Genomic DNA, 121,331 nt, shown 5'->3' with positions numbered 1-121,331 from the left:
TTTACTGTCGCTTCTGTTCTCTGGCTGGCTGTCAGCTCCGCCATTTTGGTAAGAAATAAAACCTATTGCATGGTTTTAGTCAATAAAGATGAATGATAATTCCTAATGAATGATCATGACACTCACCGCACAGGTAGATCTGGATATAATGCATGATTTTATTAAAATATGTTTTTATGATCACATCACAGCAATGCAAGGCAAATAAGATTTTTGCCATTAAACTGCAGCGATTTAATCACATAATTGTTTGCTTTAATTATATTTTTTTCTGCAGTCATTTTCTGATCACTTTGGACAGGATCTAAAATATCCATTTTTAAGGTAATTAGCATTCGTTTTCAGAAATTCTTTCACGAAATATTTATTGAATGCTGGAAATAACGAACATGTTATGCATATATTGACAAGAAGTATATTTTAAAGTTAATTCATGTGCTGTGCATTATTTATACAATAAAAAGCAAAGGTGATTTAGTGCATGTTGACTATTATTTCATTCCACAGTCTGATGTGAATTTCATTCCATAGTCTGATGTGATGTGTGGATTAAATACAGACACAGACCAGATTCAGCAAATAAGCAGGTTACTGAAATTGTGGAATTATGATGTTTTGAAAATTGCTGTATTTTAATTGATTACATTTATAAGCCTTTAACATCCTTAATTGCAATAATGAAATTTCCCTGGTGGTCGATTAAATCTGGCAATAATTGATTCTAAAGTAATTGAGAAAGGGGGAGGGAATGTCTCATTAAAAAAAAGGGAAAAAACAATCTGAGAGAGTTTACGTTGCAAAAAAAATAGACATGAAACCTAAATAAAATAATAAGATACTCCAACTGGGCTATGCTGTTGACAAACATTTACTGTTCAATAGATAAATAACGATTCCATTCTAGTGTGACAGAATACAGATACAGAAACAAAGCAAAATACTGCGGATGCTGGAAATCTGAAATAAAAACAAAACAAAATGCTAGGAACCGTCGGCAGGTTAGGCAGTATCTGTGGAGAGAGAAACAGCATTAATATTTAAGGTTGATGACCTTTCGTCACAACTGGAAGATGGTAGAGGTGAACAGCTTTTAACCAAATGCAGAATGGATGGAAGGTGGGGGAGGGTTGATGCAGGTGAACAGAAAAGGAACAAAAGGGAGAGGTCTCTGAAAGAGTGGATGGAATGATGAAATGGCAAATGTGATGATAGTGACAAGGTAAAATGTGGGAATAATGAGACAACTATAGAAACAAAAGATGGGTCCAGAGGAGGTGTTAATGGTTAAAGCAGAAAAGAGTAGGAGGGAAAATGGAAAATTGGGCAAAAAGGGAAGGCTTCCATGTTCCAGGAATGTGGTGAAAGAAAGGCAGGTAAACCCCAGGAGTAAACCCTGCTGGCCATGTACCGATAGGGTTTTTTTCACTGAAAATATCAGCCCACACTTCAATCCCAATAGCTATGGGGCAGCCATCCTCCATTAGCAGCACCTACTATCTTAGAGAAAATGGGAGCTGTGGTTAAGGTCTACAGCTAATAAACGCAATGTGAAGGCCAGATGGCTATAAATTGTCTAGTAGAAAAATGAGGCGCTATTCCTCGAACTCATGTTGTATGTCATTGGTGAAAAGAAAAAGAAAAATTTGCATTTATATAGCATCTTTCATAACCTCAGAATGGCCCATAGCGCTTTACAGCCAAATAAGTACTTTTGCAGGAAACACAGCAGCTAATCTGTGCACAACAAACTCCCACAAACAGCAATGTAATATTGATATCTGTTTTTCTGATGTTGATTGAGGGATAAGTATTGATCAGGATACTGAGGATAACTCCTGCTCTTTTTCAAAATAGTACTATGGGATCTTTTACATCTGCCTGAGAGGGCAGATGAAGCTTTGGCTTAATGTCTCATTTGAAAGAAAGCACTGTCGACAGAGCAGCACTCATTCAGTCCTGCACTGAGTGTCAGCCTAGATTTTTGTGCTCAAGTCTCTGGAGTGAAACTTGAATGCACAACATTCTGAGAGGTGAGAGTGCTGCCCTCTGAGCCACGGCTGACTGAAGCAGTGTAGAAGGTCAAGGACAGAGTAGTCAGATGGGGAATGGGATGGAGATTTAAAGTAGTAAGTGATCAGAAGCTCAGGGTCATGGTTGTAGACTAAACAGAGTCATTCAACAAAGTGATCACCCAATCTGTATTTGGTCTCCAGATGTAGAGGAGACTGCATTATGAGCAGTGAATAGAGTATACTAACTTGGAAGAAGTAAATCACTTTCACCTGGAATGAGTGTTTGAAGCCCTGGATGTTGGAAAGGGAGTAGTTAAAAGGGCAAGTGTTGCATCTCCTGCAGTTGCACCTGAAGGTGCCGGGGGAATTGAAGCAGGCATGATGGAAGAGTGGACCAGGGTACCACAGAGGGAAAGGTCTCTGGAATGCTGCAAGAGGAGGGAAGGCAAGGGCAAGATGTATTGGTGACATCATGTGTGTGTTGGCGGAAATGGTGGAGAATGATCCATTAAATGAGGAGGCTGATGGGGTGGAAGGTAGGGACAAGGTTCTGACATGGTTCTGAGAAGGGGTGATGGCAGAAGTGCGGCAAATAGGATGGACACAGTCAAGGTCCCTGTCAACCATGGGGATTCCTTGGCTGAGGAAAAGAAACATCCCGAAAAGTCTGGTGTGAAAGAAGGCATTGTCGGAACAGAAGCACTTCCAACTGATTCTGCTAGCTTCACCTGGACTTCCTTGGAAAGCAAATATGAGAAATACAAACTATATTCCTGTATTGTTTTGTAAGTTACTTGTCAGCAGCTCTGAGATATGCAGCAATAGAAATTGTTAGATCCCTCTAAAGTTTGAATGAACAAAGCACTTTTCACTGGAAATTACTTGTATATGACACTTGGTTTAGTTCTTTAAATTTAGGAAGTGTTTTCATGTAATTCATGTGAATCATCTTCTTACGGGCTAATCTTTTCATGCTTTCTATTTCCTACATTTGTGAGTCATATCTTGTTGTTTCCTGATCCATTAACACTCCTTGTCATTTTCAGGTGCTATTTTAAAACAATTTCACAGCTATAACGTATTTGGTCCAAACCTATATTGAATATTAAGTGGGTTTTACTCCCAGTACTTTGCTGCACTTATAATAATTGAAACAAAAGCAAATACTATGGATGCTGGAAATCTGAAATAAAAACAGACAGTGCTAGAAATACTCAACAGGTCAGGCAGCATTTGTGGAGTGTTGTTATCAATCTATCTAATCAACCAATCAGGATTGACTGCAACCAATTCGGTAATTATGTGGAGTTTAATTGGAATTTAAGATGGTTATAGCACACTAGTTATACAGCAAAAACATACGAACATGACAAGTCGCGAGCACAGGTCCAGGTTGTGCAAGATGGCTGGCATGCACAGACAGCTCTTCCTTTCCTCTTCTCTTCTTGGTACTTTTGCTTCTCAAAGTTTTCCTTCAACTACCCAAATATGTTTGACCAAAGTCAGCATGGATCCACTCAAGAGCCCTCCAATCTACCACCTACTGCATCGGAATCTTTCAAAAACTTTTCCTTTATACCCTTTGTTTAGGGGCTGAACTTGGGTTCATTATTGACAAGACCTCAATGTGCTATAAAAGTTCCCCTTAATAGAAGATACCCAGTGATATGTCAAATTCTTTGTCTAAACCATGGAGTAAAAGCCCATCCGTATGTGATCTTCCACCACTTAGGGGTAGCTACAGCCCTTACACATAGGGCTGAATTTTATTGGGGTGCCACCATCCGCGGCAGTGTCCCATGAACTCGGCGGCAAGCCAGCATTCACTGGCCGCCGCCGAGCCCCCTCAATATTAATCGCGGGTGCTCATTAGAATCACGATGCAGAGCCACCCTCCCCATATTACGTGGAGAGAGGCAGGCCATTTGGTGCAGTGAGATAGTTTTAACAGTTGTGCAGCAGGTGCTGGGGCCCTATTTTAAGTGCCCCAGCACCTGCTTCCTGACAGCTGTCAAAGAATACTTACCTCATTGCTGAAGAGTGAAGCTGCTGTCAATCTGACAGCAAAGCAGAAAGTTCACAGACTTGAAAGTTAATTCTGCTTCTCTCTCCACAAATGCTGAGTGACCTGCTGAGTGACCCCAGCACATGTCCGTCCTGAAGCGGACATCCTCACTGGCCCTCTGGTGCAGGGCATTGGTGACCTCCCTGATGCAACGGTGCACTGCTGACTGTGTGACCCCCACAAAGGTCTTTGGTAGGCCCCTAAAAGGCTGCAGAGGCATCAGGCTTGAGAACCGCTGCCACTATTAGGAACAAAGGCACGGGATGTCCACCGGAGCCCATGCGCTGCAGGTCATCCTTGATCAGAGTACAGAGATATGTCACCACCCTCTTTATATGCGCAATCTCCTCTAATACTGGTGCTCTGACATCCGATGGCACGTCATGTGGGGCCTGTAGATGCACGGCAACTGTACTGGCGGGTACTCCTTGGGGGCTGCTGCTCACGACCGTGGGCCTCTACGTGGATCGCACCTGCCTATTGATATTGCATCTGGCGCATATGGATCCGCATGTGCAGAGGATCGCACAATGTGAGATGAGCCATACCTATTTCCATGTGATAAATAAGGTTGAACCCTGCATGTATTTGAAGGTTCCTAATGGAGCAAAGATTGGTGTTGACGGGTACATCAGCTGCTTTCCTGGATCAACTATGTGGTATGTCATGGTATTGCCCATCTTGGCCAACACTCAGAGTGGCACAGCATGACCACATCAAGATCCTACCAGCTGAATTTATTGCCCCCACCAGCCATAAAACTTTAACGCTCCTGCCCTTTTGGCACCCTCCCCACACACAGGGGTGCCTAGTGTGCCATTGCCCCCTCACAAACACAGAGCGTACACTGTTAACGGAGGGATGGTGCACGGTACCTCCCTTCATGCCAGCACAGCTTTCTCTCCAGTAATCTCAGACCCCCTCCTTTACAGAATGCAGAGTGTGACCCCTGTGTATCCCCCCTTCCCTCCTCACTTTCAGAATGCAGAGTTAGACCCCTGCATATCTCCCCTCCTTCCTCCCTTTACGAATGCAGTTAGACTCCCGTGTATCCCCCCTCCCTCCTCCCTTCCAGAATGCAGAGTTAGACCCCTGTGTATCCCCCCTCCATACTCCCTTCCGTAATGCAGAGTGAGGACCAAATGCTGCCAGACCTGCTGAATTTTTTCAGCATTTTCCATTTATCTTAGAATAATTGAAACCCTTTTCGAGTTGCTGTCTTTTGCAATTTGTGATTCCCCACAAAGAATTGCTGTAAAAACTGAGCAGGGCTCGCTATTCATGACAATAATTACCCTTTGGAGCTCTTGAAATCTGTTACAATGGCTGGATTTTTACATTCTGCCTGAGGCCTCACCCACTGGCCAAAAAGTCAGGGTGAACCCGCTTCCGCTGGGCCTGGAAGCCACGCTATGATTTTATGCGGCCCAAGCCCTTAATTAGCCTCGGGCGGGACTTCCGCCTCTCTGAGGCAGGAAGTCCCGCCTCCAAGAGCCGGCAGCTCAGTCCCAGCAGCGCCACTGGGAGCGGTGGCCACTGTTGGGACTGCACCCAGCCAGAAGAGCAAGAGGGACGCCGGGACAATCAGTCAGGCCCCAGCGAGGCAAGGGGGCTTGGTTGAGGGGGGCAGGTACAGGAATATAGTGCAGTGGGGGCACTTGTGCCATGAAAGAGACCCCTCTGCGGGGCCTGGGGTGCCTGATCAGGAGGGCCCTTGCTAGCCCGCAAGGAGACCGCCAGGATTTACTGAGCGGTCTCCTGAGGTGCTGAGCCACTCGCCCGCTGCTGGTAATATACTAATGATGGCTGGAGGAGGCCCTTAAGTGACAGTTAATTGGCTACTTAAGGGCCTTATTTGGCCTGGGGCGTGCAAGTCGCTTCTTGCCGCCGCCGCCCCTCGTAAAATTGCAGTGGGGGTGGGAAGGCGACGGGAATGTCACCCCCCCCCCCGCCTCCCACTCAACCTTGCACCCCTTCCCCAGGGGCGGGGTGTATATTTCTGGCCAACGACTTTTAAAACCCTGAAGCAATCAAGTATTCTTAGCAAGCCTTGAACCTGCCAATTCTTAACTTGTGGCCTTGTGAGCAGGACTGATTGTTGAATCTTGCAAACTTCACTCCAGAGTCAGTTGCAATCAGCTGGTGAACCATTATTAGAATGAACAACAGAGTGGGATTGGAGGTTCTGATGCCTAGCAGTGTGACTGCACCCAGAGAAGTCAGTTTACAGGTGGTAACCAGCAACAGCTCTACTCAAAACACTCACCTGTCAACTAAAGCCTTCATTATTCCAGGTACGGTACTGTATAAGTAACAAAGGACATCTGTATGTAAAAAAGATTATGTATTATCTTATTTCACTAGACAATATTTTTATGTTTAACCTAGCTGTCATAAGATGGATTTGTTCAAATAGTTGGACAAATTCTTAAAGAATGCAGAATAAAAATATTCAAATATGGATGAACTTTCAATTCCACTCACTATCATATATTATAGTTGTGTTGGTTGACAATATTTTTATATGTTGTAAGTAAGTTCATTTTTTGTTTTGCATATGAAGATTAATTGATTGGTACATGCAGTTGTACGTAACTTGAAGTTGGTATAACTTACATATATTGTAAATATTTTATGTAAGGTATAAGGAGGCTGATAGATATATTATTGAAAGAATGATACAATCCACCATTCATATATTGTGAATATGCATGATAAGGTAGTCAAGTGAGAATTTTGGGAAGGAACAATTGACTTCCAATCATATTACACATGGGAAAAGGAGTCTACAAGGGCTTTGCTGATAAATGATCTCTCCATCGGTACAGGAAGAACATATCATGGGATTGGGAGAGATGCACATGTGGGTAAAAGAGGAAATTTAGAATTCAAGGCATAAAGAGGGATTCTATTCAATTGCTATTGTTAAGAAAATAGCAATGTTTAGTATTTCAGTTCTAGTTCCATGTTCAGTTTGATTTGAGTTGGTCTGGATCAAAGCAAACTGAATACTCAAACCAAATGTTATTTTTTTTTATCAGCCATCAAGTATCAAGACTAAAACTGTCTTAAAGCATTAGCAATGGGAATTATTTGAATCTGTTTTTAAATAGGGAAAACATGGCATTTTAAAATATATTTTAAATTCTGTCATGTTTGTAACTGCATTATCAAGTTGATATTAATTATGTTAGGTAAAAAGCATTACCATATTGATATAATTCACCCAGAATACAACAACATGGGCCAGGAATGTTTTGGTTGTTACTGTTTTATTTTCTCAGATTTAAGTTTGTAGATCTCAATGAATGTAAATTTGTTGTAGGCTGGTTAAATTTAAGTATATATTGCCAGATTTTGCTTATCTTTGCGTTCTTTCAAATATAAATTCAGTTAATCCAGCAGAGAGTAATCGAAAAACTCAGAATTCCTCCAGAGAAAACCAAGGTGTCTCTTTGCCAATCGAAGTGGGACAATCAGACAGCACCGTGCCAGTTACTGCAACAATTAGTCCGCAGATTAGTGGAGTGCACAAATGTGACATGGTCAGTGTTTTGGAATGGAAAGATGGAATTGCCACCTTACCCGGAAGCAATTTGAAGGTTAGCATTCCTGATTGAACTTATACAATATTCATTCTTCGGTCCTTTTACAAAATTTGCTATATAAGTAAATACGGTCCATGAGGCAAATAGAGGCATTTTCTATTATAGCATCATTTTTCTTTCGACTTGCAATCTTTTTGTTAACCTAAGGGATATGAGGCAAAGGTGGGTATATGGATTTGGGCTGCAGATTAGCCATGATTTCATTGAATGGCGGAGCAGGCTCAAAGGACTAAATGGCCTCCTCCTATTCCTATATTCTTAAATTGCTGGCACTTCTACATATAAAATTACCCTTGCAAATATGATTAGACCCAAGGTCCTGTTTTCACTTGGTCTTCCAATCTATTTCTGCTTCCTGGAGCACTATGGACAACTCAGTAAATGTCTTGATCAGCTGCAGTTGAAATTCTCAGACATTCTAGAGACAATGATGTCCTGATGTCAATATTTTGGCCAATTGCATGTGTACTTGCAGAAAAATGCCACCATCCAGGACAAAGCGGCCCGCTTGATTGGCACCCCATCTACAAGCATTCACTCCCTCCACCACCGACGCACAGTGGCAGCAGTGTGTACCATCTACAAGATGCACTGCAGCAATGCACCAAGGCTCCTTCGACAGCACCTTCCAAACCCGCGACCTCTACCAACTAGAAGGACAAGGGCAGCAAATACATGGGAACACCACCACCTGCAAGTTCCCCACCAAGTCACACATTATCCTGACTTGGAACTATATCGCCGTTCCTTCACTGTCGCTGGGTCAAAGTCCTGGAACTCCCTTCCTAACAGCACTGTGGGTGTACCTACCCCACATGGACTGCAGTGGTTCAAGAAGGCAGCTCACCATCACCTTCTCAAGGGCAATTAGGGATGGGCAATAAATGCTGGCCTGGCCAGCGACGCCCACATCCCGTGAATGAATAAAAAAAAAAGATTGTTGCTTATGCATGAGACTATAGGGTTTCTAACACAGGATATTCTAATACCTAGAGAAACAATAAAGTGGATTAATTGTAAAGTGTTGTTTTTGATAGGTCTATATAAAATTCCCTTGCACTGGACAGTACCTGAATTTGGTACATAACCTGGCTATTAATCCTTCTGGCTGCTGTTGGAGGAGAGAAACTGGAAAGTCAAAAGGCCCAAAGGACTGGAAGGCTGCTTTACCTGATCCTTTAACCTCCTGTTCCACTTGTTTCTGAGCCTCCTCAAACCCTTCACTTAGAGGGGGTCCTGATGTAATTCTCACTGCCAGCTTCTTGGAGTACCCTTGTTCCAGGGCTGTAATGCCAGGAGCTTAAGGTAGCGGCCTAGAAATGCCCCTGAAGTGATTTATGACTTTAACCCGTTATAGGGACTAAAACCAGTCAGGAGTCCATCCCTATGAATCTCCTTTAATTAATTTCAAACCAGACAAATTCTTATAGACACTTATTAGGGTCCAAAGAATTGAACTAGCTTTCCCGCAAAGAAAGAAAACTAACAGAGAATATTACCATCTTTCGAATAGCCTATTTTTAAAAATTATGGCTAGGTCATAAATATCCCAGATATTATATGGGTCTGGGAAACTCTCTTCAATATGCATCTCTCCACCTAAAGAGACACAGAGAGGTGGTTCTTGTAGTTTTATACAGAATACTACATGAGATAATTTATTAACTTTTATATATTTATTAAAGAATTTAACATGCAATACACTTCTAAGTGGATAAGTATATCACAGTATCAAATATTGCTAAGAGATGTAACACATAATCTTATTTCTAACATAGAATCCAAAAGTTTAACCTTACTAATGCTACAGCAAAATATCTTAGATTGTCCATCAAAATTTAAAGTAAACTTTTACCTTAAATTCCCCAAGGCATAGGGTGAGAAGTATTGTTCGAGGAATTCAACACTTTTAATTTTTTGCTTCAGAACCTCTCATGCTTATACTGTTGCTAAGGTGTCATATGACCTCTTAGCATATAGGTGTTACCTTTCTGTGTGTGTTTTTCCTGCTTTCAAGATCCATATTTGGTAGTATCATTAACTAACTCTCTACTTAATGTTTTGCTGAAATTCCCCTGCTCTTGAAGTTGTGAGCATTTATCTGGTCAAAATATTTATAATTGTGTTTACTTGACCTCTGCAAGCACTATTCCATTTATTGTTTTATTATCTATAATTGCCTTTTTTATGGTATCCTAAAGCAACCTTTTGAGCTGATTTGTCTGCATCAACAACCCCAGAAACGAAGTAAGTTTATTGCTACCTCTTACTGATGTCACACAGGATATTTCAATGTGTGTGTTTATCTTCTAAGGCCCTGACAACAGATACACAAATGGATTTCCAAACTTGTTTCTGATTCATAACAGGCACCTTGAAAGACCTTGAAATTTTTAACTCGACCTTCTTAAAGGGGAATGTCAGTGAGTCTTGAAAACTGACCATTTATTCAATCTTTAATTCTAAAAGGTATAATATGTTAATTATACATAATTAAGCCTATTATACCTATATTCCATCACACTCCTTCCCAAGTTACTTGAATTGAGGCTTCAGACAAAAGCAATATACTGTGGATGCTGGAAATCTGAAATAAAAACAGAAAGTGCTGGAAATGCTCAGCCGGTCTGACAGCATCTGTGGAGATAGAAACGGAGGTAATGTTTCAAGTCTGTGACCTATTGAAGTTGTTGTCCTGCTGTGCTTCTGGGTTTTTTTTTGTTCGTTTATGGGATGTGAGCGTCGCTGACTAAGCCAATATTTATTGCCCATCCCTAATTACCCTTGAGCAGGTGGTGGTGAGCTGCCTTCTTGAACTGCTGAAGTTCTTGGGGTGTACGTACAGCAACAGAAGGGAGTTCCAAGATTTTGACCCAGTGTCAGGGAAGGAACGGTGATATAGTTCCAAGTCAGGATGGTGTGTGGCTTGGAGGGGAACTTGCAGGTGGTGATGTTCACATGCATCTGCTGCCCTTGGCCTTCTAGAGGTCGCGAGTTTGGAAGGTGCTGTTGAAGGAGTCTTGGTGAGTTGATGCAGTGCATCTTGTAGATGATACACACTGCTGCCACTGTGTGTCGGTGGTAGAGGGAGTGAATGTTGAAGGTGGTGGATGAGGTGCCAGTCAATTGGGCTGTTTTGTCCTGGATGGTGTTGAGCTTCTTGAGTGTTGTTGGAGTTGCACCCATCCAGACAAGTGGAGAGTATTCCATCACACTCCTGACTTGTGCCTTGTAGATGGTGGACAGACATTGGGGAGACAGTAGGTGAGTTACTCGTCACAGAATTCCCAACCTCTGACCTGCTCTTGTAGCCACACCATTTATCTTTCAATAGAAAATAATAAAGATCAGTTTTCCTATGTTTTGCACCTGAACAATAAGTGCTGTCCAAGTGCAACATGCAGAAAAATTGGCCCCAAAATATTTTTATCAAGGTTTACCTCAGCCACTTTTGAATATTGGTATAGTTATTAAAAAATTGTTGGTGAAACCCATTTATTGTTTTTATATATGATTACAGGGATTTTTTGATCACATTTAGTTTAAAGGTTACACCGTACTGCTTTGTAAGAAATTTATTGGGCTTAGCAAATGGTGTTCTCTATGTAGAGTTGTTCGTAAAAATAAAACTGGTCTTTATTATTTTGCATGTGTAGAATTCAGTTATGAGTCACTGTGCCTAATGCAATTATGTATAAAACAATTACCAATACTTTTGATGCTTTTATTGGCCTGAACTGTTTCTACTGGCAGGAGAGTTAGGAACCAGAGGACACAGATTTAAGACAATTGGCAAGCAGGGGCGAGATGAGACTTTTTTTTACACACTAAATTGTTATGATTTGGAATGCACTGCTTGTAAGGGTGGTGGAAGCAGATTCACTAGCATCTTTCAAAGAAGAATTGGGTATATACTTAAAAAGGGAAAACACGCAGGGTTATGGAGAAAGAGCAGAGGATTGGGACTAATTAGGTAGCACTTTCAAAGAGGCTGGCACAAACACAGTGGGCCAAATGGCTTCCTTCTATGCTGTATGAGTCTATGATCTCTGTCGTATCACATACAGATGATAGCAGAAAGCAGCTGCACTAAATCAGTATGCGTGCATTAATTGTGTTCTTTCTCAGTTTCTCTCACTGGTATTAAATCAAGAATCTGAACTTATTCTATTCAGTAAGTTTTTTTGTAAGTTCTGACCCCTAAATAAAATATAATTTAGGAGACTTTTGATTTTTCTATAATATCGGAGGGAATTAAATGGAACAAAAATATTGCACCATTTTTTAGTTAAATTTAGTCCCATTTCTTGTAGCTTTTTAAGTGCCTTTGTTATTTTGTTGGATGAGCATTAAATAATGCATTTGTTTATTTTTGTAGTTCCGATTGAATGAGTTTGGAGTCCTGGAGGTTGTCAGCACAGAAGGTATTGTGACAGAGGAATCTGTAGAGACCGCATTAAAAGCTGAAAGTGATGCTTGCAATGAAGCTGGCTGGAATACAACCACTCCCAGTGAATGTAAGACATATACCTAGTGGGATATATATTGGTGCTTCCAGTTTCAGCTTAAAGTAAAATCATGAAATCTATGCCATTATATTAAATATGAGTATACAGTGAATTTAGAGTTGTTTTATGCTCCACGTATTAGGAATTATTCTTCAGTTAGCCTTTTAAGCAAATGGTAGACTCTTTTGTAAGCAGAAGGTGAGAAGGCAATGGGCCTTTTTCTCCTTTTACAATTTTCCTTGCCCTTCAAGACAGTGGGCTGAATTTTACGTTCCCCCACCAAAAGGCGGGATGGTGAGAGGGGGGGCCGGGGGGTTGGGGTAAAATGGAGCAGGAGGCACCGGAGGCCCATCCCGACCTGCTCCCGCCTCCGCTGCCACTTTATGCAGGGAGGTGACCAGTTAATGGCCACTTAAGGGCCTTCGCCCACCTCTATGCGGATTTTACGCGTGGCAAGCGGGCGTCCTAAACCCAAGAAAAGCCGCCTGACAAAAGCAGGAGGCTTTCTGATGGCCTGGAGGGGATGTCATGATCGGGCACCCTGTGCCCGATGGAGGGCCGCCCCCGATGCTCCAACCACTCCCAACACGCGTCCCGCCCCCCATTCGACCACCCTTGCCTCAGTGGGGCCTGATCGATCACCCCGGCGAGGCAACAAAAACTTATTAGCATTCCAGGGCTCCCTGACAGCTTCTTCATGATGCTGGGTGCCGTCCCAGCAGTGGCCACCGCTCCTGCTGGTGCTGCTGGGATAGAGAGCTGTCGGCCCATTGATTGGCAGGCGGCTCAAATAGGTGGGATTTCCTACCTCAAGTGGGTGGAAGTCCCGCCTCAGATGAATTAAAACCCGGGGACCCACAAAATACGGGTCAGATCCCCAGGCCAGGCCGAAGTGGGTTTGCCACCGACTTTTCAGTCAGTGGACGGCTTCCGTCTGCCGAGGGAAAATTCATGGCCAATGATAACTTTGCTAGCAAACAGTTTCACACGTGTCAGGGCTATCCAGTATTTTCTCCAAGTGCCATTGTTTATATTTGAGCCTCAACAGTGCTACAGAAACTTACAAGCCTGTTTGTGAAGACACTGAGGCTGGGATGCTGCGGTGGAGACTGTTTATTGCTTGCCACAGAGCTTACTCTCCACTCCTAACAATACCCAGCCAGTGATGGCTGTCTCTTTATATATACAGCTGAATACAATTAACTAATCAACACCCAATACCTGTTCACCCGAATACCTTCAACTACTAAGTATTTAACATCCATTAACAGAACTTATTAGACACTAACAAACTGTTGACATCAGCAGCCAATTCTATCTTGATCGGCAAAGGAGTATTTTAGTTGAGCCCAGTTCTACTTTCATTCTACCTGCATACATATATAATTCCAGCAGGAGCTCTTGGATAGCGATTGGGAGTCCTGGACTAGAGGAACATCTAGGGGTACAGAGACCAATTGTAATACTCTAATGCCAGTCCAACCAGCAGAGACCAGTAATTTTCCAAGTCTGAATGACTCAGTTACTCAGTGAATCAGTTTGCTGAACCATTTGGGCACCTATTAATAATTTCCTGGTATATTATTTGCCACAACAACACTAAAAACTCTGCCAAAGGAGAATTAATACGCTCTGGAGTCAGATATAATTAATTAAAGTTGTGCCTTAATTAGCAGAGCTACCTGATAAGTGATATGAATTTTGTTTGATACAGTGTAGCTGGTTAGCATCAAACAATGACTAATGCAAAATAGAGAGCAGAAACCCAAATAATCTGCAATGGCTCTAAAAATCCTGATTGAGCAATTGACAGACATTTATTCCCCAGTGCCAAAATGAAATTTCTACCATATGAGTAGAAATATGTTTACCAAAGAAATAAGCAAAGTTTAAGAAGCAATTTTTATATTTGAGGAATGATTGTTGAAAGGGTATCTAACATTTAGCTAGACGAAAAATTGCTTATGGTCAAAATGGCAATGGCAAACACCTAGATACCAAAGGAAGCAACAAATAGCCTGGCTCGAAGAAAGTGAAGCTGCAACATTCTATCTTGTGAAAGAATGGTCTGACACCTACTTTGGCTCCGTTGATTCTGGTGAATATTGCATGCTTTTCCAAAATCAAGTTCTGTTCATATATAACAGCCTCAACTGTTATCATTGCATATTATACATTATGAACTGCAGTAATATATATATGCAGTTCGTTTAAAACACATATTCTTGGTCTAAGACCATTTGCTTCTTAAGCTGTTTACAAATCTTGGTTTGTACAGCTTCTTTGTGATATAGTCCTCAGTTTATGACAGAATATTCCAATGTGATTGAATAAAATCATGTCCTCATATCTCCATATATTATTCATCTGCATCCATGTCTTCAAATTTATCATCATGTCGTGATCCCAGAGGAGGGTGAGATTGCAGCTCATCATGAAGAAGCTGCTATGGTTGAAGGAGGTGTTAAAACTCAAAAAGCAGCAACAAATGTGGGTAATAGATTCTTGACTATATAATTGGGAAATAGATGGATGTTTCTCATATGGAGTTAGCTTTTACCAGCCCAGCAGAGTTAAGCACGTTAGTTCACAGACATTGTTCCTTCACCTCCCTCATCATACTCCCAGAATACACAGAAGGTAGAATCATGGAATTATACACCACATAAGGAGGCCATTCAGCCCATTGTGCCTGTGCCAGTTCTTTGAAAGAGCTAAAAGGATAACTTGGCCCGACAACTCAATCTATAAGTATACCCCAATTAAATCCACTGCTGTGCACTGCAAATTCAACCACATGCATGGAGATAAAAGCAAAATACTGCAAATGCTGGAAATCGGCAATAAAAACAAGAAATGCTGGAAATACTCAGCAGGTCTGGCAGCATCTGTGAGAGAGAAGCAGAGTTAATGTTTCTGAAGAAGGGTACTGACCTGAAACGTTAACTCTGTTTCTCTCTCCACAAATGCTGCCAGACCTGCTGAGTGTTTCCAGCATTTCTTGTTTTCATCACATGCATAGAGATATTGATGCACAGCAGAATATTTTGTAATATTTATTTATTTAGAGATACAGTAGTGAAACAGGCCCTTCGGCCCACCGAGTCTGTGCCGACCATCAACCACCCATTTATACTAATCCTACATTCCTACCACATCCCCACCTTCCCTATATTCTCCTACCACCTGCCTATACTAGGGGCAATTTATAGTGGCCAATTTACCTATCAACCTGCAAGTCTTTTGGTGGTGGGAGGAAACCGGAGCACCCGGCAAAAACCCACGTAGACATAGGGAGAACTTGCAAACTCCACACAGGCAGTACCCAGAATTGAACCCAGGTCGCTGGAGCTGTGAGACTGCGGTGCTAACCACTGCGCCACTGTGCCGCCCATATCATGGGGTATGGTTATTACAGCAGGCCATCTATCTATTTGCTGTACTTGCACATACATATGTGAATTCACCAATCATACTCTGTACTAAGCTGTTTAATCACCATTCATACCATCTTAGGAGGACGTTGGGATATCATCCTGTGACATCCTTTCCATCCTGAGGGTCATCCTGTGGAACTTCCCTCCTAAAGTTCCACAGATAGTCAACTTTCTAAACTGGCAATATAAAACATGTGTAAACATATGTTTTGTTCTTATGTTCTTATATTCGAGAACATATGACTTTCACAAAGTTACTAATTACTGTATTACAGTTCAATGTAGTGTTTCTGTTTAAACATTTTGATGGTGCATTTACTTAGAATACATATGCACTTTAAAACATTACTCTACTTAAGGATTTTTCTTTGGTGCTTTTAATATTGTACAAAGAACAATTTCCTCTAATTAGTTAGGGAGGGTGCTGCAGAAGTTTGCATTGCATAATGGACAGCGTGACCTTAATGGACTCGATAATATTTTCTGTCATTTTTTTCATATGAGAGCAGGCCCGAAAGAGGAGTTGAGGCCTGGGACAGATCAGCCATGGTGTTATTGAATGGCGGAGCAGGCTTGAGGGGCTGAATGGCCTGCTCCTGCTCCTATTTCTTATGTTTGCATGACATATGGTGGCTGATTTGAAACAGCAAAAATAAGATATTTGTCCAAAATCCAGTTTTCACCAGGTGGAGAATTTACTGAGAATAGTCCCACAGTATGTATTTTCTTACGGGCAATAATTTCAAATTTCTTACGCTCTTCTATATATTTGTATTATAAACCATGGAAACCACATTGTTCACAGATACTAAAGTAAAAATTCTGTTTGTGACTTTAGATAGTTACAAAGCCCTGGTTAAACCACAGCTGGAGTACTGTGAGCTGTTTTGGACACCACACCTTAGGAAGGATATATTGGCCTTGCAAGGAGTGCAGTGTTAGTTTACTAGAATCATACCTGAACTCCAAGGAGTCCTTACAAGGAGTGATTACTCAAACTAGGGTTGTATTCCCTGGAATTTCGAAAGCTATGGGGTGATTTGATTGAAGTTTTCAAGATATTAAGGGAAACAGATAGGGTAGATAGAGAGAAAATATTTCCGCTAGTTGGTAGGCCTAGTACTGAGGGGCATATTTCCAAAATTAGAGTCAGACCTTTCTGGAGTGAAATTAGGAAACAATTCTACACAGAAAGGGTGGTCAAAGTTTGGAACTCTCTCCAACAAATGGCTATTAATGCTAGATCAATTATTAATTTTAAAGCTAAAATTGATAGATTTTTCTTATCCAAAGGTATTAATGTATATGGAGCAAAGCTAGGTATATAGAGTTAGGTTGCAGATCAGTCTTGATCTCATGATTGGGGGAACAAGCTCAAGGGGCTAACTGGCCTACTCCTATTCCAGTGCTGCTATGCTATTTCTGAACCAGGTCATACTGGACAGTGCAGTTGACCAGAATACATTGATTGTATTTTCACACAAGGTTTTGTAACCTATAAATGTGTGGAAGTATCAGCACGGTGGCTAATTATGGATTGGTGCAAATAAAGATTTTGTAGGTTGCATGGTTTAAAAATTGCTGACCTATCTTTTATTATTGTGCAGCGAATGCACTGTATTTTATGGTTCTAGCTGTAATTTTCTGCTTTTGAGATCAGTACGGTTTCCCTGTGATTTTTCTTTCAATGATCAAGAAAATTCTTTTACACGTGTTTACATGTGCGTTGATAAAATATATAAGAAGACTTTTAAAAATCTGTCTCTTTGCATGGGCTGGATTTTTGCCCATTTCAGGTCCCAAACCTGCCTCCAGTAATGGGAAACAGTAATGGGCCCCAAGTTTCATAGGAACATAAGAGCAGGAGAAGGGTCTTCAGCCCATCGAGCCTGCCCTGCCATTCAATACGATCATGGCTGATCATCCACTTCACTGCCTTTTCCCCACACTATCCTCATATCCCTTTAATCATTGGTATTTAGAAATCTGTCAATCTCTGCTTTAAACATACTCAATGACTGAGTTTCCACAGCCCTCTAGGGTAGAGAATTCCAAAGATTCACAACCCTCTGAGTAAACAAATTTCTCTTCATCTCTGTCCTAAGTGGCTTCCCCCTTATTTTGAAATTGTGTCCCCTGGTTCTAGACTCCCCAACCAGGGGAAACATCTTAGCTGCATCTACCCTGTCTATCTCTTTAAGTATTTTGTAGGTTTCTCGAAACTCCAGAGAATACAGGCTCAGTTTCCCCAATCTCTCTTCACAGGACAGTCCCACCATCCCGGGAACAAGTCTGGTGAACCTTTGTTGCACTCCTTCCTATGGCAAGGGGACCAAAACTGCACACAATACTCCAGGTGCAAGGTTATATACATTTAAAGCAAGACTTCACGATTCTTGTACTCAGATCCTCTTGCGATAAAGGCTAACATACCATTAGCCTTCCTAATTGCTTGCCGCACCTGCATGTTAGCTTTCAGTGACTTATTGACGAGGACACCCAGGTCCATTTGTACATCTACACTTTCTAATCTCTTACCATTTAAGAAATACCCTGCACATCTATTCCTCCTACCAAAGTGGATAACGTCACATTTTTCCACATTATATTCCATCTGCCACGTTCTTGCCCACTCACGAAGTCTGTCCAGATCCCCTTGAAGCTGCTTTGCATCTTCCTCACAATACATATTCTCACCTAGTTTTGGGTCATCCGTGAACTTGGAAATATTACATTTGGTCCCCACATCCAAATCATTGTGAACAGCTGGGGCCCAAGCACTGATCCCTGCTGTACCCCACTAGTCACAGTCTGCCAACGCAAGAATGACCCGTTTATTTCTGCTGTCTGCTTTCTGCCTGTTAACCAGTCCTAAATCCATGCCAGTATATTACTTCCTATCCCATGTGTTTTAATTTTGCTAACCAACCTCCTGTGGGGACTTTATCAAAAACCTTCTGAAAATCCAAGTATACCACTGACTCCCCTTTATTAATTATGTTAGTAACATCTTCCAAAAAATTCCAACTCCATGTTTGTCAAACATGATTTCCCATTCATAAATCCATGTTGACCATGCCCAATCAGATCATTATTATCCAAGTGTCCATTTATAGCATTTTCCCAATGACTGATGTAGGGCTAATAGGTCTGTAATTCCCTGTTTTCTCTCTCCCTCCCTTCTAAAATGTGGGGTGACATTTGCTACCTTCCAATCTGCAGGAACCATTCCAGAATCTATAGAATTTTGGAGATGATCACCAATGCGTCCACTATCTCCATAGCTATCTCTTTCAACACTCTGGGATGTAGAATATCAGGTCCAGGGGACTTATCCACCTTCAGTCCCATTAATTTCTCCAATACAGCCTTCTTACTAATATTAATTTCCTTCAATTCCTCATTCTCCCTAATCCCTTGGATCTCTAATTCTGGGAGATTTCTTGTATCTTCCTCAGTGAAGACAGACACAAAGTAACCATTTAGCTTCTCTGCCATTTCTCTATTCCTCATTATAAATTCTCCTGACTCTGCTTGTAATGGACCCACATTTGTCTCAGCCAAATGTTTCCTTTTTATCTACCTATAGAAGCTTTTACAGTCCGGTTTTATGTTTTTTGCTAGCTTACATTCATATTCCATTCTCCTTTTCTTTATCAGTTTCTTCGTCTTCCTTTTCTGTATTCTAAAATCCTCCCAATCCTCAGGTTTACTACTATTTCTAGCAACTTTATAGGCCTTTTCTTTTAATCTTATACAATCCTTAACTTGCTTTGTTATCCATGGTTGACTGCCTTTACTTTTGGGGTTTTTGTGCCTTGAAGGAATGTATAGTTGCTGTAAACTATATAATATTTGTTTAAAGACTATCCATTGCCTATGTACTGTCATAGCTTTTAATGTACTTTCCCAATCCACCTCAGCCAATTTTCCCCTCATACCTTCATAATTTCCTTTATTCAAATTTAACACCCTGGCTTCAGATTGAACTACCACACTTTCAAATATAATCTAAAATTCTATAATATTATGGTCACTCATCCCTAAAGGTTCTTTTACAACAAGGTTATTAATTAGACCTTTCTCATTACATAATACTAAATCTAAAATAGCCTGTTCTCTAGTTGGTTCATCAACATATTGCTCTAGAAAACCATCCCTAACACACTCCAGAAACACGTCCTCCACAGCATTAGTGCTCATTAGATTTACCCAGTCTATATGCAGATTGATGTCACCCATTATTACTGTATTACCCATGCTTCTCTATTCTCCTGATTGATACAATGCCCCATACTACCACTACTGTTTGGTAGCTTATAAACAACTCCTACCAGTGTTTGCTGCCCATTGCTTTTTCTTAGCTCTACTCAAACAGATTCCACATTTTATTCTTCCAATCTGAGATCCTCCCTTACTAATGTGCTGATCCCATCTCTTATTATCAGCGCAACATCACCGCTTTTTCCTTTTTGCCTGTCCTTCCTAAATGTCGAATGTCCTTGACTATTCAGTTCCCAGTCTTGGTCACCCTGTAACCACGTTTCCGTAATGGCAATTAGATCATACCCATTTACCTCTATTTGGGCCTTTAAATCATGTACTTTGTTGCGAATGCTGCGTGCATTCAGGTAGAGTGCCTTTAACCTTGTCTTCTTGACATTATTTTGCATTCTAAGCCTAGTGGATGCTCGCCTTTGTTTTGCCTGCCATCTGTGTCACTTGCTATTTTTCTACCTCCTGTTACCAGCTTTACTTCCTTCCAATTTGAGCTACCCGTCTGGTACCAATCCCCCTGACAAGCTAGTTTAAACCCTCCCCACAGCACTAGCAAATCTCCCTGTAAGGATGTTAGTTCCAGTCCTGTTAAGGTGTAGCCCATTCAGCTTGTTCAGATCCCACCTACCGCAGAACTGGTCCCAGTGCCTCAGAAATCTGATGCCTTCCCTCCTACACTGATTCTCCAGCCACGTGTTCAATCGATCAATCCTCCTATTCCTATGCTCACTAGCATGTGGCACTGGGAGTAATCATGAAATTACTGCTCCTGAGGTCCTGTTTTTTAATTTCCTTCCTAACTCCCTAAAATCTGCTTTCAGGACCTCATCCCCCTCCCTACCTATGTCATTGGTACCAATGTGGACCACGATCTCTGGCTGTTCACCCTCCCCCAGAAGGATGTCCTGCAGTCGCTCCGTGACATCCTTGACCCTGGCACCAGGGAGGCAACACACCATCCTGGAGTCATGTTGACCGCTGCAGAAATGCCTGTCTGATCCCCTGACTATCAAATCCCCTATCACTACTGCTCTTCCACTCTTCTTCCTCCCCTCCTGTGCAGCTGAGCAACCCATGGTGCTTTGGACTTTGCTATGGCTGCGCTCCCGTGAGGAACCATCGCTCTCACCAGTATCCAATATGGAAAACCAATTAGCAAGCAAGATAGACTCAGGGGACTCCCGCACTACCTGTCTAGTTCTCTTAGACTGCCTGGTGGTCACCCATTCCCTATCTGCCTGCATGCTCCTAACCTGCGGTGTGACCACCTCCCTAAACGTGTTATCCACATAGTCCTCTGCCTCGCGGATGTACCGCAGTGACCCTGGCCGCTGCTCGAGCTCTGAAACTCAGAGCTCAAGCTTGCCCAGCTGGTGACACTTCCTGCAGATGTGTTAATCTATGACATGTGGTGCATCCATGACTTCCCACATACCGCAGGATGTACATTCCACTTGGCCGAGCTGACCTGCCATACCGTAACTTTAAAAACTACTTATTATAATGAGAAGTAGAATAACTTACCAGTTACTCAACAATCAGCTTCTTCCCCTGTACCAAAGAGAGAGGCAGCTACTGGAGGCTGAAAAAAGGTAGCAGAAAGAAAGAAAGGTGCCCCTCCCTCACGCACCAAACACCCACTTTACACTCTTAGTGCAGTCACATTTTTTTTTCTTAATTTATCATTCCCCTCCTTGGCGAACTCCCTCACTTACGAAACTCCCTTCTTCACACTTTGTGCCCTCCAGCAGCACTCAGTGCAATCTTGGGAAGTGACCTCTTAATCGCTGTGGTGACAGGTTTGGTGGCCAATTAACAACCCCGGGGGCAGGGTAACTCAAGTGCGGGCCCGATTTTAAACTGAACACGGCAGTCATTGTAGTCACTGCCATTTCACTGCTGTGACTGCACAGTGAAAACTCACAGAAAACTCAGGAGAGCCAGAGGCTTGGAAGCGTGGTATTGGGCAGGCCCTCAATTTTCATATGCGGACCTGGAGGTCATGCAGGAGGCCGTGAGGAAGAGTAGGGCGGTCCTTTTCCCGGAGTATGGCATGAGGAGGTCATCTACCCAGACCAAACAGGCCTGGGTAGACATTGCTGCCACAGTCAGCGAAAGAAGTGTGGTCAGAAGAACTTGGATCCAGTGCAGGAAAAGGTTCAATGACCTGATATGCTCTGGCAAGGTGAGTGCTACCTCCAACACTCAGGACAGCTCTCTGGGTATTCACCCTCCAGCAGACACACAAGCTGAGGAGCTTCAGGGCACATGCTGCTCCTGAAAATGGTAGGGGTTTGTGTACAGGACACTCACTGACCCCTTAGAATGGTTCAGAGCCATAGTGCTGCTGGGAACCTGTAACCACTGCTACATGCACCTTCTAATGAATAGGAGTAGCTGCCATTGGCCATAGAGGACATCAGTGCCTTATCTTGCTCTCTTTTGTCCTTGCAAGAGAAATGGGCACATAATGCCTGTGAGAGGGCCCAAACAGATGGCAGTGTCCCCTACCTTCACATCATCACACCTCTGGAGGAGGGAATGATGGAAATAGCCAGGATCGCAGACCATGAGGAAGTCAGCCCTGGCAAAATGGGCACTCATGGTGGAGATGGTGATTAGAGAGGGCAATGCGCTCATTAAGGGGGTGCATTGCATTTCTTCCAGTCTGACAGCATGCCAAACACTCAGTTACATTGAAAAGCCTCAGCACTGCAGGAGCTTCTGCTCCCCAAGAGCTCTCATGATCTCTTCTTGTGTCTCCTACAGGTGCAGACATGAACCCAACGAGACCCTCTCCCTCATCATTACCAGGCCAACAGGAGCAGCAACAGCTTACAAGTGCACTGTCCACCAGTGCAGATACACTCACCTCAGTGGGTCCTTGCACACATTTAGATAGGATGGCATTTGGTGAGGGGCAATGGTCTGCAGGAGAAGGTGCTTGAGGCAGAGGCAGCTGTCGACATTCCCCCTCAGAGGAGAGAGGACAGACACAGCCCTGCTCAGCTGGGAACAAATGCAGGGCTTCAGGAGACACTGGAAAGGAAGCTCTACCTAGACCAGCAGCAGCAGATGTGCTCCCACATGTTGGGGTTCCCTGAGGCAGTGTGGAGTCATGGGAAGAGAATGCAGGGGTCCATCCACCTCATGTATCCACCTTGGCTCAGGGCTATGAGCACATGAGCTGCTCCATTGAGAGAGTGGCCAAGCTCATGGAGAATCATATACGGCAATACCTGGAGTGCATGCAGGAACTGTGCACTGACGCAAACAGGATGCACGCCACATTATGTCGCCTGAACCAGTCAGTGGCACAGGTGGTGCAGGGATGTTTGGAGGAGATGCTCAGTGTGCCGCAGCTACTGCTCCCCACCAGCCATCCAGCGTGCCAGCCAATGTCACTGAGCAGGATGAGGGTGCCACTCCTCATGGGGTGCCATCAAAATCCTGACCTCCTTGGCTCTGTCACTGAGGGAGCATCTGTGCAGCACAGCCCAGTAACGGAGGCTGCCCCTGCAATGATTCAGCTGCAACAGCTTCTGGAGATATCCCCAAAGGCACCCCCACAATGTGGATAACTGCCACATGCATCTCAGCCACAAGCTGGGACAAGTGAGCAGGCTGCCTCCACGTCCTCCAAGGCCACTAGGGGAGCACCATGTAGAAGTGGCTGAGCGTGAAGGCCACTGTGTTGTGCGGAGCACTGAGTGGGTCACTGGAGTGTCTTCTTGCTGTAACTGTGCACTGTTTTCCTTTCTGAGGACCATGTAAATAATGACATTTTAAGCCACATGTCTGAGACTCCTTTTATTGATGGCGGGACAAAAACAGAGGTATGCGGTGGTGAAGAAGATCAAATGTTCCTCCCCAGTGACAGGAAAACCTCTGAGCAGATGTTCATCCATCATTGGTGATAAGAGTTTACATGCTCGAGGCTGCATTCTCAATGCAAGTGTGAGCACAGGCACCTCAGAGTAAATTCCAAACCATGCCCTTCATCCTGGGTCCAAGGAGCTAAGTTGAAATGTTCCTGAATCAGTAGATCCTTGACATTCATGGCATCCTGACAAAACCTTCAAGCCCCCCTGCCATGCCTGGCTACTTTCCTGTTCAGCCGGAGCACTTTGGTGTTCTGCATCCTCCCCCTCAGCCTCCTCTTCCTCTTTCATGATCTCCTCCTCTTTCTCCAATGAGTTGTGCCCTTCCAGGGCTTCATCGTCCCTCAAGGTCCACACCTCTCTGGAGGGCCATGTTATGAAGAGCGCAGCAGACTACCAAAATGAGCGAGACCCTTGCAGGTGTGTATTGCAGGGTGCCGCCCTACTGGTCCAGGCATTGGAACCGCATCATCAGAAGCCTGATGGCCTGCTCAATGGTTGTCCTGGTGAGCAGATGGCTTTGGTTGTATTGCCTCTGTGTCTTTGTCTGGGGCTCTTGCAGATGGTTGAATGGCCATCTCTTCAAGGGATTTCCTTACTGAAACTGACTGGCTGTTCACTTGCTGCCGTGATGGCCACATGGGTGCAATCGATAATGCCCTGCACCTGGGGGAACTCCACGATGGCGGCAAAATCCACTGCCCTCTGTGCCTGCGAAGCTGCATCTGTCATTAACTGAATGTACTGTCTAGCTTCGGCAAAGAGGGCATCAGTGACCTGCGAGATGCAGAGCTGTGCTGCCATTTGCGGCACCCCGGGGGTGTTCCGCCGCTGACCCCAGCGTGTGTCACGTTCACTCCGGTGGTGTGTCTCGCTGACCCCTGCGGTGTCCGCTGCTGACCCCAGTGATGTGTCACGTTGAGCCCAGTGATGTGTCACACTAACCCTGGGGGCGTCCGTCGCTGACCCCAGTGGTGTGTCACACTGACCCCAGCAGTGGCTGCCGCTGACCTCGGTGGTGTTCAGCCTTGACCCCTGGTAAACATGGCCAGCGTTGGGAATGGTGTCGGGAAACTGGCACACCGGCAGGCACTGGCATTTCTGACCCCCACCTGCCTCCATTCCCTCCCCTGGCAGGACCCAAAAATCCAGCCTAGGTGTTTGCAATTCAAAATGTAATCATGGAAAGCTGGTTTCCTCAGTGCTCCTTGACGTAGTCCATGATGCGTGGTGAAGTACTTCTCCTGAAAACAGTACTTCCCCTGAAAAAAGAGTAAACGTATCCTTGTTCCCCTGCTTATCATTGGTTCAAGAAGATCCAAAGGGGTTATTTGTCTAAACTCCTGGAGGGAAATTTCCTCTCGTTGTTCTATGCTGTTTCAGCTGCAGCTAAAATATGTGGAGAGAAGACAATTTAAATGTGTGAGCAAAATGATAAACATAGCAATTAGAGAAAGTCTTCTAGCTAAGTTTACAATGTCACAAACATATCGGATGTTTTGTGTTTGCTGTATGTCGTGAACTCATAAAAGCTTATGTGATAATCAGAAAACATTCCACTACGTAGACAATGTCACTAAAACATAGGAATCAGATGAAATCTTCCCACTTAATTATGAAATGATGTAGAACGTGAGGAAATTTAAATCGTGGAGGGGGAAGCTGTAACTAACTGGTGGGCCAGTGGCATAGTGCATTCCTGTACAAAAAGGATGTATTTTGAAATAGTAGGATGTAAGTTTGTGTCTATTATTCTCCCACTGTAAGCTCATGGGGAGCTTTCTGCTGTGTCCTGTGACAAAACCATAGACCCATTTCTAAAGAATGGATTTACAATTTTGTTAAAAGTAGTACACACAGAGAACCTTCCTCCTGTTGGGGGGTGGGGGGTGTGGGGGGATCGGTGATGGAGGGGGGGTTGGTTGGGGGAGTGGTGTTGGATGAAGAGAAATAAAAATAAATCTGCTTCTAATTTAGAAATTCCTTTTTAATATGTTGGTTCATTAATTATTCAGTAAAGAGCTTGCAACTAATTGGAATCATGTTTCTAATTACGTAGCACCAGATTTCTACCTAATTAGAAAAGCTTTGATAATTACTTAGAAATGTATAGTTATGTTAATCTAGTTCAAATTAATCAGTAAAATCATTCTAATTAAGGGGATATTCCATTCTGGTCCTATAAAGATGATAATTAAACTGATATTTGTCACAACTTATGCTGTTTGAAGGTCCATCAATGCAAAACAGTCATTACTTTGTTTTTTTAAGGGAAAGACATACACGCACTGTTCTTATTAAAGAGTTATTGAACATCTTTAATAATAAAACATTTGAGAAATATGGAGAGCCATTTGTCTCTGTGCAAGTGACATAAATTCCTCATGCTTTTGTCTAATATCTAAGATTATCTCCTGAGTAGCAAATTGTTTACGTCAGAGAAGGCAGGAGAGTTTTTCTGTTGCTTGTATTAGATCAAACTCTGATGCAAAGAATTCCATTGTTCCAATTTTGTAACAAAGCTACTAGGCTTTCATTTTTCATGTTGCATTTCATGCCCATTAAAACTTATTAGAAATGTACCCTTGCAACAATATACATAAAAGAGGGGATTTAACTGGAAGTGGGAATCGGATGGATAGTGATCAACCCAACACCTTCCCCCCACACCACCCACCTGCTACATCTTCAGTTTGAGGCCTGAGCTGTTTTAACTCCTGAGCCTCATTTGCATCCCACCAACCTGACTGATACAGGTTGAAAGAGGCCAATGGCTGGCTTCAGGCAGATGAAAATTTGCAGGGCCCAGGGGGCACCAACTGGCACCAACGAAGTTGTTGGGGATGCCCTGTAAAATGCCATTGGGGTCCAAATGATATCATAGAAACCTGATTTGCACGCTTTAATGAGGCTCCTTCCTGAGTCCTTAAGGTGCATCAGCTGCCTAAAAAAAAGGCTGAGGTAAGGTAGCGGGAGGTGGAAATGGGCAGTATGTCTTTGCACAGCTGTTTTAACAGAGGGTTGCTCAGTTCCTGCTGGGCAGGATGAGTCAAAATTCGCCTCATAATTTCAAAGAATTATGGGCTGACAAGGATGGAGTCAGTTATAGCGCACCACTGATTCGTGGATTTTTCAAGACTGCTGTTTGAATCTATTGGACCTGCTACCCTTTCAAAGATGTACACGGATTCCGCAATAGCAGAACCTCTGGGCTAACCTCTTCCATTAAAGTGATTAAAAACTTGACAGCTTAGTAGAACATTTTTTTCTTTAACTTTATTCACAGGGCAACATTTACTACATAGTCTTTATTAGTAGTGTTACACCTATTACTAATAACAAATATAGAAATTATACATGAGCAAAAAAGCACCAGAAACATGGTGGCTATGATGATACTGCCCAACATCTTCTCCATGTGATACTGTAAGTGATCTGTTGAGCTTCTGCTCTGTGTTGCTTAATACCACAACAGGTGGGACGTTAATCTGGTACTCAGCTTGTACCACTCATGGATATCTTATCAGTGTTAAGTTGGGTTGTAAGGATACAATATAAAAGAACAAAATAATCAAGTAATCTAATACTGGAGCAGCAATATATTTTCTGGTACTTTTGAAATATTCTGACAAGTTTCAGTTTTAGCTAGACAAAAAAAGTGGCATAGAATGTAAGTTCTAATTTTTAACTCTTGCTCTTAATATTTGCTACTACTTTTATTTTGATGATGGCACAGACCCATCACTTTTCAAGTTATTTTAACGCTGGCCTCTCCAGGTCTAGTACCATCTGCAGGCACAAAGGTCTCTGCCAGTGGGTTGATGACTTTCTACTGGAACAAAATACCGCAACAGCTCACTGATGAAATTCCTCTGAATTCTTCTATCTTCCCAGGTTCCCACTTGTTTTCAATAGCGATTTGGCTGAAATAAAGAACTCAATGTGGAGGATCATTGGTGTGAACTATGTCTCATTCATGAAGTTGTGCAATGATGCTATAAATTATTGTACAGCTGTATCACCCCATTGTGCTACTTTTTAATATTCATTTCTATGTTTCCATATGAATTGTTCATTAAATAGCTACTGAAAATTTCTCAGAAAAAAAAATCAGAATCATATCGCTTATGCCCTACTATTTGTATGGATTTAATGTAAATTCACTCCAAACTCAGAAATACAACCTCCTTGTTCATTAGATATTCAGCTTCTTATATTTTAATCTATAATAATAATACAGTTTTTGTCTGTTCAGACCTTTCTGATTGGTCAGTTTATGGGGTATGTCAGTTGGTGGTGTAAGATTTTTGTGTGTTTAGGTGGGATGTTGACTAGCTTTTGACCCACAAGGTACAAACTCTGGCTTCTTAATCCAAGATAGAGAGTTTATTAAGTACAGCAAGAACATAAAAGCAATAAAGGCGGGGCTAAAGTGTGGTGCGTCGAAGAGACTTAGTAGTTGGCACGAAAAAAGACAGAGGCGCAAGGGGAGAGCCAACTGTGTAACAGCCCCGACAAACAAACTTTTCTGCAGCACCTGTGGAAGAGCCTGCCACTCTAGAATTGGCCTTTATAGCCACTCCAGGCGCTGCTCCACACACCACTGACCACCTCCAGGCGCTTACCCATTGTCTCTCGAGATAAGGAGGCCAAAGAGAAGAAAAGGGAGAGAATACACAAGCAAAACTTAAACAACAGCAGTAGTTATATAGCAGGATATAGGGTGTCCTCGGTCCTTGCCTTCCGAGCTGCTGTGGCGCCGTCTTCCTCCTTGAGGTGTTCTGTTGACTGTAGGCTGGTTTCTTCTTGAATCAGTATTCCCCGAGTTGTTCCAGCACCTTTCATTTATGGCCCCCTCCGAAGGTTCCTTCCTTCCATTAGGTTATAGTCCACCTTTACCCTTTGATTTGTCAGGTTTGACCTCACCTTCTGTACATTGTCTCTTCTTGATTAGTTTATAGTAATCAGATTACAGCAGATATGACCCTACTCTCTCTACATTGTCTCTGCAGACAGCTTGATGGCCCAGTCATTGTCACACAATGGCAAATGTTGGCTGTCAATTCAAGTCTTGACTGGTCTCTGAATATCTTTATTTGCATTATCATCCTTCGTGACGTCTATCCCTTATTGTGACTGCATCTGTCTTAGTTTGAAATGCAGAATGGATATCCAGTCTCATAGAAACACTACTTCTGCTATGGTTGTGAAAATAAACACCGTCTCTCATCAGCTCCCCACTACAGTATACCAATATACATTTCATATTTAACAACATGATTCTAAACGTAAAGTCCACAACTTAGTTCTAATCTAATACATTGATATATATATATAAAGTATAACTATTCCTGAGCATAACAGTAACATAATTTGAAATCATTCTAATTTAGAACATAGCATCTCGTGAGTTTTATCAGACCATAACTTATATATTCACTTAACAGATAAAACATAGCAGAGGTTAACCCTTTAGTTTCTACAGTGGGTTTATTTGGTGGGCAGTGCCAGGGTATGCTCAGTAGGCGAATGTTACAATAAAGTTTTACAATATCTAATTAACCAACTGTCGTCCCATAGGTGCAGAACAACCTCACCAAACATAAAGTACTCCGCAAGAGGAAGGGGGAATGGCATGGGAGAGGGAGGGGGGGGACAGCATTTGGGGGGGGGGGCGACACGGGTAGGGTGAAGCGGCATGAGGGGTTGGCATGGAGGTGGGAGAGGCATGGAAGGGGGGCATGCATAGGAGGTATAGAATGGGGATGGGATGGGAGAGATGGAAAGGGGGGATGGGGATGGCAAAGGAAGAAGGGAGTGGGATGGGATGGAATGGGGATAATATGAGAGGGACTAAAGGAATTGAATGGATATGGTATGAGAATGATGACGTGGGAAGGCTCCAATGGCACGGGATGGGGATTTAAAGAAGTACTGTTGCAATAAAGATACTAATTTCACTGCAGGTCAGAAGGTAAGGGGAGCTCAATGACAAAGTTACCCTGGCTGGAGAGATTGTCGAGGCGGTGCGGGATAGTATGGGACGGGGGACGGAAGAGCCTGGAAGGGGGAAACAGCATAGGCGATGGGGGGGAACGGCATTGGAAGGGGGTAGGGGATGGCACGGGGAGAATGCATGAGAGGGATGGAATAGGGTATGGGGATGGCATAGGAAGAAGGGGTGGGATGGGATGATATGAGTGAGATGAAAGGAATGGGATAGGTATGGCATGAGAGGGATGGCATGGGAACAATGGAATGGCATGGGATGGGGATTTAAAGACTTATTTTTGCAATAAAGATACTAATTTCACTGCAAATATTTTGTGGGTCTCTGCTAGTATATGCGTAATAGTCAGAAAAATACAAAACAATTACAGATTATACCATCAGCATACAACTTTCCCTTAAAAACATTAAGATAACATACCAATTGCTGTAGAAAATGGTAGTAATATAGTGTGAAATCTTAATCACTAGGGATATATTTTGATCTTGATTCAACCTCATGTAGAAATGCATCATCTGTAAAACTACAAGAATATGTAAGCTAAATTTTAGCTGTTGAAGAGAATGCTTAAGGTTGAGTAAAAACCAAAAATCACCAATCTATGTCTCATACCCTCGGAACACCTCTTGCTGTCCAATTGTACGACGTATATGTATGTGTGTCCACTTACTCAACCTTCATTTTATTGGCACTAATTAATTAATCAAGAATTAAACAGAAGGATAGAGTATTCAGCTAGTGAATTTCACACATGTATTCAGGCCATTTACCAGAGGAGTATTTTCTAATGAATAATTATATTTTTCCTATCATATTCTTTGTTCCTTGCAGTGAAATGGACAGGTGTATCTTACATGAATGAGCTACCACAAGTGGAAAGTGCCTGCTGCTGTGTGAACTGTGGTCACTCTTATACTGTGAATGAAATCAGAAGCAATAGAAGGTTCTGCAGTGAGCTTTGCTTGCAGCAGTTTAAAGAGAAGTAAGATGTTTACGTAAAAAGTGATGTATCAATAATATACAGGAGATTGTTTCATTTTTGATATTAGCTAACATAAATCTTTAATTTTGCAAATAATGATAGGATGCACTTGGTGGATAAAAGAAAGTGCCAGATATTTGAGAATCTCACAATCACTTACTGGTCTTATGATTGCACCCAATCCAAAGTGCACCCATTATGGATAAAATACCTAACCCAACCTGAAAGTGTAGACCAGTGCAATTGTATGTATATATGCTCAGTGCCAACAAAACAATCTGAATCTCTGACCCAATCTGCTCAAAGGTGTAGCCCAGTGCATTTAGAACTAAATATGCTTCAAAGACTCAGCCTTGGGTTACAGCCCAGTAATTAAATGATGTGACTTAGCCTGAAGTCTTGACTCTTGTTGGCTTGGATCATGGGTAATCACAGAAGTTAATAATGGAAAGTTAGAAAATTGAGGCACTGGTGTAAAACAAAAAAAATGTATACCCCTTTGGGATATTTCCAGTACTTGATATAATACATGTGACATGGCATAGAATTGATTTTACAACAAGAAATATTTTCCAGCAAGCTGCTGGCAGTTGTGCAGTTGCTCTCTTCAAGTAAATGCTAACTGTAACCATGACAACTCTGATGATTTCAACATTTAAGCTTTAAGTATTGAGGAGAAACTCACAAAACTGAAATTACTCTCGCAGGAGGAAAGGAAATTGAGAAGGACTTTAGTTCATGTCCTTAAATTTCTGAGACATATGGGACATATTGGATGTAAATAGTTCATTGAACTTAGATTGAAATGATAGAATAAGATACATTGAGCACAAAATTAACAAGTGGTACAGTTGGTAGCCTTCTTGTCTCTTAGAAGATTGTAGGTTCAGCCTTAAACATAGAATTTAAGCTCCTAATTCTAAAATTCTAGAATTCTAAACTTATGCTCCAGTGTAATACTGGAGGTGCTGTTAAATTGAGGTTTTCCTTTCTGTTGAGGTAGATGATAAAAATCCCATGGCGCTACTCAGAGAAGATTTGGGACTTCTCTCTCAACCATTACTACTAAAAGCTGTGTAAATGGCTAATCATCTTGCTGTTGTTTGTGGGATCTTTCTTTGTGGACAAGAGCTATTTGTCTTTATAACAAGTCAGTGTACTCAGAGTATGTGTATGTGAGGTGATTTGAGATGTGATGAAGTGTTGCATAAGTACAGGTCTTTTAGTAAGCTTAAATTGAGGTGGGGTTCTTTTTGCCAGAGATTAGTGCACATGTGAAACAGATATCCAGCCAAAATTATGGTCATTTATATGTTAAGAATGGAACTGAAGATATGAATGGTTATGTTTGGTATTCTCGGAATCAATCAACTTGCTTGGGTATATGATTGCCTATTTTAATAATCTCAGTTGCACAGCTCAATGCCTTCTATATCTCTGTTTATGTTTATGCAACAGCACCAAAAATATGCAAATTTTCTTTATCTAATAAACAGGTCACTCAGAATGGGGAGTGCAGCAGTCAAGAGAAGTGCTGGAGCAATACTAAAACGGGTGAAAAAAAGAAAAAGGAAAGTGTGCCTGAGTCCTAGTTCAGAATCAGATGAAGAATATGATTATGAATTAACTGAGTCAGAGCAGGCGGTAGGTATGCTTGATGCACTATTTATCTGGCACAATTTGATTACATGTAAAACCATGACAATGTAAGTATTTCTGAATACCTTCAAATACATACAAAGAATTCTGTTGGGCTGAAATTAGAAAATTGCTAATTAAAAATAAATCTGAAAAGTTCTAAGCATACTACATGGAACTGATGTTATAGAGTTGGCCTCTTTGTGTTGATCTTTCATAAGCGTTTCTGCATGCTTTCTCTGTATTTGTATTTAGTATACACATAACGCATGTACACTGCGCTTTTTGTGAGGATATATTGTGCAATTTGTGCTCCCGACAGAGAACTTTGATTTGCATTTTGAGAGAAAATGTCGGTGGGCACTGCAGGGCATTCTGACCTCCATGCCCGACTCCTGACATTGGTTCTCTAGTCACATTTTCACATGTGTACAGAGCATAAATGCATAAAATGTACCCCATAATGTATTCAACTGTAAGATTGTCCTGCTGTTATGCATATATTTCATAGCTGCTATTCTGTTTTTTGTTCAGGTACTGATCTGTATTTCAAGCAGACTTTTGCTACCCTACTCTCCAACCCTACCTTCTTACACTTCTGCAGCAACCTTGTATTTTCTGTTTGCTGGCACTGTTTGAGAAATCCAATAGTAATAATATAAATATTTCTGTGAGTAGTTGCACATAGAGCAGAAAAAAAAACTTAAATTTGTGTACGGCATACAGAGAAATCAGATCTCTTTGAAAAACTCTTGTTCATAAAATAAAGGAACATTCATGTCATTATCTAGTTTAGTATTAATCTACAGTGAGAACCAATTACTGTTGTCCACTGAATTGTAATGCCACAATGGAACTGAACATCAGAGTACTAACATGTAATGACTTAGAACAGTGGCTAGCACAAATTCATTTCCTGAACTGTAACTACACCAAGCGGGAAGGTCTTTAGGATTACCCAGTGGGACGGAAGGAAAATTGGAAGCAAGAGTCAAACCTCAGAGTCAAACTATCTTGTTCTTAGGAACATAGAAACAGGAGTAGGCCATCATGACTGGCTTTAAAACTGTCAGGTCAGATGACTGAAGAAAGGGTTAGTTATTAGTGGATGTGTCTTAGGACTGTGGACCATTAATATCATTCACTGAAGCCACTATCCCTTTATTATTGTGCTCTAATACAAATAATAATTTAAGACTAAAATTAAAAAATACTACCTGGAGATTAGCTGTAGAGTTCGTGGCTACAGAGCGCACATCTGTAGAATGCAAGGCCAGAATTATACCACAGGTTGTGAATTGAATTTTACCCACCAGAAGAAAACTGTTGCCCGAGTCCTTACACACATCCTCAAACCTCTGCTCCATCATGCTTATCTTTTAATGTTAGGAGACAAAAGGTGGGCTGTTCAAAATGTTCAAGAGATTCAATACTAAGTTCAAAGAATTACTGAGGAGATCCAGCAAACTACCTAGGTGTTTTTAAAAACCACTTCATAATAGACTAAAGTTATATTCCACCTGCTGCGATATGCTGTTCTGAGGGAGGTGTCTCCTCGCCTTGGCTTCATTGTGTTTTGCATTCAAAGCAGGAGATAACTCCAGAATTATAATGTCACATCTGTGTCTATGTAAAGCAATTTATGGTGTTCATCAATGTAGCAGTATATCTGCACTCTGATCTTCAGATTGAAAAATTAACCAATTATAACAAAATCCTAAACCTGACTTTTCTTTGCCATAATAGGACGAGGGAAGAGAGTTAAAAAATGTCAGAGAACACTTCGTGGATGACAACAGTCACGTGGAATTTAGACAAAGTCGACTTAATGAATCCAGTTACACAATCACTGGACAAAGTATGTTCTAAGTTTCAATGATCTGTGTCCCTTTAGAATAAATTAGTCTAATTTAAGAAAAATAAAAAATAGTTTTTTTTGTGTTTACTCTTTTCACATTGAGTACAGTCATTATTCATTGTTTAACTGAACTGATGTTACTCAAGTCTAATAGAGCCCTCAACATCAGCTAGAAGTACTTCTGGATGAAATTTCAGGCAGTAATTCAATTGTCATAATCAAGCAGACCATAGAAGCCTTTTGACAGCTCCCACAGCTGTCTTCTCACTGCATTGCCAAGTCAAACTGTATGCAAGATTTAGCATGAGAACAAAACATCTGACAACAATTTGCATTTCTAAAGCACCTTGAACATAGGAAAATGTCCCAAGGCAGTTCGGAGGCATAATCTGCAAAAATTGATGCTGAACAAAAGATGGAGGTTTTAGGAGGAAGTAACCGATAGCATGGTCAGACAGGTGGGTTTTAAAGAGAGTCTTAAAGGAAGAGAGGGAGGTGGAGAAGTTTAGAACAAACAAAGAACAAAGAACAGTACAGCACAGGAGCAGGCCATTCGGCCCTCCAAGCCTGCGCCGATCTTGATGCCTGCCTAAACTAACACCTTCTGCACTTCCGGGGCCAATATCCCTCTATTCCCTTCCTATTCATGTATTTGTCAAGATGTCTCTTAAACGTCGCTATCGTATCTGCTTCCACCACCTCCCCTGGCAGCAAGTTCCAGGCACTCACCACCCTCTGTGTAAAAAACTTGCCTCGCACATCCCCTCTAAACTTTGCCCCTCGCACCTTAAACCTATGTCCCCTAGTAACTGACTCTTCCACCCTGGGAAAAAGCTTCTGACTATCCACTCTGTCCATGCCCCTCATAACTTTGTAAACCTCGATCATGTTGCCCCTCCACCTTAGGGAGGGAATGCCAGAGTAGAGAACCAATGGCAGGGTGAAAACATTGTTTGTGGGGGAGGGGGCAGGGTTTGCACAAGAGGCCAGAGTTGGGGGGATGCAGAGTTCTGCAGGGCCTGAGGTTTTAAGGCTGGATGAAATTCAAGCGATGGGGAAGAACAAACCATGAAGTGATTTAAAATCAAGTACAAGAGTTTTAAATTGCAGGACCAGGCGCCAGTGTAGATCAGCAAAGATAAGAGTGATGGATGAGCAGGACTGCAGGATAGGTTACAGGCAGCAGAGTTTTGGATGAGCTGAAGTTTATGGACGATGAGAGACTGGCAGGAGAGTATTGGAATATTCAAATCTGGATGAGAGTTTCAACAGCCGCTGGGTGAATCAGAGGTGAAGGTGGGCAATGTTATGGAGGTGGAAATCAGCCGTCTTTGTGATGTGAGAGAATATGGGGTCAGACATTCAGTTGGCATTAAATAAGATGCTAGGTTCTGAACAGTTGGCTTCAATCTGAGACAGGAAGGGGGATTGAATCTGTGGCAATAGTATAGAGCTTTGGCCAAAGATTTTGGTCTTGTTAATTTCAACTGGAATATGTTGAATTTCATCCAAGACCGGATGGCAGACAGGCAGTTGGGCAACACACAGCAGTGGAGGGGTCAAGGAAGGTGGTAGAGAGGTAGAGCTGGGTGTCATCAGCATACACCTGGCAGCTCATCTCATGTCTTCAGATGATGTTGTCAAGATTGCACTTTAAAATAAAAATTATTTTGATGTAAAGTACTCTGGGTTATACTGAGAATGTAATAAAGCGCCAAGTAAATGGAAGACCTTTCTAGTATTCCAGTTATTTTTGCTTCAGTTTAAAATAAAAGTAAATAGTGACTGGAATACAGTGGAGAGCAGCAACTACTAATGCAAGGATCAAACCTTGATTAGCTGAAATTAGTAAAAGAAAAGTCCCAGTTTGCAGCCAGTGGAGAAATTGACTTTTATTCTCCTGCAACTATTTCCATTATCTTCTAGCTTTTCGATATTCTTCTTGAGTTTAGTGCCATTGTCAACTGACACTAGGTCAAATATCCAGAGAAAAACGAGCCCACAGAAAATACAGGGTTTGTACTAGTTTGGTTCATGTGCATATTTTCTCATGCTTGTCAAAATAGATTACAACAGCAATTCTACAAAACAGTAAAACATGGCAATGTTCTGACGTGTGTACTATCTGCAAACTTGTGTTTATTTGTGTTTTTTATCAGTTGCAGACAGCTTAGCACTATGATAGTACAGCAGGTTTGCACTCCAGCATGCTGCTTGAAGCAAGGGCACTCTTATAAATGCTCCACATAGCAATATTTTAAATCTTAGCTGAGAAATCAAAGGTTGGCTACAAGTGGAAGAGGCACTTTCTTAAAATAAGAGAAAATTGGAGGACAAATCACGCCTGTGCACTTCAACTGGTCACTGTAGTTTACAAGTATGTTTAAGTGATATAAAAACAGAAAGTGCTGGTCTGCAGCATCTGTGGAGAGAGAAACAGAATTGATGTTTCAGGTCTATGAAAAACTTTCTGTTTTTATTTCAGATTTCCAACATTCACTGTATTTTGCTTTTATTTTCTGTTTAAATGATATATTGGGATATTTTGACTGCAAAGATTTCCACAACACCTTTAGTGTCTTCAGGATGTGCCAGAGTTCTTCACAGCTAATGAAATACTATGAAGTGTAGTCAATGCTTTGTAGGTAAACACATCAGTGAATTTGATCTCAGCAAAGTTCCACAAACAGCAATGAATTGAATGACTAGTTAATTTATAATTAGTTTTGGTGTTACTGAACTGGCAAATCAAGTTAAGGGATAGGTCAATAGAGATGCAGTGGCAGCCATTTAAGGGGATATTTCAGAATACACAGAATAGATACATTTCAACGAGAAAGAAAAATTTCAAGGGTGGCACCTGCCATCTGTGGTTAACTAAAACAGTTAAAGATAGTATCAAACTTAAAGAAAAAGCCTATAATTGCACAAAGATGGGAGGCAGGTCAGAAGATTGGACAGAATATAAAAAACAGCAAAGAAGGACTAAAAGATTGATAAGGAAGGCAAAATCAGAGTACGAGAGAAAGTTAACTAGAAATATAAAGACAGATATTAAGAGTTTCTATAGATATTTTAAAAATAAGAGTTAACAAAGTGAGTGTTGGTCCTATAAAATGTGAGTCTGGGGAATTAACAATGGATAATAAGGAGATGGCAGATGAATTGAACAGATATTTTGCATTTGTCTTCACTATTGAGAATACAAGTAACATTCCAGTATTAGCTGTAAGTCAGGAAATGGAAGGAAGGGAGAAACGCAAGAAAATTGTAATCACCAGGGAAGTGGTACTGAAGAAATTGTTGGAGCTGCGGGCTGACAAGTCCCTAGGTCCTGATGGACTTCATCCTAGGGTGTTAAAAGAAGTTGCTCGTGAGATAGTTCATGCATTAATTTTCCAAAATTCCCTAGATTCAGGGAAGTTTCCTTTAGATTGGAAAATAGCGAATGTAACTCCTTTATTCAAAAAGGGAAGGGGACAGATTGTAGGAAACTACTGGCCAGTTATCTTAACATCTGTCTTCGGGAAAATGTTATAAGGTATTATTAAAGACGTTATAGCAGGGCACTTTGAAAAATTGAAGGTAATCCAGCAGAGGCAACATGGTTTTGTGAAAGGGAAATCATGTTTAACCAATTTATTGGAGTTCTTTGAGGCAGTTACATGTGCTGTGGATAAAAGTGAACCGGTGGATGTTTTATACTTAGATTTCCAGAAGGCATTTCATAAGGTGCCACATCAAAGCTTATTGCAGAAAATAAAAGCTCATGGTGTAGGGGGTAACATATTGGCATGGATAGAAGATTGGTTAGCTAACAGGAAACAGAGAGTAGGTTTAAATGGGTCATTTTCTGGTTGGCAAGATGTAACGAATAGTGTGCCATAGGGATCCATGATGGGGTCTCAACTTTTTACAATTTATATAAATGACTTAGAAGAAGTGACTGAAGGTATGGCTGCTACATTTTCCAATGACCCAAAGATAGGTTGGAAAGTAACTTGTGAAGAGGACATAAGGAGGCTACAAAGGGATATAGATAGGTTAAGTGAGTGGGCAAAGACCTGGCAAATGGAGTATAATGTGGGAAAATGTGAAATTGTCCACTTTGGCGGGAAGAATAACAAAGAGGCATATTATCTAAATGGTGACAGACAGCAGAGCTCTGAGATGCAGAGGAATCTGGGTGTTCGAGTGCATGAATCGCAAAAGGTTAGTATGCAGGTACAGCATATAATTAGGAAAGCTAATAGAATGTTATTGTTTATCATGAGGGGAATGAATACAAAAGTAGGAAGGTTGTGCTTCAGCTATACAGGACATTGGTGAGACCACATCTGGAGTACCGTGTACAGTACTGGTCTCCTTATTTAAGGAAGGATGTAAATATGTTGCAGGCAGTACAGAGAAGGTTTACTAGACTAACACCTGGAATGGGTGGGCTGTCTTACGAGGAAAGATTGGACAGGCTAGGCTTGTATTCGCTGGAATTTAGAAGAGTAAGAAGCGACTTGATTGAAACATATAAGATCCTGAGGGGTCTTGACAGGGTGGATGTGGAAAGGATGTTTCCCCTTGTGGGAGAATCTAGGACTAGGGCTCACTGTTTAAAAATAAGGGATCGTGCATGTAAGACAGAGATGAGGAGAATTTTTTTCTCTCATGGGGTCGTGAGTCTTTGGAATTCTCTTTCTGAAAAGGCAGTGGAAGCAGAGTCTTTGAATATTTTTAAGGCAGATATAGATAGATTTTTGATAAATAAGGGGGTAAAAGGTTATCGGGGGTAGGCAAAAATGTGGAGTAATCAGTTCAGCCATGAACTTATTGAATGGCGGGGCAGGCTCGAGGGGTCGAGTGGCCTACTCCTGCTCCTCATTCATATGTTCGTATGATTGAGGACAAATAGTGACAGGATACCAGGAGAACTTTCTGGTCTTCTTTGAAAGTGTTTTCAGGGATCTTTTAAATCCACCTGAACTGGCAGACAATACCTAGGTTTAATGTCTTATCTAAAAGACTGCACCTCTTAGCAATGCTGCATTCCCTCAATATTGCACTGACATTCAGCCCAAATTGTGTGCTCAAATCCTTCAATGGAACTTGAACTCACATCTTTCTAAATCAGAGGCAAGAGTGCTATCACTGAACAATTTAAGGAAGTTCCTTTCCTGATCAGGACTTGGAGGGTATGGACTGTGTTATGAAACTGTGTTTAGATGTGATGCCCACAGGCTTTCAGTGATCACAAAGAGAGGCAGTACTTTATGGCTGGGTAATCATCAATACTGTCAACTATAAACTACACTAAGCCACTTTCCAACAAGCTGCAATTTAAAATTGGCATCATAAATAATAGAGTGCCTGTGGAATGATCTACAATTATTGCGTGTTAACACAATCCATTTTGGTTGAATTTGAGCCTGAGTCAGAAATTTTCCCGATCTAGAGTACTTGCACTGCAAATAAGGAAAGATGTATATAAGGAAAGATGTGTGGGGCAAAATAAAAATGTGGGGTAGAGTTGTTGCAGTTTCATGAAGCTCAAGTGGGAAATTGCCCAGATGTGGAGATTATATTAGAGGTAAAAAGCTTGGTAACACAATGTACTGACATGATCTAGGTAGTGTTTCTATTGCTGAATAGATTTCAGTATTGCTCCCATTGTGCAGCAATGTCATGCTGATCCCAGCAAGATTCTGGAGTCAAGAGTGGCATTGAATCCACATCCTTTGGGGTGATGTTTTATACTGGTGTCATACTACTGTATCGTCACTGGCAGCTTTTACACTGTAGACTTTATTCCTGTAGTGAATCTACCCTGGATTAATGCTGTAATAAGTACATAGTTTAAGGGAATTTAATCGATGGCATTTAATTGCCACCTAATAATACTCCAGTACTATCTACATCATATGAAATGTCATTCATAGTTTTACTTGTTTTGTAACTATTTTCAAAGATAAATTAGAGATTTTTAATTCTTTCTAAGGGAGTTAGCTGTCAAGCAGAACTTAAACTGATGTTAGAACTGACATTCTCATGCAAAACAGGTATTATACAGAAAACAGCCCAATTAAACAGTATGATTAGCTATGAATTTTGAATTCATAAAAGGAAATGTTTCTATACTTAAAAGTAAATTGAGTAGCATTAAATCTTTAGTATATTTTCTCCCAGCTGCTTCTGTGCTCGGAAAGAACAAAATCTGGTCTTGGGCTTCATATTTAGAAGATGAAAAGGTTATTGCTGCTCCTGTGAAGCTCTTTCGAGAGGTAATAATAATTTTCATTTGCTTTTTTGTTGTTATTGGCCTCAGTATTGTCTGCAACAAAAAATTTGATCAAAATGACTCAGTACCTGTAGAGAATTGACCTACTCACCTTTTTTCCCAGGCATTTAGAACATCATCACCAAACATGTAGTTCTGCTTTCTAAGGGCACTTTGAGCATCAACCAGAGGGAAGGAAACTGGGGGATTAACTTTTATCTGGTCCTGTCCATCATGTGGGCAGTAGATGGAGTGAACCCACCACTTGTCTAATTAAGCTCACCAGTAGCCTGAGCCATTTTCATGGTCGAGCCTCATTTGAATAGATTCGGCAAGCTGTCTGCATGAAACAAGCTTTGATTGGCTGCTTGCTGATTGGGGTGCTGGGGGCAGGAAATCTAGTGGCCAATTGCAGATTTGTGGCAACAGTTCACAAGGAGAGGGACAGCAGAAGGTCAGACAATGGCTGGTAGGATTTTCATGGAGATATAGTGGGACGTTGGCGGGGCGGGTGGCGTAAAATGGAGCAGGAGGCTCCAGGAGGCCTTCCCTAGTCAATCCTGTCTCCGCCGCCACTTTATGTAGGGCGGCGGGGGCGAAAAACGGCCCGCCCGCCCCAGGCCAATCAAGGCCCATAAGTGGACACTTAACGGCCACTTAAGGGCTTTCACTTACCTCCACGCGGATTTTGCGTGTGGCAAGCGGGCGGCCAAGGACCCAGAGAAGCCCCTTGGAAATACCAGGCAGCTGCCGATTGTCCTGGGCGGGGGGCCCTGATGATAAGGCACAGGGTGCCTGATGGAGGGCTGCTCCCGCTACCCCAATCACTGCCAACACCCGACACGCCCCCCCCTTCCCCTATTCCGACCACCCTTTCCTCGCCGGGGCCCGACTGATTGCCCCCGGCGAGGCAACCAAAACTTACCTTAACTCCTGGCTCCATGTCTTCCTCTGCGGTCAGCTGGGCTGCAGTCCCAGCAGTGGCCACCGCTCCCAATGAGGCGGGACTTCGTCCCTCAAAAGGGTGGAAGTCCCGTCTCAGAACAATTGAAGCCTGGGGACCCGTAAAATACGGAACGGATCCCCAGGCGAGGCGGAAGCAGGCTTGCCACCGACATTTCAGTCAGTGGCCAGCTCCTGACTGCCCAATGTAAAATCCCGGCCATACTCATGCTTCTTCCGCTCCTCAGAAATCCATCTCATACTTGTTTTGTGGCCTTGTCTGAGCAGCCTCCAGCGATCCCTTTAAGAGAGAATGATTTTGCCGCATTCTGCTCAGTGCAACCAGGCGAGGTTTATTCAGCATGGGCGCTGCATGTGTGCAAATCAATGTTACACTGGGGCCTTAGGTACGTCGTAGAACTGTGATTTAAATATATTAGGACTGTTAGGGTCAATGAATCCCAGTTAACTGCTGCAATTAAAACACCAATATTTTTGGAGATTTTTTTTAACATGCATTATTGACAGAAGTTACGCAGAGAATATCTTCATAGGAATTTTAAGTTAATTACAATAAATAGTGGTCTTGGCACAGTACTTGTAATTTCAACAATTATCACTGGGCACAAAATGGGGAATAGCAAATCGGCAGCTATTTTACACACTGCCTGATTTTCATTTTTACTGAAGTCAATGGAAAAGAAAAACAGGGAGCAGGCATATATAACAGGGTAAGGTTTTGCTATCATTCATTTCTCGCCTGAAATTATAAGCTAAAGTTTTCCCCAGTCATTTGTTGATTGTCCTAACAGAGATAATTGGGATGAAATTGAAATTCAGCAGTAGTGCAAAGTGGGCAATACTGAATCAGCAGCTTGTTTCACACCCTGTCCAATTCTATTTCTCATTGGAAAAGAAATTCAGGCAGGATGTAAACTGAGCTGCCTATTCACTATCCCTCTTTATGCACTACTGCCAAAGTCAAGTTTTCCATCTCCCACAGGCCCTTCCAGCGTGCCACAGCAGGTGGTGCAGGAGGAGGACAAAGACTCCTCAGAGGAGGTCACTCACCCTGAGGCAGCAACTTTGCTGGACCATGCACACCGCCCACCAACACAAATACACATACCTCGGTGAGATCATCAAGACAGGTGGCTGGCTTGTCATGTGGGGCAGGATTTTCGTCGTGGTCTCCTGAACCCTGCTATCAGGCTCAAGTGGGGGTCAGAAGTCCACACTGTGTGGGAAACAATCATTCATTGTGATTTTCCCCAAATGATGGCCAGAGGTAGGGCTCACCATCCAATTAAGGATGGCAGGTGGGCTCTTGAAGCTGGAGGGCCAATAGGAAGCTTTCCAGTTTGAAAGCAGCAGCAGGATGCCATGGCAGGTAAGTGAGGGAGAGGGCGCCCCAAGATGAAGGCACCCTCTTTCCAACTTTTTCAAATTTAAAATAGAATATAGCCTTTGCAACGGCCCGGGGTGGGACATGCCCTCAACAGGGCAGCCTGCGGCTGCTGCTGCACCCGTGTAGGCAGGGAGGGCATCTAAGCTTGCCTGGAGCATTGGGCCCTCGCTCTGCTTCCAGGAGCCCACCTCCAGGGAGCTGCAGGGACGTGGAGGTCGACCGCTAAATCCCAGTTGGCTTCCTTCAATAGGCCTTAAGCAGCCCTTAATGAGCTCAGTTGGCTGCCTGTTACTTGCAGGCGTGTAGCCCTACTGCCCACCTTCCCTCACTGTCCCGACCCCGCCCCCCAACCCCCACGCATTATCGCCTCCGGAGAAATGGCCCAGGGGCTGGATGGAGCCTTGGAATCCGCAAGCAGGCTGGCGGCGCAGAATTCCACACCCACCCACCTCCATTCCTGCTCCTGATGGGGACTAAAAGTCCAGCCCATGGTGTCTCACACATCACAAGTGAGCAGGAGCTGGGACAGCAGTGAAGAGTCCCTGTCGGAGGGCGCAGGACTCTCCAAGTGCTACTCAGCTGGACTCAGATGCTGAGCCTCAGGATCTGTCAATGCAGAGGACAATTCTAGAGCAGGAACAGAAAATGTGTGAGGTTCTGTCAGCTTTTCCAGCTGCTCAGCGCATGATTGGAGAGAGTTTGGAGGAGTAACATAAGCTTCATGCTGTCTCAGGCCTTTGTGCTGATGTCTATGTCAATGGAAAGAGTGGCCACCTACATGGCGCATCAGGTGTGGCAGTTGACTGAGTGCATGCTGACCCTCACCAATGACCTGCACACTCATTATGCCACCTTAAGCAGCACTGTTGGAAACCTTGCTTTGGCCATTCAGCATCTTGCTGAAATGTAGCAAAATGCTCTCCGGCTCTTGGCTAGCAGGGAAGTGTAGATGGGTCATGAGAGGGAAGATGGAGAAAGGGGACATTGAAGTAGGGACGATGCTCGAAGTGCTTCCGCTTCTGACCCCCTCCGTGTCGCCACCTCCCCTCCATTCAGAGCCTCACATGTCCCAGCCTGCACAGGTGCAGGTGGAGCAGTTATTGGCAGGCCCTCATGGGTTCCAAAACCCAGAGGACTTACATCCACGAAAAGCATCTGAACAGCCAGAGCAGGGATATGAGCAGTCTGCCTCTACTTCTGCTGACACCACAGGGGTAGTAGTATTTAGGAGTAGTTGAAAAAGGAAGAGTCATAGAGTTACTATGGCACAAAAGGACGCCATTTGGCCCATTGAGTCCATGCCAGCATAAGGAGTTGTAGTTGCACCAGGGTATGCACATGGGTATTCAACACAGCATTACATTGGTACATTTCTGTCTTGTTTTTCAGTACCATAACCTTTAATTTTCTGCTGTATTTTCCTGTATTGCCTATTTTTGCCTGCTACCTGGCTGGTGGCCGTCTGCCTTGTGAAGAATGGTAAGGCAAGAGTTAAAGATGAACAATGTGAAAGGGATAAATTGTTCATTGTTGGATTGCATTGGGCTGGGGGTTGGCAGGGTGCCAAGTGGGTTCAGAATTCCTCTGCCAAATGGCTGCACTGTCTCAGTCTAAGTGAATCGTGGCTGAATCAAGCTGTGTCGCACATCCCGGGCAGCTATGTGTGTGGCTGTTGGTGTCTTTGCCACATCACGCCCCTATTCCTCACAGAACAAATCCTGTGAGCAAAAGCCTTTCACCTAGGCGTCGAAGCAGGTATGAGGGCTCAGCATTTAAAGGATTTCTCGCCTGTCACGTGTTCATCCTCCTCAAATCCCGCTGTCCTCTTGCCTTGATTTCCCTGGCAAGTTCCATGAAGCCTGGGAAACCAGTACACCCACAGTTAAAACTCAACTCCTGAGTGAAAACAACTCTTAATAGGCACTCAACATATTACAATTGCCAACCCGCCTGTCCCACAGGGGCTTCCCATGCACTGAAGATCCTGCTCCAGTTAAAGGCAGAAGTCGGCGGGTTCTGCCAATATCCCAATGAGCCGACACTTTCAGCCCTTTTAACCATCTGCCTGCTGGCAAACCTGCTCACATTTTGAAATTAAAATTCCCCCAGGATATTTGGTTCCCTTGTACTTGTCGTGGTTGTTCCTATTTAGAGGAATCCTTTTGAATATAGTTTTAAAAAAATAATTCTTATAGAGAGCCCCATAACCTATGATTGGCCAGTTTTATTGGAGAAATATTGTGATTTTTTTTTTATTCATTCATGGCATGTAGATGTCGTTGACAAGGCCAGTATTTATTGCCTATCCCTAACTGCCCTTGCGAAGGTTGTACTATTCGAGTGAATTCCCAGATTTTGGTCCCGGCGCCAGCAATGGTGAAGGAACAGTGGTATATTTCCAAGTCAGGATGGTGTCTGACATGGAGCGGAAGTTGCAGATGGTGGTGTTCCCATGCATCTGCTGCCCTTGTCCTTCTAGGTGGTAGAGGTTGCAGATTTGGAAGATGCTGGCAAAGGAGCTTTGGTGAGTTGCTGCTGTGCATCTTGTAGATGGTACACACTGTTGCCACTGTGCATCAGTAGTGGAGGGAGTGAATGTTGGCAGTGGTGGATGGGCTGCCAATCAAGTGAGCGGCTTTGTCCAGGATGGTTTTGAGCTTCTTGAGTTTTGTTGGAGCTGCACCCATCCAGGCAAGTGGAGAGTTTTAGAGTCATAGAGTCATACAGCACTGAAACAGGCCCTTCAGCCCACCGAGTCTGTGCTGACCAACAACCACCCATTTATACTAATCCTACATCAATCCCATAATCCCTACCACATCCCCACCATTCTCCTACCACCTACCTACACTAGGGGCAATTTACAATGACCAATTTACCTATCAACCTGCAAGTCTTTGGCTGTGGGAGGAAACCGGAGCACCCAGCGGAAACCCACGCAGTCACAGGGAGAACTTGCAAACTCTGCACAGGCAGTACCCGGAGCCGAACCCAGGTCACTGGAGCTATGAGGCTGCGGTGCTAACCACTGTGCCACTGTGCCGCCCATCACACTCCTGACTTGTGCCTTGTAGATGGTGGATGCTGTTTTACATCAATGTCAAGTTAATTTACAACCACAGTTTACAGCACAGACACCATCATGTTTATCACAGCTGTTTACTTAAGCAATCAAAAACGAATGGATAAATATTTTAAGGTACAAGGCTGTGGGGTCTAAATTAATGAAGATGGTTGTAGATATTTAAATTAACTGTGGGCACAGAAATGTATTGTACTTATTCTATTATGTGACTACTAATTTTCTTCTTTTGAACAGTATCAGTCCTTCCCACAGAATAAAAATGGTTTCAGGGTTGGCATGAAGTTAGAGGGTATTGATCCTACGCATCCATCCATGTACTTTGTACTCAGCGTGTTTGAGGTACAGAAAGTTTCAGATCATTTTTAATAAACTTATATCGATTTAACTAACAAAGCTGAGTAGCTGGTGCGTTGAAAGAATAGGTTCAGGATATAAATAATGAAGGAACAAGCAAGCAGAAAAAATTGTCAGTTCCTGAAAAAGCATTCCACATATTATCCATCTAAAATGTATCACATTTGAATATGTTAATTGGCTTTTAGTTTTAGTTAATTACATGTGGATTCAATAACTGAGCCTCCTGCCAAAGACCCAACTGAGAATTGTTGAAATTAAAACCAAAATTAATTTCAAAAGTACAGTAGATTGGTGCATTATTATGTATTAGGACACAAACATGTGACAAAAGTGTAGGTAATCAGATTTACTTCATTAATGTTTGAATATTGCATTTTTTGTGACAGATGCAAATAACCTTTACAGAGAGCCACTGTGAACAGGTAGGGTACAGTAAATGGAAGAATGTATTTGGGGGATTGACACAGGGTGTGGAGTGTGAATGAATTAAAATACACAATGTAACGGAGTTGTGGTAAACAGATATGTCCTATGAGCAGAGGAGTGCAGAAAATATGTGCAAAGGCTACAACCTTTCTCATACATAACTTAATTGGCTCCCTGTCTAACATACTAAATTTAAAATCTTCATCCTTATTTTCAAAATCCTCCATGCCTTCCTCCACCCTTTCTACTCTATCATTACATCATCTGCAACATTCATATTTTAACTTTGGCCTCCTGTGCAAATCCCTTCTCCCTTCACCCTAAGTTAAACCTGCCCACCTCCTCATCTTTAAAAGCCTTTTTAAAACCCAGTTTTTCAATGTATCTGTTGATGACCTTACTTAATCTTTTCCTCCATGGCTTGTACCATTTCTTTTGTTCTGCCCTGTAAAGTACCCTTGGAACTTTTTCTGTATTAAAGATGTTATATAAAGGTAGCTGTTATGTTGAGTGGAGACCCCAAGTCTACTTACTCATGGAACTTAGAATTCAGAACATTTAAGTAATCTGACACACTCCCTGCTTGCTTGTAGAGCAAATTAACATTCAGTAACAGGGAACAGGCAGCCACAGGAGAAGGGCTGTGCTTCCAAGTGCTGACCCCACTTGAAGAACAGGCCATGGAAATCATGGGAAAGGGGGCTGGGTGTCCAGCAAAGCTGGAGGACAAGCTACTGGTAATCACAAGTAAGTTGAACATGGAATAAATGGAAGTCCTTCCTTTTGATAAAGAGTGCTGCTTCGTGATAGGTTCCACACAGGGTGTGTACGTACAGTTTATAATCTTCTGTATCCACAGGAAGCCAACAATGTGGCTTTTTCTTTTTCTTCTTGCTTGACAGCCTCCATGGGGAATCTAATTAACTGTTATCACTTCACAAACGCTGCATCAGTGACCTGCTGGATCATCGTGTACACAGCAAACTGACCGATGTCATCAGAAGCAGTTTTGTAGAAACCAGAAGCTTAAAAATTTAGAACCACAGTGTTCTTCACTGCCACAGGCAGTGCAGTGCATGCTTTAATGCTGGGGTTGAATTCTTACTCCAACAGGTGCCTTTTAGAAACAATAATCGGGGACAAAATTAACAGTGACTTGAACAAATGTGGATTAATTAAGGAAAGTCAGCATGGATTTGTTCAGGACAACTTGTGTTTAACTAATTTGATTGAGTTTTTGATGAGGTAACAAAGAGGGTTGATGAGGGTAATGTGGTTGATGTGGTGTACATAGACTTCCAAAAGGTGTTTAATAACGTGCGGCATAACAGGTTTTTCAGCAAAGTTGAAGCCTGTGGAATAAAAGGGACAGTAGCAGCAGGGATACAAAGTTGGCTGAGTGACAGGAAACAGAGCAGTGGTGAATGGTTATTTCTCGGACTGGAGGAAGGTACATAGTGGGGTTCCCCAGGGGTCGGTATTAGGACTACTGCTTCTCTTGATCTATATTAATGATCTAGACTTTGGTGTACAGGGCAAAGGTTATAGATGACACCAAACTTGGAAGTATTGTGAACAGTGAGGAGGATAGTGATAGACTTCAGGGGGACATAGACAGGCTGGTAGAATGGGCGGACATGTGGCAGGCATGAAACTTAATGCAGAGAAGAGTGAAGCGCTGCACTTTGGCAATATAAAATAAAGGTTACAATTCTGAAGAGGGTGCAGGAGCAGAGGGACCTGGGAGTATACATGCAGAAATCATTGAAGGTATTTCAGGCATGCACAGACACCAACTTCACAAAAGGTTCCTGATTCAGGTGCAGGACCCTTATTAGCATAGTTAAATGATGCTTGCATTTGTTTCAGGTGGGCCACCAGGGAAACCTTGGGAATGCTTTAACCTCTATGATGTGGGCTCATTTCCACTGCAGAACATGGCACTGCAGAATTTGACTTTGTGGCACCAGTTTTGGACCAGAAACCTTCTGAAATGCATAACAATTTCTACATCTATGTTCTGTTTATGCTTGTTTGATTTTGCACTGTAAGAGAAAGAAAGAAGTCAATGCCATGGTAAATGGACAAAAAAGCTTCATCTTTGTCACCAGGGAATAGGCAGATAATGCTCACAATTATAACTAATTCACTGTAAAATTCTGTTACAGTGAAATCAATTAGATCAGTTTTTTCACAGTAATTGCCTGGTGCCACCTGACAGTCAATGATAAATATTAATTGTTTAGAGCAACTGAATGCAATTGGCTTCGACTACTTTTTGTTAGATTAGAAATTTGTAAGATTAGCTCAGCTCAAAATTATATATGTACCAGCTATTAAAAAAATCACATTATTTTTGTCTTGGCAAATATCATCAACAGAGGTGAATCATTTTCTTTTGGGAGTTGCCCATCATATTTGTGGATTGCTTCCAGCAACATAACAGACACTTTAAAACTTTTTATAGTACTTAGCAACCTGGATCTTGCCAATCAAAAATTGAATCTAGCCATTCTTATGATCTGAAACAAGATGGACCCTTGGGACTCTCACAGTTTATGGTACTTGGCTATTTTGTCTCAGCCCAATGCACATCTGAGCCTCTGAGATTCTGCAAAGGAAAGCTGTCTGTTTTCACACTCTGCTAGATTTCAGCTGAAGATAACGTTTTGACCCTTTTACGCTTTTTGGGGCCAATAAAATATTTGGTCAATGAAAGCCCAAACCACAGTTGCTCATCAATTCACCTCTCAAACGTCTTTATACAGAGTGTATCACAATCAGGATTAAAAATCTAGTTCATTATAAGTATTATCATATGACAACTAAAAAAGCCTGTAATTTACTATCAATCAATACTTTAATTAGTTTTCATTAATTGGCAAGAAAACCCAATGTAGGGATTTCCCAGGATTTTTACACTGGGGCCATATCATTTGCCTACTCTTTTAGCCATTATGTGGCTGTAGGCTAGTGAAGCCATAGTAGAAAAATGCGGATGAAATGAGATTGTTTATCCTCAATTGAAAAAGAATCAGATGGACTAATCATGTTATTAAATGCATGTTACTAAAATTCTTAATTTAATTAACGAGTTCACAACTGTTGAGAATCCATTTGTTATCACTCAGTTCATTTTGACTATTTAAAAAGATGAGAGACTATTATCTTGCACAGGAAAATGAGATGCTGAGACTTTTCCACTTAACTTAATAATAGTTTGCCTCTTCTAGTTGGTGGTGATAGTGATGGCCACATGGGGTTGAGCAGCCAGTTTGCATGGCTGATATTAGACATAGTATATGTAAGGTAAAATATAATTTATGGGGCAGAGCAAGACGACTTAGAGTAAGTAATTTCGTTGTTAAACTGCTGGAAAGGCTACCTATAATTGGAGAATCATAACAATATCTTGTTTCTTGAAGGTTTGTGGTTATCGTTTGCGGCTCCATTTTGATGGGTATTCTGAGTGCCATGATTTCTGGGTGAATGCTGATTCTCCAGACATCCATCCTGCAGGCTGGTGTGAGAAGACAGGTCACAGATTATATCTTCCTAAAGGTGAGAGATATTCTAACATCAGTCTCATCAGTATAATTCACTTTGGGGGTAATTATTACCTAACTAACTGGGCCAGGTTTCCCCTCAGGTGGGTTAAATTAAAATGACCCCGACAAACTGACACCTTTATTGGTACGATCATACACATCATCCTGAAATGCAATTCTATATTTGAGAGAAAATGTAGATATGGCAAAAGCATGTATTGTAAAATTAATATGTTTAGTTATCTTGTTTGATGCAATTTGTGATAAATTTAATCAGATGGCATTAGATTACAATGTCATTTGGAACCAATCATGTGATTTTAGCAGATTTACTCTGTATTAATAAGCATGGTGGCTGTGCTGTACTAAATAATTCATATTTTTATATATAAAATTAAACTTTTAGACTGCATCTAAACATTGTTTACCTGTCGTGTTCAGCACTTGGGGTATCCATTTACAGGGAACATGTCTATACACTTTCCACCAGATGGCGTCATAGCAATATATAATGCTATCAAAATTTTAGTGCTGAAGTTACAAAGAATCCTATGGGACAAATATGAAAATTGATTTGAATTTAAGGTACAGCTTGATGTTATTGAAGTGGAAGGCGTTATTTAGTAAAGGATTGGTTCAGTTGGGTACATAATGCCATTGTGTTACCATTTCAGGGTACAAGGAGGAAGAGTTCAACTGGCCAAATTATCTAAGGATAACCAAGTCCCAAGCTGCACCAAAACAACTCTTCATCAATCAAAATACAGTGAGCACTTGCACCATCCTTAAACAGTTTCTTATTTCGAGCTGTGTGGCCATCATAGGCTTTCTTCTCACATTGAAAATAATACTTTTCGACAGCCTGTTTAAACTTAAATCAGTTTAGTTGCCAGAAAATTAATATACGAGTATAAGAACATGAGAAATAGGGGCAGGAGTAGGCTATTCTGCCCTCAAGCCTGCTCTACAATTTAATAAGGTCATGCCTGATCTTCTGCCGTGGTACACCTTCCTGCATTATTCCAATATCTCTGGATTTGCTTTGTATCCAAAATTCTATCTTAACTTGAATATACTCAATGACTGAGCATCCACAGCTCTCTGGGGAGGAGAATTTCAAAGGTTAGTAATCCTTCGAGTGAAGGATTTTCTCTTCATCTTATTCCTAAATGGCAGGCTAGACTCCCCAGCAAGGGGAAAAATCCTCCCGGCATCTACCCTGTGAAGCCCCTTAGGAATTTTAGTTGCAATGAGATCAACTCTCATTCTTCCAAACTCCAGTGGATATAGGCCTAATCTACTCAATCCTTCCTCATAGGACAACCTCCTCATCTCAGGAATCAGTATAGTGAACCTTTATTGCACTCCCTCTAGGCCAAGTATGTCTTTCCTTGGATAAGGAGCCTAAAACTGCACACTGTACTCTATGTATGGCCTCATCAGTGCTGTGTACAATTGTAGTAAGATTTATTTACTCTTATACTCCAATCACTTTATAAGAAAAGTTAATATACCATTTTCCTTCCTAGTTGCATGTTAACGTTCTGTGATTCATGTGCAGACACCCAGGTCCCTCTGAATATACACATTTCCAGTCTCGCACCATTCAAAAAATATTCAGCTTTTTCATTTTTCCTACCAAAGTGGATAACTTCATACTTCACCACGTTATATTCCATCTGCCATGTTCTTACCCACTCACCCAACCTGTATATATCCCTCTGCAGCTTCTTTGCATCCTCCTCACCACTTACTTTCTGACCTAGCTTTGTATCGTCAGCAAACTTGGGTACATTACACTCATCTAAGTCACTAATATAGATTGTAAATAACTGAGGCCCAAGTACTGATCCTTGCAGTACAGAGTACTCTAGGTTTGGTCTCACCAAGGCTCAATATAATTGAAGTAAAACTTCTTTTACAAAGGCTAACAAACCATTTGCTTTCCTAATTGCTTGCTGTATCTGCATGTTACCTTCCTGCGATTTGTTTACAAAGACACCCAGGTCCCTATGAAGACCAACATTTCCCAGTCTCCCACCACTTATAAAAATTCTGCTTTTCTATTTTTCCTATTAAAGTGGATTACTTTGCATTTCTCCAAATTATATTCCGTCTGTCACATTCTTGCCCACTCACTGTCTAAATTATTTTGCAGCCTCTTTGTGTCCACCTCACAGATACCTTTTGCACCTAGCTTTGCATTGCCAACAAACTTGGATACATTGCACTCAAGTCGCCTCTTCTAAGTCATTGATATAGATTGTAAATAGCTGAGGCACAAGCAATGATCTTTGTAGTACCCCACTAGTTGCATTGTGCCAACCTGAAAATGACCTGTTTATTTGCATCTTTTTGTTTTCTGTCAGTTAACCAATCCTCAATCCATGCTAATATATTACTCCAACCTATGAGCCCTTATCTTGTGTAATAATGTCTTGTGTGATACCTGAATGTTTTTTGAAAATCCAAATGCGTGTTGACTCTGCCCAATCATAATATGATTTTCTAAGTGCCTTATTATCACATCCCTAATAGTAGAATCTAGCATATCCTCCTACTGATGTCAAGCTAACTGGCCTATAGCTCCCTGTTTTCTCTTTCCCTCCTTTCTTAAATAGCAAAGTTGCATTTGCTACCTTCCTATCCACAGGGACCATTCCAGAAACTAGGAGATTCTGGAATGTTTGTAGGCCATCAGGTCCAGGGGATTTATTAGCTTTTTGTCCCATTAATTTTTCCAATACTATTTCATTTCTGATAGTAATACGCTTAAGTTTCTCATTTTCAGTAGACTCTCATTTCCACACTACTTCTGGAATATTTTTTGTCTCGACCATGAAGACAGATACAAAGTATTTGTTTAATGTCTCTGCCATTTCCTCATTCCTCAATTTAATTTCTCCTTTCTCTGTCTCTAAAGGATCCATGCTTACTCTTCTAATCTCTTTTTTACATACCTGTAGAAGCTTTAACAATCTGTTTTTATGTCTCAAGCTAGTTTACTCTTAAATCTTGTTTTCTCTTTCTTTATCAATTTCTTGGTCATTCTTTGCTGAATTTTAAAATCCTCCCAATTCTCAGCCTTACTGCTCTTTTTGGCAACATTCTGAGCCTCTTCCTTTAATCTAATACTGCCTTTAACTTCTCATTACCCACTGTTGGATCACTTTCCCTGTGAGATTTTTATTCTTCAAGGGAATGTATAATTGATGCGAATTATGAATTTGTTCTTTAAATATTTGTCATTGCACATCTACCATAATATCCTTTAATCTAATTTCCCAATCTACCTTAGCCAACTCACCCCTCAAACCTACGTAGTTGGCTTTGTTTAAATTTAAGACCCTAATTTTGGACTTAACTAAACTACTCTCAAACTCAATACAAACTCAATACAAACAGGATGGTCTTCACCTGAACCAGAGGGGTACCAATATCCTGGGGGGGAGATTTGCTAGTGCTCTTCGGGGGGGTTTAAACTAATTCAGCAGGGGAATGGGAACCTAAAATGTAGGGCCAGTGTACAGGATGTTGAGAGTAGTGAGGTCAGGGATAAGGTTACAAGGACGCAAGAGGGCACTGGCAAGCAAAAACCTGGTTTAAAGTGTGTCTACTTCAACGCCAGGAGCATCCGGAATAAGGTGGGTGAGCTTGCAGCATGGGTTGGTACCTGGGATCTCGATGTAGTGGCCATTTCGGAGACATGGGTAGAGCATGGGCAGGAATGGATGTTGCAGGTTCCGGGATTTAGATGTTTCAGTAAGAACAGAGAAGATGGTAAAAGAGGGGGGAGTGTGGCATTGTTAATCAAGGAGAGTATTACAGCGACAGAAAGGACGTTTGAGGACTCGTCTACGGAGGTAGTATGGGCCGAGGTTAGAAACAGGAGAGGTGAGGTCACCCTGTTGGGAGTCTTTTATAGACCTCCAAATAGTTCCAGAGATGCAGAGGAAAGGATAGCGAAGATGATTCTCGACAGGAGCGAGAGTAACAGGGTAGTCGTTATGGGGGACTTTAACTTTCCAAATATCGACTGGAAATACTACAGTTCGAGTACTTTAGATGGGTCAGTTTTTGTCCAGTGTGTGCAGGAGGGTTTTCTGACAATGTATGTAGACAGGCCAACCAGGGGCGATGCCACATTGGATTTGGTACTGGGTAATGAACCCAGCCAGGTGTTAGATTTAGATATAGGTGAGCACTTTGGAGATAGTGATCACAATTCGGTTAGGTTTACCTTAGCGATGGGCAGGGACAAGTATATACCGCAGGGCAAAAATTATAGCTGGGGGAAAGGAAATTATGATGCGATTAGGCAAGATTTAGGATGCGTAGGATGGGGAAGGAAACTGCAGGGGATGGGAACAATCGAAATGTGGAGCTTATTCAAGGAGCAGCTACTCCGTGTCCTTGATAAGTATGTACCTGTGAGGCAGGGAGGAAGTTGTCGAGCGAGGGAGCCGTGGTTTACTAAAGAAGTTGAAGCGCTTGTCAAGAGGAAGAAGAAGGCTTATGTTAGGATGAGACGTGAAGGCTCAGTTAGGGCGCTTGAGAGTTACAAGCTAGCCAGGAAGGATCTAAAGGGAGGGCTAAGAAGAGCAAGGATAGGACACGAGAAGTCATTAGCGGATAGGATCAGGGAAAACCCTAAGGCTTTCTATAGGTATATCAGGAATAAAAGAATGACTAGAGTTAGATTAGGGCCAATCAAGGATAGTAGTGGGAAGTTGTGTGTGGAATCAGAGGAGATAGGGGAAGTGTTAAATGAATATTTTGCATCAGTATTTACAGTAGAGAAAGAAAATGTTGTCAAGGAGAATACTGAGATTCAGGCTACTAGGCTAGATGGGATTGAGGTTCACAAGGAGGAGGTGTTATCAATTTTGGAAAGTGTGAAAATAGATAAGTCCCCTGGGCCAGATGGGATTTATCCTAGGATTCTCTGGGAAGCTAGGGAGGAGATTGCAGAGCCTTTGTCCTTGATCTTTATGTCGTCATTGTCGACAGGAATAGTGCCGGAAGACTGGAGGATAGCAAATGTTGTCCCCTTGTTCAAGAAGGAGAGTAGAGACAGCCCTGGTAATTATAGACCTGTGAGCCTTACTTCGGTTGTGGGTAAAATGTTGGAAAAGGTTATAAGAGACAGGATTTATAATCATCTTGAAAAGAATAAGTTCATTAGCGATAGTCAGCACGGTTTTGTGACCGGTAGGTCGTGCCTCACAAACCTTATTGAGTTTTTCGAGAAGGTGACCAAACAGGTGGATGAGGGTAAAGCAGTGGATGTGGTGTATATGGATTTCAGTAAGGCGTTTGATAAGGTTCCCCATGTAAGGCTATTGCAGAAAATACGGAAGTATGGGGTTGAAGGTGATTTAGAGCTTTGGATCAGAAATTGGCTAGCTGAAAGAAGACCGAGGGTGGTGGTTGATGGCAAATGTTCATCCTGGAGTTTAGTTACTAGTGGTGTACTGCAAGGATCTGTTTTGGGGCCACTGCTGTTTGTCATTTTTATAAATGACCTGGAAGAGGGTGGAGAAGGGTGGGTTAGTAAATTTGCGGATGACACTAAGGTCGGTGGAGTTGTGGATAGTGCCGAAGGATGTTGTAGGGTACAGAGGGACATAGATAGGCTGCAGAGCTGGGCTGAGAGATGGCAAATGGAGTTTAATGCGGAAAAGTGCGAGGTGATTCACTTTGGAAGGAGTAACAGGAATGCAGAGTACTGGGCTAATGGGAAGATTCTTGGTAGTGTAGATGAACAGAGAGATCTTGGTGTCCAGGTGCATAAATCCCTGAAGGTTGCTACCCAGGTTAATAGGGCTGTTAAGAAGGCATATGGTGTGTTAGCTTTTATTAGTAGGGGGATCGAGTTTCGGAGCCACGAGGTCATGCTGCAGCTGTACAAAACTCTGGTGAGACCGCACCTGGAGTATTGCGTGCAGTTCTGGTCACCGCATTATAGGAAGGATGTGGAAGCTATGGAAAGGGTGCAGAGGAGATTTACTATGATGTTTCCTGGTATGGAGGGAAGGTCTTACGAGGAAAGGCTGAGGGACTTGAGGTTGTTTTCGTTGGAGAGAAGGAGGAGGAGAGGTGACTTAATAGAGACATATAAGATAATCAGAGGGTTAGATAGGGTGGATAGTGAGAGTCTTTTTCCTCGGATGGTGATGGCAAACACGAGGGGACATAGCTTTAAGTTGAGGGATGATAGATATAGGACAGATGGCAGAGGTAGTTTCTTTACTCAGAGAGTAGTAGGGGCGTGGAACGCCCTGCCTGCAACAGTAGTAGACTCGCCAACTTTAAGGGCATTTAAGTGGTCATTGGATAGACATATGGATGAAAATGGAATAGTGTAGGTCAGATGGTTTCACAGGTCGGCGCAACATCGAGGGCCGAAGGGCCTGTACTGCGCTGTAATGTTCTAATCTAATTCTAATTCTAAAATTCTATCATATTATAATTACTCTTCCCCAGAGGCTCCTTTACTTCAAGGCCATTAATTAACCCAGTCTCATTGCATAATACCAGATCCAAAATAGCCTGTTCCATAGCTGGTCCCTTGACATACTGATCTAGAAAACTATCTTAAATGCATTCCATGAACTCATCCTCCACATTATTACTGCAAATGTGGTTTACCCAGTCTATATGAAGATTACAATCTTCCTTGATTACTATATTATGCTTGTTACATACACCTCTAATTTCCTGATTTATACTCTGCTCAACACTACAAATGTTAGGGGGCCTATAAATTACTTCCACCATTGTTTTCTGCCCCTTGTTGTTTCTTAGCTCCACCCAAACTGATTCTACATCTTGATTTTATTTATTTTTTTATTTATTTAGAGATACAGCACTGAAACAGGCCCTTCGGCCCACCGAGTCTGTGCCGACCAACAACCACCCATTTATACTAACCCTACCGTAATCTCATATTCCCTACCACCTACCTACACTGGGGGCAATTTACAACAGCCAATTTACCTATCACCTGCAAGTCTTTGGCTGTGGGAGGATACCGGAGCACCCGTCAAAAACCCATGCGGTCACAGGGAGAACTTGCAAACTCTGCACAGGCAGTACCCAGAATTGAACCCGGGTCCCTGGAGCTGTGAGGCTGCGGTGCTAACCACTGCTAACCACTCCCTCTCTGAGCTAAGATCCTTTCTCTCTACTGTCTTTATCCCATCCTTTGTTTTCAGGGCAACACCTCCTCCTTTCCATTTTGCCTATCTCTTCTGAAAGCCAAGTATAGTGAAATATTTAATTCTAAACCTTTGTCACTCTGGAAACACATCTCTGTATAGGTTATTAGGTCAAATCCATTAATTTCTATCTGTGCTATTAATTCATCTATTTTATTCTGAATGCTGTGCCCATTTGAATATAGTGCTTTTAGCTATTTTTTTCTATTTTTCCCTGATGTCATGCTAGTCATTAATGGCCAATTATCTTCATTAAGCTCTCTGTCTCTTTCCTGACCTACTATGCTTATTTTTACCCAATCACTTCTCTGCTCTACAGCCTTATTGCTTTTGAGTTTACCCTTTCCTGAATCCTCCAATTCCCCCTTCATTAGTTTAAATCTCTGTCTATCCCCCTTGTTATTTGATTTGCCAAGACACTGTTTGCAGCCAAGTTTAAGTGGAGCTTGACTCAATGGAACAGTTTCCTCTTTCCCCAGTACTGGTGCCCAGTACCCCATGAATCGAAACCCCTGGCTCCCACACCATTCTTTCAGCCACACATTTAATCTTCTAATCTCTTTGTCCCTATGCCAATTTGCACGTGGTTCAGGTAACAATCCAGAGATTATTACCTGTGAGGTTCTGCATTTTAATTTCAACCCTAGCTCCTCAGGCTCTCTCAGCAGAAGCTCATTCCTAGTTGTACCTATATCTTTGTTTCCTACATGGAGCACAACAATTGGATCACCACCCTGTCACTCCAATTTCTTGTCCAGCTGCGAGATGTCCTTAACCCTGACATCGGGCAGGCAATGCAACATTCAGAACTGCTGGTCGCGCTCCAGAGGACAATGGGCTAAATTTTAATCATGCGCTATGCTCCGCGGTGTCACACTTTTAACTCATCAGCCTTCCGACACTGAAGTGCCGCCGATGAGCCCCCGTGATATTACGCAAGGAGCTCATTTAAATGGAGGGGGCGGAGCAGCTGCCCCAATGATGTACAGGCTCGGCCGCTGCATCCCCGACAATGACGTTTGGCACCACTGCACAGGCACCGGCACCATTTTTAAAGGGCTTTAAGCCCTTAGCAGAGATTTTAGTTTTTAAAGGGACCAGCACTTTAACTTTTAATGAAAACATTACATTTACTATAAAACCCCCACTTCCACCCCCACAATGATTGCACAATAAATTTATAACCCTCTCCCCACCCCGAAAAACCATTATTGACAGTCCCGACCTTTAAACTCCAAACTTTGCACTCTTTGCCCTTCAACCCCTTCCCACCATTCACACAACCAATAAAAAAAATTTTCCCCCCTTCGCTCTTAAAAATTTATTCCTCCCCCATCTCCACCAGGTTCTTGCCTCGGAACTCGAAAGGAGTTCCGAAGGCGTGCGAAGCATGAATGGCGGCCGTAAAATCGGTGTGGGATGGCTGCTGCCTGCAGGTAAGTGTATTTGCATCTACTAAATGTTAATTTAAATATGGAAATGAAGGGTCCGCCACCAGGCAACAGGGGGGCAGCACCGATATCCCCCCCACCACCGGTAATATGCGGCAGGCTCTTCTTGACATCACGGGTCGAGGCGGGCCTCTCCTCGCAGAATTATACCAGCCCCCATCCTGCGACCTGTGTAATATTAGCCCAGTATCTATTCCCCTGTCTATACTGTCACTGCCACATTTCTTTTTAACCCCGCACTTGAATAGCCGTCTGTACCATGGGGTCATGGACAGTTTGATCATCCAGCCTACAAACTTTGCCCTCATCCACACGGGCAGCAAGAACCTTGTATCTGTTGGATAAGGGCAAAGGCTGAGGCTTCCACTACTTAACTTAAGGGCTGCTTGCTGGATCAAAGTGTCCAGGTAATTCTCCCTCTCCTTGATTTCCACAATGTCTGCACCTCAGGCTCCAGCTCAACAACTCTGAACTGAAGTTCCTCGAGATGCAGCCACTTACTGCAGGAGTGGTTGTTTGACATCATGATGTCCTCCACAGACTTCGACATGTTGCGGTTATAACACATCATCTGCACTGCCATCCCTATGTAAGCTTGTTTTATTTATTTAATTAATTGAAGTTTATGCATCTAATCAACTTAGTTTATTTTTATTTTTTAAACTAATTATTTGATCTACTTTAAGTTCTAAGTAGGTTAACTTAAATGTTTAGCTGTAAATTTAGCCCCACCACCTCTTGTCACTTCACAATTTTTTTTGTCCTGTTTCTTCTCTCCATTACCTTAACAGGAGTATTAAATCTAATGACTGTATCAAAACAGCAGAGAGAGGAATTTGATGTGAGCCATTAAGTATTTTGTACAATAACATCACTCCCAGGAATTTCCAGGTACCTTGCTGGTACCTTGAACTGAGAATTTAATAATGTTCATATTCCAGTATTATAAACATCATTGGCATTGGTGCACTGACTTGCTGATAGAAATAAATAGAAGCTGGAGGCTATTCGGCCCAACCAGTCAGTGTTGCAGATTACCCTCCACACAAAGAAATATTCTTAATCACATTTACCCATCTCATCTCTTTCTTCCTTTTCCTTCATATACTTATCCAATCTAATCTTGAATATTGACATAGTTTCTGCCTCCTAACACTGGAAGTGAAATTCACGGCTTCACAACTGTCTGTAGAAAGAAGTTTTTCGCCCTCTATTTTAACTCTTAACATTTTGTATATGTGGTCCCTTTAGACCCTACAACACAAGAAATAGCATACTTCTATTTGCTGTCTCACATCCTTTCATAATTCTAATCACTTCTATCATATTACCTCATATTCTGCATTATATCAATAAAAAAGCTCCAGTTTTTCAAGTCTTCCTTTATATTATTATTTCCTCATGCCTGACAGCATGCTAGTGAATCTACATAAAGACTCAATATCATTCCTATAGTTTGAAGCCCAATATTGCACACTGTATTCTTGCTGAGGTCTTAATTTTTTTATGTAGGCACATCATTACTTCTTAGCTTTTATGTTGCATATATGTTTTGATAAAACCTAGGATTCCATTAGCTTTTGTTATGGTCTTATGAACCCGATACTCTTCCTTTAATGAGCAGGTTAGCATATTATTCTTCAACTTTAACTTTTGTGGCGATGGTTTCAAATGTAATTCTGACTGAAATGATAGAAGTCTCCTCCCCCTGTCAGCTGTAACAGTCTCAAATGAATTGATTTTTAGCAATCTGAATTTATTTTCGCTCTGTGAAATCACACCCACTAAGTTGAACTATCAGTAGACCCCATTTGGAGTACTGCAACTCAGGAAGGATATATTGGCCTTAGAGGAGGTACATCATAGATACACCAGAGTAGTACCAGGGCATAAAGGGTTAAGTTATGAGGACAGGTTATGCAAACTTGGCTTGTTTTCCCATACATTTAGTAGATTGAGGGAAAGTCTAATTGATTTGTTTAAAATGATAAAACGATTTGATAAGGTACCTTTGGTGGGGTAATCAAGTACTAGTGGACACATGTTAAAATTAGAGTAGGCCATTCAGGAGTGAAATCAAGAAGCCTTTCTTCACACAAAGGATAGTGGAAATCTTGAATTCTCTCTCCCAAAAGGCAGCGGATGTTGGGTCAATTGAAATTGACAGACTTTTATTAGATAAGGTTATTATGGGATATGGATCAAAGGCAGCAAATGGAGTTGAGGGACAGATTACAGGCTGAATAATTTGGGGCTATACTCTCTGGAGTTTAGAAGAATGAGAGGTGATCTCATTGATACATACAAGATTCTGAAAGGGCTTGACAGGGTAGACACTGAGAGATTGGTTCCGCTAGTTGGGGAATCTAAAACATGGGGGCACAGTCTCAGGATAAGGGGTTGATCATTTAGCACTGAGATGAGAAGAAATTTATTCACTCAGAGGTTTGTGAGTCTTTGGATTTCTCAGCAAGACTGGCAGGTATAAAAAGCAGCAACAGAGCAGAGCAAAACCAGCAACGGGAACACAGCAAGACCAGTGGGTATAAAGAGTGGGGGCAGAGCAAAGTTAGACGAGTGGGTTTAAAGAGCGGGAGCAGAGCGAGACCAGCAGTGAGACCAGCAGGTATAAAGAGCGGTGGCAGAGCAGAGCGAGACCAGCGGGTATAAAGAGCGGTGGCAGAGCAGAGTGAGACCAGTGGGTATAAACAGAGGTGGCAGAGCAGAGCGAGACCAGTGGGTATAAAGAGCGGTGGCAGAGCAGAGCAAGACCAGCGCGAGACCAGCGGGTACAAAGAGCGGTGCCAGAGCAGAGTGAGACCAGTGGGTATAAAGACCGGTGGCAGAGCAGAGCAAGACCAGCGGGTATAAAGACCGGTGGCAGAGCAGTGCAAGACCAGCGGGTATAAAGAGCGGTGCCAGAGCAGAGTGAAACCAGCGGGTATAAAGAGCGGTGGCAGAGCAGAGCGAGACCAGCATGAGACCAGCAGGTATAAAGAGTGGTGGCAGGGCAGAGTGAGACCAGCAGTGGAAACACCGAAATATGTCGGGGATAAAGAATGGTGGCAGAACACAGCGTGATGGCGGGTATAAAGAGCTAGGGGGTTCAGAGCAGAGTGACCACGTTTGGGGAAAAAAGAGAAAACAAGTCAAAGCGTGAAATCATAGGAAATCAGGTAAGTGTTTGGTTGGTGAGTATTTCTCGTTTTTTCTATCTAAACTAGTGCATTCGTTCAACCCAGAAGCTGTTACTGACAGGTGAGAGATGATAGGGATAGTTCCCCCTTTTTCACCTCTCAACTGACTGAAGACAGCATTTTTTTTTAAAGGTGTTTTTTTTTTAAACCCCTGCGTGCTTTAATTGTCAAGAACAGACAAATAACAGATTTTCTCGTAAGTTTAAAAGAAAGATTAGATTAGAGATACAGCACTGAAACAGGCCCTTCGGCCCACCGAGTCTGTGCCGAACATCAACCACCCATTTATACTAATCCTATACTAATCCCATATTCCTACCAAACATCCCCACCTGTCCCTATATTTCCCTACCACCTACCTATACTAGTGACAATTTATAATGGCCAATTTACCTATCAACCTGCAAGTCTTTTGGCTTGTGGGAGGAAACCGGAGCACCCGGAGAAAACCCACGCAGACACAGGGAGAACTTGCAAACTCCACACAGGCAGATAAATGTTTATTATACAACACTTGAAATATTCGCAACAACACCCACTCTCACACTCATACAGATACACACACACTCAAGAAAAGATAGAGATCATAAAGATAACATGCATTAGGTCTGATGATTTAAAATAGTCCTCTGGTAAGCTTGCTTTTCCCCGGGGTGAAGACTTGAAATGGTGCACGTCTGTAATCCTTACGCTTGTTCACTGAAAAAAAAAGTTGAGAGGTTTAGGAAGACAGATGCATTGTTGCAGACTGCTTTTTGTTAAATTCCAGCCAAGGGTCACTGGTGAAATCCTGGTATGATTTCTCAGGTAGGGAGTTCAAGGCCCATCTCTAGTTGCTGCCTACATGTAGTTCAAAGCTGGCAATCTTAGGCAGGGTCCCTTCTCTTCGATGGCATAGATAGATCTCCATTGTCTGCCCAGAATATACCTTTATTAAAGTTTCTTATCAGAAACCTAGTTTCGGTCATGTGACCATGATTTCTCTTTCAATTGTCCCCATAAATGGTTTCTGATGGTGAAGCCATTGTTAGACAATGGAGTTCGGGTGTCATTCATTCTCATCTCATCTTGATAAAGTAGGGCTTTCCACATCCATTTTTTGGAATTCGAGTTTGGAGTCATAGGGCTGGATTTTACATCGGGTGGACAGGAGCTGGCCACCAACGTAAAAGTTGGTGGCGAATCCGCTTCCGCCTAGCCTGGGGATCCGTCACACATTTTATGGGTACCCAGGCTTTAATTGTCCCAAGGTGGGACTTCCACCCGCTTGAGGGAGGAAGTCCTGCCTCATTGGGCCAATCATCGGGCCGGCAGCTCTTAGTCCCAGCAGTGCCACTGGGAGCGGTGGCCACTGCTGGGAATTCAGCCCAGCTGAGGACTTGGAGCCAAGAGTGTAGGTAAATTTGGTTTGTCTTGCCGGGGGTAATCGATCTGGCCCTGGCGAGGCAAGGGTGGTCGTTTGGGGGGAAGGTGGGAGCGACTTGGATCCTGGGGTGGTTGGGGAAATGGGGACGGCCCTCAAACGGGTACCCTGTGCCTGTTTGTCAGGGCCCACTCGGAGCACTGAGAGACCACCTGCTTTTATCAGGCAACATTTCCCGGCTCCAGGATGCCTGCTTGCCATGGGTAAAATCCCCGTGGAGGCAGGCAAAGTGGCCATTAATTGGCAACCCAAGGGCCTTGATTGGCTTGGGCGGGCGGCCCGGTTTTCGCCCCCCCCCCCCCCCTACGTAAATTGGGGCGGAGGTGGGAGTGGGTCGGGAAGGCTTCCTGGAGCCTCCTGCTCCATTTTATGCCACCCCTCCACCACCATCCAGCTTGCTGCGGTTGCTTAAAATTCCGGCCATAAAGTCTGTTACAGGATTGTTAATCCAATCAGTTGGAGAGAAGCAGCTGTTTCCATAGAAAAGGTTTACATTTTAATGATTTCTCAGGGATGTGCCCAGAAAGGTCATTTGTATTTTAATGACTTCTCCAAGACTTGCCCAGACATGAAAATTAGCTCAGGGTTCTTGTAGTTCTAGTTGTATTGGCGGTAAAGGAAGGATCACCATTACTCCATTTTGTTAACAAGAAAAGTGTCCGTTTCACATTTACTTCATAAGTTCCTTTTATAGTTCATAAGTTTGGCTTGCGTGGGTGTGACAGAGCCGAGAAATTAAAAATTTCAATCTGATTAAGTATATCAGTAGGTAAATTAATAAGTATTAGTGTAGAGCCGGTCTAGAGGCATTAATCAAAATTAATAGTTTAAACAAAGTACTAACGAGATTGTAAAAGAGGGAATAGAGGCTATTTGATTTAGATTTGATCGAGTAATTAGTATAAAAGCTAAAAAATAAATTCAGTTTGATAATTTATCATATAATTAAAATCAGTGCTCAATTAGTTAATCAGATCTAGGGGGTAAAGTAAAAAATTAAATAAAAGGGAATAGTAAAACTAAAGAAGTCAGAATTTTTCAATAAATTAAAATCTATGGTTTTTAGATAATATGAGTTAAGTAAAAATATTTCAGTCAACCTCCATATAAACTAAATAGCACAGGAGAAGCAGCTGACTGATGAGTAGATAATGAATCTTTTTTATTTAAGTAGTAAGTTTAATAGTTTAATAAATAGAGGCATGGCAAGGCAGCTTGAACCCATGGAAAGTGCCATGTGGGAATCCCAGGGCGCTTCTCGTGTCCTGGATAACCACATGTGCGGGAAGTGTCGTCAGCTGCAGCAGCTCGAGCTCTAGGCTTTGGAGCTTGAACAGCAGCTAGCGTCACGGCATCACATCCACGAGGTTGAAAGTTTTGTGGATAACACGTTTCTAGATGTAGTCATCCCACAGCTTAAGGGCATGCAGGCAGAGAGGGACAGGGTAGGTAGTGCAGGAGTCCCCTGAGTGCATCTCGCCCTCCAACCAGTATTCCATTCTGAATACTGGTGAGAGTGATGGTTCATCTGTGGTGTGCAGCCAAAGCCTTGTTCACAGCACCATGGGTGGCTCAGCTGTACAGAGGGGCAAGAAGAAGATTGGATAAACAATAGTGAAAGGGGATTTGATAGTTAGGGGAACAGAGAGGCACTTCTGCGGCCGCAGACATGATTCCAGGATGGTATGTTTCCACTCTGGTGCCAGGATGAAGGATGTCACTGAGCAGCTGCAGAGCACTCTGAGGGGTTAGGGTGAACAGCCAGCATTGTGGTCCATATTGGTACCAACAACATTGGTAGAAAGAGAGATGAGGTCCTGCAGGCAGAGTTTCGGAAACTAAGAAAGAAACTAGCAAGCAGGACCTCAAAGGTAGTAATCTTTGTATTACTCCCAGTATCACACACAAGTGAGTATGGAAGTAGGAGGATAGAATCTGTGGCTAGAGAGATGGTGCAGGAGGGAAACCTTTAGATTTCTGGAACATTGGGACTGGTTCTGGGGGAGATGGGACCTTTACAGGCCAGATGGGTTGCACCTGAGCAGAGCTGGGACCAATGTCCTTGTGGGGGGATTTGCTAGCACTATTCAGGAGGGTTTAACCTAACTTGGCAGGGGGATGGGAAAAAGGAGGTACGCGGAAAATTGGGAGAAACAAATAGCACGTGGTAAGATATTAGATGGGGTCGATGTAAGACGGAATGTAATAAAGGTCTAAATTAGATTTACTGTACATGTTTATGAATGAGCGGAGTGTGGTAAATAAGGCTGGTGAGATGCAGGTGCAGATAGCCACGTGGAAATATGATGTCATGGTGATAATAGAGACCTGGCTCAAAAAAGGGCAGGACTGGGGACTAAATATTCCTGGATACTAGGTTTTCAGGAAAGATAGGGAAGGAAAACAAGGAGGAAGGGAAGCAGAATTGATTAAGGAGAACATTAAGGTGCTGGAGAGAGAGAGGTCAAGGATAGAATCTATTTAGTTACAGCTGAGAAACAATGATGGTATCCATCCGTCTTGGGAGATGTAGGAATGCACCCAGGATATATGTCACTTCTAGATTGAACATGGTCTGTTGTGGCTGTAGAGACCGACATGTGAGTAACAGTCTCTTCTGCAGCTGCACAGATGAATAGTGTTGGCCCGAGGTTAACTGATGGTTCCTTCCACGGGGCCCTCTTTTCTGCTATCTGGTCATTTCTTTTGTTCTCGCTTTTTCCACACCTTTCCTGACTGCCATTCTCCAGGAACTCTGGTCAGCAGCAAGGAATTCCCCCATGCATCAACTCTGATCCCGGTCAATTTGAGGTCTTGCTTGCAGACATCCTGGTATCGCAGATGTGGGCGACCTGTTGGTCTCGTGCTGATAGCAAGCTTGCCATAGCTCATGTCTTTAGGGATGCGGCCGTCATCCATTCGAATCACATGACCCAGCCAACGGAGTCGCCTCTGACTCAAGGGGGCAAACATGCTGAGGATTCCTGAACCCTGGTGTACTTCTGTATTTGCCACTCTGTCCTGCAAGGAGATGCCCAATATTCATCTAAGGCAGCGAAGGTGGAAGCTATTCAGCTGATTTTCTTAGCTTGCATAAGTTGTCCATTCTTTGCTCCTGTAAGTGAGGGTGCTGAGAACACAAGCCTGGCACATGCGGAGCTTTGTATTATTGGTTAGTTTGATATTGGTCCACACTCGCCTTCTCAACTTTGACATGACAGCTGCAACATTGGCAATCCTGGTGCGGATTTCAGGTTACTGATGATTGTTGATCATCATCTCTGTCTACCTTCTGCTCTAATGATGTGATCCAAGGAATGTGAAGCTAACTTCAGAGTGATGTTGCCGATGTTGATGGAAGGTGGAGTCACGCATCCTGGCCCATAACTTTGGTCTTCTTGACGCTAATTGTCAGTCCAAACTCCTTGCAGGCCCGGGCGAACCGATCCAAAAGCTATTGCAAGTGAGCTTCAGTATGGGATGCTTGGATGGAGTCATCAGCAAATAGCAACTCATGGACTAGGACTTTACGCACTTTGGTTTTGGCGCACAGTCTTGCCAAGTTGAACATCTTGCTGTTGGCTTTGCCATACGAGTAGATGCTGAAAGTGTATAACAGCAGCATTGTTCGGTCGTTCGTGTCATCTTCTTCCCAGAAGGTTGACTGTTATGGATCTCCACCTCTGTCTCTCCTGTGCTGTCTTTACATATTCTGCATAGGTCAACTGCATCCCCTCCATTATAGCTGTCATCCATTTTCTTCTTTGCTTCCCTGTCTTATGTTTTCCATCAATCTTTACTTCCAATAATTGTCTCTGTCTACCTTCTGCTTTTATGAAGTATTATATCTTTCTCTCTTTGATGTTATGCACTAATTTCCTCTTTTCTCCAGCCATTCCCAGCACTTCCTCATTAGTCCTTCTGTCTGTGTAAGATATGTGGAACATCCTCCGATATGTCCACATCTCGAATGCATTCAGCTTATCAATAGCCATTATATTTGTTGTCTATGTCTCCGAGGCATATAACATAGATGACAAAATGTAGCACCTCAGCATTCTTTTCCTAAGATTCAGGATCAGTTTCTTTGATGTTAACAAGTCCTTCATTCTGACAAAGCTGGCTATCTCAATTCTCCTTCGGATCTCACAATCACAACTCCCATCATCTGTGACAAGCTGCCCAAGGTATGTAAGCCTTTTCATTTGTTCCAGAACTTGTCCATTTACTTCAATTTTCACTGCTGGGGTTAGGTTCCTGCTTATCACCATTGTCTTGGTTTTCTTCACATTCATTCTTAATCTATATTCCACACTCCTTGCATTCACTTTGTTGATCTTGAAAACATCTGATATTACTCCATTGTAACTAGTGGAACTGTGCCTGTTCTTGTGGAAAGAAGAAATGACATCCAAAAGTCCAGGAGGGCAGTCTATTTTCCAAAGCAGTTTGAAGAGTCCACCTCTGCTGACAAGATCATATGCCTTGATGATGTTTATGAAGGCAATGTAGAGTGGTCTTCCTGTTTGTGGCACTTCTCCTGTAACTGCCAAAGTGAGAAAATCTTGTTGACTGTCAATCTGCCAGTTCTGAAGCCACACTGAAACTCAGGTTAGATGCGTGACGCTAGGGTCTGCCATCTAGTCAGAGCAACACGAGGAAAGACCTTCCTCACAATACTTAGCAAAGAGGTGCCTCCGTTATTGTTGCAGTCACTGCGATTCCCTTTGTTTTTGTATAAGGTGACTATGTTTGCATCACGCTTGTCTTGAGGCACAGATCGTTCCTTCCAACAGGGACACAAACGTTCATGGAGATGCTGCAGCAGTGCCAGTTTTCCATTTTTGATGATTTCAGGTGGAAAGCCATGTTTTCCTCAGGCTTTACTATTGGTGAGATAGTCAATGGCCTTGTTGAGCTCTACGATCGTGGGCTCATTGTCCAGCTCCTGCATGACAGGAAAGTCTGGAATGGCGCTGAAAGCTACTTCAGTGACAACGTTCCTCATTGCATAGAGCTCGAGGTAAGATTCCACTCACCTTTCCATCTGCTTGCTAGATTCAAGGGAGCTGATTTGGTTGCTGCTGGGCCCATTGCTTTCTTAATTCCTTCATACATTCCTCTAACATTCCTGGATTTAGCAGCAGTTTGTTTGCTGTTGCAGAGTTTCAACCAGTATCGATTGGTGCAGTGCCGAGCAGCCTGCTACGACTTGGTTCTGGCAGCTCTGAAAGCATCTAGGTTTTGTTTGCTGGAGACTTATTTGTAGTTATAGAGTCATTGAGTTATACAGCACAGAAATAGGCCCCTTGCCCCATCGTGTCTGTGTTGGCCATCAAGCACCTAACTATTCTAATCCAACTTTCCAGCACTTGGCCCATAGCCTTGTATGCTACGGCGTTTCAAGTGCTCATCTAAATACTTCTTAAAAGTTGTGAGGGTTCCTGCCTCTACCACCTCTTCAGGCAGTGTGTTCCAGATTCTAACCACTCTCTGGGTGAAAATTTATTTCCTCAAATCCCCTCTAAACCTCCTGCACCTTACCTTAAATCTATGCCTCCTGGTTATTGACCCCTCCGCTAAGGGAAAAGGTTTCTTCCTATCTAACCTATCAATGCCCCTCATAATTTAGTTTACCTCAATCATAACCCCCCTCAGTCTTCTCTGCTCGACGGAAAATAACCCTAGCCTTTTCAGTCTCTCTTCATAGCTGAAATGTTCCAGCCCAGGCAACATCCTGGTGAATCTCCTCTGCACCCTCTCCAGTTCAATCACATCCTACCTATAGTGTGGTGCCCAGAACTGTACAGAGTACTCCAGCTGTGGTAGAGGCTAGCTACCCGACCCGAACTCGACGGGACCCGACGACGTGTTGGGTTTGGGTCATGTCGGGCCCATCTTCTGGGGCTTGCCTTCGGGCTCGGGTCGGGTCAGGCCGAGTCCAGGTCGAGTCGGGTCGGGTTGGGTCGGGCCGGACACTTACGGCAAGTGCTCTGCCGGTAAGTATTGGAATTTAAAAAACTTACCTGAACTGGGAGTCCGGGACAAAACTGAGTCTGCGCAATGAGTGAGTGACATCACTATGACGTCATCACGCATGCGCTGCAGCTTCTTGCAGGTTTGGTGTCAGGAAGGTAAGTGAAGGGATTGTCAGGTCAGGCTCGGGTCGGGTCGGGCCGGGGCAAAATCGGAGGGACTCGGGCCGGGTCGGGCTCGGGTTCGCTGTAGTTTGTCGGGTTCGGGTTGGGTTCTTTCTCCCAACCTAAAGCAGGCCTCTAAGCTGTGGGACCTTATCGAAAGCCTTACTGACGTCCATGTAGACTACATCAACTGCTTTACCCTCATCTACACATTTTGTCACCACCTGAAAAAAATTCAATCAAGTTAGTCAGACACGATCTCTCCCGACAAAGCCATGCTGACTATCCCTGATTAAAACTGCCTCTCCAAGTGGAGATTAATCCTGTCCCTCAGAATTTTTTCCAATAATTTCCCAACTGATGTTAGACTCACTGGCCTGTAACTACCTGGTTTATCCTTGCTACCCTTCCTAAATAATGGTACCACATTCGCTGTCGTCCAATCCTTTGGTACCTCTCCTGTGGCCAGAGAGGATTTGAAAATTTGTGTCAGAGCCCCTGCTATCTCCTCCCTTGCCTCACATAACAGCCTGGGAAACATCTCACCTGGGCCTGGGAATTTATCCACCTCTAAGCCCGCTAAAACAGCTAATACTTCCTCCTTTTCAATGCTAATATGTTCAAGTATATCACAATCCCCCTCCCTGATCTCTACACCTACATCGTCCTTCTCCATAGTTCATTGATTTGATTTTGATTTAGAGATACAGTACTGAAACAGGCCCTTCGGCCCACCGAGTCTGTGCCGACCATTAACCACCCATTTATACCAATCCTACACTAATCCGATATTCCTACCACATCCTCACCTGTCCCTATATTCCCCTACCTATACTAGGGGCAATTTATAATGGCCAATTTACCTGTCAACCTGCAAGTCTTTTGGCTGTGGGAGGAAACCGGAGCACCCGGAGGAAACCCACGCAGACACAGGGAGAACTTGCAAACTCCACACAGGCAGTACCCAGAATTGAACCCGGGTCGCTGGAGCTGTGAGGCTGCGGTGCTAACCACTGCGCCACTGTGCCACCCCTTGAGGGCTCTCCTCTTGGTTGCAGTGACTGACTGCATTTCAGTCCAATAAGCCTCAAACCAGTCAGCATTCCTCCAATCTCTTTTCCCATATGTAGTGAGTGCAGAATTATACATGGTGACAGGCAGATGATCCCACTTTGACACCGCACTCTGGCCTTTGGCATTGTTGTCTGAAAGATCCTGATCAAGGATGTTGAGAAATTCCTGGGTCCTTTCTAGGTCAGTGGTACGGCAAGTGTTGATCCGAGGGCGACCTTTCTTCTTGGAGTGGTGTAACTTCCTTGCTGAAGCCTGACCTTGCTACACACCACGGAATAGAGGCCTGCTTTAGGTCGGCAAAATGAACCCGACCCAATCCCGACCAAACCACAGCGGGCCCGAGCCCGACCAGGCCCGAGTCCCTGGTTAAAGGGTGCAATTCTAAAGGGGATGCAAGAGCAGAGGGACCTGGAGGCATATGTGCATAAATCATTGAAGGTGGCAAGTCAGGTTGAGAAAGCAATTAATGAAGCATTAGGGATCCTGGGCCTTATAAATAGTGACATAGAGTACAAAAACAAGGCAGTTATAATAAATCTATATAAAACACTGGTTCGGCCTCAATTGAAGTATTGTGTTCAGTTCTGGGCACCACACTTTAGAAAGGATGTGAAGGCATTAGGGAGGGTGCAGAAAAGATTTACAAGCATGTTTCCAGGGATGAGGAACTTCAGTTACGTGGATAGATTGGTGAAGCTGGGGCTTTTCTCCTTGGAGAAGAGAAGGTTGAGAGGAGATTTGATAGAAGTGTTCAAAATTATGACAGAGTAGGGAGGGAGAAACTGTTCCCATTGGCGGAAGGGTCGAGAACCAGAGGATACTGATCTAAGCTGATTGGCAAAAGAACCAACGGTGAAATGAGGAAATACTTTTTACGCAAGTGGTTAGGATCTCCAGTGCACTGACTGAGAGTGTGGTGGAGACAGATTCAATTGAGGCCTTCAAAAGAGAATTGGATAATTATATGAAAATAAAGATTTTTCAGAGCTACAGGGAAAAGGCAGGGGAGTGGGACTAGGTGAGTTGCTGTCACGGAGAGCCAGCATGGACACGATGGGCTGAATGGCCTCTGTCTGTGCTGTAACCATTCTATGTTTCTATTCTCTACCCCAGGGGGTTGTGAACTCCATAATTGAGAATATTCAAGGTTAAGGTGCATTTTTGGTCTCTCGGGGAATCAATGGGGAACGGGTGGAAAGTGGAGTTGAGGCAGAAGATCAACCATGATCTCATTGAATGGTGGAGCAGGCTTGAGGGGCCAAATGGTCTATCCTCCTCCAATTTCTTACTTTCTTATATTCTTAACCATGATCTAATTCATTGGCAGAACAGGTTTGAAAGGCTGAATAGATTACTCCCATTCCTTCAGCACTTGCAAGCATTTATTTGACAATCTTACTCAGAGAGGCCATGAAGTTGAGAGAAATGGAAAAAGTATATAATTGAATGGGTAAGGCGCTTTGTTGGAGAAAAGAGAAGTAGAGGAGTTTTAATGTGTTTATGACTGATGTTGTTCCTAAGAGTTATGAAAAATTACAATTAAAAGTACACATGTATACAGCCTAATTGGGACTCCAGTAGTTCTAATCTTTCCATGATTCTTGTATTTCGAATACTGACCAAGAAGGAGTTTGAAACTAGTAAAAGGGATTGTTAAAAGGTGCTGTTTGGAACAGCAGAGCCATTTTTGCAATAGAGTTTGACTATTACTAGGAAAAATGGTTGAATCTAACAATATTTTAATGATAAGTTTTTTTTCAGATGGTTACCCCTTTGGGATTTCGTGTTGGAATGAAACTGGAAGCAGTTGATAGAATGAATCCATCCTTGATTTGTGTTGCTACAGTGACAGATATAGTTGAAAACAGGTTCCTGGTGCATTTTGATAATTGGGATGACACATACGATTACTGGTAGGCTTCTGATATGTTTTCCTTTTTCCTCAACCGAGGATTCCACCCCCCGTTGTTGACAGGGCCCTCAACCGTGTCTGACCCATTTCCCGCACCTCTACCCTCACCCCTTCCCCTCCCTCCCAGAACCGTGACAGGGTTCCCCTTGTCCTCACTTTCCACTCCATATCCAAAGGATCATCCGCCGCCATTTCCACCACCTCCAGCGTGATGCCACTACCAAACGCATATTCCCCTCCCTTCCCTTGTCAGCATTCCGAAGGGATCGTTCCCTCCGCGACACCCTGGTCCACTCTTCCATTACCCCCACCACTTCGTCCCCTTCCCATGGCACCTTCCCCTGCAATCGCAGGAGGTGTAATACCTGCCTATTTACCTCCTCTCTATCCCAGGCTCCAAACACTCCTTTCAGGTGAAGCAGCAATTTACTTGTACTTCTTTCAATGTAGTATAATGTATTCGCTGCTCACAATGTGGTCTCCTCTACATTGGGGAGACCGCTTTGCGGAACACCTCCGCTCAGTCCGCAAGCAGGACCCTGAGATTCCGGTTGCTTGCCATTTCAACACTCCCCCCTGCTCTCATCTCTATCCTGGGCTTGCTGCAGTGTTCCACTGAACATCAACGCAAGCTCGAGGAACAGCATCTCATTTATCGATTAGGCACACTACAGCCTGCCGGATTGAACATTGAGTTCAATAATTTTAGAGTATGACGGGCCCCCCCATTTTACTTTTAGTTATTTTTCCTTTTTTTTTGTATGTTTATTTCATTTCATCTTAGTTTGCTCACCCACTTTTTTTTCATGTTTGTACTTGCTGCTGTTCAATCTTCAGTCCATTAACACCCTATCTGTATTAATGCTTTGTCTTTCAACACACCATTAACATATTGTTTGCCTTTGCTCCCTGACCTTTTGGTCAGCTATTCTGTGGTCTTGTCCAATCTACACCTTCTCCTTTGTTATCTCTTGCCCCACCCCTGCTTTACTTGCTTATAACCTTTGACATTTCTAATATTTGCCAGTTCCGAAGAAGGGTCACCAACCCGAAACGTTAACTATGCTTCTCTCTCCACAGATGCTGCCAGACCTGCTGAGTATTTCCAGCATTTATTTATTTATATTTAGAGATGCAGCACTGAAACAGGCCCTTCGGCCCACCGAGTCTGTGCCAACCAAAAACCACCCATTTATACTAACCCTGCAGTAATCTCATATTCCCTACCCACCTACCTACACTAGGGGCAATTTACAATAGCCAATTTACCTATCAACCTGCAAGTCTTTGGCTGTGGAAGGAAACCGGAGCACCCGGCGGAAACCCATGCGGTCACAGGGAGAACTTGCAAACTCCGCACAGGCAGTACCCAGAATCGAACCCAGGTCCCTGGAGTTGGGAGGCTGCAGTGCTAACCACTGCGCCACTGTGCTGCCCTAACTGTGCCTAACTTGTTTTTATTACTGGTAGGCTTTGCATTTTGTCATGGATTCTGGAAAAGTTAAGAGAGAAAATAAATTCAAAGGGAGCATGAAAAGTATTGAGGAAAGAAGCAGAAAAGAAGAAAGATGGAAGAAAAAATACTGCCAGAGCATAACTGATAGAAAAATAAGAAAGGGACATAAGAACAGATGGATGGGATAAATTTTCTCATATAAATGTCATTTATTTTTTTGAGTTATGCTGAGGTGGTTTTATTTATTCATATTTTTCCCTTTTAATATTTTGTTAACCTTTTCTCTTCATGCTTAAGCATCAAACCCCACCTGAAAAGTTTGGCAGTTGGCAGCCAATGCAACTCTTGAGCCATGAGGAGCTTCATGAGAGTAAGAGTAGCCCAACATGTCTTGCTCTTGATTTCCCACTCTCATTTGGTTAAATACCTCCATTTGGTGTCTGATACTCACATAGTTAAGCTCAAGAATTTGTTCTGTGAGCAATTGAGAGCAGAAAATTACATTACACCCATTTTGACAGCTATAATGTTTAAGGTATTTTCAATATTACATTGTCCGATGGTTTCAGTTAATCATCATCCCAAATGAATGGAATTAATAATACGGTTAGAATATTGAAACTTTGAGTACTCTCCAAAATGCTATAGTTGCAGCTACATTTTTCATCTCTAGAAAGTTGTCTCACATCACTTGGACAGTGCACTGGTTAGAGTATAACTCCGGTACAGCTTGAAGCTGAGTTTGAAAAATGGTAATGTTCTGTTGGGTCTCCTGGGCACTTTGAAAAACTAATACTGAATCTTTTAAATCTCACAAGGCAGCTGATGCTGCCACATGTGCTCTCCTAATTTTAATACACTATTGTAAATGTAACTTAAATCTTGATTGTTTCATTTCCTGTTGTTAATTGAAAATGACAATGACAATGTGCCAATTGTTTCAGCACATCGAGCCAAGAGGATGGCTGTGTAACCTTCCTCTAACTCACATTTATTTCTACTAGGTGTGATGCCAGCAGCCCATATATCCATCCTGTAGGTTGGTGCCAGCAACATGGAAAACCCCTGACACCTCCACAAGGTAAGCAGAGACAATCAATACTTAACTATACAAAATTTGAAGTTTCCAATTTCACCCGCAGTTCAAATGACTGGGTGAGGGCGGGTCATGAAGAGGTGGTAAAAGGAATGCTAGTAGTGAGGGAGTAACAGAGAGATGTGGGGACTGTGGGGAAGGTTTGCAGCCACAGCCAAGGGGAAAACATAGTGGACTTTGGGCTGGGGCAGACCTCAAATGAAAGACAGAGCAGAAACTCACTGCTTTTAATATCTTGTAAAGTTATACCCCCAAATTCCGCTGTTCTTCCACAACACCGAGTCTACTTCCATTAAGAATATAATTACTGCTATTAATTTTTTTCACCAGAATATATCACCTCACACTTGCTGAAGTTGAACTCCATCTGACACTTTTTAGCCCATTCCCCCATCAATATTCCTTCGTAGCTTCTTTTTTGGTCATCGATAGAACAAACTACACCTCCAAATTAAGTATCATCTGCAAGTTTTGACATGATACTGTCTAGGTCTATATCCAAATAATTGATCTACATAGTGAACAGAAGTGGCCCCAGAGCTGGAATATGACTGCTCATTTTGTTCTCTCCTCCAGTCCTACAGTCCCCCAAGATCTCTGCGCTCCACTAATTCTGGCCTCTTGAGCATTCCCAATTTTAATTGCTCCATCATTGGTGTCTATGCCTTCAGCTGTCAAGGCCCTAGGTTTTCCTTCCTAAATCTCTCTACCTCGCTACCTCTCTTTTCACCTTTAAGATGCTCCTTAAAACCTACCTCTATGACCAAGTTTTAGGTCATCTGGCCTAATACTTCTTTATGCGGCTCAGTGTCAGACTTTGTTCGGTAACGCTCCTTTAAAGTGCCTTGGGACATTTTATCATGTTAGTGGTGCTATATAAATGCAAGTTGGCATTGTAGGTTGAACCACTCTGAAAAACTGCACTTAACCCGTGTCTGCTTTTTTCTTTCTAACCAATCTTTAATCCAGTTTTCTCTCCTCCCCCTAATTCCATAACCTTTAATCTTCTTTGATATTCTCCCTTGTGTTACCTTGTCAAAGGCTTTTCTAAAATCTAAATACGCTACATCCACTGCATTTCCCCCATCTTCCATGTCCATTACATCCTCAAAGAATTCTGTCAGGATTGCAAAGCATGATTATCCCTTTTGAGATCCATACTGGTTGCTTCTACTCTTTATCTAGATATGATTTCATTCTTAACGAAAGACTCTAAAACTTTCCCTACATATTTGTAATTAACTTGATTATCCCCGCCCCCCCTACCTTCCTTTTTAAAATTGGGTATTACATTGGGCACTCTCTAGTCCTCCAGTACACATCCAGACTGTACAACCCTGAAATATAAGGCTGATTTTCAACTTGTCTGCTTGGCAGAAACCAGGTACGTGGACAGTTAAAATCATTGATTTGTCAACATCCTATACTGATCTCTATGGGCTACAATTTTACCCTGCTTTTGAGCAGGTGAGAACACCACCCACTAGAAACCACTGGGGTGCTTCCTTAAATCTGCAGACTGAGCTCTGATGAGATCACTGGGGTTGGACTTGGGTGGGGAAGTGGTATGGCTTTCGCACAAGGTCCACTTAGAGGGTAGAAGAGTCAGGGAGACAAGATAGCCAAGGAGATATGTCTTGTTGCATTTTTTGACTTATCTTGTGCAGCCAGAAGAACACGATTGATCCTTTTGGCCGCACAAAGAGAGTTTGGGCCTCCCCTGCCCCTCCCACCCCTCTCTGCTCTGACCGAGTGGCGGGACGATTTATTTGGATCCCAGCGGTGACCTCCTGCCATCTGCAGGCCAGCTGTTACTTCCTGCAGATTTCAGGCGGGAAACTGACTTGAGACATGCAGATTAGGCTCGGAAGTTAAAATCTACCCAAAAGTCTACTCCTTGGTACAGAGATGAATAGTCTTTCTCAATTTCTGATATCCTAGGTTACCCTCACCCAGAGCATTTTTCTTGGGATAAATATTTGGAAGAAACTGGATCTTCTGCTGCTCCTGCTCGTGCATTTAAAGTTGTAAGTGAAATGTTTTTCGTATTTACTAAAGTTGTTCAAAGTGTTTCTAAAAAGAGCTTCACATTTGTACCTTTTTCTGGAACAATAATTTTGAAGGTTTGAACATAGTTGGACCTTATCTCCTTATGTTTCAGCGTCCTCCACATGGTTTCCAGAAAAACATGAAGCTGGAAGCTGTAGACAGACGCAATCCAATGCTCATTCGTGTATCCACAATTGTAGATGTTGATGACCACAGGTTAAAGGTAGTCAAAGAGCTTCTTCAGTAATATTCACCACCTTTAATTGATAGTTTGTAATAATAAATGATTGCATTGCTCAGTATTGTAAGAAATATTGCCAACATCTTGCCACCTCAAAGTTACTTCCTTCTCTGCTCAAAAATTCAAAATTACGAGATGCTGCATTTGGAAAAAAAAGGCTTTCATGACTTCAGGACATCCAAAGTGTTTTACAGACAATGAAATACTTTTTGAAGTGTTGTTACTGTTATGTAGGAAGAAAGAGTGAGAAAGGGGCTGAGAATGGTTATAGAGATTGGACATAGGAAGGAGCAGATTGGATAACATCCTGCTTTTTGAAGGTAGTAAAGGATTTCCCATTGGGATTTGTTGGTCTCACTTGAATACCACGACTGTGTGGAAATCTGAACTCAAAGAATCAAGATAGCTGAAAGTCAAGAAGAAAGCTGCTGTACAAAACCCAAGTTTTTTTTATTCATTCATGGGATATGGGTGTTGCTGGCCAGGCCAGCATTTATTGCCCATCCCTAATTGCCCATGAGAAGGTGGTGGTGGGCTGCCTTCCTGAACCGCTGCAGTCCATGTGGGGTAGGTACACCCACAGTGTTGTTAGGAAGGGAATTCCAGGATTTTGACCCAGCGATAGTGAAGGAACGGCAATATAGTTCAGACAGGATGGTATGTGACTTTGAGGGGAACTTGCAGGTGATGGTGTTCTCATGCATTTGCTGCCCTTGTCCTTCTAGTTGGTAGAGGTCGCGGGTTTGGAAGGTGCTGTCTAAAGAGCCTTGGTGCATTGCTGCAGTGCATTTTGTAGATGGTACACACTGCTGCCACTGTGCGTCGGTGGTGGAGGGAGTGAATGTTTGTAGATGGTGTGCCAATCAAGCGGCCTGCTTTGTCCTGGATGGTGTTGAGCTTCTTGAGTGTTGTTGGGGCTGCACCCATCCAGGCAAGTGGAGAGTATTCCATCACACTCCTGACTTGTGCCTTGTAGATGGTGGACAGGCTTTGGGGAGTCAGGAGGTGAGTTACTCACCGCAGGATTAATAGCCTCTGAGCTGCTCTTGTAGCCATGGTATTTATATGGCTACTCCAGTTCAGTTTCTGGTCAATGGTAGCCCCTAGGATGTTGATAGTGGGGGATTCAGCGATGGCAATGCCATTGAATGTCAAGAGCAGTCACTCTCAATTCACCTCTTGAGTTCAGCTCTTTTGTCCATGTTTGAACCAAGGCTGTAATGAGGTCAGGAGCTGAGTGGCCCTGGCGGAACCCAAACTGAGCATCACTGAGCAGGTTATTGCAGAGCAAGTGTCGTTTGATGGCACTGTTGATGACACCTTGCACCACTTTACTGATCATTGAGAGTATGCTGATGGGGCGGTAATTGGCCGGGTTGGACTAGTCCTGCTTTTTGTGTACAATTTTGTGTACAATTTTGTGCACAATCTGGGCAATTTTCTGTATTGCAGGGTAGATGCCAGAGTTGTAGCTGTACTGGAACAGCTTGGCTAAGGGCACGGCAAATTCTGGAGCACAGGTCTTCAGTACTATTGTCGGAATATTGTTAGGGCCCATAGCTTTGCAGTATCCAGTGTCTTCAGTTGTTTCTTAATATCACGTGGAGTGAATCGAATTGGCTGAAGTCTACCATCTGTGATAAAGAACAAAGAACAGTACAGCACAGGAACAGTCCATTTGGCCCTCCAAGCCTGTGCCGATCTTGATGCCTGCCTAAACTAAAACCTTCTGCACTTCCGGGGACCGTATCCCTCTATTCCCATCCTATTCATGTATTTGTCAAGATGCCTCTTAAACGTCGCTATCGTGCCTGCTTCCACCACCTCCCTCGGCAGCAAGTTCCAGGCACACATCACCCTCTGTGTAAAGAACTTGCCTCGCACATCCCCTCTAAACTTTGCCCCTCACACCTTAAACCTATGTCCCCTAGTAACTGACTCTTCCACCCTGGGAAAAAGCTTCTGACTATCCACTCTGTCCATGCCGCTCATAACTTTGTAAACCTCTATCATGTCGCCCCTCCACCTCCGTCGTTCCAGTGAAAACAATCTGATTTTATCCAACCTCTCCTCATAGCTAATGCCCTCCAGACCAGGCAACATCCTGGTAAACCTCTTCTGTACTCTCTCCAAAGCCTCCACGTCCTTCTGGTAGTGTGGTGACCAGAATTGTACGCAATATTCTAAGTGTGGCCTAACTAAAGTTCCGTACAGCTGCGGCATGACTTGCCAATTTTTATACTCCGTGCCCCGAACGATGAAGGCAAGCATGCCGTATGCCTTCTTGACTACCTTATCCAACTGCGTTGCCACTTTCAGTGACCTGTGGACCTGTACGCCCAGATCTCTCTGCCTGTCAATACTCCTAAGGGTTCTGCCATTTACTGTATACCTCCCACCTGCATTAGATCTTCCAAAATGCATCACCTCACATTTGTCCAGATTAAACTCCATCTGCCATTTCTCCGCCCAAGTCTCCAACCGATCTATATCCTGCTGTATCCTCTGACAATCCTCATTACTATCCACAACTCCACCAACCTTTGTGTCGTCCACAAACTTACGAATCAGACCAGCTACATTTTCCTCCAAATCATTTATATATACTACAAACAGCAAAGGTCCCAGCACTGATCCCTGTGGAACACCACTAGTCACAGCCCTCCATTCAGAAAAGCACCCTTCCACTGCTACCCTCTGTCTTCTATGACCGAGCCAGTTCTGTATCCATCTTGCCAGCTCACCTCTGATCCCGTGTGACTTCACCTTTTGTACCAGTCTGCCATGAGGGACCTTGTCAAAGGCTTTACTGAAGTCCATATAGACAACATCCACCGCCCTTCCTTCATCAATCATCTTCGTCACTTCCTCAAAAAACTCGATCAATTTAGTGAGACACGACCTCCCCTTCACAAAACCATCCTGCCTCTTGCTAATAAGTTTGTTTGTTTCCAAATGGGAGTAAATTCTGTCCCGAAGAATCCTCTCTAATAATTTCCCTACCACTGACGTAAGGCTCACCGGCCTATAATTTCCTGGATTATCCTTGCTACCCTTCTTAAACAAAGGAACAACATTGGCTATTCTCCAGTCCTCTGGGACCTCACCTGTAGCCAATGAGGATACAAAGATTTCTGTCAAGGCCCCAACAATTTCTTCCCTTGCTTCCCTCAGTATTCTGGGGTAGATCCCATCAGGCCCTGGGGACTTACCTACCTTAATGCTTTGCAGGACGCCCAACACCTCCTCCTTTTTGATAACGACAAGACCGAGACTATCTACACTCCCTTCCCTAGACTCATCATCCACCAAGTCCTTCTCTTTGGTGAATACTGATGCAAAGTACTCATTTAGTACCTCACCCATTTCCTCCGGCTCCACACATAGATTCCCTCCTCTCTCCTTGTGTGGGCCAACCCTTTCCCAGGTTACCCTCTTGCTCTTTATATACGTATCGAAAGCCTTGGGATTTTCCTTAATCCTGTTTGCCAATGACTTTTCATGACCCCTTTTAGCCATCCTGACTCCTTGCTTAAGTTCCTTCCTACTGTCTTTTTTTCCTCAAAGGCTTCGTCTGTTCCCAGCCTTCCAGCCCTTACGAATGCTTCCTTTTACTTTTTGACGAGGCTCACAATATCCCGCATTATGCAAGGTTCCCGAATCTTGCCAAACTTATCCTTCTTCCTCACAGGAACGTGCTGGTCCTGGATTCTAATCAACTGACGTTTGAAAGACTCCCACATGTCAGATGTTGCTTTACCCTCAAACAGCCGCCCCCAATCTAAATTCTTCAGTTCCTGCCTCATATTGTTATAATTAGCCTTCCCCCAATTTAGCACCTTCACCTCCTGACGCTGGGGACTTCAGGAGGAGGCCGAGATGGATCATCAACTCGGCACTTCTGGCTCAAGATTGTTGCAAGTGCTTCAGCCTTATCTTTTGCACTGATGTGCTGGGCTCCCCCATCATTGAGGATAGGGATATTTGTGGAGCCAACTCCTCCAGTTAGTTGTTTAATTGTCCACCACCATTCACGGCTGGAATTGGCAGGACTGCAGAGCTTAGATCTGATCCGTTGGTTATGGGATCGCTTAGCTCTGTCTATGGCATGCTGCTTATACAGTTTGGCACGCAGATAATCCTGTGTTGTAGCTTCACCAGGTTGACCCCTCATTTTGAGGTAAACCTGGTGCTGCTCCTGGCATGCCCTCCTGCACTCTTCATTGAACCAGGGTTGGTCTTCAGGCTTGATGGTAATGGTAGAGTGGTGGATATGCCGGGCCATGAGGTTACAGATTGTGGTTGAGTACAATTCTGCTGCTGCCGGATAGTGCCACACAACACGATGGAGGGTATCCTCAATGTGAAGGCGGGACTTTGTCTCCACAACAAATGTGCGGTGGTCACTCCTACCAATACTGTCATTGACAGATGCATCTGTGGCAGGCAGATTGGTGAGGACGAGGTCAAGTATGTTTTCCCCTCTTGTTGGTTCCCTCACCACCTGCTGCATACCCAGTCTAGCAGATATGTCCTTTAGGACTCGGCCAGCTTGGTCAGTAGTGGTGCGACCGAGCCACTCTTGGTGATGGTCATTGAAGTCCCCCACCCAGAGTACATTCTGTGCCCCCGCTGTTCAACATGGAGGAGTACTGACCCTTCAGCTGAGGGAGGGTGGTATGTGGTAATCAGCAGGAGGTTTCCTTGTCCATGTTTGATCTGATGCCATGAGACTTCATGGGGTCCAGAGTTGACGTTGAGGTCTCCCAGGGCAACTCCTTCCCTACTGTGCCGCCACCTCTGGTGGGTCTATCCTGCCGGTGGGACAGGACATACCCGGGGATGGTGATGGCTTTGTCTGGGACATTGTCTGTAAGGTATGATTCCGTGAGTATGACTATGTCAGGCTGTTGCTCTAAAATGTGCTCTAAAATGTAAGCCTTCTGGTTACCCTGAGATGACGCTCACCAGTTCCTTCCGAGATTCATCGCAGCCATAGTGTGTGTGGACTCATTGGGAGAATAGCAACTCAGTTGTGTGTGGCATCTTTGGCACTCACCTGCCCACACACCTGTGTGGAGTGAAAAGTGAAATCGCCCAAGCCTTCCTCTGTCCTGAAACCACCCAGGAATTTAAAAAATGCTCTTTGGTGGGGGGGTGAGGCAGGTGGGAGCAGGCCACATACCTAGCCTGAACCCACTTGTAGGCTGATAGTCACACCTTTTGTTCTGAAAGTGTTACAGTGTATTTTATTAGTGAGTATAAACTACTGAAATGTACAATTTATAAAAATTTAGTTTCCCTTTAAAGTTTCTATTTTTCTGCTAACTTATTTTCTCTGACAGATCTATTTTGATGGATCAAGCCATGTTTACAATTATTGGATAGATACTGATAACCCAGATATACATCCTGCAGGGTGGTGTGCCAGAACAGGACATTATCTTCAACCACCAATTAGTGAGTACAGTATCATTCCTTCCTCACTGCTCCCATTATTAACAATATTTTCAGTATATAATTTAACAAAGCCTGTTTTTAGGATTTTCATTCTGCAGCAGGTTGTATGCAAGAATTACTACAGCCCCAGGTATGGTGCATAATTTTAAGGGTATTTCTAAAAGGGGACGGTAGCATTCTTGTATTTGTTGAAGATTAAAGCAGTGTTTGTTTCTTTGTAGTGCCATTGCTTTACATTTATTCTGCTTTAGGAGTTGCACTGCAGCACACAATTTCCCCAATGATTCTGTAAGTCATGCCTGGACAGAAAGCCTGCATGTTCAATGAATAATGTTAAGTTGCCATAAGGTACCATCATATCGCTGAAAATCAACAGTGCATTTCGGGAAAATGTTGATAGGGTGCATTGTTTAAATATGCTGTTACCTTTTCTTTTACAGAAGTGACAGATTGCTTAGCTGACCCTGGGCAAAGAGGATGCCCAACTCCAGGATGGAAGGCTGTTAGTCATGCAAAAGGCTCTAAGTACACTGCCCATCATCGGTGAGCACCTGTTAAATTTAGGAATAGCCCGACAGGTCAAATTCTTTCAGCACCCTACCATATCCCTAACACTTAACAGTACAGTTCACCTCAATCAGTGTAAACAAGTTTTGCCTTCGAAATCATGCACCAATCTTGAATTTTAATCGGCTTTTCCTGACCCTGAAGCCGGTAAGGTCCTTCTTCAAATATCCAGATTTGGGTTTGATGACATCATCTATCTTGACTATAATTTGAAATGGCGGCCTGAGTGGGGAAGCTGTTGTGGCTTTCATGCTAGGTGAAGACAGCTGAAAGAGGATGCAGAGCCAGATAAGATACGCTTTAAAAAAATGGAAGTTTAGCCCTCCCCTGCTTCTACCTTCCCCAATGCAAAACCCCCTCCCTGTTACTTATCTTGTTGCTGCTGTTTCAGGAAGGCAGCTGACTGGGGGCATGCAGTTGAGATCTGGGCATAAACTTTGCCCACGCCTTATGCTAACAAAGTCAGAGGGTGCGGAGAGGGGGTGGGGTCGGCTCTCATTTCACACCCATTTGTCTGACTCCTGCTCTGGGTTAAAATTGGTGTTTTTGAGTTTGTAATACCCCAAAATAGTTAAGTTGGATGAAATAACCCCTTGAGAAGAACAAAGTAGTTTAAGTCAAGAACTGCTACGTAGTTTTGTGAAGGCATATATGAAACTGTAATTATCAGCTTAATTTTTTTGTTTTTGTTTTACAAATTCTATAAAGGAAAGAGCTGATACCAACAGAATTGATAGTTACAGTTATATTGAACAATTGGGACAGATAACTGCAAAGAGCAACATCCATCATCCCTATTACGCTACATTCTTCTCACCAGAAGAGCTTTGTTCCTTAGTTGGTAAATTTCTATTTTTTTTGAGAACACAGCAGGAACATTTACTTTCTCACCTGTTAGACTCTGTAGCTATTTTACAAAGTGCAGGAGGACCAGTGACACTTTGTAAACCAAGGTTTAAACAGTATTGCCATTACATTCAACATGGGGTCAAGCCCAAGCTTATGAAACATCCTTTGCAAGCAGGATACTATGTCATTACTATGTCAAATCAGAAACCATCGCACACTAAGACAAAGTGGCAGTATTGATCTAACCTATAACACTTGGGAGCTCTTCTGCTACTGATATGCATGAGTGAGCAAGAGGCAATGCCCATACTCTGTTTCCTGAGAATGCTGTCTATAACACGAATAGAAAAAGTAATGTGTAATTATTGTTCTTACATCTGGCAGGGTCTTAATTCAGGACACCTGGAGTGCGATTCTTCTTTGTGAGATTGCATGAATGCCTGGAAACAGCTTTGTACCTGAATGCTTGCAAACATGCCCTATCCAGTCACTAAATTTTTACTATATATAATATAAAAACAAGAAATGCTGGAACCACTCAGCAGGTCTGGCAGCATCTGTGAAAAGAGAAGCAGAGTTAACGTTTCGGGTCAGTGACCCTTCTTCGGAACCCTGTTTTTGAAGCATGGATAGGAGCCTGTGTTTTCTTTTAACGTTCAAGTATCTTGTAGTCATTTTATCATTTACAAAGTCAGCTACTGCTCTAGAACCCACTGTGGGAAAAGCAGTTCTACTATATTTGACTTTTGTTCAAGTTTGAGTCACACTCCAAATTGGCTTTATGAACTAATAGCAACAACAACTTGCATTTATATGGCGCCTTTAACTCAAAGCATAGTTAAAAAAAAAAGTGTATATTGGTGATTTTGGAAAACTAATTAAAACAGTGTTTTGTCCTGATTTGCTAAAACTTTAAAAGAAGTAGAAATACAGAGAGACCCAGGTAAAAATACAGCACCAACTTGTATTTATATAGCACCATTAACATAATAAAGCATTGCAAGACATTTCACAGGAGCATTATAAAACAAAATATGACACGGAACCACATAAGGAGATATTGGCTGGAATTGTATGCCCCCCTGGGAGCAGGCTGGAAGGCTGGGGGAAGGGTGGGGGATTGCATTAAATTGAGTGGGAGGCAGGGGGTGCCATTTCCATCGGGGGAGGTGGCAAATGGCCCGCACGCCCCAGGCCAATTGAGACCCTTAAGTGGCCGATTAATTACCCATTCAGGGTCGCCTCCCGCTGCTGCTGGTATCCTGCCGGCAATGGATGGGCACTTCCTGGTGACCTCCTTGCGGGCTGGGGGAGGTGCCCTCCTGATTGGGCACCCTGTTCCTCATGGAGGCACCCAGCCCAACTGCACAGGCCAGCTAAAACTAGCCCCCCCCCCCCGCCCCCCCCCCCACTACCCTACAGTCTGACCCCACCTCCCTCGCCGGGGCCCAGCCAGTTGTCCCTGGCAAGGCCTGAACCCCACTTACCTTCCTGAAGGACAACATCCATCATCCTCTGATTGACTGACAGCTCTTGGAGGCGGGACTTCCTGCCTCAGAGGGGCGGAAGTCCCGACCGAGGTCAATTAAGGCCCTGGACCACACAAAATTGCAGCGTGGCTTCCAGGCTCAGCAGAGGCGGGCTCTCCCCTGACTTTTTAGCCGGTTGGTGGGGCCATCACCAGAATGTAAAATTCTGGCCATTAGGTCCAATGACCAAAATCTTGATCAAAGAGGTAGGTTTTAAGTAGTGTCTTAAAGGAGGAAGGTGAGGTAAAGAGGCAGAGAGGCGCAGGGACGGAATTCCAGAGTTCATGGCCTAGGCAACTGAAGGCGCGAATTGATTAAAATCTGGAATGCTCAAGTGGCCAGAATTAGATGAGTGCTGTTATCTCGGAGGTTTGTGGGGCTGGAGGAGATTACAGAGATAGGGAGGGGCGAGGCCATAGAGAGATTTGAAAACAAGGATGATAATTTTATCATCAAGATGTTGTTTGACCAGGAGCTGAATTAGGTCAGTGAGCACAGGGATGATAGGTGCGAGTTAGGACACAGGCAGCAGAGTTTTTGATGACCTCAAGTTTATGGAGGGTAGAATGTGGGAGACCAGCAGTGTGTGTTGGAATAGTCAAGTCTAGAGGTAACAAAGGTATAAATGTGGAGTTTGAGAATTGACTTTACAATTGCAATTTATATTCATTTACATTCACCTAACTGCTTTAATGTTGGATTTCAAATTCTCATGGTATAATTGAAAATGCCAAAAACATTGATACATCATCAACATTCTGAATGACGGAGTCCATTCGAACCTTTTGTGAAAGGGACACATTACAATTTCCATGTTGCATACTCATAGACTTCAATGTTACAGCAAGACCTAACTGAAATAGTTTTATGCAATGTAGTGACTAAACGTCAATGTCTTGTTTTGTGCACACTGATTGCCTCAGGAAGTGTCCAACTCCTGGTTGTGATGGTTCAGGGCACGTTACTGGGAAGTTCACTGCCCATCATCGTCTGTCAGGCTGCCCACTAGCTGAAAGGAACCAAGCAAAGATGAAGGTAGAGCTGTCAAATGCAGAAGGATCTTCCCGAAAAAGAAATCTCTTGACATTTGGGCGAAGAAAGAAATCAAGACATCATGGGAGGTAATAATGGTAAATGCCATAAAGCACATTTAAAGTAAGCAACTAAATGTAGCAAAGTAAATTGATTAATGACTGGTGTTTGTCATGGTTATATAATTTTTCCAACTCCACCACATTTTTCCTTTTCATCCTTTTAGGGCCCATTAGGTAACTTGTTCTCATTAATACTCTTAGGTTTGCAAGAGTGTCTTCTGATATTCCACTGGCTATAGGAAGATATCCAGCCATTACTTGGTACCTCCCTTGGTAATGGAATGGCAGTCAGGAATTTGACATGTTGCAGAGGGGCAAGATAAAAGGTCTTATTCTTAAACCTCATGACCCATCATGTTATAAGGCACTATGGTACTATCTCATTTCACCATTGGTCTTTAACTGACCATATGCTTTTTCTCGAAACAATAAGCAATAAAAATGTATAAGAATGTTTCTCTGAATAAAATATTGGGGTAAGTAGTCTTAATGCAGGGCAGAATTTAATATGGCCATTTGAAGCAGGAATGGCGCATGTGGGGATGCAGAAATGTATCGGAAGCATCCGTCCAGAAATCTGACATTGTGACATCGGTTCCGGATTTTGTCAGTGGCGGGAAAGCACCAAGGCAGAATCGCTGCCCCGCGTGACAGGAATGTATTTTAAATTGCTGAGCAGTTAATTTTGATTCATTTGCTTCTAATTCAGCATGATTCAATGGGGGCTTGGGATTAAGTGGACAGTGGGCTGCAGTCACATGGCTTTGGGTTCACAACCATTAAAAACTGGCGGCACCAAGGCGAGATCTCAGTGCCATGATGGGTAGGCAGTCATGAACAGCACTGCACTGGGGAAGAGGGGGGTGCAGAGGTCATTGTCAGGCTACAGTGCTGTGCACTGTGCAAGGGGGGGGGGCTCTGCAAGGTGGCTCAGGGTCTCGGGGGGGCTGTGCAAGGTGGCTCAGGGTCTCGGGGGGGCTGTGCAAGGTGGCTCAGGGTCTCGGGGGGCTGTGCAAGGTGGCTCAGGGAATTGGGGGGCTGTGCAAGGTGGCTCAGGGTGTCGGGGGCTCTGCAAGGTGGCTCAGGGTCTCGGGGGCTGTGCAAGGTGGCTCAGGGTCTCAGGGGCTGTGCAAGGTGGCTCAGGGTCTCGGGATCTCTGCGAGGTGGCTCAGAGTCTCGGGGGGGGCTGTGCAAGGTGGCTCAGGGTCTCGGGGGGGCTGTGCAAGGTGGCTCAGGGTCTCGGGGGTCTGTGCAAGGTGGCTCAGGGTGTCGGGGGCTGTGCAAGGTGGCTCAGGGTCTCGGGGGCTCTGCAAGGTGGCTCAGGGTCTCGGGGGCTCTGCAAGGTGGCTCAGGGTCTCGGGGGCTGTGCAAGGTGGCTCAGGGTCTCGGGGGCTGTACAAGGTGGCTCAGGGTCTCGGGGGCTCTACAAGGTGGCTCAGGGTCTCGGGGGCCGTGCAAGGTGGCTCAGGGTCTCGGGGGCTCTGCAAGGTGGCTCAGGGTCTCGGGGGCTCTGCAAGGTGGCTCAGGGTCTCGGGGGCTCTCCAAGGTGGCTTAGGGTCTCAGGAGCTGTGCAAGGTGGGTCGAGATCTCAGGAATAAAAACCAGAAATGCTATAAATACTCAGCAGGTCTGGCAGCATCTGTGGATGGAAAAGCAGAGTTAACGTTTCAGGTCAGTGACCTTTCATGTCAGGAGCTCTGCAAGGTGGATGCTTGGGTATGGGTTGCTGTATAGGGTGAACAAACCTTTGGGTGAGATGTATGGTTGCCCATACTGCTGGATGAGAGGGTTAGCCATTAGCAAGGGTGGGCACTGAGGGCCATCAGAGAGTCTCCGGGAAAAGTAACTAAAGTTCAGTTGCCAGGGCAGGATCACCTCTGCATCAACAGCGACCTGAAGGCCCACTGGTCACCTGGCATGGGTCTCATACACGATGGACCCCCGGGACGTGCCGCGGCACCTCTGATGGAGGGAGGGCCAAGAGGCAGCTGCGCCTGCCCGTGAAGCTCCACGATGAGAGCAACAGCAGCCAGCCATGCCAAGAAGGGCCCACCAGCGCCAGAGAGTGTACTGGACTCAAATCAGCTACCTCCAAGTGTCCAAGCGACATTGTCAACAAAGACTGCAGCTCTACAGGGAAGCCGTCACCGACTTATACGGCCTGCTGCAGGACGAGTTGCAACCTATGGGATTTGGGGGTCACCTTATGTTAGTGGCCCCGAAGATCACAGTGACACAAAACGTTTACACGTCTGGATTATTTCAAGGATCAACTGGGTACATGTGTGGCATTTCCCAGGCAGCAGCTGACCACTGCATCAAGGAGGTGAATAATGCCCTGTTCAAGAGGGCCAGCAACTATGTGCACTACCGGACTGACCCTGAAAGTTAGGCTGAGAGAGCCATCGGATTTGGGGCCATTGCTGGATTTCTCCAGGTGCAAGCTGTGATCGATTGCATGCATGTGGCCATCAAAGCTCCCATTGACCAGCCAGCCTCCTTCATTAACAGGAAGGGCTTCCATTCAGTCAACATTCAATTGGTCTGTGACCATCGAAAGTGTTTCCTGCAGGTGTGTGCCCGCTTCCTGGGAAGCAGCCACGATACCTACATCCTTCAACAGTCCCAGGTGCCACAGCATTTCAAGCTCCCTGCTCACCTTCAAGGATGGATACTTGTGGACAAGAACTATCCATTGAAGACATGACTTCTGATGCCTGTAAGGAACCATTGCAATGCAGCAGAGGAGAGGTACAGCACTTGCCATGGGTTCACCCGAGCCACCATCGAGGCTGCTGAAGATGAGATTCCGCTGCCTCGACCGATCCGAAGCCCTGCAGTATGGCCCAGAGAGGTTATCGCGTAACATGTTGGTCTGCTGTGCACTGCACAATCTGGCACTGCAGAGGGCAGAGGCCCTGCATCATAATAGTGATGCCTGAGCAACACTCCTCTGCCGACGAGGAGGACATGAAGGAGGGAGATGAGGAAGCCTTTGCACCTGAGGCCAGGCAGATTGAGTTATAGAGTCATAGAGTTTTACAGCACAGAAACAGGCCCTTCGGCCCAACGCGCCTGCGCCGACCATCAAGCACCCGTCCTAACTAATCCCATTTTCCATTTTCCTGCACTTGGCCTGTAGCCTTGTATGTTATGACGTTTCAAGTGCTCATTTAAATACTTCTTGAATATCGTGAGTGTTCCTGCCTCTACCACCTCCTTCAGGCAGTGTGTTCCAGATTCAAACCACCCTCTGGGTGGAAAAAATTTCTCCTCAACTCCCCTCTAAACCTTCTGTCCCTTGCCTTAAATCTATGCCCCCCAGTTATTGACCTCTCCGCTAAGGGACAAAGTTTCTTCCTATCTATCCTATGCTCGCCCCTCATAATTTCGTATACCTCAATCAGGTCCCCCCTCAGCCTTCTCCACTCAAAGGAAAACATCCCCAGCCTATCCAGTCTGTCTTCATAACTGTAATGCTCTGGCCCAGGCAACATCCTAGTGAATGTCCTCTGTCCTACTGTCACAGTACAGCACACTTAGCACCAACACGGCCCCTGCACCCATTATATTTTTCAAGTACATTTGAGATAATCTCTACAATATAGAGTATGTTAGATACATCTCTTAAAATGTGCACATGACAGGTCTGTCATAATTTAGTTACTTTGCCAATGAACAAATGTACTGCATTTGAAATCTCAGAATATACTTTATTCAGCAGAACGATTTCATTTTTTATTTACAATTAGTCTTAAAAACCATTTTAGTGCTAACACTCCAACCAAATATTAATGCAGGGGAGACAGTGACATAGTGGCAATATCACTGAGCTAGTAACTAGAGGCCCAGTCGAATGCCTTGGGGACATGGGTTCAAATCCCACCATGGCAGCTGGTGGAATTTAAATTCAATTAATAAATTAATTAATAAAAATCTGGAACTGAAAGCTAATCTCAGATTCATGGCACAATTACTATCATCGATTGTCGTAAAAACTCATCTGCTTCACTAATGCCCTTACCTGGTCTGGCCTACATGTGACTCCTGACCCACAGCAATGTGGTTAACTCTTAACTGCCCTCTGAAATGGCCTAGCAAGTCATTCAGTTGTCAAGGGCAATTATGGATGGGCAACAAATGCTGGCTTTGCCAGCGACACCACATCCCATGAAAGAATTTTTAAAAAACAGAATATCTGATGTATTATACTTTTAAACAAAGTAACTTACTAGCTTGTCTTCTGTTTCTAGGTATTCTATTTCTGAATCTCTCTCAACTACTTTTTGTTGCTCTCCTTTCCAATAATATATTGTGATATTGCTATGCCAATTATTGTTCTTAAATATGAGACTTTTTCATTATTTTACATCTACAAGTCACTATGGTTACAATTATTTTACCTGTAATCAATATATCTGAAATACTATTTAAATTGTTAACTTCTAATTTTATTAAAACATTTACTGCCAAGGTTATCAAGATCCCAACATAAAAATCAATAGCATTCAGTTTATTTGCCTGAACAAGATGGTAGTTATGACCAAAGCACTATTTCATTGTTTGATATGCTACTATATATGTGCTTTCGAACTGATCTACTTTCACAAATGTGGCAGCTTAACATCAGCAAGACTGAAGCAGTGATATTCAACTCCTGTTAAAAACTCTGTACCTTAGAGCCCAACTTCATTCTTTCCCCTCCCCACGCCAGTTGCCTACTCACACTGAACCAGACAATGTGCAACCTCAGCGTACTGTTTCATCAGGAAGCTGAACTTCAAGCAAGAACACTAACATAGAAAAACACCTCAAGACATAAAGTATAATCAGAGAAAAATGGATGTTAAAACAAAGGAGGAAGTATTAGAAGTGACCAAAGGCCTGGTCAAAAATGTGGGATCTTGAAGGAGGAGAGAGAGGTAGCCAGGTTTACAGAGGGAATATCAAGACCATTAGGCCCACACAGTTGACAGCACGGCTGTCAATGGTGGAGCAGCGACTGATGAAAGTGTCAGAAGAATAGAGAGCTTGGTGGGGTGCATAGGGGTTGTAGGACTGGAAAAGGTTACAGATAGGAAGTGGTGAAGCTATGAAGGGTTTGGATAGGGAGGCATTGGGAGACCAAGAGCCAAGTAGATCAGCAGGGACTGAGGTGACAGGTGCTGTGGGAAGCTGAAACAATGACAATTTTGAAGGAAAGATGAGAGATGGAATAAGGCTCCAAGAACAGGGAGGAGAAGTTGCCCAAGAAAAAGAGAGACCAGGGCAGTTTGGGTCGAAAATGTAGCTAGGTGGAGAGGTTTCAGTAACAGGTAATGTGTCGCCACCCATGTGCCAACTTTTAGTCAAGGCCAGGATGTCAATGTAATCATCCACAATAAGATAATGGATGGAAAAGACCTTGTCCATGAGTGAATGTACATTCTGGAGGAAAAAGTGGACAGGACAGTGATTAATCTGCCGGCAAAGTCCAAGGCAGAAGTAGTAGTTGGGATGAGCATGTTGCAACATCTAATTGATCAGCTGTCAACCCACAGATGCAGAACATTAAAGCAAGGCTCATGCATTCAAAAGAACTGAGTCACCATCTGTGGCTTTTAATGGGTAACAGCACTGATCCCTGATCTATCTCGATTCCGTGAAGGCTTACTGCATAAGGGTTTCTACAGCATTGTCCGTCGTTGCCCCACCTCACTCCTGCCACTACTGAAGCACTCATCCATGTGTTTGTCTCTTCCAGGGTCAAGCTCTAATGGTCTCCTTGCTGGCTCCCCCAACCATGCACCCTACATTAACTCTAATTTGTCAAAATTCTCACATCCCGTGCTGTTCCCCGATCACACCTGACCCCAATATACCGAATTCGAAATGCTCAATGCCATTTACAGGTCCCTCCAAGACTCCATTCATTGTGCATCTGCACCATGCTTCTTATCACCTCTCCTAATTCTTTTATGATTTCTCAGCATCTATTTCCCCTCTGTTCTGCACCTGTGTGGTAAAGGCACTATCTAAATGGTACTTATTGTTGGATACAATTACATATTTAACTCAAGCTGCAGACAAAAACTGATTATTCAGCATTCTTGCAGGAGTATAGAGTCATAGAAAAGGAGGAAGTCCAAGATACAGTATTGCAAAGAAAGAGATATAACATGAGTAGCAGTTACTGACGTTCAATACATTAGGGAAATTACATTTAATTTAAATTTCTTTCACCAACTTTCTACAGGGAGCTTTAGGTTTTATGATTCATTACATCAACGCTTAAAAAAAACCTAAAGCAGCATTTACAGTTAAGGTCACCCAAGCAATCCAAAGCTGAGGACTTCCAGAAAAAACTAAATTAATCCAGTCTGTTACAATTGAGATATGACACTTCCGTAGTGAAATAGGGATCAAAAAATAATCTGAACTCCAGTAACCGTAGTCAGTGCACGGATGGCTCAGGCTGCATGTCTCCAACATAACTGAAAACTGGACTATCTTTAAGCTACTTAAAGAATACAAGAATGATACGTTAGGAATGCTTAGATCTAACGTCAATATAGTTGTTAAAAAGAGATCTGAAACAATTCTTTACAGGAAACTGGGCATGTGGTCAGGCCATATATGATTTTTCACTTACTGCACTAAAAACACAAGTTAAATTACCCCCAAAATTAGATAACTTATGAAGATACTGAAAAGGGTAATAAACTAATTTTTTTTCACATTCACATGTTGCAGCATTACTCAGCATACCTAGGAGTTGTCCCTCTCTGTCTTGATAATACTTTTGTAACAACAGATCTCATTTTTGATAGATCTCAAGAGTACTACTGGGTAAAACTATAGTATGCTAGCAGAGACCCGCAAAACGTTTGCGGTCAAATTACGATCTTGATTGCAACAGTACTTCTTTAAATACAGGATTTCTAGTTATTGTTTCACCAAAGCCTTTCACAGAATCAAAACTTCTTAATCTGGAAAAAGCTACATAAAGCTGTCCATCTACAAAAACAGGACTAGGAATATAAATACAAATTTTATCAAGAGTCTGGCCTTGTGACTTGTTTCTAGTCATAGAATATGGAAGTCTAATTGGGAACTGTTTTCTCCTGAGTTGAGAGGCAGGTTTACATCTGATGGGCTTATTATTATTTGAGGGATAAACATTCTATTTCCTTGAAATCTGCCTGTTATAATTTCAGCATCTATCATTGAAGAAACCAGCTTCCTAATGACCAATCTTGTTCCGTGACAAAGTCCTTGTTTAGGATACAATTCTTGTAGCAACATTATAACTGCTCCTTCCTTGAGTCTATGTTTATGCGGTGGCATGCCCACTGGAGATAATGGGCTGGACTTTACCGGCCCCTCGACGCTCCGGGGGCCGATAAAATGCTGCGGGGAGAGGCCCTCCTCGACCCGCGACGTCGAGAAGGGCCCGCCACATATTACCAGCGGCGGCGGCGGGACCTCGGTGCGGCCCCCCTGCCACACGCCAGCAGTACCACAATTAGCATTTGGTAAGGAGTACTTACCTATGCTGAATATGCAGCCTGCCGCCTCTCCACTGACACTTCCAGATTTTTCGCTGAACGGGCGGCTGTCGTCCCATTCACAATCTGAAAAGCCAGTGAGTCTTCAGAGGCAGACGTTGTCTCCAGAGAAGGTAAGTTGTGTTATTCAGGGGTCTCACTCTGCATTACGGAAGGGAGGGGGATATTCAGGGGTCTAACTGCATTCTGAAAGGGAGGAGTGGGGAGGGGATGCACTGGGGTCTAACTCTGCATTCTAGGAGGAAGGGGGGATACACAGGAGTCTAACTCTGCATTCTGGAAGGGAGGAGGGAGGGGGGGATATGTAGAGGTCTACCTCTGCATTCCTAAAGGGGAGGAGGGTTACGGGTCGCACTGTGGCTTCTGAAAGGGAGGGGGTCTGGGATTACTGGAGGGAAAGCTATGCTGGCATGAAGGGAGGTACCATGTACTATCCCTCCATTAGCAGCGTACGCTCTGTGTTTGTGAGGGGACAATGGCACACTAGGCACCCTGTGGGATGGGTGCCAGAAAGGGCAGGAGCATTAAAGTTTTATGGCTGGTGGGGGCAATCAATTCAGCTGGTAGGTTCTTGATGTGGTCACGCTGTGCCACTCTGACTGTTGGCCAAGATGGGCAATGCCACGGCACACCACATAGTTGATCCAGGAAAGCAGCTGATGTACCCATCAACACCAATCCATGCCCTGTTAGGAACCTTCAAATACATGCAGGGTTCAACTTTATTTATCACATGGAAATAGGTATGGCTCATCCTACATTGTGCGATCCTCTGCACATGAGGATCCATATGCGCCAGAGCCAATACCAAGAGGCAGCTGCGATCCACGTAGAGGTCGCTGGTCGTGAGCATCAGCCCCCAAGGGGAGCCAGCCATTACATTTGCCATGCATAATATACAGGCCCCACATGACATGCCATCGGATGTCAGAGCACCAGTGTCAGAGGGGATTGCGCACATAGAGAGGGTGGTGACAAGTCTCTGTGCCCTGCTCAAGGATTACCTGCAGCCCATGGGCTCCGGTGGACATCCCATGCCTTTGTTCTTCATAGTGGCAGCGGTTCACAAGCCTGATGCCTCTGCAGCCTTTTAGGGACCCACCAGAGACCTTTGTGGAGGTCACACAGTCAGCAGTGCACCGCTGCATCAGGGAGGTCACCAATGCCCTGCACTAGAGTGCCAGTGAGGATGTCTGCTTCGGGATGGACTCTCACAGCCAGGCCCAGAGAGCCATTGGTTCTGGCACCATTGCCGGAGAACCATAGGTTGTAATGTTCATAGACTGCATTCATGTGGCCATCAGGCCTACTGCCAGGCTACCACCTGCAGACATCATCATTAAAGGAGCCCTCTCAATCTAGGTGAAGCTGGTATGTGAACACCGCAGATGCTTGCAGCGAATGTGTGACCGCTTCTCAGGCAGCTGCCATGACGCCTGGGTCTTGCGCCAGTCCCAGCTGCCACCGCTGTTCACTGAACTGGCTCAGATGGAGGGGTGGCTTCTTGGAGATAAGGGCTATCCTTTGCAGACATGGCTCCCGACACCAGTGAGAGACTCCATCACTGCTGCAGAGGAGAGATACAATGCCAGCCACTGAGCTATATGAGCCACCATTGAGCAGGAGATCGGCATGCTGAAAGAGCGCCTCCAATGCCTGGATGGATAGGGTGATGCCCTGAACTACGGGCCGAAAAGGCCAGCTCCTTTCTTTGCTGCTCGACACAACTACGCACCCAATAGGGGCCAGGCCTGGCATGATGAGGAGAGACGTCAACAGGATTCCTCCTCGGACTATGAGGACACTGAGGACCTACAACATGAAAGATGCATGGAAGGGCAGATGGCACCCAGGCTCTGCACGCAGGGGCTAGCAGTGAGCTATGGAAGTGGCTTATCAGACAAAGGCTGTCTGCTCCAGAGGAACCGACATGAGCTCTACAAGCCTCACATCACCCTCACTCACCTGCTGTGCATCAGTCCACATCTGCAGCTTCCCTGTGAAAACCATTAGAGGCAGCAGTTGAATGAGCCAATGTCCATGTCACTGAGTCTGTGGAGACGTTCATGAGTAATGGTGGCATGGCAATGATGTTATTGCATACGCTGGTTCTCCTGAAGGGCCAATGGTGTAAAGGGATGTGACATTGGCGCTACATGCTGGCACACATCATTCACACAGAGAAAAGGACACACATGTTGGTGAGTAACATTTTGTGAAAGATGTATTTACATTGCTGTGATACCTGTGCATTCCCATTGGTGTCAGTGTGTTCTCTGTAAACCTCTAATACCTTTTATGGTCTATTTAAGTCTCACATCCTGGAATGTGCAAAATTAAGATTATTCACCCAGGTGCGGCACAGGGATGTTACACTTGAGTGGGAGAAGAGGATCGTAACTTCACAGGACACTGGGACACAGCAGGGTAAGTATGTGGCAGCAAAGCGGAAAGTGCTGGTGTAACTCAGCAGGTCAGGCAGCATCTGTGGAGAGAGAAGCAGAGCCAACCTTCGGGTCTGTGAACTTGGACAAGTTAACTCTGCTTCTCTCTCCACAGATGCCGCCCGACCCGCTGGATCTCTGCAGTGTTTTCTGCTTTGCTGCCAGATTGACAGCAGCCCCACTCGTCAGTAGTCAGGTAAGTATTTCTTTGACAGCTGTCAGGAAGCAGGTGCTGGGGTGCTTAAAATAGGGCCCCGGCACCTGCTGCACAACTGTCAAAAACTCTCTCACTGCACCGAATGTCCCGCCTCTCCCCACGTAATATGGGGAGGGCGCTCGGCGCCATGGTTCTAATGAGCCTCAACAATTAATATCGCAGGGGCTCTGTGGCAGCCGGCGAATATGGGCATGCTGCCGAGTTCAAAGGGCGGCCAGTAAAGTTCAGCCCAATTTGTGCAGAAACTCTGAACCAATGCTTTTAATGTACCTGACAGCTTTTCTGAAACCTTTCCATTCAAATTGAGTGAAACTTCATTTTTAGCACAAAGAATAGTTTTCGAATAATAAGTTGCATCAAATAATTCTCCCTGACATTTTGGCACACTTACCAATCCCATCATCTCATACCACCAAATAAACCCAGCAACAGACACGCCTCTTAAACTCACCAATCAAAGCAGTCCGGACAGACAAAAACTGAATATTATAATAGATGGCTCAAAGTCGCAACCTGAGGTGCTGTCTGGAGTATGTTTCCTCAAATTAGCTGATGATGTAGACACTAATTTTAAATTGAGCTAGCCTGGATCCTCCAGGAAGTCCACCACTACTGTTAAGTGAAGGGTGTGCGGTATAATCATCCATTTTTTTAACCTTTGTTTTGAATGTATAGTACCCAAGATTTCAATCCCTGTAAACACAAGGTACTCGCAAGCCTTGAGAATAAACCTTGTCTAATGTAATAAATCAAATTCCTTTTGGTATTGCTTTTTTTTAAACAAACTAAAATGACAAACTGTAGCAGCCTAATTAAACTCAAAACAACAACTAAAATTTTAGAACAGATATTGAACTGAATGCACTAGATGGAAAATTTCACAAAGGTGTGTGGAGGTGTCTGTTTACACCAAAAAGAATGAATTCAGCAATTAGAGGAATCACAAATGATTTTCCTGGTTGTCAAGCTGGGCTTACTTGGTTTATCTAGAGAGTGCTGGAAGGAAGAAATTTGGAAACCTTACTGCAAATAGAGTAACGCAAATGTTTGTAACTGGTTTAATCAGTAGCAGTTTGATGCAAAAAAGACCCATACACATCTGTTGCACCAAAATACTCACTGTTAATATAAACATTTACATTAGGAGTTTTTTTTCAAATAATAGCACTGACAAAATGTTAGCTGTAATATCTAGTGAATAGTTAAAGTATAGAATTCTGGCACTTTAATTTAACTGGTGTGTTAGAAAAACTCTCATGTTGAAATGTTAATATGTTATGTTTAAATATAAAAGCCCAGTGCTTCTATTGTGCAGCATTTGGCAAATTCACAAGTAAAAATGATCACCATTTATAGTGTAGATTTTTTACTTGCCTTCAAATGAAAAGATTCAAAGTACAGACAACCAACCCCTAATTAGAAAAATGTGTTTTTGTCAACAAAAGGCTTTAGCCAACCTGACTGGACTCTCGGAATAAACTACCATTGCTTAGTAAAGGAGATACCAGTTATCATCTTATCCACCAAAAAGTGATAAAAGCAGGATTTCACTTCAACATGATGTACTTACAATTACCTCTTCAATGAACCATTCAAGATACAAAGGCTGCTGCATGTTAATTCAGAAGTATATAGTTCCAGTTTGCACATTCAACCTTTTGGTGCATTTTCAACTATCCATTAAGTTTAAGAGCTACTGCAGTAAAAATTTCCAATTTAAAACATATTTTTCATAAAACTCGGGGTACCGATCTATGAACAAAGAGGTGTAGCATACTGACAACCTATGCCCCATAATACAAAACAAAAATCATGATACAGCAAACATCTCATCAATAGAGGTAACAAGAACTAGTAAAACTGAAATGGTAAAATGTTTTCTTGTGCAAACATAACTCTTGCTGGAGAGGTTCTGTGAGCGACAGGCCAAGGAGGTAAAAGAAACAACTGCATAATTACCCACTTCCAGCCACCCCGATGTCCACTCACAGAAAAGCCAATAAAGACTCGCCTCAATGCATGTAGTCTGTTATCTACTTTCCATTGGTGTTCCATGCTTAGCTCCCAGATGAAACATGAGCTAGTGCCCATGGGAGATCATATTTAAATGAGGGCTGAGCTTACATTGGCATTCCACTGAGGGGGAAGGGTGAAGTCAGCAGCTCACAATTAATGCATGATAGAATAATCACTTTTACACAATAAACATTAATGGCTTGAACAAAAGAACTTTATATGAAGCATTACATCAGATTTCAAATACCTGTGAACCCCCAAGTGTCTCCAGGTGCTTTTCTTTATACATTTATGAATGTTTCTATGCCGTGTGAACTCATCGTCAGCAGCTGGGCTGGAGACAGGCTGCTGATCATACTGACCCTTGGCCTCTGATGACTTCAGTGGCCATCCTCTGGCTGACTGAGGCCTAGAGGGCCCCGGCTGCCTGAGGGTCTCCTGCACAGGCATCGTGGTTGTTGGAGCTGGGCTCACTGCTGGAGGGGCTGAGGAGCTGATGCCCACACTCGGAGTGCCCTGAGGGGAGCCTGCAGCTGTGGAAGCCAAAACCTCCTCCTACCTTTTGAGGCTGACTTGAACCTCCCTGCTCACCTGAGAAGGATGAGGAGCTGGAGAAGACTCCAGGCAACTCTTTCACCTTGCCACTGCTGCATCGAGCTCATGGCCAAGTCGATGGTGTGCAGATCTGCCTCTGCATGAGGGTCACCAACCTCGTTGGAGGAAGCCATACGCCCACATGGCTGAGACATGGCAGCACTAATGGCATAGATTACTTCTCCATTGTCCACTCATGGCTGTGCATTGCCTTGGGCATCTCTGCCAGATGTTGCCTTACCTCTCTCTGCCACTCCAGCATGCCCTCTGCTGTCAATACCAGAGGCTCTTCATTATCCTGGGGCTCAGCATAGGCCTGGCCACTCACGGTCGTCTGACTGTCAGAGGCCTTAGTTGTCTCAGCCAGCTGCTTGGGCGTGTGCGATGCTCTCAATAGCTTGTGACCCTGATTCTACAGCTGAGCGGAAACACACCGAGGTGTAAGTATCTGCGCTGGTGTAAGATGCAGGAGAGTCATGAGACGGTGCATCCTCTGACTGCTCCTCCTCAGAGGTGGACGTCTGGCCCCCTTCTGGTTGAGTCTCCTGAGAATGGTGACCTGCATGAAGGAACACAGACATGTGTGGGTTAGGCTGTGCAGATCTCATCATGCCAACGATATGTAATGTGAGTCTCCAGAAGTGAACTGTATGTCGATGGAAGCCAATCCTCACTTTCTTGTGCCGAAACTCCAGTCTCTCCATCTGATATGGAGCGGCTGCCCTAAGACCCTGCCAATTCTAATGCCTCTTTGTTGGCTGCAGTGAGAGGTCGAAGATCTGGTATACCTCCACCAGTTCGGGCTGTCTCCCTCCTGTTCTGGGCCCTCTTGTCCTGCAAGTGGAAAGATGGAGAAAATCATACTTCACAGAGAGATTAACATGACAGTTCTGCTCATGTCAGCTTCTTGTCCCCTACAGGGCTTTCACAAACAGCTCATGCTGCCGTCCCCTCCCATGGGAGTTAAGGGGGGATGAGGGGATGTGAAAGAAGGTGGCCTGTGGCTGAAATGCAGCCACGCATTTGTCAGGATGAGGTGATGCCTAACCCCCTCTGCCATTGCCATTGTAGTGTCTCCCTCCCCATGTCCTGCATAGCCACTTGCAATCACTAAAAAGAAGAGGTGAGGAGCAGTCACTTTGGCAGAACGAAGGAGGTCGTTAACCCTCTTGCAGCACTGTAGCCAGTTCCAGGGGGGTTCAGAGTCTCTGCAAAACGGGTCACAGTTTTGAACAGGTGGCAGCAAATGAGTGCAGGAAAGCAGTGCCAGCCGGGCCTGCAGGGCTTTAAATATGGTGCCAGCAGCTGCTCCGGAGTCATTTGATGCTGTATTCAGCATCTTGCATCCGCCCCCACCAAGTGATTGGGCAGGCCCCACGCCTCCATTATGCAAAATGGCCAGCCGCTGCGTGATTGCAGTGGGGTAGTCACCCACGTGGCAAACAGGAACGGTGCCCATTTCCACGTCCACCATCGGGACCCGCAGCAGGTTTACTAAATTCAGCCCACTATGAGCAGCAACAGTAGACATTCATGAAGATTTTCTCAATTTAATATTTCTAGTGGGATGTTTAGCATTTTGGTAGAAGTATGTAATAGGAAATGTTCAAACATTTCCAGTGTCATTGCACATCATGACAAGAGGAATTCTTATCTCACTGTCAATATCCTTTGACAAAAAGCAGCTACTTCATCAAAGACCCATTTATCACAATCTAGCTTATAATAAATGCAGATGATTTCTTAATTTTTTTGCAGTGTCGAAGTTCAGACATTTTATTTTTAGACTTTAATAAAGATGTTAACACTTACTACATATTTGGACTGTTATGTGAAATGTCTTATATTTGAACTGTGCTTAAATCCCTGGTCTGTTTTACAATATTTAGTCTACTTTCACAGATTGCCAACACATACATTATGCACACTGATGCATTAGGATAAATTACTGTATTTATTTAAAAATAAAAGTTAGCTTATTCTGCATTGCTACAATGCCAAATTCAGGAATAACATAATAAACACTAAAGCGTGTCATAACAATAAAGTGATTGAGAGAAAAGGCCAACAATTTACTCAAGAGTACCACATCAAATTCTTGTCCATAACGAGCTGGATGAAAAAACAAGATTAACAAACCATCTTACTGAAAATACTAATCAAATTTAGTCTTAATTTATATACAAATTTAACATCAGAGGAATCTGAAATTGTAACACTGGCAAATGGCACATCGTACCTCTTGAGTGCCAAAGGAAAACAGTGCTCTGAACTGTGAACCTTTTCTGGTTTTGTTTTGATAAACACTGGTTCTTTGATGGTTCACATTTTGTGCCTCACCTCGTGGTAACATGACGTTACATATTCTCATTCAGCTAGTGAACAGGATGTTGACTATTTTCCCCAGGCACCACATTGATTACCAAGCAGAGATACACAGAAATACACGTACACATAGGGCTGACAAAAGATATATTGGCGGTGGGTGCACTAGCTAATGAAGTAGCAAAAACATGAACAGTCACAAATCACCACATCCTAGAGTCATAGACATTTACTGCATAGAAGAGGGCCATTCAGCCCATCAAGTCCATGTCAGCTCTCTGCAGAGCAATCCAGTCAGTCCCACTCTCCTGCTTGATCCCCTTAATCCTGCAAATTTATTTCCTTCAAGTGTCCATCCAATTTCCTTTTGAAATCAATTATTCTTTCCGCTTCCACCATCCTCATTACCACTTGCTGTGTAAATAAGTTCTTCCTCACGTCCCCCCTGCATCTTTTGCCCAAAATCTTCAATCTGTGTTCCCTAGTCCTTGTACTGTCAGCTAATGGTAACAGTTTTTCCTTGTTTAACTTATCTAAGCCTGTCATAATCTTGTATACCTCTATCAAATCTCCCCTCAATCTCCTTTGCTTCAGGGAGAACAACCCTGCACAGTGGCGCAGTGGTTAGCACCGCAGCCTCACAGCTCCAGCGACCCGGGTTCAATTCTGGGTACTGCCTGTCTGTGGAGTTTGCAAGTTCTCCCTGTGTCTGCGTGGGTTTCCTCCGGTTTCCTCCCACAGCCAAAGACTTGCAGGTTGATAGGTAAATTGGCCATTATAAATTGCCCCTAGTATAGGTAAGTGGTAGGGAAATATAGGGACAAGTGGGGATGTGGTAGGAATATGGAATTAGTGTAGGATTAGTATAAATGGGTGGTTGATGGCCGGCACAGACTCGGTGGGCCGAAGGGCCTGTTTCGGTGCTGTATCTCTATCTAACTAACTAACTAACCCGATTTTTCTAACCTAACCTTGTAACTAAAATCTCCCATCCTTGGAACCATTCTGGTAAATCACCTCTGCCCCCTCTCACGGACCCTCACATCCTTTCTAAAATGTGGTGATCAGAACTGATGCATTACTCTGGTTGGGGCCTAACTAGAGCTTTATAAAGATTCAGCACAACTTCCCTGCTTTTGTACTCTATGCCTCTATTTATGAAGCCTAAGCTCTCTTATGCTTTGCTAACCACTTTCTTAATATCTATTGCTCCCTTCAAAGATCGATTCACATGTACCCCCAGGTCCCTCTGTTCCTGCACACTCTTTAGATCTGCGTCATTAAGTCTATACTGCCTCACCCTATCCCTTTTGCCGAAATGTATCACCTCACACTTGTCTGCATTAAATTCCATCTGCCACTTGTCTGCCCATTCTGCTAGCCTACCTATATCCTGTTGCAGGCAGTTTTTTACATCCTCACTGTTTGCCACTCCTACAGGTTTGGTATCATCATCAGCAAATTTTGAAATTCTGCTCTGTATTCCAAGATACAAGATCATTTATGTAGAACAAAATAGTCCTAGCACTGACCCTTAGGGAAACCACTGTCTACCATCCATCATTCTGATAAGCAACCATTTACCACAACTCACTGTTTTCTGTCCTTAAGCCAATATTTTATTGAATTGGACACTGACCCTCCTATTTTATGAGCCTCATTTTTGTTAACCAGCCTTTTATGTGGTACTTTACCATATGCTTTCTTGAAATCCATATAGACAACATCCACCACATTCCTTTCATCAACCTTCTCAGTTACTTCTTCAAAAAATTAAACAGATTAGTCAAGCATGATCTGCCTTTTACAAATCTGTGCTGGCTATCCTTGATTAACTCAAACTTCTCCAATGCCTGTTGATTTTTTCCCCCTGATTATTGGGCTGCATTTTATAGACGCCTCGACTTCGGGATCTGTGGCAGGGGGACATGAAGATTGCCCCCAATGAGGCCTGCCACAGACCTCCATGCTGGCAGGGCCAGTCCTGATCTTGCTGGCAGCAGCAAGGCCTCGTGGCAGCCCCCTGCCGCTCGGCGACGGGACCGTAATTTAAATTTTCAAATTCATTAACTTACTGAGTTAATGACGTTCCCGTCATCTCCTGAAGTGCCGCCACGATCTTCATCCTGGAAGCCGGCACTGCCGTGCCTTCAAATCCCCATCTGGGGAAATGGGGCGCAACACCTGTGGGGAGGGGGGAGGAGGTACGTTTCTCAGTGTGGGAGGGGGAGCAGGGTCAAACTATTCTGATTGATGGATGGGATGGTGGGAAGGGGTAAAGTTAAATGCTTGTGAACTTTGTGGGGGGGAAGGTCAGGTACACAAGGTAAGTATTTTTGGTGGGGGAGAGAGCAAGGAATGAGTGTATTGTTAATGGGGGGGGGGGGGAGAGGCTGGAAGCCTGTATGTAATTTTTTAAAAATCAGTTTTATTTAACTTTCCCTTTAAACATTTAAATTAAATGTAAGGGCTGGAAACCCTTTACAAATGGCACCGGCGCCTGCTCAAGAGCACCGGACGCTGTTGCCGGGGAGGGCTCACCCATCCCCTCCACGCTATCGGGGGGGTGGTGGGGAGCAGTCTGCCCTAGCCTTGTAAATGAGTCACCACGTATAATATCGTGGCGGCTCATCCGAGTAAAACCTGCACCTGCGGGCCGCCATCTTTTCTGGCCATCGCCGTAATCGGCAACAGCAACATAAAATTCAGCCGTTATTTCTAAAACCTTACCCACCACTGATGTTAAACTAACTAACCTGTAGTTGCTAGGACTGTTCTTACACCCTTTCATGAATAAGGGTGTCACATTTGCCACTCTCCAATCCTCTGGCACCTCCCCCATATCTAGGGAAGATTGGAAGATTATGGCAAGCCCTTCAACTATCTCCCCCCCCCCCCCCCCCCGCCCCCCCATTTCCTTTAGCAACCTGGGATGCAAGCCATCCAGACCAGGTGACTTATCTACCATAAGCATAGCCAGTCTTTCCAGTATCTCCTCCCTCTCAATTTTTACTCTGTTCCTTGCCTGTAATCTCTCCACTTCTACCAATATTTTGTCAGATTCCTCTTCCTTTATAAACACTGATATAAAGTACTCATTACGTATTCTAGCCTTCTCCTGTGCCTCTCAACATATAATACCTTCTTTGTCCCGAATAGGCCCCACTCCGCCTTACTACCCACTTACTATTTACATGCTGGTAGAAGATATGTTGGGTTCCTTTTATGTTGAATGCCATTCTATTTTCATATTCTCTCTTGTAGTCTTATTTTCTTCTTCACCTTCCTCTCTCAACTTATTGTATTTGGCCTGGTTCTCACTTGAAGAATTCACCTGACATGCAACATACACCTTCTTTTATTGTTTCAACATAATCTCGATCTCCCTCATCATCCAAGGAGCCCTATTTTTGATTCCCTTACCTTTCCCCTCATTGGTATATACCTAGCCTGTACCTGAAGCATCTCTTCCTTAAAGATAACCCATTGTTCCATTACAGTTTTTTCTTTCAGTCTTTCATTCCATTTTATCCTGGCTCAATCCCTTCTCATCACATTGAAATTAGCCCTCTTTCAATCTAGCTGTTCTATTTAATTTCCTTCCTTGCTTTTCTGCATTACTGATCTAAACCTTTTGAGAGGATGATCACTCTTACCCAAGTGCTCCCCCGCAGACACTTGGCCCACCTCATTTCCCAGCAGCAGATCAAGAAGTGCTTCCTTTCTAGTTGAGCTAAGAATATACTGACCAACGAAGTTTTCATGAACACAATCCAGAAATTCCTCCCCCTCCTTTTCCTTTACTCTAAAGCTATCCCAATGGATATTTGGGTAATTAAAGTTTCACAATATCACCATTCTATAGTTCTTGTACATCTCTGTGTTTTCTTTGCACATTTGCTCCTCCATCTCTCACTATTTTCAGGCCTATAAAATACACCTAGTAGTGTGATTAGTGGGAACGTAATCATCAGTTTAATACCTTTCCTTATTTTTCTGCTGTTTCTCTTCTTTTCCAGGATTGGTCGTCCACCTAAGTACCATAAGCTTCAACAAGAGGAATTAAAAGTCAGCTTTCAGAGTGAGTTGAAATGCAAGGCTCTTTGCAGGATGAGTTATTTCTGGCAGCTGTGATACATCACATATTTAATATTTGATTTAGTACAAGTTTCAATTTTTCCTATTTGAAATCTCAGCATGTCTATTTATAAGGGTAGAAATTCCAATCAGCAAACTTAGCAAACAAACACTTAATGTGCTAGTTCTATATTCCAGTGTATGCTATTGGTACGCATGCATTCACCCATTTAAAATAAAAATAGCATTCATAGGAATACAGTATGAGAGCATAAAACATTTGTAAGTGGAGTTTCCCATTCAGAATTTTAACCCTACAGTTTTCTGAACACTGTAATGGCACGTTTAGAAGAGTGGACATTGAGTACAAGAAGAAGGGTTTTCTGGGAGGTAGGTTTTTTGTTGGCTGGGGCCCTCCATGGGCCACAGATTGCCCACGGAGGAGGCTACCCCCTCACCCCGCCCCGCAGTATACCCGCAGGGAGATTGCCTCAGTTTACTGGGCAACCTCCCCGTGTGGTGGAGGCTCACCCCGCCGCTGGCTTAATGCCAACAGCAGGGGGAAGGCGCCCTTAAAAGGCTGATAATAGGCCTCATAAGGCCTTCAATTGGTCTCTGGGCAGGAAGACTGTCGTCGGCCTATCCCGCCCCTGACCAAATTCTGGTGTAATGGGAAGGTGTCAGGCCCTCCGCCCCCTGCCGCCCATCACAACTCAAAGGTTTCCCTGCCTCCTAGCCCATCTCTGGGAGGCCCATTCAATCCAGCCCCTTCTGTGTCTCTGGCGGTTGCTTGAAAAGATCACTGGGCTTGTTAAAATACTTAAATAGTGCTTCTGTGCCTGAGAGTGATTGATTCACTCATTCTCAACCCTGCCCAGAAAAACACAGTACAAATACTCAGGAAGCAGACTGTAGCAGTGATATTTAAAGCAATCTCAACCTCCATTCAGGTAAATCACTGGATACTTGATTTTGGCTTCTGGGGATCTTTGGAGCCATTTTATGACTGCTTTGGCAGTGTTCAGAAAGCTTTCAAACAAAATAGTTGACAGCTGACTTTTGGTTGCAGCTGTAAATCTGTCACTTCACTGGCTACAGGGATACAGGAAAAGATGTGGATGTTGCTGAGGATGCCATTAAGGTTAAAGCAGCAGTAGCAACAGCATCAGCAGAAACAAGCATGGCAGCATAGACCTGCGCAGGCTCAAAGTTGATGGCAAAGGAGGCAAGGGCAAAGAAAGTCTTTGAACATGAGGGTGTTTTGCAGCAGGATGTCTTATTTTAACATTGCAGAGGAGTAGTGTATGGGAAGGCTGCACTTTAGCAGGCAGGCAGTCACTGACATGTCACCTGTTGCCACAGGAATTGGAGCCAAACAACAGAGCACACACAGCACTGCCTGTAGATGTGAAGGTTATGGCGGCCCTCAATCTCTACGCCACAAGCTCATTCTAGGTTGCAACGAGTAACATCAGCAAAATCAGTCAGTTTGCTGTTCATATGACCATCAAACGGGTGATGGATGCCCTCTTCACAAGGAGACAGCAATCCATCACCTTCCCAATGCAGGCTGCTGATCAGCAAGAAAGAGCTGTTGGAGAAGCTACTTGCTGGCTTTCTTCAGGTACAAGGTGTCATTGCTGCATAAACATTACTGTATATTATTCCCATCAAGGACCAGGAAGGGGATTGACTCCCTGAATATTTAGCTGGTCTTTGACCACTGGCAGTGACTACTGACGGTGAATAATGCAGGTTTGTGCCCACTTCCTTGGCAGTGGTCACGATGCTTTCAACTGCACCAGTCGTCAATCCCTTCTGTCTTCCACTGAGTTCAGCATCTGTTAGGCAGATGCCTTGGAGATTGAAGAATATCATCTGTACACCTGCCTCATGAATCCTGTCACAGGCCCGGGAAGAGATGTTGAGCACTGGTACAAAGACAGCCATGCAAGAACAATAACTCTCATTGAGCCAATCCCTTAAGCAAAGATTCCAGTGCCTACACCTAGCATTTGGAGCTCTTCAGGACAACACTAAAAGGCATGTGCAGTACGCATTTCACCTGCTGTACACTCCACCTCCTGCATCATCCACCCTATGTGCACGTCACCTCCTAAGTGCTCCATCACTGTGAGCTCCACCTCCGCAATAGTGAGGAAGGATATTAGCTCTGACGATATGGAATCTGTATAGGTAGAGCTGAGAAACACTAAGGGGCAAAAAAAGTTAGTGGGGGTTGTATATAGACCCCCAAACTGTAGTGGTGATGTTGGGAATGGCATTAAACGGGAAATCAGAGATGCATGCGATAAAGGAACATCTGTAATTATGGGTGACTTTAATCTGCATATAGATTGGGCAAATCAAATTAGTCCCAATACTGTAGAGGAGGAATTCTTGGATTGTATACGGGATGGTTTTCTGGACCAATACGTTGGGGAACCAACTAGCGAACAGGCCATCCTAGACTGGGTATTGTGTAATGAGAAAGGAATAATTGACAATACAGTGGTGTGAGACCCCTTGGGGACGAGCGACCATAATATGATAGAATTCTTCATCAAGATGGAGAGTGACGTAGTTGATTCTGAGACAAGGGTCTCAGAATATTAGTAAAGGAAACTACGAAGGTACGAGGCACGAGTTGGCCATGACGGATTGGCAAACATTACTTAAAGGGATGATGGTGGAGAGGCAATGGCAAACATTTAAAGATCGCATGGATGAACTGCAACAATTGTTTATCCCCGTCTGGCGCAAAAGTAAAACGGGAAAGGTAGCCAAACCATGGCTTACAAGGGAAATTAGAGATAGCATTAGATCCAAGGAAGAGGCATATAAATTTGCCAGGAAAAACAACAGACCTGAGGATTGGGAGCAGTTTAGAATTCAGCAAAGGAGGACCAAGCGATTGATTAAGAAGGGGAAAATAGAGTACGAGAGCAAGCTTGCGGGGAGCATAAAAACTGACTGTAAAGGTTTCTATAGGTATGTGAAGAGAAAAAGATTGGTGAAGACAAATGTAGGTCCCTTACAGTCAAAACAGGGGAATTTATTATGGGAACAAAGAAATGGCTGACCAACTAAATGCATACTTTGGTTCTGTCTTCACAAAGGAGGACACAAATATCATACCCGAAATGTTGGGGAACACAGGGCTTAGTGAGGGAGAGGAACTGAAGGGAATCAGTATTAGTCGAGAAATGGTGTTGGGAAAATTGATGGGATTGAAGGCCAATAAATCCCCAGGGCCTGATGGTATGCATCCCAGAGTACTTAAGGAAGTGGCCCTGGAAATAGTGGATGCATTGGTGGTCATCTTCCAAGATTCTATCGACTCTGAAACAGTTCCTACAGATTGGAGGGTAGCTAATGTAACCCCACTATTTAAAAAGGGAGGTAGAGAGAAAGCACGGAATTATAGACCAGTCAGCCTGATGTCGGTAGTGGGGAAAATTCTAAAGTGCATTATCAAAGATTTTATAGCAGAGCACTTCGAGAACAGTGGTAGAATTGGGCAGAGTCAACATGGATTTACAAAAGGGAAATCATGCTTGACAAATCTACTAGAATTCTTCGAGGATGTAACTGGTAGAGTTGATAACGGGGAGCCAGTGGATGTGGTTTATTTGGACTTTCAGAAGGCTTTCGACAAAGTCCCACATAAGAGATTAGCATGTAAAATTAAAGCGCATGGGATGGGGGTAGTGTATTGCGATGGATAGAAAATTGGTTGGCGGACAGGAAACAAAGAGTAGGGATAAATGGGTCTTTTTCCGAATGGCAGGCAGCGACTAGTGGAGTACCGCAGGGCTCCCTGCTAGAACCCCACCAATGCATACAGTATACATATACATTAATGATTTAGATGAGGGAACTAAATGTAATATCTCCAAATTTGCAGATGACACAAAACTGGGTGGGAGGGTGAGTTGTGAGGAGGATGCAGAGAGGCTTCAGGGTGATTTGGACAAGTTGAGTCAGTGGGCTAATGCATGGCAGATGCAGTATAATGTGGATAAATGTGAGGTTATCCACTTTGGTAGCAAAAACAGGAAGGCAGATTATTATCTGAATGGCTATAAACTGAGAGAGGGGAATATGCAGAGAGACCTGGGTGTTCTTGTACACCAGTCACTGAAGGTAAGCATGCAGGTCCAACAGGCGGTAAAAAAGGCAAACGGTATGTTGGCCTTCAAAGCGACAGGATTCGAGTACAGGAGCAGGGATGTCTTGCTGCAGTTATACAGGGCCTTGGTGAGGCCACACCTGGAATATTGTGTGTAGTTTTGGTCTCTTTATCTGAGGAAGGATGTTCTTGCTATAGAGGGAGTGCAGCGAAGGTTTACCAGACTAATTCCTGGGATGGCGGGACTGACGTATGAGGAGAGATTGAGTCGGTTCAGATTATATTCGCTGGAGTTCAGAAGAGGAGGGGGGATCTCATAGAAACCTGTAAAATTCTAACAGGACTTGACAGGTAGATGCAGGAAGGATGTTCCCGATGGTGGGGGAGTCCAGAACCAGGGGTCATAGTCTAAGGATACGGGGTAAACCTTTCTGGACTGAGATGAGGAGAAATTTCTTCACCCAGAGAGTGGTGAGCCTGTGGAATTCGCTACCACAGAAAGCAGTTGAGGCCAAAACATTGTAGGTTTTCAAGAAGGAGTTAGATATAGCTATTGAGTCTAAAGGGATCAAAGAGTACGGGGCGAAAGCAGGAACAGGTTACTGAGTTGGATGATCAGCCATGATCATAATGAATGGCGGAGCAGGTTCGAAGGGCCAAATGGCCTACTCCTGCTCCTATTTTCTATGTTTCTATGTTTGTTTCACCCCTGCACTTCACCCCCTGTTCACTTCATCCCCTGCACACCCCAACCCCGTGTGCTTCACCCCATGTGCGCTTCACCCCCTGTATGCTGCACCCCTTGCATACTATATCCCCGGCTTGCTTCACCCTTGTGTGGTCCACTTCTTGCGCACACCTTTTTTGCTATGATCAAATATCTAGGCCAGAAATTCTATACTTTTTTTGGCATCGTGGTAATGGGATATTAAGTTGTTCAAAATTTTTTAGTCAACTACGGTTGTCCAGTTAACATCAGAAAGAAGCACAGACTGTACATTGACAGGCTGGAATTCTTTATGCTGATAATTTTTGCCAAAAAAGGTCAGAATGAGGAAGTCCTTTGTACTCATAATGGCTTTTATTGCCCATTAAAAACATGAAAGCAATACTTTTTGAAAGCAAACTAAGATACAGAATATGCAGAGTCAGGAGACAAGTAGAAAAATGGGTAGCTTGCTGACTACTAGAGTAGACAGAGAATGTTTCCACTTGTGGGGGAGAGCAAAACTAGAGGCTATCAGTATAATATAGTCACCAAGAAATCAAATAGGGAATTCAGAAGAAACTTCTTTATCCAGGCAGTGGTGAGAATGTGGAAATTGTTACCACAGGGAGTAGTTGAGGTAAATGGTATGGATGCATTTAAGGAATGCAAGATAAGCATATGAGGATGAAGGAACTAGAGGGGTATGCTAATAGACTTAGATGTGGAAGGATAGAAGAAGGCTTGAATAGAGCAGAAATACTGCATGGACTGGTTGGGTCAAATGGCCTGTTTGTGCGCTGTGTACTCTATGTAATTCTACGTAACATCTTTCAACTCATTTTTTGTAATAATGCACTTACCAATTGTTTCATTAAGGTGCAAGTTACAGAAATTATATAATGTGTAAAAAAAAATCATGAAAAGGGCAAATAAATGTTAATGATATTTAGAAGGGTTCAAATGTGTCATTGCAGCCTTAGTGTTTTTCTGATGCTATATTTCTAGACATTCCAAAAGATGGTATGCAACAAGACTTGCATCAATCAGTTTTTATGTCTGCCATGTCCCCACATCCAGCTCGTTCATTGTCCTTGTGCTGGGAACAACACTGCAAGCTGCTTCCAGGTGTAGCTGGAATCAGTGCCAGCAAAGTGGCCAAATGGACTATCGAAGAGGTAAGAAGAGAAGGAAAGTGAATGAGATGCAGCAGTTTAAAAAAAAAATGCAGCAAATCCATTTGAATGCTGAAATTGTTCTGAATTAAAGCTGCATGACCGTGCTGTCAATTATTTCCAGTCTCTTTTGCAATCATAGAACTATCATTCAGAAATTATACTGGTAAAAAGAATCTAGGCAGTTTGCCATTGTTTGAATACATATCATTGTCCGAAATATCCAAACTATTTTTGGTGCTGTGGGATTTTGTTTTGGTTGGTTTCTGATTAAAATTGTTTAGTACAATTTAAAATATGTAAATTCTTCTTTGGCTAAAATAAGAGGTTGGCCTGCAAGTAATTTCAAGTTATTTGCCTCATAGCTTGATTATTAGCCAATATTTATGTTAAAACAAAACATCAGTTGCTCCACGGGTTCATTGGGTAAATACACTGTGTAAATGGGTACAGAACCAGAATAGAAGACTCAACTGACCTTAATGTCTTCAGTCAAGGGAGTGAAAAAGAAGTCATCTAGTGTTCACACTTGCCATACTAGAAAATTTACAAACAACAAATGAGGACAGTTTGGACTCAACTGTGATGCTCCTCTAGGTAAAGTAGCTTACTAACAGTTAATAGGCAAGGCACTGGATGACTGCTGGTGATTGTGGAGTTATACTGCAGTCACCATCCTTATCGGAAAGACATGAAGAAAAGGGAAGAAAATCGTGCAGGGAGTGCTGTATTCAATAGTTCTCACGCTCTTTATAAATGAAACATCCCATTCAAAGGAGAAGTGGCTTTTCACCATGCGCTTTTTGGTGGATGCTTGTGCCACACTCTCAGGCAGTGCATTCCAGATCCTAACCACTCGCTGCGTAAAAATGTTTTACACCAGATCAACCGCATTACCCTCATCAACCCTCTCTGTTACCTCATCAAAAAACTCAATCAAGTTAGTTAAACACAATTTTCCCTTAACAAACATGTGGTAGCTTTGTTTATTTAATCCACGTTTGTCCAAGTGACTGTTAATTTTGTCCCGGATTATCATTTTTAAAAATGGTGGAATGGAACTGATTGGATTTTTCTACAGAGAGCCGGCATGGACTCAATGGATCGAATAGCCTTCTTCTCTGCCCCTATGACTCTATGACTTTCACATGATGGAGGTTAAATTGACTGGCCTGTATTTGCTGGGCTTATCCTTAAACCCTTTTTCAAACAAGGGTGTAACATTTGCAATTCTCTGGTCTTTTGGCACCACTCCTGTATCTAAGGAGGATTGGAAGATTATGGCTAATGCCACTGTAATTTCCACGTCAAAGACCCTCAGTACTCTTGATTGCATCTCATCCAGACCTGATGACTTATCAACTTTAAGTACCTTCTCTTTATCAATTTTTAGCCCATCCAGTGTCTCAACAACCTCTTCTTTCACTATATCTTGGGTAGCATCTTCTTCCTTGGTAAATACAGATGCAAAGTACAAATTTACTACCTCAGCCATGCCCTCTGCCTCCATGCATACATCTCCTTTTTGGTCCTTAACTAGCCCCATTCCTCCATTTACCGTCCTTTTACTGTTTATATGCCTATAGAAGACTTTTATTCCCTTTTATGTTAGCTGTCAGTCTCTTCTCATACTCTCTCTTTACTTCTCTTATTTCTTTTTTCATTTCCCCTCTGAAATATCTGAATTCAGCCTGGTTGTCGCTTGTATTACCAACCTGGCATGTCATATGCACCCTTTTTCTCCTTGATCTTACTCTCTATCTCTTTTGTCATCCAGAGCACTCTGGCTTTTTTGTCCTGCCTTTCCCCCTCATGGGAACATGTCTAGACTGTACCCGAACCATCTCCTCTTTAAAGGCAGCCCATTGTTCTTTACGGTTATGCCTGCCAACTTTGATTCCAATTTATCTGGGCCAGATCCATTCTCACCCTATTGAAATTGGCTCCCCTCCAATTAATTATTTTTACTCTGGATTGGTCCTTGTCCTTTTCCATAGCTAGCCTAAACCTTATGATACTATAATCATTGTCTCCTAAATGTTCCTCGACTGACACTCGATCCAGTTGATACACCTGATTCTCTAGAACCAGATCCATTAATGCCTCCGTCCTTGTTGGAATGGAAACATACTGATCTAGAAAATTCACCTGAACACACTTCAGAAACTTTTCCCCCTCTCTGTCCTTAACACTATTACTATCGTAGTCTATGTTGGACTAAAGTCCCCCATTATAACCACTATATAGTTTTTGCACCTCTCTGTAATTACCTTGCAACTTTGTTCCTCTATATCTTTCCCACTAGTTGGTGGCCTATAGACTACGCCCAATGATTTAATGGTACCTCTATTTTTTCTTAGCTCTAACCAAATAGATTCTGTCCTTGACCCCAATAGGACATCCTCTCTATCCAGCACCGTAATATTCTCCTTTATCGATTATGCCACCCTTCCTCTTTTCTTTCCTTCCCTATCTTTCCTGAACACCTTGTATCCAGGAATATTTAATACCCACTCCTGCCCTTTTTCGAGCCAGCTCTCTGTTATTGCCACAACATCACATTCCCACTTGGCTATCTGTACCTGCAGCTCACCAACCCTATTTACCGCACTCCATGCATTCACATACATGCACATTAAACCATTTTAGACCTTACTGCACTCCCTCTCACTTTGACCTGACTTAAAGCCTTACTATTTCTTACTCTGGTGCTGTCTCTCACAATCCTTTGTGCACCTTGTTTTTCCTCTCTAATATTATATCCAGGGTATCCTGCTGCAAAGTTAGTTTAAATTCAACCCAACAGCACTAGCAAACCGTCCCACAAGGGCATTGGTCCTGGCTGTGTTCAAGTCCAACCTGTCAGGCCTGTACAGGTCCCAATGTCCCAGAAATCTAAAGCCCTCCCTCCTGCACCATCTCTCCAGCCATGCATTCGTCTGCTCTACCCTCCTGTTTCTGTACTCACTAGCACATGGCACTGGGAGTAATCTGGAGATTACTACCTTTGAGGTCCTGCTTGCTAGTTTCTTTCTGAGCTCCCTAAAGTCTGCTTACAGGATCGCATCCCTCTTTCTACCTATGTTATTGGTACCAATAAGGACTACAGCCTCTAACTGTTCACCCTTACCTCCCCCCTTCCCCACTGCCTCCCCCCAGCTGCTCTGCAGTTGCTCAGTGATGTCCTTGACCCTGGCACCAGGGAGGCAACATCTCATCCTGCAGCTGCAGAAACATTTGTCTGTTCCCATAACTATTGAATCCCCTATCATTATTGCTTTCCCATACGCATACTGTACACATGCACATTAAATACATACTTTGGTTCTGTCTTCACAAATAACCACCCAGAAATGTTAGGGAACGAAAGGTCAAATGAGAGGGAGGAACTGAAGGAAATCAGTATTAGTAAAAGAAAATGCTCGGGAAATTAATGGGGTTAAAGGCTGACAAATCCACAGGGCCTGATAATCTACATCCCAGAGTACTAAAGGAAGTGGCCTTGGAAATAGTGGATGCATTGGTGGTCATCTTCCAAAATTCTATAGACTCGGGAGCAGTTCCTACAGATTGGAGGGTGGCAAATGTAACCCAACTATTTAAAAAAAAGGAGGGAGAGAAAAAACAGGGAACTACACACCAGTTAGCCTTACATCAGTAGTGGGGAAATGCTAGAGTCTATTATAAAGGATGTGATAGCAGAACACCTGGAAAGCATAAACGGAATTGGGCAAAGCCAGCATGGGTTTACAAAAAGGAAATCATGCTTGACAAATCTACTGGAGTTTTTTGAGGATGTAACTAGTAGAGTAGATAAGGGAGAACCAGTGGATGTGGTGTATTTGGATTTTCAGAAGGCTTTTGATCAGGTCCCAGAGAAGAGTATAGTGTGCAAAATTAAAGCACATGGGATTGGGGGTAATATACTGTCATGGATTGAGAATTGGTTGACAGTCAGGAAACAGAGAGTAGGAATAAACAGGTCTTTTTCTGGGTGGCAGGCAGTGACTAGTGGGGTATCGCAGGGATCAGTGCTTGGGTCCCAGCTATTCACAATATATATTCATGACTTGGGTGAGGGAACTAATTGTAATATTTCCAAGTTTGCAGACGACACAAAGCTGGGGGGAATGTGAGCTGTGAGGAGGATGCAAAGAAGCTCCAATGTGATTTGGACAAGTTGGGTAAGCGGGCAAATGCATGGAAGATGCAGTATAATGTGGATAAATGTGAGGTTATCCACTTTGGTTGTAAAAGCAGAAAGGCAGGTCATTATCTGAATGGTGATAGATGGGGAAAGGGGGAGGTGCAATGAGACCTGGGTGTCCTTGTGCACCAGTCGCTGAAAGCAAGCATTCAGGTGTAGCAAGCAATTAGGAAGGCGAATGGTATGTTGGCCTTCATTGCAAGACAACTTGAGTACCGGAGCAAGGATGTCTCACTGCATTTATACAGGGCCTTGGTGAGACCACATCTGGAGTATTGTGTGCAGTTTTGGTCTCCTTATCTGAGGAGGGGCTGATTCCTGGGATGGCAGGATTGACTTATGAGGAGAGAATGGGTCAACTAGGCCTATATTCACTAGAGTTTAGAAGAGTAAGAGGGGATATCATAGAAATCTATAAAATGCTAACAGTTCTCGACAGGCCAGATGCAGGGAGGATGTTCTCGATGGCTGGGGAGTCCAGAACAAGGGGTCTCATTCTCAAGATACAGGGTATGCCATTTAGAACCGAGATGAGGAGAAATTTCTTCACTCAGAGGTGGTGAAGCTGTGGAATGTCTACCGCAGGAGGCAGTGGAGGCCAAGTCATTAAATATATTCAAGAAGGCGATAGATATATTTCTTAATGCCAAAGGGATCAAGGGATATGGGGAGAAAGCGGGAACAGGTAACTGAATTAGACGATCAGCCATGATCTTTTTTTGAATGGTGGAGCAGGCATGAAGGGCCGAATGGCCTACTCCTGCTCCTATTTTCTAAGTTTCTATGTTTTTCCAATTTCCTTCCTGCCCCCTGTGCCAGCCGTGGTGCTGTGGCCTTGGTTCTGGCTGCACTCCGCCGAGGAAATATCTTTCTTAGCAATATTCAGAAATTAATACTGGTTGGAGAAGGAGATGCACTGTGGGGACTCCTGCACTACCTAACTGGTCCTCCTTGACTGCCTGGCAGTTACCCATTCCCTATCTGCCTGCATAACCTTCAGCTGTGGAGTGATACATCCAGACATGTGCTAGCCACGAAACTCTCAACCTCGCAGATGCATCACAATGACGCCAGCTGCTGCTCAAGCAGGCGCTCGAGCTGCTTCAGTTGATGACACTCCTGCATATGTTGTTGTCCAGGACATGAAAAGCATCCTGGAGTTTCCAAATGGAACAGGATGTGCACTCCATGGGACCAAAATGCCCTACCATGCCTCAATTTAATAGACTGTTAATTGGCCTAATAGAAATAAGCTTAAAATTTAAATAAATGAATACTCACCAGCTACTCACCAATCAGCTGCTTCCCTTGTGCTGACGTCACTTTATTTTATAGGGCGTTAACTGAAATGTTTTACCTAATTCTTATTATCGATATACCTCAGATTTTAATTTACTGAAAAATTCAGAACTCTTTAGTGTTACTATCTGTTGTTATTTTGTTTTAATTTTATCACCCAGATTTGATTAATTAATTGAACACATTGTAATGACTTGATATATTATCAAATTGGCTTTACTTTTAGGCAACTTAATTGATCTCAGGCTGGATTTTGTTTTCCGGCCACGTGGCTGGTACACACGGGCCACACGCTGCCACGTCACCGTGATCCTGAACCTGGTGGCTCATTAGAATTTGCAGAGCAGCCACACTGTGGCCCCACCCCAATCACTTGGTGGGGGTGGGCACGTTGACGCTGTGAATGGTGTTAACTGTCTCTGCGCAGGCACTGATGCCATTTTTCAAGGCTGCCAGCCCTGCATAGAGAATGCAGAGTTGCCTCTGATCACCACCCCCCCTCAACTACACTGAAAATAAATGTTTGCCCTGTCCCGCCCCCACTACACTTCAAATACAGAGTACCCCCCTTCCCCACCTCGGTGGTGCCAGCTTTACCTGGACGGGAAAGTGAAGGCAGGTGAGTGTCGCCCATCTTGCTGAAGATCCGGAACCGAAGGTATAATCGCGGGTAATTCAATTTAAATGTATGCAAACAGGTAATTTCAATATTTAAAGCATGGTCCCGTTGCAGAGCGGCGGAGTGCCCGCCACGGAGCATCCCCACCGCCAGGAAGATGCGGTCCAGCAATCCCGCCGTCACTCTCCGTGGTGGGCTGCCACTCTGATCTTCTGGCCCCACCACCCCACCGCAGATCCCAATGTCGGGAGGTGAACAAAATCCAGCCCCTAGTCTTAATGTATAGTTGATTAATTTAAATTAAATTAAATTAAAAGCTTACCAGTATACTCACCCCATGTTACCCCTTGTCCTGTGATGTCATTTTGTGATATATCCCCGCCTCTTGCCGCTGCTCCTGGTCTGTTCCCGAGCCTTGCTGTCTCTGACCACTCCGCTCACAGCCTCGCTCTCTCTCTGACTGCTCTGCCCCCAGCCCTCGCTCTCTCTGACCACTCTGCTCATAGCCTGTCTTGCTCTGACCATTCCACTCCTAGGTCTCACTCTCTTTGATCACTCCGCTCCAGGTCCTCTCTGGCTGCTCCACTCCGCTCCAGACCCTCTCTGGCTTCTCCGCTCCCCAGCCTCACACTCTCTACTTAGAGAGGTAGAATCGTAGAGTCATTACAGCACAGAAGGAAGTCCATAGAGTCCATGCCGTCTCTATGTAGAGCAATCCCATCAGTTCCATTCCCCTGCTGTATCCCCATAGCCCAGCAAGTTTATTTCACTCAAGTGCCCATCCTTTTGAAATCATTGATCATCTCTGCTTACACCACCTCACATTCCCCCTACATCTCTTGCCCAAAACCTTAAATCTATGTCCCCTAGTCCTCGTACCATTAGTTAATGTGAACAGTTTTTCTTTTGTCTACATTATCTAATCCTATCACTCTTGTACACCTCTATCAAATCTCCCCTCAGTCTCCTTTGTTCGAATCTACTATCAAAGATGAAAGTAATCCATTGTGCATATTTTGTTCATTTAGTATGTAATTGTCACAGCAACAATGTTATTTATTTATTGTAGGTGGGAAGCTTTGTCCAGACACTCACTGGCTGTGAGCAACAGGCAAAACTCTTCAAAGAGGAGGTAGGAGATGAGTTACCTCATCCTCCAATAGTTTTTGTACCATGGCCGGAATTTTATGTGGTCACAGTGGCCCTCCCACACCAGCTGGGGGGAGAGCCCATCTCCACCGGGCCTGGAAGCCAGACAGCAATTTTATGTGATCCAAGGCCTTTAAGTGTCCTCAGTTGGGACTTCTAACCCTCTGAGGCAGGAAGACCCGCCTCCAACTGCTGTTGACCAATCAGAGGGACAGTGGCTCCTCAGTCCCAGCAGTGCCACTGGAAACAGTGGCTACTGCTGGGACTGCACCTAGCCAGGACCAGCAAGGTGGAGCAGGCCCCTGAATGGAGGTAAGTGTGCAGGGCCTTGCTGGGGACAATTGTTTGGGCCTTGGCGAGGTGGGGGGAGGGGGTCGATCGAGTGGGCAGGGGGCAGGGAAGGGTGGGCTGGTCCAGCAGGGGCAGCTTGTGCTGCTGGGGGGGACCTACATGGGCACAAGGTGCCCGATCAGGGCCCACACCCCTGAGCCTTCAAGGAGGCTGCCAGTTATTACTGGACAACCTCATCAGCTGGCGATGTGCCCAGCCACCGCTGATAATATACAAATGATGGTGGGAGGAGGCCCTGAAGTGCCAATTAATTGGTCACTTTAGGCCTCAATTGGCCTGGGGCGGGCAGGCCATTTTCCACCTCCCTCACTGCTTGTAAAATAGCAGCGGGGGTGGGTAGCCGACTGGAACGGCACCCCCCACCTTCCTCTCAAGTTTAGAACACCCTTCCTGCCCGCCTCCAGCCTGGTCCCGGGGGAATAGCGTAAAATCCGGGCCCACCCACTCCCAGGGGATGGTGTAGATTTCGGGCTCATATTGTGTTGTTTTACTAAAGCCATTGGATACCAGCCTATAAATGCTTAACACGTTTGCCTGAAATTGCTCTTTTCACTTTATTCAACAGATTTTACTAGAATTTCAAGCTAATATGTTAACCTCCTGCAGTTAATATTCCATAGTGTAATTTAAAGATTATTATTTTCTCAAATACCTAAAACACAAATCTCTGCTCAAATTTATTCTTCAGGACATTTCTAGAAATAAGACATATGATGTGACATTTTTATTTCTTTATTTTTGTATCCTGTACTGTATTGAAGAACACCTACACTTTTCTCTTACAGTCGATTGACGGGGAGGCTTTCCTTCTTCTAACGCAAGTGGATATAGTGAAGATCATGAGCATTAAACTTGGTCCAGCATTAAAGATTTATAACTCTATTCTTATGTTCAAAAGTGCTGATGATACTCCAAAATGACATTCCGGTAAATTTAAGTGCAATGTAATCTTGTAGAAACAAAAAGAAACTGCTCCAAAAGTACTGAAAAGTGTGTTTTGTTAATAATTCCTGTTTTTGTTTCTTTTACACTGGTAAATTCGTGCTAAATGGAAAGAAAACTAACAAAGTAAGTTGCATTAGTAGTTGACATTGCTTGATTTATCTCTAGATCTGTGATAGAATATTTGAATTATAATCTCATTTATGAAACCCAGTGAGATTATGTGAAAGTATACTGGTTTTTGCTGTGACTGTTTGCATTTTAAATGTAATTTAATGAAACAATTACTAATTTTTTAAATAAAAGTTGTGAAAACATAACTGTACAGATAAAAATGCATTCAAATTGTATTTGGTTGCACTACAGCTTCAATTCATCAAACAAGTCAATGATTAATTTAATTACAGGGGACCAATCTAAAGAAAATGTGATGTCTTTCTTATATGTTTAATAGGCAGTTAT

The 121,331-nt window shown here is 43.6% G+C and overlaps 1 protein-coding gene across 1 annotated transcript; it reads left to right on the top strand.

Moving 5' to 3' along the window:
- The first annotated feature begins 6,235 nt into the window (after window positions 1–6,235).
- l3mbtl1 (L3MBTL histone methyl-lysine binding protein 1) lies at window positions 6,236–120,847 on the top strand. The gene is made up of 21 exons (XM_068048822.1): window positions 6,236–6,371; window positions 7,471–7,679; window positions 12,064–12,202; window positions 30,631–30,781; window positions 32,278–32,425; window positions 34,166–34,277; window positions 40,455–40,549; window positions 46,215–46,319; window positions 50,189–50,324; window positions 50,986–51,077; window positions 72,578–72,729; window positions 75,189–75,265; window positions 77,222–77,307; window positions 77,442–77,552; window positions 82,916–83,030; window positions 83,471–83,573; window positions 86,899–87,096; window positions 106,232–106,293; window positions 112,163–112,305; window positions 119,497–119,559; window positions 120,713–120,847. Exons 1-21 carry the CDS (start codon window positions 6,236–6,238, stop codon window positions 120,845–120,847), a joined length of 2,568 nt encoding a protein of 855 aa, XP_067904923.1.
- The last annotated feature ends 484 nt before the right edge of the window (window positions 120,848–121,331 follow it).

The sequence above is a fragment of the Heterodontus francisci genome, chromosome 16, assembly GCF_036365525.1.
Source record: "Heterodontus francisci isolate sHetFra1 chromosome 16, sHetFra1.hap1, whole genome shotgun sequence".
NCBI lineage: Eukaryota > Metazoa > Chordata > Chondrichthyes > Heterodontiformes > Heterodontidae > Heterodontus > Heterodontus francisci.
Note: the sequence above shows the minus strand (reverse complement) of the source record. Positions and strands in the feature narration are given on the sequence as shown.

Excerpts from the sequence above, each read along its gene's own strand:
- l3mbtl1 (XM_068048822.1), top strand. The coding sequence starts at position 6,236 with ATGAACAACAGAGTGGGATTGGAGGTTCTGATGCCTAGCAGTGTGACT. Across the intron at positions 30,782-32,277 it reads TTGCAGCAGTTTAAAGAGAA|GTCACTCAGAATGGGGAGTG; the intron begins GTAAGATGTTTA and ends TCTAATAAACAG. Across the intron at positions 75,266-77,221 it reads ACCCCTGACACCTCCACAAG|GTTACCCTCACCCAGAGCAT; the intron begins GTAAGCAGAGAC and ends CTGATATCCTAG.